General features: G+C 54.9%; 5 protein-coding genes and 1 long non-coding RNA gene across 11 annotated transcripts in view; 2 read left to right on the forward strand and 4 right to left on the reverse strand.

The window, feature by feature from the left end:
• The first annotated feature begins 4,048 nt into the window (after nucleotides 1-4,048).
• Nucleotides 4,049-37,954, forward strand: LOC116950758 (retinal dehydrogenase 2-like). 4 transcript variants are annotated; one of them, XR_012946487.1, is made up of 15 exons: nucleotides 4,049-4,347; nucleotides 4,660-4,784; nucleotides 16,206-16,310; nucleotides 17,006-17,146; nucleotides 18,498-18,627; nucleotides 27,717-27,778; nucleotides 28,873-29,001; nucleotides 29,953-30,066; nucleotides 30,634-30,736; nucleotides 32,008-32,192; nucleotides 34,284-34,451; nucleotides 34,761-34,918; nucleotides 35,334-35,408; nucleotides 36,455-37,687; nucleotides 37,730-37,954. XR_012946487.1 is itself a non-coding variant. In XM_032968791.2 (14 exons), exons 2-14 carry the CDS (start codon nucleotides 4,689-4,691, stop codon nucleotides 36,525-36,527), a joined length of 1,539 nt encoding a protein of 512 aa, XP_032824682.2. In that variant the 5' UTR covers nucleotides 4,049-4,347; nucleotides 4,660-4,688; the 3' UTR covers nucleotides 36,528-37,954. The 4 variants fall into 4 exon arrangements, 2 of the variants coding, with proteins under 2 accessions (XP_032824682.2, XP_032824683.2); XR_012946488.1 differs by having other exon boundaries at nucleotides 37,751-37,954; XM_032968791.2 differs by having other exon boundaries at nucleotides 36,455-37,954.
• A 1,050-nt stretch (nucleotides 37,955-39,004) lies between these two features.
• On the forward strand, nucleotides 39,005-97,325 carry LOC116950589 (CDC42 small effector protein 2-like). The gene is made up of 5 exons (XM_032968483.2): nucleotides 39,005-41,218; nucleotides 81,441-81,870; nucleotides 84,764-84,868; nucleotides 86,485-86,675; nucleotides 92,176-97,325. The coding sequence occupies exons 2-4, from the start codon at nucleotides 81,817-81,819 to the stop codon at nucleotides 86,590-86,592; spliced, it is 267 nt and encodes an 88-aa protein (XP_032824374.1). The 5' UTR covers nucleotides 39,005-41,218; nucleotides 81,441-81,816; the 3' UTR covers nucleotides 86,593-86,675; nucleotides 92,176-97,325.
• A 1,823-nt stretch (nucleotides 97,326-99,148) lies between these two features.
• Nucleotides 99,149-104,118, reverse strand: LOC116950600 (uncharacterized). Its single transcript, XR_004404049.2, has 4 exons — nucleotides 103,820-104,118; nucleotides 103,400-103,503; nucleotides 102,329-102,405; nucleotides 99,149-100,001 (listed from the first exon to the last, which is right to left on the reverse strand). It is a non-coding gene; the product is annotated as an uncharacterized LOC116950600 (long non-coding RNA).
• A 1,635-nt stretch (nucleotides 104,119-105,753) lies between these two features.
• On the reverse strand, nucleotides 105,754-114,156 carry LOC116950664 (migration and invasion enhancer 1-like). Its single transcript, XM_076072992.1, has 4 exons — nucleotides 114,144-114,156; nucleotides 112,077-112,163; nucleotides 111,376-111,452; nucleotides 105,754-107,776 (listed from the first exon to the last, which is right to left on the reverse strand). The coding sequence occupies exons 1-4, from the start codon at nucleotides 114,154-114,156 to the stop codon at nucleotides 107,693-107,695; spliced, it is 261 nt and encodes an 86-aa protein (XP_075929107.1). The 3' UTR covers nucleotides 105,754-107,692.
• A 10,093-nt stretch (nucleotides 114,157-124,249) lies between these two features.
• LOC116950626 (guanine nucleotide-binding protein G(q) subunit alpha-like) lies at nucleotides 124,250-139,115 on the reverse strand. The gene is made up of 7 exons (XM_032968542.2): nucleotides 138,958-139,115; nucleotides 134,064-134,248; nucleotides 133,292-133,446; nucleotides 130,994-131,122; nucleotides 130,103-130,232; nucleotides 128,339-128,492; nucleotides 124,250-126,352 (listed from the first exon to the last, which is right to left on the reverse strand). Exons 1-7 carry the CDS (start codon nucleotides 139,073-139,075, stop codon nucleotides 126,162-126,164), a joined length of 1,062 nt encoding a protein of 353 aa, XP_032824433.1. The 5' UTR covers nucleotides 139,076-139,115; the 3' UTR covers nucleotides 124,250-126,161.
• Nucleotides 139,116-140,727: 1,612 nt separating this feature from the next.
• CEP78 (centrosomal protein 78) overlaps nucleotides 140,728-144,179 on the reverse strand; it is a 21,862-nt gene continuing 18,410 nt past the window's right edge. The window contains exons 13-15 of one of the 3 annotated variants that reach the window (XM_076073156.1): nucleotides 143,806-144,071; nucleotides 142,923-143,043; nucleotides 140,728-141,374 (exon numbers count right to left, since the gene is read on the reverse strand). In XM_076073156.1, the coding sequence (XP_075929271.1) occupies nucleotides 141,354-141,374; nucleotides 142,923-143,043; nucleotides 143,806-144,071 (408 nt within the window). In that variant the 3' untranslated portion in view covers nucleotides 140,728-141,353. Of the gene's footprint in view, nucleotides 141,393-142,868; nucleotides 143,044-143,805; nucleotides 144,072-144,179 lie in introns of all 3 variants that reach the window. The other 2 variants (XM_076073155.1, XM_076073154.1) reach the window with 2 other exon arrangements.

Below are 144,179 nucleotides of genomic sequence, written 5' to 3' on the forward strand. Positions count from 1 at the left end.
CCTCGTCAAGGCCTATGATACCATCAGTAGGCCTGGGCTCTGGGTTGTTCTTCGTGCTTTTGGAGTCCCTGACCCTCTGCTCACGATCAATAAGGACCTTCATGATGGTGAGCGGGCCCGGGTAAAACTACGTGGCCGGGAGTTAGAGCCATTCCCTGTACACCTTGGGGTGCGACAGGGATGTCCTCTGGCTGCCACATTATTTAACATCTATTTTGACCACGTAGTTCGTGAAGTCTTCAATAGCTGTACCGGGGGAATCTCCATATGGTACAGATATAATGGGAGGCTGATCGATGCCCGGGTGCGGTCAAGGGATGGCTCCCTATTGCTCAACCACGTTATGTATGCTGATGATTTGGTAATAGCTGCTCATTCAGAGGAGGAGTTGGAGACGCTGCTGCTGAGACTGGAGCGTGCCACTAAGAGGTGGGGCCTTAGCATCAGCCCCACCAAAACTAAGCACCTGCCTGGGTATTTTGTACCATCGGACACTCCACCCCCACAACTCCCAATCGGTGATGGGGCAGTTGTGGAGAGAGTGGAGAGTTTCCCATACCTGGGCAGTGTGCTTATGACTGGCTCCAGTTTAACAGCAGAGGTCTCACTCCGAATCAGTCGAGCGGCAATATCTTTTCATCGGTTGCGTAACGCTGTGTGGAAGCTACCTGGTCTGTCGCTCCGCACTAAGCTTCAGGTCTTCTCGGCCACGGTCATTCCCTCCCTTCTCTACGCTTGCAAAACGTGGACCCCCCTAATGGAACATCTTCGCCGGTTAGAAACATTTACGCTGGCCTGCCTACGATCCATCCTGGGTTTAACCAGACTGGATTGTATGAGGAGCTCACAAATCCTTGAAAGATCTGGGCAAGGTCTCATCGGTGAGCTCCTCCGGCGGGGAAGGCTGCGATGGCTGGGTCATGTAGCCCGCATGCCCAGCCACCGCATGCCGAAACAGCTTTTGTTCGGCCGGATTGAGGGGGCTAAGCGGGCGCGGCACGGGCTAGAGAAGAGATGGAGTGATGTGGTACAGGAGGACGTGGAGCTGAGTGGACTTGCCGATGACTGGTAACAGCGGTGTCAAGATCGGCCTCTGTGGAGGAGGCTCGTGAAGGACGCTACTGGGCAGTTGGAGGCAGTCGCCCTCCAACAACAACGGAGGGTGGAGGAGCGACGCTCACAACAACGAGCGGAGCGCCGGGTGGCTAAAGCACAGCAGGTTGCCACAATAGGGGGCACAGGTGGTGCATCAGCCAGTCATCTCAGTCATCTCAGTCAGTCGACTCGTGGCATCTGGATCTGCCCCGTGACCTCCTGCCAGCGGGCGTTCGACACTTCACGTGGCCTCAGGGTGCACATAGCCTGGCACAAGCGTCGTGGTGACGTCACCGCCACTTAGTGGCGAATGGCGGTTGTTGTTGTTGTCGTGTGTTTGTGTGGGTGTGTGTGTTTCTATGAGCTTGTGTTTGTGTGTTTGTGTGAGTGTGTGGGTGTGTGGATGAGCTTGTGTTTGTGTGTTTGTGTGGGTGTGTGTGTGTGTGAGCTTGTGTTTGTCAACTTTGCCAAAGTAGGGGGCACAGGTGGTGCATCAGCCAGTCGTCTCAGTTATCTCAGTCAGTCGACCCGTGGCACCTGGGTCTGCCCCGTGACCTCCTGCCAGCGGGCGTTCGACACTTCACGTGGCCTCAAGGTGCACATGGCCTGGCACAAGCGTCGTGGTGACGTCACCGTCACTTAGTGGCGAATGGCGGTTGTTGTTGCTTGTGTTTGTGTTTTTGTGTGTGTGTGTGAGCTTGTGTTTGTGTGAGTGTGTGTGGGTGTGTGTGTGGGTGTGTGTGTGTGTGTTGGTGACCGGCTCCAGTTTAACAGCAGAGGTCTCACTCCGAATCAGTCGAGCGGCAATATCTTTTCATCGGTTGCGTAACGCTGTGTGGAAGCTACCTGGTCTGTCGCTCCGCACTAAGCTTCAGGTCTTCTCGGCCACGGTCATTACCTCCCTCTCTACCCTTGCGAAACGTGGACCCCCTTAATGGAGCATCTTCGCCGGTTGGAAACATTTAGGCTGGCCTGCCTACGACAATCCATCCTGGGTTTAACCAGGCTGGATTGTGTGAGCAGCTCAAAAATCCTTGAAAGATCTGGGCAAGGTCCCATCGGTGAGCTCCTCCGGCAGGCAAGGCTGCGTTGGCTGGGTCATGTAGCCCGCATGCCCAGCCACCGCATGCCGAAACAGCTTTTGTTCGGCCGGATCGAGGGGGGCTAAACGGGCGCGGCACGGGCTAGAGAAGAGATGGAGTGATGTGGTACAGGAGGACGTGGAGCTGAGTGGACTTGCCGATGACTGGTAACAGCGGTGTCAAGATCGGCCTCTGTGGAGGAGGCTCGTGAAGGACGCTATTGGGCAATTGGAGGCAGTCGCCCTCCAACAACAACGGAGGGCGGAGGAGCGACGCTCACAGCAATGAGCGGAGCGCCGGGTGGCTAAAGCACAGCAGATTGGCACAGTAGGGGGCACAGGTGGTGCACCAGCCACTCATCTCAGTCAGTCGACCCGTGGCACCTGAGTCTGCCCCGTGACCTCCTGCCCGCGGGCGTTCGACACCACGTGGCCTCAAGGTGCACATAGCCTGGCACAAGCGTCGTGGTCACGTCACCGCCACTTAGTGGCGAATGGCGGTTGTTGTTGTGGGTGTGTGGGTGTGTGTGAGCTTGTGTGTTTGTGTGAGTGTGTGGGTGTGAGTGTGTGGGTGTGTGTGTGTGGGTGTGTGGGTGTGTGTGTGTGGGTGTGTGTGCGTGTATGTGTAGAAAAAGGTCTCTAAGGTGCAGGTGAGAGACAGCGAGTGGTGGCTGTTCAACGGTCTGACGGCGTGGTGGTGGTAGGAGCTGTCTCGGACTCTGCTGGTCCTAGATGCTCCTGCTACTGCCTACCAGACGGTAGCAGAGTGAACCGTCAGTGGCTCGGGTGGCTGAGCTGCTCAGTGATCGTCCCGGCCTTCCTACGACACCGAGCGGTGCAGATGTCCTGAAGGGCAGGCAGCGTGCCTCCGGCGGGAAGGCGTTGGGCTGACTGCACCAGCCTCTGCAGCGCCTTGCGATCGAGGGCGGTTGGGGTCGCCGTTCCAGGCGGCGATGCAACTTGACAGAATGCTCTCATTGGTGCACCTGCAGAAGTCCACGAGGGTCTTAGGGGCCATGCTGAATTGTTTCAGTCGCCTGAGGTTCAAGAGGCGCTGTCGCGCCTTCTTCACCACGGTGTCTATGTGGATGGTACCATGTGAGGTCCTCAGCGATGTGCGCGCCCAGGAAATTTGAAGTTTTTGACCCTCCCCACTGCGGCCCCGTCGATGTAGATGGGGGCGTGCTCTCCCTGCGGTCTCTTGTTACAGCCCTGGGCCTGTGATGGTAATTCCACATTTATAAGGCGTGGGGAAAGTCTATCCATAGTACAACCACCAATTGACTTTCCCTCAAAGTGGTGCTCGTTTTTATCAACCCCGAGTCAACCCCTTGACCTTTCCATTTGCAAACTGCTCACTCCACCCCTGAGTCACCCGGCAGATTGTGGTCACAACTTTAATCGCGCTGTTTATTGCCGGCCGCTGTGACTGACACCTGGCGGCGTGAGTGCCTTGCCCCTGTTGGTATCTGCGCTGGTGCTACCGCCACGGCTACCGCCAACGCGGCGGTGGCGGCGTGGCCCACGAATCCGCTTGCTTCGTTAAGTTCCCCGGAGATCCCGGATTCGGCGAAACGAGCGCCGTGAACATGAAAAGGCGACAGCGAGCGAGAGTCTTGCCGAGTCGAGAGTCTTGCCGAGTCGAGAGCGACCGAGGGGAATGAGTTTTTACTCCGCGCGACATTATCGACTCCGTGGCAGCGTCCGAAAAACAAGGTCCAGGCTCGGGCCAACCTTTGACCCTGAGATGAGATTTTATTTTGTTGTATTATCGGGGGGCTGACTGATCATTAACACGAATAGACCCGAGCAGAAGCGTGCACGCAAGGTCACCATGGCCCACCCACTCTCCTCCCACCATCGCTGCACTTCAACTTAATAGTTGAAGCTGGCAAAAGCTCTGTGGTGTAACCACTCTTGCTGTCTCTCGGTGTGTCACAACGTGTCCTTCCACTCTCCCTCTCTCTCGGTGTGTCACAACGTGTCCTTCCTCTCTCTCGGTGTGTCACAACGTGTCCTTCCTCTCTCGCTCTCTCTCGGTGTGTCACAACGTGTCCTTCCACTCTCCCTCTCTCTCGGTGTGTCACAACGTGTCCTTCCTCTCTCGCTCTCTCTCGGAGTGTCACAACGTGTCCTTCCTCTCTCTCCCCGGCTCAGCACCGCAGAGGCAGGTTCGTATGGTCGCATCGCGCCAGTCGGTATCTCTCCCAACACTACCGCCCGCTTCCCACCTACACACAAAGACAAAGATCCCCCGTGTAGCCTGACACAGACTGTCGGGGCAAGTTCTGTTAGCGAGCACCTATGAAGGCCGGCACGGCACACGAGGGGGTGGGTGGCCAGCAACCACGCCCGGCCGCCTTTGTCTCCCCAGTGGCGATGGTCACACACCGCGCACACGCAGCGCAACACTTGCATGCTCATCGGAACTTTCTGCCTCCCACTCGGACCCCACCATCCCACCCCCTCCCCACTCGTCGCAGACTCGTCGCGGCGCACGCTGACGCTGGCCATGGCGCAGAGGGGCGACGGAGTGGGCAGAGTGGGCGAGGGGGCCGGGGGGCCGATCCCCACGCCCGTGGCTGACCCCCAGATGAAGTACACGCAGGTACGGCGGGCGCGTGGGGCCTCTGGCGGCGCGTCAACGTGGGCCTGTGCGCGTGCGAGTACCTGGTGCGGTGCGCACACATCGCCACGAGGGAGACAAAGGCGGCCGGGCGCGGTGTTGGCCACCCAGGCCTCGTGTGCTTTCCCCGCCTTCATAGGTGCTCGCTAACAGCACTTGTCCCAACAGTCTGTTCAGGCTATACGGGGGGTCTTTGTCTGTGTATGTGTGTGTGTGCAGTGTATCTGTAGGGAGCGGTAGTGCAACGGTTAGCGCTACGCTGCGCTACGAACCCCAATACCCGAGTTCGATTCCCGCTCATGGCCACCAACATCGGTGACGATTCTCTCTATCGGTTCTGGGCCTCCCCTAGGTCGACTCAGCTTCAAACGAGTCCCTGGTGCGGTGTGTAAACATCGCCACTGGGAAGACAAAGCGGCCCTGCGTGATGCTGTCCACCCACCCCGTCGTGTGCCGTTCCGGCCTTAATAGGCGCTCGCTAACAGCGCTTGCCCCTACAGTCTGTATGGCTGTGGTGGGAGTAGTACGTGACACGTACTTAAGGTGGCTTGCATGAAACAGTCCAGCAAATAGAATGATTGACCTATCTTGGATCTGTTTCCCGGGGCCTTCTCTACGTCGACTAGACCATAGATAAGCCTCTGTGCCCAGTTGCATGAAATCACAGTTTGTCATTTCAAGTATCGTACTAGATGAACACTTACATATACGCGGGGAGGTGCTGACCACACCACCCGCTGATGCACCGAGCCGGCCTTAATAGGTGCTCGCTAACGGCAGTCCGTATGGCTCTGCGGATAATCATGGATTGGGATTTAGATTTCACAAGCATCACGACCCACGTATGGACTTGCACGGGGAACAACCGCAATGATAATTAATGACTGTAGTTTATATCGTGGCTTTTCATTAAGCATCTCAAAGCGCTGTACAGGACACAGCAGCAGACACTCAGCATAAAAATAAGATAATACATTTTAAAATAATAATTTACTAAATGTTTACGTCCACGCCAACGGAGGCCGCTCGATCGTACAAACGAGACGCAATGCGTAACGAGAAACAAGACCAACGAGACGATCAAAACATCACCGCGGTCGATTCTAAAACTCTCGCAAAATCATTCCCAATATTCACGTCGTCGGTATAGCCCGTCAGCGTAGCTGCGGATAACGAGTTCGTTATTAGTTTTTATTTTTTGGATATTTTTCCGGATTGACCGAAATTCCGAAATCTCATCCCCTGCTTTTGGGATGTTTTTTTATTTTTCGTATTTGAACGGAAAGTGGTGAGCACGTATCTCGTCGTCGGGAGGAAGGTAGCTTGAGCCAGAGATGTAAACTCCCTCGCCTGGTATGGAGGAGGTCGTGGGTTCCATCCCGATCCTGACGCCTGCTGCTGCTGTATATTTGGAGTTTGCGTGTCTCTCTCTCCCCGCGGTCGCGTGAATTTTTCTTCGGATCCTCCGGTTTTTCCCTCCACATTCAGAATCAACATCACACGTTCATGTTATTTGGCTGTTATTAATTTCCACGCGATGATGAGCCACTTCGCTGGGCTATCATTCGTGGCAGCCAGGTCGCTTCTGGGAAAGAGCTGCGTAGCGCAGAGGGCATTACCGCCGTAAAATAAACTTACAGAACCCACATGCTAGTTCACAAGGGCGCTGCTTACAACGCTGGAACCCACCGCACCTCGTGAGCACTGTGGCACAGTCCACAGGCTCGCGGCGGCGGTGACGGCGACACGGAAGACGCCAGGCGCAGCTCCACCCTGCTGCCGTGGCTCTCCCGCGAGCCGCTGCCAGACGGAGCCGTGGACGCTCCCAGACGCGACGCTTCGTGCGCCCGGCGGGGGCGAGGTGGCAACGCGGCGGCCCGGCGGTGGCGCGCTCGCCGCGTTTGTTGCAGAGATTCGCGGTTTGAATCCGGCTGGCCTGCCCTGGTTAACACTGCGGGAGGCGTGTGCGCGTGTGCGCGTTAACCGTACAATGGGGAGCGGCGGTGCAGTGGTTAGCGCTACGCTGCGCTACGGACCTGGCCACCCGGGTTCGATTCCCGCTCACGGCCAACACCGGTGGCGATTATCTGAACCGGTCTTGGGCCTCCCCTAGGTCGACTCGGCCTCAAAATGAGTACCTGGTGCGATGTGTAAACATCGTCACTGGGGAGACAAAAGCGGCCGGGCGAGGTGCTGGCCACCCACCCCCTCGTGTGCCGTACCGCTAACAGCACATGACCCTTCAGTCTGTTAAGGCTACACGGGGGATCTTTGTCTTTGTTAACCGTACAATTACGGCGACGCGGATGTTCAGCGGTGGCGTGAAGTCGTTCGAGAAGAGAGCCATTCGCGTGTGTTACCGGGGGGCGTCTGGGTCCAAACGTTTTGCCAAATGTTTTGAATTACTCAACAGCTCGTTCCATTCGGGATTCAGTTACCGCCCCCCCCCCCCCCCCACTTTGCCCCACACAAAAGAGGGCCCAGACCACGGCGCCGCTAATGAATAAGGAGGGGGGGGGCACCACGTGGCCCTCTGATCTCGACCTCCAGGGGCCTCTGGGTTGGCTGTGGCTGTGGGGGGTGATGGGAGTAGTCGACGTGCAGCGACGAACACGGATCGCACCCCCCCCCCCCGGCTATTATAAATAACGTCTCTCCCCCCCTCCCCCTCTCGACTAACAGAGTAAATGATCGGACAATGTCTCTCTCTATTGATAATTAATCCATCTGCCCGCCTCATAAATGACAGCGTTGCGTCCGCAGCCCGTCGGCAGCACGGCCTTCTGGGAGCGCGTCATTTGAGCGGCGATGCGGCCCAGGACTGGTTCAGATCGATCATCGTCACCGCCGTTGGTGGCCACGGGCAGGAATCGAACCCGGGTCGCCGGGTTCGCAGCGCGTCGCGCTAATCGCTGCGCCACCACTCCCCACACACGCGCCGTGCCGGCAGTGACGAGTGCTCGCGAACGTCACGTGCCGCACGGGGGCGGGGGGGGGGTGTTGTGGGTCACTCGCGACGGTGATCGCGAGTGACCTCCTTCACCGGCGTCGGAGGCCGAGCGCACCGAGGGCAGCCGGGGACAGCTCGGGGGGGCACACCGGAGGGATCGTGCGGGCGGGCGCTGTCGCGACCGTCGGCGTCGCTATCGCGAGTCGAAGGTCGCCGCGCGTGCCGGAGTCCAAAGGGTCGTGGGTGTAACGTTGAGCGGCTGTCTGAGGGAGACATTGGGGGCGGGGGTGGTGGAGAGGGGAGATGGCGAGAGGGGTTTGGAACCCGTGCGGCTTCGCGAACCCCCCCACCCCCCCGAGGGAGCGACCGCCTCGATGGCCCGCTGAAGGCTGGAAACCTCCGCAAAGCCACGCCCATCGTGACGCGGCCAATGGTGGCATCGACGTCGCCAAGCCGCGCCCGTCACCTCCCGTCCAGCGGCGCTGCACGACCGATGGCATCGCAAGGATTGTCGCGTCATTAGACCTCCTTTGCCAGTACCGAAATGTAATAATAGGGTTTTTCCCCTTTTTTCTGGCCACAAAACTGAAACCTTTTTACGAGGATTCATGTCTGCATCAACCACAATACCTGCAGTCAAAATGCAAACAAAAAACGTACTTTGATTTAAAGCTTTCATGACTGCAGGGATTCATATTCTTGGTTCTTTCAGTAAAGTCACGTTGAAGGGAAACAATAAAACAAATAAAATATATATAAAACAATAAAATTCTCACGATGTTTCGACTGTAACACAAACAGTCATCATCAGGTGTGAAAACCAACGGCAAGAACATTTGAAAGAAGTGGCGGTTTGTATAAATAATATAAACCGCCACTTGTATAAACTGCCACTTCTTTCAATTGTATAAACCGCCACTTGTATAAACCGCCACTTCTTTCAAATGTTCTTGCCGTTGGTTTTCACACCTGATGATGACTGTTTGTGTTACAGTCGAAACGTCGTGAGAATTTTATTGTTTTATATATATTTTATTATTTTATTGTTTCCCTTCAACGTGACTTTACCGAAAGAACCAAGAATATTAAAAACATACTATGATAATATATGCATTGTCCTTGAAACTGATTGGTCCACACCAAGGGACCGCTTTCTTTTGGCGTACGCCTTTTGGCGTCATCTGGTCGAGCACCAATTGGGTCGAGGCTCAAAAGAAAGCCGTCCCTTGGTGTGGACCAATCAGTTTCAAGGACAATGCATATATTATCATAGTATGTTTTTTGTTTGCATTTTGACTGCAGGTATTGTGGTTAATGCAGTAACATGAATCCTTGTTAAAAGGTTTCAGTTTTGTGATTGTCGCGTCCTCTGATTGGTCGGTGCAACGGGACCGATCGTTAATTAACTAATTGTCCGCGTAATCCGATGACGTGGCGAGTGGCGCGTGCGTCATCGGGACCGCGAACCGAGAGCCCATAGCGGCGCCACTTCGCTTTTTCAGCAGGAAAAAAATATGTTGTTGTTGTTGCTTACAACTATTGTCAAGACACCCCCGTCATGGCCACTGGCGGTTGTTGTTGTTGTTGTTGTGCGTTAGTGAGTGCTTCTGACGGGGGTGTGTGTCTGTGTGTGTACACGTGTGTGTATACACATACCTCTACTCGGGGCAGCAGACTGCCAAACAACAGGGTGTGGCTCTTCTTTTGAACAAAAGAATGAAGGGTGCGTGGGAGCGTGGCGGTGAGGTGTGGGAAGCTGTAAGCCCCAGGCTACTTTGGGCTCACCTTCCCATCAACCGGAGGCGAGGAGTGGTGGTCGTGGCTACTTATGCCCCCACCGAAGACGAACATCCGTGGAGGGATGCAGGCAAGCCGATGAATCAGATGCCTTCTATGACCTGTCACAGGTGCTGGCTAAAGTGGCCCCTCGGGATAGAGTCATCTTGTTAGGTGACTTCAATACCCGAGTTGGTCATGATGCTGGCACCTGGTCTGGAGTGATTGGAGGGCATGGGCCAGATCAGCTCAATAACAACGGTAGGAGGCTGCTAGATTTTTGTGCAGCCCACGGGCTTGTAATTACCAACACGCTGTTTCGGCATCGGTACATCCACACAACATCATGGATGCATGCCGGGTCCAAGCAAGAACATCTGCTGGACTACATAGTGACGGACAAGCGAATGCGAGCCCATGTCCTTGACACCAGGACCTACTGTGGAGCTGATCTGCCCTCTGACCATCGACTAGTCATCTGTAAGATGCGCCTGACATTCTTCCACTCTGGTGGTGGGTGAACACCCCGGACCCCATTCCAACCTAAAGTGGCCTGGTCTCAGCTGATGAAAGTTGCAAGCGAGAATTTCATCATCGCTTGTGGCTGGGGTTGGCATCGTCCCCCACTCCTCCTGATGTCGAGGGTAAATGGGCGAGGTTTAGGACTGTGACTCATGCAGCTGCAATGGCTGCTTTGGGTACGCGGTCCAGCCCTCTCCAGAGACCCTGGCTGACAGAGGAGGTGTTCAGGATGGTTGAGAAAAAGCGACAGGCCCACTGTCATCGGCTACAGAATCCCACGTCAGAGAAGGAGGAGGCTTACCGCAGCCTTCGCTCGGAGGTTCGGAGAGCCGTGAGGCGCTGCAAGGATGGGTGTACTCGCGGGTTGCTGAGAAGATGGAGTCTGCCTCAATGGCCCGCGATCACAAATCTCTATTCAACTCCATCAAAAAAGTAACCTGCAGCACCACACCTATTACCATCATTAGGGGAAAAAACGGTGTTCCAAACTCCGACCCCCAGGAACAGGTTTGCAGATTTGCTGAGCATTTCTGTGAGGTCCTGGGGGAGGGGAAACCCCTCAGCCAGGAAAAAATCGTGGCACAAAGTGGGGATGACCCTGCTGAGGCTGCGGTGCCTCAAATATTGGAAGAAGTCACCCCCTGTGAGTGGCTGGCTGAGGTGCCATCTGTTGAGGAAGTACTGAAGGCGATCCGGAGTCTGAGACCAGGAAAGGCACCGGGAAGAGATGATCTCCCAAGAGAAATTCTGAGGGAGGGTGGCGTTTGTGCACAGGCTGCCCTATGTGACATCATAACAACAGTCTGGACCACTGGACGAATTCCGCAGGATTGGAAGGATGTCCTGGTGGTCCCCCTCTTTAAGATGGGGGACCGCACAGACTGTAACAACTACAGGGACATATCACTCCCCAGTGTGCCGGGAAAGGTCCTGGCAAGGAATGTTCAACATCGCCTTGCCAGGCACGCTGGGGAGAGGCTTGCGGAGCCCCAATGCGGTTTCAGGAAAGGGCGGTCCTGCACAGATGCCATATTTTCTGTCCGTCTGCTACAGCAGAGGTGTAGGGAATTCCAACATCTCTGCTTTATTGACCTGGTCAAGGTCTATTATACCATCAGTAGGCCTGGGCTCTGGGTTGTTCTTCGTGCTTTTGGAGTGCCTGACCCCCTGCTCACGATCATTAAGGACCTTCATGATGGTGAGCGGGCCCGGGTAAAACTACGTGGCCGGGAGTCAGAGCCATTCCCTGTACACCTTGGGGTGCGACACTGATGTCCTCTGGCTCCCACATTATTTAACATCTATTTTGACCACGTAGTTCGTGAAGCCTTCAATAGTTGTACCGGGGGAATCTCCATATGATACAGATATAATGGGAGGCTGATCGATGCCCGAGTGCGGTCAAGGGATGGCTCCCTATTGCTCAACCACGTTATGTATGCCGATGATTTGGTAATAGCTGCTCATTCAGAGGAGGAGTTGGAGACGCTGCTGCTGAGACTGGAGCGTGCCACTAAGAGATGGGGCCTTACCATCAGCCCCACCAAAACTAAGCACCTGCCTGGGTATTTTGTACCATTGGACACTCCACCCCCACAACTCCCAATCGGTGATGGGGCAGTTGTGGAGAGAGTGGAAAGTTTCCCATACCTGGGCAGTGTGCTTATGACCGGCTCTAGTTTAACAGCAGAGGTCTCACTCCGAATGAGTCGAGCGGCAATATCTTTTCATCGGTTGCGTAACGCTGTGTGGAAGCTACCTGGTCTGTCGCTCCGCACTAAGCTTCAGGTCTTCTCGGCCACGGTCGTTCCCTCCCTTCTCTACGCTTGCAAAACGTGGACCTCCTTAATGGAGCATCTTCGCCGGTTAGAAACATTTTGGCTAGCCTGCCTACGATCCATCCTGGGTTTAATCAGGCTGGATTGTGTGAGGAGCTCACAAATCCTTGAAAGATCTGGGCAAGGTCCCATCGGTGAGCTCCTCCGGCAGGCAAGGATGCGTTGGCTGGGTCATGTAGCGCGCATGCCCAGCCACCGCATGCTGAAACAGCTTTTGTTCGTCCGGATCGAGGGGACTGAACGGGCGCGGCACGGGCTAGAGAAGAGATGGAGTGATCTGGTACAGGAGGACGTGGAGCTGAGTGGACTTGCCGATGACTGGTACCAGCGGTGTCAAGATCGGCTTCTGTGGAGGAGGCTCGTGAAGGACGCTACTGGGCAGTTGGAGGCAGTCGCCCTCCAACAACAACGGAGGGTGGAGGAGCGACGCTCACAACAACGAGCGGAGCGCCGGCTGGCTAAAGCACAGCAAGTTGGCACAGTAGGGGGCGCAGGTGGTGCATCAGCCAGTCATCTCAGTCAGTCGACCCGTGGCACCTAGGTCTGCCCCGTGACCTCCTGCCAGCGGGCGTTCGACACTTCACGTGGCCTCAAGGTGCACATGGCCTGGCACAAGCGTCGTGGTGACGTCACCGCCACTTGGAGCCGAATGGCGGTTGTTGTTGTATACACGTGTGTGTGTACACGTGTGTGTGTGTGTACACGTGTGTGTACACGTGTGTGTGTGTTTGTGTGGGGAGCGGTAGTGTAGCGGTTAGCGCTACGCTGCGCTACGAACCCGGCGACATGGGTTCGATTCCCGCTCACGGCCAACACCGGCGACGATTATATGAACCGGTCCTGGTCCTCCCCTAGGTTCGACTTAGCCTCAAATGAGTACCTGGTGCGGTGTGTAAACATCGCCTCGAGGGAGACAAAGGCGGCCGGTGTGGTGCTAGCCACCCAGCCCCTCGGCCTTTACAACTGCCCGCTAACAGGCACTTGCCCCGACAGTCCGTCAGTCTACACGGGGGATTTTTGTCTTTTTATTATTCTGTTTTTTGTTGTTGTGTTTTTTGTTGTTGTGCAAGAATCGTTGCTGACCACAGGGCCAAAAGCCCCCCCCCCCCCCCGTCAAGCTGGGCGCAGTCGATAAGAGTGGATATGGGTAGAGGCTCAGCCCTGAAACTGCTCTCCCCGCAACGCTGGGGCCTGCACAAACTATCAATTCCAGTTCAGTAATTCTGCACTTGCTCTATTACTATAGTACTATACCGCCTTCAACTTTTATGAACGACTGGGTGTTTAAGGTTAGCGATTTGTCGTATTATCTCATCGTATCGCAAATGACAAATACAATTACTTTACTCTGCAAGTAAAACATTTGTCTTTTAATATTTATGTGTTTTTTTTTATTTAGGGCCCCTTCATAACTTACTAGCGGGAAGTACCCGGCGTTCGACGTACACACACACACACATCGACCCACACACAAACACATCGACTTACACACACACATGGACTCACACACACAGACATCGGTCGACTTTACACACACACATGGAGTTACACACACATCGACTTACACACACACATGGACTCACACACACAGACATCGGTCGACTTTACAAACACACGTGGAGTTACACACACACATCGACCCACACACACATGGACTCACACACACATCGACTTACACACACATAGACTCACACACACACACACATCGACTCACACACACATCGACTTACACACACACATGGACTCACACACACAGACATCGGTCGACTTTACACACACACGTGGAGTTACACGCACACATCGACTTACACACACACATCGACTTACACACACAGACATCGGTCGACTTTACACACACACATGGAGTTACACACACACATCGACCCACACACACATCGACTTACACACACAGACATCGGTCGACTTTACACACACACATAGACTCACACACACAGGCATCGACCCACACACAAACACATCGACTTACACACACACATGGACTCACACACACAGACATCGGTCGACTTTACACACACACGTGGAGTTACACACACACATCGACTTACACACACACACATCGACTTACACACACAGACATCGGTCGACTTTACACACACACATAGAGTTACACACACACATCGACCCACACACATCGACTTACACACACAGACATCGGTCGACTTTACACACACACATAGACTCACACACACAGGCATCGGTCGACTTTACACACACACGTGGAGTTACACACACACATCGACCCACACACACATGGACTCACACACACATCGACTTACACACACACATAGACTCACACACACACACACATCGACTCACACACACATCGACTTACACACACACATGGACTCACACACACAGACATCGGTCGACTTTACACACACACGTGGAGTTACACACACACATCGACTTACACACACACATGGACTCACACACACAGACATCGGTCGACTATACACACACACGTGGAGTTACACACACACATCGACCCACACACACATCGACCCACACACACATCGACTTACACACACACATAGACTCACACACACAGACATCGACCCACACACACATCGACTCACACACACATCGACTTACACACACACACATCGACCCACACACACATCGACTCACACACACATAGACTCACACACACAGACATCGACCCACACACACATCGACTTACACACAAACATGGACTCACACACACAGACATCGGTCGACTTTACACACACACGTGGAGTTACACACACACATCGACCCACACACACATGGACTCACACACACATCGACTTACACACACACATAGACTCACACACACACACACACATCGACTCACACACACATCGACTTACACACACACATGGACTCACACACACAGACATCAGTCGACTTTACACACACACGTGGAGTTACACACACATCGACTTACACACACACATCGACTTACACACACAGACATCGGTCGACTTTACACACACACATGGAGTTACACACACACATCGACCCACACACACATCGACTTACACACACAGACATCGGTCGACTTTACACACACACATAGACTCACACACACAGGCATCGACCCACACACAAACACATCGACTTACACACACACATGGACTCACACACACAGACATCGGTCGACTTTACACACACACGTGGAGTTACACACACACATCGACTTACACACACACATGGACTCACACACACAGACATCGGTCGACTATACACACACGTGGAGTTACACACACACATCGACCCACACACACATCGACCCACACACACATCGACTTACACACACACATAGACTCACACACACAGACATCGACCCACATATACATCGACTCACACACACATCGACTTACACACACACACATCGACCCACACACACATCGACTCACACACACATAGACTCACACACACAGACATCGACCCACACACACATCGACTCACACACACATCGACTTACACACACACACATCGACCCACACACACATCGACTCACACACACATAGACTCACACACACAGACATCGACCCACACACAAACACATCGACTTACACACACACATGGACTCACACACACAGACATCGGTCGACTTTACACACACACGTGGAGTTACACACACACATCGACTTACACACACACATGGACTCACACACACAGACATCGGTCGACTATACACACACACGTGGAGTTACACACACACATCGACCCACACACACATCGACCCACACACACATCGACTTACACACACACATAGACTCACACACACAGACATCGACCCACATATACATCGACTCACACACACATCGACTTACACACACACACATCGACCCACACACACATCGACTCACACACACATAGACTCACACACACAGACATCGACCCACACACACATCGACTCACACACACATCGACTTACACACACACACATCGACCCACACACACATCGACTCACACACACATAGACTCACACACACAGACATCGACCCACACACACATCGACTTACACACAAACGTGGACTCACACACACAGACATCGGTCGACTTTACACACACACGTGGAGTTACACACACGTCGACTCACACACACAGCTCAATCCGGCACTGAGGGAGAGGCAGAGAGCGAACGTGAGGTGAGCTGCAGTGTGGTGAGCGGGTGGATGGATTGGTGCCCCGCAGGATCGCAGTGTATGACTCCATCTACGCTCCTGCCTTCCCACCGCCTCTTTACCACCACCTTAACGACCACCATCCCCACCATAACCACCACCACCCCTCTACGCCCCCCCCCAGTTGTTCATCAACAACGAGTGGCAGGAGGCCGCGAGCGGTCGGAAATTCGACGTCACCAACCCCAGCACCGGACAGCTCCTGTGCTCTGTCGCCGAGGCCGACGAGGTGAGCCACCTCCACCACCTCCTCCCCTCTGTGTACACACTCTGTGTACACACTCTGTGTACACATTCTGTGTACACACTCTGTGTACACTCCCCCCTGTGTACACTCTCCCCTCTGTGTACACACTCTGTGTACACTCCCCCCTGTGTACACTCTCCCCTCTGTGTACACTCTCCCTCTGTGTACACTCTCTGTGTACACACTCTGTGTACACTCCCCCCTGTGTACACTCTCCCCTCTGTGTACACTCTCCCTCTGTGTACACACTCTGTGTACACTCTCTGTGTACACTCCCCCCTGCTCTCCCCTCTGTGTACACTCTCCCTCTGTGTACACACTCTGTGTACACTCTCTGTGTACACCCTCTGTGTACAGTCCCCCCTGTGTACACTCTCCCCTCTGTGTACACTCCCCCCTCTGTGTACACTCTCTGTGTACACACTTTGTTTACACCCTCTGTGTACACTCTCTGTGTACACTCTCCCCCTCTGTGTACACTCTCTGTGTACACACTTTGTGTACACCCTCTGTGTACAATCTCTGTGTACACTCTCCCACTCTGTGTACACTCTCCCTCTGTGTACACTCTCTGTGTACACTCTCCCACTCTGTGTACACTCTCTGTGTGCGCTCGCCGGTGATGACGACGATGATGACGATGGTGATGCCGGTGATGCCGGTGGCGGTGTGCGCAGGAGGACGTGGACCGCGCGGTGCGGGCGGCGCGGGCCGCGTTCCGCCTGGGCTCCCCGTGGCGCCGCATGGACCCGTCGGCGCGGGGCCGGCTGCTCGCTCGCCTCGCCGACCTGGTGGAGCGCGACCGCGCCCTGCTCTCGGTGACTCCTCCACGCCACTCCGCGCCCACCGGCTCGCGGCGACTCGGCTCACGCCGGCCGGGGCGGCCGCGGCGTTTCGCCGCTCCTTTGCCCCGGGTTTTCTCGGTCCGCGAAGGTTTTTTTCTCCCGGTTCCAAAGCTTGCGGCCCACCCCGGCGAACGTCCGCCGCCACGCGCCGCCCGCGCCGCGTGGCGGCGGACGCGGAGGATCCCGCGAGGCCGCCGGAACGAGAGGTCGTCGCGCTCGACTCGCGGGTTACTTGATTGGGCGCTGCCACGCAGCACCTCTGCCGGCTGTGTCGAAGGGCGCTCGGTGTCTGAGAAAGACGGCAGCCTGGCGCTGGGCGAATGGCGTGGATACCCAAATGTATTGTTGTTATCGTGCTGTATTCGAGTACCTCCGGTATTCACCGGGGCCGCCCGCCCGATTCGAGCTGCGATTGCGCCCCTGCTGGGCCCCCACTGGGCCGCTGCGTCACCACCACAACCTCCATCACTTGTGCATTGGGACATCCCGGCTGGAGTGGTGGTGGTGATGCTGGCGATGGTGAGGCTGATGATGCTGATGATGGCGATGTTGATGGTGATGATGGCGATGTTGATGATGGTGATGATGATGGTGATGATGATGGCGATGTTGATGATGCTGATGATGCTGATGATGGCGATGGTGATGATGGTGATGATGATGCTGATGATGGCGATGTTGATGATGGTGATGATGGCGATGTTGATGATGGTGATGATGATGGTGATGATGATGGCGATGTTGATGATGGTGATGATGGTGATGATGATGGCGATGTTGATGATGGTGATGATGGTTATGATGATGGCGATGTTGATGATGGTGATGATGGTGATGATGATGATGGCGATGTTGATGACGGCGATGATGGCGATGTTGATGATGGTGATGATGGTGATGGCGATGTTGATGATGGTGATAATGATGCTGATGATGGTGATGATGATGGTGATGATGGCGATGTTGATGATGGTGCTGATGGTGATGATGATGGTGATGATGGTGATGATGATGGTGATGATGGTGATGATGATGGCGATGATGATGATGGCGATGATGGCGATGTTGATGATGGTGATGATGGTGATGATGATGGCGATGTTGATGATGGTGATGATGATGCTGATGATGGCGATGTTGATGATGGTGATGATGGTGATGATGATGGCGATGTTGATGATGGTGATGATGATGGCGATGTTGATGATGGTGATGATGGTGATGATGGCGATGTTGATGATGGCGATGATGGCGATGTTGATGATGGTGATGATGGTGATGATGATGATGGCGATGATGATGCTGATGATGGCACTCCCGCTAGACGCTGGAGTGCCTGGACGCGGGGAAGCCGTTCCTCACGACATACTTTGTCGACTTGGACGGGGTCATCAGGACACTGCGCTACTACGCAGGCTGGGCAGACAAAGTGCAGGGACGCACAGTGCCAGTCGGTGCGTAGACCACTCAGTCACACCCCTAACTAACTCAGTCACATCCCTAACTCACTCAGTCACACCCCTAACTCACTCACTCACACCCCCTAACTCACTCACTCACACCCCTAACTCACTCAGTCACACCCCTAACTCACTCACTCACACCCCCTAACCCACTCACTCACACCCCCTAACTCACTCACTCACACCCCTAACTCACTCACTCACACCCCCTAACCCACTCACTCACACCCCCTAACTCACTCACTCACACCCCCTAACTCACTCACTCACACCCCCTAACTCACTCACTCACACCCCCTAACTCACTCACTCACACCCCTAACTCACTCACTCACTCACACCCCCTAACTCACTCACTCACACCCCCTAACTCACTCACTCACACCCCCTAACTCACTCAGTCACACCCCTAACTCACTCACACCCCCTAACCCACTCACTCACACCCCCTAACTCACTCACTCACACCCCTAACTCACTCACTCACACCCCCTAACTCACTCACTCACACCCCCTAACTCACTCACTCACACCCCTAACTCACTCACTCACTCACACCCCCTAACTCACTCACTCACACCCCCTAACTCACTCACTCACACCCCCTAACTCACTCAGTCACACCCCTAACTCACTCACTCACACCCCCTAACCCACTCACTCACACCCCCTAACTCACTCACTCACACCCCTAACTCACTCACTCACACCCCCTAACTCACTCACTCACACCCCCTAACTCACTCACTCACACCCCTAACTCACTCACTCACTCACACCCCCTAACTCACTCACACCCCCTAACTCACTCACTCACACCCCCTAACTCACTCAGTCACACCCTTAACTCACTCACTCACACCCCCTAACTCACTCACTCACACCCCCTAACTCACTCAGTCACACCCCTAACTCACTCACTCACACCCCTAACTCACTCACTCACACCCCGTAACCCACTCACTCACACCTCCTAACTCACTCACACCCCTAATTCACTCACTCACACCCCCTAACTCACTCACTCACACCCCCTAACTCACTCACCCACACCCCTAACTCACTCACTCACACCCCCTAACTCACTCACACCCCCTAACTCACTCACTCACACCCCTAACTCACTCACTCACACCCCTAACTCACTCACTCACACCCCCTAACTCACTCACTCACACCCCCTAACTCACTCACTCACACCCCTAACCCACTCACTCACACCCCCTAACTCACTCACTCACACCCCCTAACTCACTCACTCACACCCCCTAACTCACTCACTCACACCCCCTAACTCACTCACTCACACCCCCTAACCCACTCACTCACACCCCTAACTCACTCACTCACACCCCCTAGCTCACTCAGTCACACCCCTAACTCACTCACTCACACCCCCTAACTCACTCACTCACACCCCCTAACCCACTCACACCCCCTAACTCACTCACACCCCCTAACTCACTCAGTCACACCCCTAACTCACTCACTCACACCCCCTAACCCACTCACTCACACCCCCTAACCCACTCACTCACACCCCCTAACCCACTCACACCCCTAACTCACTCACTCACACCCCCTAACCCACTCACTCACACCCCTAACCCACTGACTCACACCCCTAACTCACTCACTCACACCCCCTAACCCACTCACACCCCCTAACTCACTCACTCACACCCCCTAACTCACTCACACCCCCTAACCCACTCACACCCCCTAACTCACTCACTCACACCCCCTAACTCACTCACTCTCACCCCCTAACCCACTCACTCACACCCCCTAACTCACTCACTCACACCCCCTAACTCACTCACTCACACCCCCTAACTCACTCACTCACACCCCTAACTCACTCACTCACTCACACCCCTAACCCACTCACTCACACCCCCTAACCCACTCACACCTCCTAACTCACTCACTCACACCCCCTAACTCACTCACTCACACCCCTAATTCACTCACTCACACCCCTAACTCACTCACTCACACCCCCTAACTCACTCACTCACACCCCCTAACTCACTCACTCACACCCCTAACTCACTCACTCACACCCCCTAACTCACTCACTCACACCCCCTAACTCACTCACTCACACCCCCTAACCCACTCACTCACACCCCCTAACTCACTCACTCACACCCCCTAACTCACTCACTCACACCCCCTAACCCACTCACTCACACCCCCTAACACACTCACCCCCTAACTCACTCAATCACACCCCCTAACTCACTCACTCACACTAACTCACTCACTCACACCCCCTAACTCACTCACTCACACCCCCTAACTCACTCACTCACTCACACCCCCTAACCCACTCACTCACACCCCTAACTAACTCACTCACACCCCATAACTCACTCACTCACACCCCCTAACTCACTCACTCACACCCCCTAACTCACTCACTCACTCACACCCCCTAACCCACACACTCACACCCCCTAACTCACTCACTCACACCCCCTAACCCACTCACTCACACCCCCTAACCCACTCACTCACACCCCCTAACCCACTCACTCACACCCCCTAACTCACTCACTCACTCACACCCCTAACTCACTCACTCACACCCCTAACCCACTTACTCACACCCCTAACTCACTCACTCACACCCCCTAACCCACTCACACCCCCTAACTCACTCACTCACACCCCCTAACTCACTCACTCACACCCCCTAACTCACTCACTCACACCCCTAACTCACTCACTCACTCACACCCCCTAACTCACTCACTCACACCCCCTAACCCACTCACTCACACCCCTAACTCACTCACTCACACCCCCTAGCTCACTCAGTCACACCCCTAACTCACTCACTCACACCCCCTAACTCACTCACTCACACCCCCTAACCCACTCACACCCCCTAACTCACTCACACCCCCTAACTCACTCAGTCACACCCCTAACTCACTCACTCACACCCCCTAACCCACTCACTCACACCCCCTAACCCACTCACTCACACCCCCTAACCCACTCACACCCCTAACTCACTCACTCACACCCCCTAACCCACTCACTCACACCCCTAACCCACTGACTCACACCCCTAACTCACTCACTCACACCCCCTAACCCACTCACACCCCCTAACTCACTCACTCACACCCCCTAACTCACTCACACCCCCTAACCCACTCACACCCCCTAACTCACTCACTCACACCCCCTAACTCACTCACTCTCACCCCCTAACCCACTCACTCACACCCCCTAACTCACTCACTCACACCCCCTAACTCACTCACTCACACCCCCTAACTCACTCACTCACACCCCTAACTCACTCACTCACTCACACCCCTAACCCACTCACTCACACCCCCTAACCCACTCACACCTCCTAACTCACTCACTCACACCCCCTAACTCACTCACTCACACCCCTAATTCACTCACTCACACCCCTAACTCACTCACTCACACCCCCTAACTCACTCACTTACACCCCCTAACTCACTCACTCACACCCCTAACTCACTCACTCACACCCCCTAACTCACTCACTCACACCCCCTAACTCACTCACTCACACCCCCTAACCCACTCACTCACACCCCCTAACTCACTCACTCACACCCCCTAACTCACTCACTCACACCCCCTAACCCACTCACTCACACCCCCTAACACACTCACCCCCTAACTCACTCAATCACACCCCCTAACTCACTCACTCACACCCACTAACTCACTCACTCACACCCCCTAACTCACTCACTCACACCCCCTAACTCACTCACTCACTCACACCCCCTAACCCACTCACTCACACCCCTAACTAACTCACTCACACCCCATAACTCACTCACTCACACCCCCTAACTCACTCACTCACACCCCCTAACTCACTCACTCACTCACACCCCCTAACCCACACACTCACACCCCCTAACTCACTCACTCACACCCCCTAACCCACTCACTCACACCCCCTAACCCACTCACTCACACCCCCTAACCCACTCACTCACACCCCCTAACTCACTCACTCACTCACACCCCTAACTCACTCACTCACACCCCTAACCCACTTACTCACACCCCTAACTCACTCACTCACACCCCCTAACCCACTCACACCCCCTAACTCACTCACTCACACCCCCTAACTCACTCACTCACACCCCCTAACTCACTCACTCACACCCCTAACTCACTCACTCACTCACACCCCCTAACTCACTCACTCACACCCCCTAACTCACTCACTCACACCCCCTAACTCACTCAGGCACACCCCTAACTCACTCACACCCCCTAACCCACTCACTCACACCCCCTAACTCACTCACTCACACCCCTAACTCACTCACTCACACCCCCTAACTCACTCACTCACACCCCCTAACTCACTCACTCACACCCCTAACTCACTCACTCACTCACACCCCCTAACTCACTCACACCCCCTAACTCACTCACTCACACCCCCTAACTCACTCACTCACACCCCCTAACTCACTCACTCACACCCCCTAACCCACTCACTCACACCCCCTAACTCACTCACTCACACCCCCTAACTCACTCACTCACACACCCTAACTCACTCACTCACTCACACCCCCTAACTCACTCACTCACACCCCCTAACTCACTCACTCACACCCCCTAACCCACTCACTCACACCCCCTAACCCACTCACTCACACCCCCTAACTCACTCACTCACACCCCTAACTCACTCACTCACACCCCTAACTCACTCACTCACACCCCGTAACCCACTCACTCACACCTCCTAACTCACTCACACCCCTAATTCACTCACTCACACCCCCTAACTCACTCACTCACACCCCCTAACTCACTCACCCACACCCCTAACTCACTCACTCACACCCCCTAACTCACTCACACCCCCTAACTCACTCACTCACACCCCTAACTCACTCACACCCCTAACTCACTCACTCACACCCCCTAACTCACTCACTCACACCCCCTAACTCACTCACTCACACCCCTAACCCACTCACTCACACCCCCTAACTCACTCACTCACACCCCCTAACTCACTCACTCACACCCCCTAACTCACTCACTCACACCCCCTAACTCACTCACTCACACCCCCTAACCCACTCACTCACACCCCTAACTCACTCACTCACACCCCCTAGCTCACTCAGTCACACCCCTAACTCACTCACTCACACCCCCTAACTCACTCACTCACACCCCCTAACCCACTCACACCCCCTAACTCACTCACACCCCCTAACTCACTCAGTCACACCCCTAACTCACTCACTCACACCCCCTAACCCACTCACTCACACCCCCTAACCCACTCACTCACACCCCCTAACCCACTCACACCCCTAACTCACTCACTCACACCCCCTAACCCACTCACTCACACCCCTAACCCACTGACTCACACCCCTAACTCACTCACTCACACCCCTAACCCACTCACACCCCCTAACTCACTCACTCACACCCCCTAACTCACTCACACCCCCTAACCCACTCACACCCCCTAACTCACTCACTCACACCCCCTAACTCACTCACTCTCACCCCCTAACCCACTCACTCACACCCCCTAACTCACTCACTCACACCCCCTAACTCACTCACTCACACCCCCTAACTCACTCACTCACACCCCTAACTCACTCACTCACTCACACCCCTAACCCACTCACTCACACCCCCTAACCCACTCACACCCCCTAACTCACTCACTCACACCCCCTAACTCACTCACTCACACCCCTAATTCACTCACTCACACCCCTAACTCACTCACTCACACCCCCTAACTCACTCACTCACACCCCCTAACTCACTCACTCACACCCCTAACTAACTCACTCACACCCCCTAACTCACTCACTCACACCCCCTAACTCACTCACTCACACCCCCTAACCCACTCACTCACACCCCCTAACTCACTCACTCACACCCCCTAACTCACTCACTCACACCCCCTAACCCACTCACTCACACCCCCTAACACACTCACCCCCTAACTCACTCACTCACACCCCCTAACTCACTCACTCACACCCACTAACTCACTCACTCACACCCCCTAACTCACTCACTCACACCCCCTAACTCACTCACTCACTCACACCCCCTAACCCACTCACTCACACCCCTAACTAACTCACTCACACCCCATAACTCACTCACACCCCCTAACTCACTCACTCACACCCCCTAACTCACTCACTCACTCACACCCCCTAACCCACACACTCACACCCCCTAACTCACTCACTCACACCCCCTAACCCACTCACTCACACCCCCTAACCCACTCACTCACACCCCTAACTCACTCACTCACACCCCCTAACCCACTCACTCACACCCCCTAACCCACTCACTCACACCCCCTAACCCACTCACTCACACCCCTAACTCACTCAGTCACACCCCCTAACTCACTCACTCACACCCCTAACCCACTCACTCACACCCCCTAACTCACTCACTCACACCCCCTAACCCACTCACTCACACCCCCTAACCACTCACTCACACCCCCTAACTCACTCACTCACTCACACCCCTAACTCACTCACTCACACCCCTAACCCACTTACTCACACCCCTAACTCACTCACTCACACCCCCTAACCCACTAACACCCCCTAACTCACTCACTCACACCCCCTAACTCACTCACACCCCCTAACCCACTCACACCCCCTAACTCACTCACTCACACCCCCTAACTCACTCACTCTCACCCCCTAACCCACTCACTCACACTCCCTAACTCACTCACTCACACCCCCTAACTCACTCACTCACACCCCCTAACTCACTCACTCACACCCCTAACTCACTCACTCACTCACACCCCTAACCCACTCACTCACACCCCCTAACCCACTCACACCCCCTAACTCACTCACTCACACCCCCTAACTCACTCACTCACACCCCTAATTCACTCACTCACACCCCTAACTCACTCACTCACACCCCCTAACTCACTCACTCACACCCCCTAACTCACTCACTCACACCCCTAACTCACTCACTCACACCCCCTAACTCACTCACTCACACCCCCTAACTCACTCACTCACACCCCCTAACCCACTCACTCACACCCCCTAACTCACTCACTCACACCCCCTAACTCACTCACTCACACCCCCTAACCCACTCACTCACACCCCCTAACACACTCACCCCCTAACTCACTCACTCACACCCCCTAACTCACTCACTCACACCCACTAACTCACTCACTCACACCCCCTAACTCACTCACTCACACCCCCTAACTCACTCACTCACTCACACCCCCTAACCCACTCACTCACACCCCTAACTAACTCACTCACACCCCATAACTCACTCACTCACACCCCCTAACTCACTCACTCACACCCCCTAACTCACTCACTCACTCACACCCCCTAACCCACACACTCACACCCCCTAACTCACTCACTGACACCCCCTAACCCACTCACTCACACCCCCTAACCCACTCACTCACCCCCCTAACTCACTCACTCACACCCCCTAACCCACTCACTCACACCCCCTAACCCACTCACTCACACCCCCTAACTCACTCACACCCCCTAACCCACTCACTCACACCCCCTAACCCACTCACTCACACCCCTAACTCACTCAGTCACACCCCCTAACTCACTCACTCACACCCCTAACCCACTCACTCACACCCCCTAACTCACTCACTCACTCACACCCCTAACTCACTCACTCACACCCCTAACTCACTCACTCACACCCCCTAACTCACTCACTCACACCCCCTAACTCACTCACTCACACCCCTAACTCACTCACACCCCTAACTCACTCACTCACACCCCATAACTCACTCACTCACACCCCCTAACTCACTCACTCACACCCCCTAACTCACTCACTCACTCACACCCCCTAACCCACACACTCACACCCCCTAACTCACTCACTCACACCCCCTAACCCACTCACTCACACCCCCTAACCCACTCACTCACACCCCTAACTCACTCACTCACACCCCCTAACCCACTCACTCACACCCCCTAACCCACTCACTCACACCCCCTAACTCACTCACTCACACCCCCTAACCCACTCACTCACACCCCCTAACCCACTCACTCACACCCCTAACTCACTCAGTCACACCCCCTAACTCACTCACTCACACCCCTAACCCACTCACTCACACCCCCTAACTCACTCACTCACACCCCCTAACCCACTCACTCACACCCCCTAACCCACTCACTCACACCCCCTAACTCACTCACTCACTCACACCCCTAACTCACTCACTCACACCCCCTAACTCACTCACACCCCTAACCCACTCACTCACACCCCCTAACTCACTCACACCCCTAACCCACTCACTCACACCCCTAACTCACTCACTTACACCCCTAACTCACTCACTCACACCCCCTAACTCACTCACTCACACCCCCTAACTCACTCACACCCCTAACTCACTCACTCACACCCCCTAACCCACTCACTCACACCCCTAACCCACTCACTCACACCCCTAATCCACTCACTCACACCCCCTAACCCACTCACACGCCACCGTAGAGCGAACACACACACAGCACACGCCACGTTGTGTTATTGTGTCGTGTTATGTCGCCGTGTTATTGCGTCGTGTTATGTCATCGTATTGCTGTTACGTCATTGTGTCATTGTGTAGTTGCGGTGTTCTGTCGTGTTGTTGTGTTGTTGTGTAGTTATGGTGTCATGTTGTTGTGTAGTTGTGGTGTTGTGTAGTTGTGGTGCCGTGTTGTATAGTTGTGGTGTCGTGTTGTTGTGTAGTTGTGGTGTCGTGTTGTTGTGTAGTTGTGGTGTCGTGTTGTTGTGTGGTTGTGGTGTCGTGTTGTTGTGTTGTTGTGTCATTGTTGTGTCGTGTTGTTGTGTAGTTGTGGTGTTGTGTAGTTGTGGTGTCGTGTAGTTGTGGTGTCGTGTTGTTGTGTAGTTGTGGTGTCGTGTTGTTGTGTAGTTGTGGTGTCGTGTTGTTGTGTTGTTGTGTCATTGTTGTGTCGTTGTTGGCTCCGTGGTGGCAGACGGAGACTTCATATCGTACACGCGGCACGAGCCCATCGGGGTCTGTGGGCAGATCATACCGGTGAGCGCGCACCTCTCCATTCATTCTGTCATTCCATCAATCATTCATCCATACGTACCTGCAGTAATTCATTCATTCATACAATCACTAATTCCTCTGTACATACATTCAAGAATCCATTCAGTCATCAAATAATTTATCATTCACAATTCATTCATACATCCAACCAACCATCCAGTCATTCACTCGTTTTTTCATTCATCCATCGCTTTACTGTCATCTCCCGGCCACCGCGTAGTCCGAGTCTATACCACGTGTGGGTATTTGCAGGCAGTTTCTCATCCATTGGAAATATATGCTATGCAGAAGGGCTGTTGCCTCAAACGTTGTCTAGGAGAGATGTTTCCTCTCAAGACCATTGATGAATGTGTTTTTTTCTGCCATTCAAAGACAAAGCAGGATTATCATTCGTTGTAACTGTATCATTATTTCACTTGTTTACTCAGGAAAGCTTTGCCGAGTCTCAAGACTCTCATTCAGGAGGGTCCTGCCGAGTGCGTGCGCGGTGGGGGGGCGACGATCGCTGTGCATTCCCCCGTTAGCGCGCGGTTGTCTACGCACGGTGCGAAAAGAAGATCAACATGCGCACACTGCGTGAAACGCATTTGCAGAGAAAGGGGTGCGATTGGCCCGCGACGCCGGCCACAGGGTGGCCTGCTCCTACAGTGACCTCACGGGGTTCTTTCACGTCCGCCCTTTCCTGAGCGACGCGGACGGCCCCGCGTGGCCGCGTTTCTAGCCGCTGGCGGACTCGCCGCCACGTTAACCGGGGTGGGCCCGCCGTAGCCGAACCGCGAACCGCCCAACACGAGCGGGGCGGGCGCCCCGCTCCTCCGCTGGTGCGCAACACCGCCCCCGAGGTCAAATTGTCGCTCCGTTGCATGGGAAGGGGGTTGACGGGGACTTCGTCGCCACCGCCGCACCTCGACGCCGACACCTCCTCACCCTCCGACAGAAACCCGCAGCTGTTGCCGCCGCCGCTGCACGGGAGATACGAGCGAGAGCGAGCGAGTCATCCCCCCCCCCCCTTCCCCTCGCCTTCCCCCCCTCCCATCCGACCCCCCCCCCCCCCCCCCCCATGTCTGCGTGCGCAGTGGAACTTTCCGCTGCTGATGCTGGCCTGGAAGCTGGCCCCGGCGCTGTGCTGCGGCAACACCGTGGTCGTGAAGCCGGCCGAGCAGACCCCACTGAGCGCCCTCCACGTGTGCTCGCTCATCCTCGAGGTGACAGCTCCGGCAATCTCCGGCAGCGCCGCTCTGGCTCGCGTTCGCGGCGCCGGCAGCGCCGGCAGCGCCGGCAGCTGCCCGTCCGGCGGCTCCCACGTGCGGCGTCGCGGCGCGAGCCCGAGGCAGCGTGGCCGCCCGTGCCGCGGGGCCTTCGGTGTCGACCCTGCGCCGCGGGACGCGGCTCCGCTGCCGAGACGGAGCGGAGCCGGCGCGACGGGATGAAGGCGATAGATGGATCATTGCACTGCAGGCGCGGGGAGGCCCTTCACCCGGCTGCGCTCGTGGCTGATGATGATACACGTGTGTGCGTGTCTTTCTGTATTTTTTTATCTATAAATACGAGCAACGTCCTACGCGTGGCTACACGGCGGGAAGAAGGATCGAGTCGAGGGTACAATGTGTGAAGAAAGAGAAAGGAACGGGAGAAGGAAGAGAGAAAGAATGGGGAATCAAGGGAAAGGGATGGGCCAGGAGAGACGAGGAGAGGGAGGAGGAGGCTGCGTGAGGGCCTCGACGCTGCTGCTGCTGCTGCTGCATGGAGGAGGAGCGGCGTCTGTTTCCACAGCGGGCGGGGACGGGGATATTGAAGGGGCTCAGAGTGGGGGTGGCCACGCAGAAGTCACGTGGTGTACGGGAGGAGGCTTGAGCTGATTTAGATTGAGATCTAGAGACTGTGTGTGTGTGTGTGCATTTGTGCGCTACGCATTCGGTGACCCAAGTTCGATTCCCGCTCACGGCCAACACACGAGTGCCTGGTGCGGTGTGTAAACATTGCCACTGGGGGAGACAAAGGCGGCCGAGCGTGGTTGCTGGCCACCCACCCCCTCATGTGCCGCGCCGGCCTTCATAGGTGCCGCTACTCGCTAACAGCACTCGTCCCAACGGTCTGTTAAGGCTACGCGGGGGATCTTTGTCTTTGCATCCGTGCCACCCGTGCCCCCCTGCCAGGCGGGATTCCCGCCAGGCGTCGTCAACATGCTGCCGGGGTTCGGGCCGACTGCCGGCGCCGCCATCGCTCGGCACGTGGACGTAGACAAGGTGGCCTTCACCGGCTCCACCGAGGTGAGCGCACAGATCACAAGGCTCCCCCGTGCGGCCCGCAGCGGGCTGTCGGGGTGTGCGAGCGGTGGGTGGCACTGCACCACGCCTGCCCCTGCTGACGTTGGCACGCCAGCTGCTGATGTTTCCACACCCCACTGTGCACTCACTTAAGGCCGAGTCGACCTCGGGGAGGCGCATGACCGGTTCAGATTTGCCACCACCGATGTCGGCCGTGAGTGAGAATCTCACTCGGTTCACCACTACGCTACCGCTCCCCGCTGTCCATGTGTGTGCGCGCGCACGCACGCTTATCACGTGTAACAGCGCTACTGAGGCACCACCAGCGTTAAGGAGGGCGGTTTCTATCACAAAACCATTCTATACCACGATGAAGGATGCCCCATCGCTGGGCTCATAACGATCCATCGACTCATCCCCGTAAACATGGAACGTTGGGCTGACGTTGGACCAACGTTGGACCAACGTCAGTCCAACAGCCTTCAACAACATGCCAACGTTGGGGGGAATCTGCCCGGACGTCTGCGACGGCCGAGTTCTGAGTTGAGCCGCCGATGTCCGTGGCCCTAGGTGGGGAAGCTGATCCAGCAGGCGGCCGGCGCCAGCAACCTCAAGCGCGTGACCCTGGAGCTCGGCGGGAAGAGCCCCAACATCGTGTTCGCCGACGCGGACCGTGAGTGCCAGCACGACGAGCCGCGATTCACGAGGCCCCCGGACTCCCAAAGTCGCCGGGGATTCATTGTGGCCGAGACTCCTCTCTCGGTCGGCCGGTGGCACCGCGCCCGGCACACCACGTCCAGTGTACCTTCTCGTCGCTATGGCTGCGGCCACAGCCGGTGGCACGAAAAAATCACGAATAATTATTCGGTGAAAAAGAAGGCCTATACTCTTTGGTTCTATTCGGTAAAGTCACGTAGGTAAAAAATAAAACAACAAAAATCACGACGTTTCGGCCACAACACAAGCGGCCTTCATCAGGTGAAGGGATCAGGCTGTCTCGAGGACAGCGCTGGAGTGAAACACAGCCACGCTCAGACCGCGACCTTTAAGCTGTGTGCGAGGAAACAAGGTGCCTTGACAAAGGAATTAGCATAAAAATTAGCATTTGATTTGCCGACTTAGCATAGAGGTGGTGTACGTGCGGGTGCACTTGCCGTTTGGCGCGGGGGGGGGGGAGGGGGAGTTTACCTATTGATGGTGTGAAAAGGGGGAATTTATAAGAGCTGCGAAAGTTTGGGGTACCACTACTTGAAAAATATACTGTACCATTGAAAATTAGTTTAATGTTTGGTTCGATTTAGAACATCTTTCCAATGGTTGCTTAATTTGAAACCATCTTCTCGGTTGAAATTGTGTCTGTGTTTGTAGATCTGAATTGCCTCGTGAACAAATCTCTGATAAAAACCCGGGAAAAAAAAGGAGGCCCTCAAAACGAGAGCGGGTGGGTCAGGTGGCAGAGCTCCGAGCACTCCCAGGGCAGGAGTCCGGGGTTCGACTCCGGGTAACGTCTACGCGACGTAGCGAGTTGGTGGTCTGGGCCCACGGTCACTCTCCAAGATTCACAGCGACAGAAATGATTCCGACTTCCTGGGCCATTGCCCTCGCTTCCTGGATCTCCGTCCCGAGGGCGCTCGACGCAGTTTCAAACCGAGCGTCGCGTTGATCGAACTGAGCTGACTCCGGTTTGTCAGGGTTGCCGTTCTTCAACGTAACCGGCGGGCGAGCCCGAAACGATCGCAATCAGCGCCGCGTCGTTAAAAACGCCCACACGCCGCTCGATCGTTGAGCTCGTTTCGAGGGCTCCTCGACGTCCCTTGAATTTTGGCCGCGTCCTTACGGGGCCCGGCACAGGCTCCCGTCGCGAAAACCCGGCCACGCGTTACGCGAACGCAACGCCGACGCGTCGGTTTTGTCGCCGTTGTGTGCGCTCCCCGGCCCCGGCAGTGGACCTGGCGGTGGAGCAGGCCCACCAGGGCTCCTTCTTCAACCAGGGCCAGTGCTGCACGGCGGGGTCGCGTGTCTTCGTGCAGGCCCCCGTCTACGACGAGTTCGTCCGCCGCACTGTGGAGCGCGCACGGCGCCGCGCCCTCGGTGACCCCCTTCGGCCCGGCACCGATCAGGGCCCGCAGGTGAGGACCACCACGGTGGCGGTCGCCTGCCCCCCCCCCCCCACCGCCGCTCACGGCCGTCAAGTTGACGTTTGATGGCTAGGAGATGTTGACTACCTCGCCTGGTACGCAGGAGGGCGTGTGTTCGATCCCGACTCTGACGCCTGCTGCTGTAGATTTGGAGTCTGCGTGTCTCTCTCGCTGTGCTCGCGTGGATTTTTCTCCGAGTCCTCGCGTTTTTCCCTCCACGTTTAGAATAAACATCACGGCGTTTAGATTATTTGGCGACTATAAATGTCCACGTGGTGATGATGATGATGACGATTAGCCCACTTCGTTGAGCTATCATTTGTGATAGCCAGGTCCCTACACATAGCTCAGTGGGCCTTACGTAGGTTTTTAAAATTTAGTAGTTTAAATAGTTTAGTAGCTTCAATAGTTTTGTTTAGTAGCTTAAATAGTTTAGCGCTTGATTTGCAAATCCGCGCAAAGCAATGACTCCTTCGTGTCTGTAAAGTGTGAAAGCGGAGCGTGGAGCACAGCGTGGAGCAGACTGTGTAGCATAGCGTGGAGCAGACTGTGTAGCATAGCGTGGAGCACAGCGTGGAGCACAGCGTGGAGCATAGCGTGGAGCAGACTGTGTAGCATAGCGTGGAGCAGGCTGTGTAGCATAGCGTGGAGCAGACTGTGTAGCACAGCGTGGAGCACAGCGTAGAGCATAGCGTGGAGCACAGCGTGGAGCACAGCGTGGAGCACAGCGTGGAGCAGACTGTGTAGCACAGCGTGGAGCACAGCGTGGAGCACAGCGTGGAGCACAGCGTGGAGCAGACTGTGTAGCACAGCGTGGAGCACAGCGTGGAGCACAGCGTGGAGCACAGCGTGGAGCACAGCGTGGAGCACAGCGTGGAGCAGACTGTGTAGCACAGCGTGGAGCACAGCGTGGAGCACAGCGTGGAGCAGACTGTGTAGCACAGCGTGGAGCACAGCGTGGAGCACAGCGTGGGGCACAGCGTGGAGCATAGTGTGGAGCAGGCTGTGTAGCACAGCGTGGAGCACAGCGTGTAGCACAGCGTGGAGCACAGCGTGGAGCAGACTGTGTAGCATAGCGTGGAGCAGGCTGTGTAGCATAGCGTGAAGCACAGCTTGGAGCAGACTGTGTAGCACAGCGTGGAGCAGGCTGTGTAGCATAGCGTGGAGCAGGCTGTGTAGCACAGCGTGGAGCACAGAGTGGTTGCCCAGCTTCTTTGGGCACTCTGTCCCAGTGCGGCGGCCGGAACATGCGAGGGAGGGAGGGAGGAGGGAGAGGGAAGGGGGTGAGAGGAGAAGGGAGGGAGGGAGGAGGGAGAGGGGAGGGGGTGAGAGGAGAAGGGAGGGAGGAGGGAGGGAGAGGGGAGGGGGTGAGAGGGGGAGGGAGGGAGGGAGGGAGGGGGAGGAGGGGGAGGGAGATGGATGACAACGGCAGGCAGAGTGTTCATCTGGAGGTGAAACTGGGAGTTTGGCAGCGTTTTGCAGCAGGCGACGAGGCATTTGCTATCGCCAGGTTTCTCCTTGGCTCTACCCCGCGAGCTGCGTGAGAACTATTCGAATCCATGCGGGAAACATTCTGGAATGTGCTCAAAATGCGGCACCCTTGCCCACGGAAATAACTCGTGCAGCATATGCGGAATTATATAAAACAGGGAAAGACGTGCGAGTGTCTATATTGAAGATCAAAATCAGCGTAGCTCATCTCTGGTGAGTTTTATGTAATTGCTTGTATTTATTATTCGTTAAAATGAATGTTAACTTCTAATCGTATGCATTTCCGTACGCTTCATGACATTTAGTCACGAATTCCCGCCCGGAACGCAACCCCTGATTTTAAGCAGCATTTCCCAGGAACGCATCCCTCATATATAGCGGGGGAGGGGGGATTCCTGTAATTGTGAAATTAATTTGCAGAAACGGTAAAATAGCATCAGGGTGACTATTGTGTGAACGGACGACACGGACAGCGGACAAATACAATGCGTGGTACCGTGCCTCTCCCTGCACCCACACGTGACCTTGCGTGACCTCGCGTGACCCCATCGCGTGACCCCACCGCGTGATCCCCGCCGCGTGACCCCGCAGGTGGACCAGACGCAGTTCGACAAGGTGCTGGAGCTGGTGGAGAGCGGCAAGACGGAGGGGGCGCACGTGGCGTGCGGGGGCGGGGCGGACACCGCGGCTGGGGCGCTCTTCATCCAGCCCACCGTCTTCACCGACGTGCAGGACCACATGCGCATCGTCACGGAGGAGGCAAGGCACAGCCCTGCTCACGGCCCTGCCCACGGCCATGCCCACCGCGCTGCCCCGAGTTCTCCTCACGACGATTTCCTGCTACTCACCTCTTGCTTACAGTCCCCGCAGAGCCAGCTGTGGACATTTCAGAGTCTGCATTAATGGTCCTCTTCTGAGACCGGACCCTTCCAGAGAAACGTAGACATTCGATCGCCGGCTCGGGGTCAGAGACCGCCGTGAACGCACCGCAACGTCTCTTGATTTAACCCCCGCGGAGCCTGGAGGCCTCTGGACATTGTGCGTGCGTGCGTGCGTGCGTGCGAACAGATCTTCGGGCCGGTGCAGATGATCCTCAAGTTCGACACGGTGGAGGAGGTGCTGGAGCGGGCCAACAACACGAGATATGGCCTCGCCGCAGCCGTCTTCACCCGCGACCTCGACACGGCCCTCACGCTCGCCGCGGGGCTGCAGGCCGGCACCGTCTGGTGAGTACGCACGCGCTCACGCGCTCACACGCTCACGTGCGCTCTGACGCACGCGCACAGGAACTAACACACTGACGCACGCACTCAGGCACATACAAGCATAGAGAAGGGAGGGCATGACTGTGGCTGAGAAGAACCGAAGCTTCGTGTGGAGCGACAGGCCAGGTAGCATCTACATAGCATTGCACTTCCAATGAAAAGATAATGCCGCCCGACTGATGGAGTGAGAACTCTGCTGTCAAATCAGAGCTAGCCATAAGCACACACACACTCTCGCACACCCACTCAAACACACACACACACTCGCACACCCACTCAAACACACACACACTCGCACACCCACTGACACCCGCACGCCACCGTTGTGCACAGCGCGCTGCTGTTGTTCACAACCGCCTTCTGTGTCGGTCTGCAGGGTGAACTGCTACAACGTGATCCAGGCGCAGACCGCCTTTGGTGGATTCAAGATGTCAGGAAACGGCCGGGAGATGTGAGTAGCCGCTCACGCTCGCTTGGCGTCGCCGTAGCAGGGATGGAGGAGTTGCGTGGTGGCTCCCACCACCCCCTTCTCCGGGTGCTCCAGTGTCCTCCCACCCAATTAACTTGGCCGATAAGACCTTCATATATATAGAGGACCGCAGAGCTTGGGCAACTATTGGCAGCCTGGGCTCACCGCGTGGCTGCTGCCATTCCCGCCCGTCTGTGGTCCCTCGTCGCGGGTCGTTCTCTCCCGTCAAGACTGAGCTGAAGCTGCACGGCACATTACAACTTGACGTTATCACGATGTCGAATTTGTAAAGTGTGCAGATTTCGCACGGAGGTGTGAGAAGCCGCACACGAGTGGGAAGGCAGCTCGAACCAGCGCCACCAAACATTGACCAAGTTCAGCGGCGCTGTAATTGGGATGTTTGACCGGCTCCGTTCATGACGAGCGTTCGCACGCACGTGAGGGGACCGGGACAACCCGGACAAAACCCACGCTCGCCGAGGGGGAGGGAACGCTCAGTCCCCGTACAGCCGTAAGTTAACCCGCTTGCTGTACTCCCGCACCCCGGCAAGTCGGGAGGGACGGCGACCTCGACGCCCGCGGGTACGTGGGGAGGGATTTTCTCGAACGTGCGCCATCCGTGATCCACCAACCCTCGCGTCTGGGCTACGGGCCGCGTGGCCCAGCACGGCCACCGGGGCCCAGCGCGACCGCTCACCGCCGCCGCCACCACCTCCTCCTCCCCCCCTGCTGCTGCTGTCACTGCTGTCACTGCTGCTGTCACTGCTGCTGCCACTGCTGCCACTGCTGCCACTGCTGTCACTGCTGTCACTGCTGTCACTGCTGCTGCCACTGCTGCCACTGCTGCCACTGCTGCCACTGCTGTCACTGCTGTCACTGCTACTGTCACTGCTACTGCCACTCCTGCCACTGCTGCCACTGCTGTCACTGCTGTCACTGCTGCCACTGCTGCCACTGCTGTCACTGCTGCCACTGCTGCCACTGCTCACCTCCGCGCGTTTCTCTCTGTTCCCTCTCGTCTCGCGCAGGGGCGAGTACGGGCTGCAGGAGTACACGGAGGTGAAGACGGTGACCATCAGGGTCCCGAAGAAGAGCTCGTAAACGCGCAAGGCCGCGGGCTGCGGCACGGTGGAGGACGCAGTGGGGGAGGGGAGCTATACCCACTGGCCCAGAAATCGTGCAATGTCGAGCCAACGTCGGGCTAAGGTTGGGCAAACGGTTACAACCACGTACCGACGTTCGCCCAACTTTGGCAAGTTTCATAATTCGTTTTTTTCTGTTTTGGGTTAGATGTTTTTAAGCGAGCTCGCCACCGCCCGACGACGGTGCCAGTCACGGGGTCGGCAACGTGCCGATTGATTTTGGGTTTTACAACAAAACACGGACGCTGAGGAGGCGGAACGTGGAACAGCCCAGGCGAAACTTTGGAAATGTTTTGTCCGACGTTTCACTGGAAATTGTGCCGGTCGCGAGAACTCAGCGCCCGCTAGCAACCTGATGATGCTAGATGTAACCTCCAGCGAAACTTCGGGCAAAATTGGCAACGTTTTTGTTGACGTTCTAAATTCTACGGCGGGATATTCTGATTAATAATTGGTTTCTTTAAGGTTCGGTCGTCGTGTAAATAAAATGGTGCGTCATAAACCTTCCGCCACCCGACGGAGTCAACGAATAAAAGTGCCCACGTGAATAGACACGTGGCCGGATGTGTCGCTGCTTCAGCAGCAGCAGCACCACCAGCACCACCACCGACGTTGTTGTTGTTGTGAGTCTCGTAACATTTGCGTGGACGTTTCTCTGGAGACTACATCCAGCATCCTCAGGTTGTCAACAGGAACTCGGATCGCGAGTGAAGGCGCTTCCTGATGCGGGTCGGCAAGGAGATAAAAGTGGTCGTGTGGATTCTTCTCTCCGGGTCCTGCGGTTTTTCCCTCGACATTTAGAATCAACTTGCATTCAGACTTTCACTGCTAGAATTTTCCACGTGATAAGCAACGTCATTCTGCTATCATGTGTGGCCAGGTCACTTATAAAAAAATAGCTATGTAGCTCAGTGGGCTTTACCTGGTAAAATAAAAAATAGTTTAAATAGTTTTAGGTGCCACGTCACATTCGATTCGCGTGACGCCTTTGTTAAGTGGCTGCGTTGGGTGGTGGAGGGCTCACGACACACTTTACACGGCGATCAAACCCAAAAGAAACTGATAGCCAATGGGTAACACTGGTCGTGGAAGCGAGCAGGGGGTTCCGTTGTGGTGGAGGTGGTGTTCCGTGTGGTGGAGGGAGTGTTCCGTGTGGTGGAGGTGGTGTTCCGTGTGGTGGAGGTGGTGTTCCGTGTGGTGGAGGCGGTGGTGCCGTGCGGTGGAGGCGGTGGTGCCGTGTGGTGGAGGCGGTGTTCCGAGTGAAGTTGGACGCGGCCCGGATCCTGGGGCGTCTCGGTCGGGACAACGCAGAGGGACACTGATTTGAAACGTTTTGCGGTCACCATTTGTGCCGATTGACAAATGTTAATAAACGCTTCGATTTTACGCGGCGCCTGTGAGTTAACTTTTTAAAAACCAAGCAAAGATGTATCGGACCTTGAGATAAGAACATCGAGAGGGATTGCTGCTGCTGCGTTGGCTGTGGTGCACGGCCAGTAGCTACCACTAACAAGTACACTCGGCACCTAGCATGGGGACCGTTCTGCCTGTAGGGTTCACCCTTTCTGGCAATAGGACAGGCGTTAAGGTGTTCAAACACAGAATAGATACCCTCTGCAAGACATCAAGTTACTGCATTAAGGGGCCGTCCATAAATGACGTCACTCACCCGGGGGGGGGGGGGGGGGGGATCAGACATTTGTGACGATGTGTGACGGGGGGGGGGGTGTTTGTGAAATGCGCAACTTTAAATAAATATAGAATTGTTATAACAACACTCCCACAACATCAGAGTGCAGCGCCACATTAAATACGCACTACAATGACAATAGTTTAAAGCGATTTGAAGCATGTTTTATTTTAAAATGAAAACATGGTTTGGGGGGGGCAGAGCTTTGTGACGTCATATTTGAGGGGGGTCTGACTTTTTGTGACGCCGTGTGACGAGCGGGGGGGGGTCAAAAATTGTCCGCGTGACGTCATTTATGGAGGGCCAATAAATTGAATTTTTCTTGATTTTTGAGGGGAAAGTGTTCAGTTTCCTACATATGGAAAATTCTGGTTACGAATCGTTCTCGGGAACCTAACCCTTTCGTAACCCGGGGGCTGTATATGTTTTGTTTTAAATGAGCTGTTGTTAATTGTAGTTGCCTACGACTGCCAACACAGCAGCATCACCACCAACACAATATGTTGAGTTTTTTTAAATATTTGACGTCATTCGTGTCGTGCGTGTGTGGGCATCATCCGTGACGTCACCCGCGAATTATTCCGTCATTCGACCGCTTGGAGTCGTATACCCCGCTTGGGGTTTGTGAGGTTACCGCCCGTGACGTCAACGGTTGCCGTGGAGATTGTTTGTGCGTGACGTCACTCACCTTGTGCATCAACGTGACGTCACGCCCCTTGCACAGATTCCCGGTGGGTTAAACCAAAGTGGCAGGGGTGGGTTTTTTTCCCACCTAAAACATTTAAAACGTTTGAGAGGCAAAACTCATTTAGGAGACTAAAGATCATATCAGTGAGTGTGTTCCACTTAGATAATTGAGTTGTAGTTCGGGGGTTGAGTCAAAATGTTGTCATTGAACACCGAGTGTGGAATGGTCGCGCCCGGGAGGAGCGTTCTGGACCGGAGTGGAGCGTCACGATCATAGAGCCTAGCGCGGAGACCGAGGCACACGGGGAGACACGGGGGTCTCCATAGAGACAGCGAGACACACGGGGAGACACGGGGGTCTCCATAGAGACAGCGAGACACACGGGGAGACACGGGGGTCTCCATAGAGACAGCGAGACACACGGGGAGACACGGGGGTCTCCATAGAGACAGCGAGACACACGGGGAGACACGGGGGTCTCCATAGAGACAGCGAGACACACGGGGAGACACGGGGGTCTCCATAGAGACAGCGAGACACGGGGGTCTCCATAGAGACAGCGAGACACGGGGAGACACGGGGGTCTCCATAGAGACAGCGAGACACACGGGGAGACACGGGGGTCTCCATAGAGACAGCGAGACACACGAGGAGACACGGGGGTCTCCATAGAGACAGCAAGACACACGGGGAGACACGGGGGTCTCCATAGAGACAGCGAGACACACGGGGAGACACGGGGGTCTCCATAGAGACAGCGAGACACGGGGAGACACGGGGGTCTCCATAGAGACAGCGAGACACACGGGGAGACAGGGTCTCCATAGAAACAGCGAGACACACGGGGAGACACGGGGGTCTCCATAGAGACAGCGAGACACACGGGGAGACACGGGGGTCTCCATAGAGACAGCGAGACACACGGGGAGACACGGGGGTCTCCATAGAGACAGCGAGACACACGGGGAGACACGGGGGTCTCCATAGAGACAACGAGACACACGGGGAGACACGGGGGTCTCCATAGAGACAACGAGACACACGGGGAGACACGGGGGTCTCCATAGAGACAGCGAGACACGAGGAGAGACGGGGGTCTCCATAGAGACAGCGAGACACGGGGAGACACGGGGGTCTCCATAGAGACAGCGAGACACACGGGGAGACACGGGGGTCTCCATAGAGACAGCGAGACACACGGGGAGACACGGGGGTCTCCATAGAGACAAGGAGACACACGGGGAGACACGGGGGTCTCCATAGAGACAACGAGACACACGGGGAGACACGGGGGTCTCCATAGAGACAGCGAGACACGAGGAGAGACGGGGGTCTCCATAGAGACAGCGAGACACGGGGAGACACGGGGGTCTCCATAGAGACAGCGAGACACACGGGGAGACACGGGGGTCTCCATAGAGACAGCGAGACACACGGGGAGACACGGGGGTCTCCATAGAGACAGCGAGACACGGGGAGACACGGGGGTCTCCATAGAGACAGCGAGACACACGGGGAGACAGGGTCTCCATAGAAACAGCGAGACACACGGGGAGACACGGGGGTCTCCATAGAGATAGAGAGACACACGGGGAGAGACGGGGGTCTCCATAGAGACAGCGAGACACGGGGAGACACGGGGGTCTCCATAGAGACAGCGAGACACACGGGGAGAGACGGGGGTCTCCATAGAGACAGCGAGACACACGGGGAGAGACGGGGGTCTCCATAGAGACAGCGAGACAGACGGGGGTCTCCATAGAGACAGCGAGACACACGGGGAGACACGGGGTCTCCATAGAGACAGCGATACACACGGGGAGACAGGGTCTCCATAGAAACAGGGAGACATACGGGGAGACGGTCGCCATAGAAACGTAGACACGGGGAGACAGGGTCTCTAAAGAAACAGCGATACACACGAGGAGACGGTTTCCATAGAAACGGAGACACGGGGAGACAGGATCTCCATAGAAACAGCGAGCCACACGGGGAGACAGGGCCTCCATAGACAGAGGGAGACGGGGACACAGAGTGACGCAGGGAGACATAGGGGGCTAACGTGTGGCTAAGAAATCTCCGTAGAGACAGGGAAACATTTGGAGACGCGCACACAGACCCGGTTGCTGGCAGGCGGAGACACCAGGGCTCGGGAGACATTCACGTGGAGACACCAGCACCCCCGGAGACAGACACGTGGAGACACCAGGACCCCCGGAGACAGACACGTGGAGACACCAGCACCCCCGGAGACAGACACGTGCAGAGTGCTGTGAGTACTCCGTGTGTGTGTGCGCTGTCTCCACTACAACGCACCCACTGCCTCTCGCACAGCACCAACATAGCAGGTGCTATAGGCTGCTGCTTCTGCCGTGCGCGGCTGTGCAACGTGGAAGGGAAGCGGCAGAGAGGGCAGTGCAGCAGGCCCAGTTGCTGCTCGGCACTGCTTTGCACGCCTCTGGCTCTCCGCGTTCGCCAACTCACAATGACCAGCTTGGTGAAGTATGGTCAAAGTACCCCCTGTGCGACCCGGCACCGTGTGCGGAGAGGTCCTCATCCAGCAGTGGAGTGACACGAAATGGCTGTGCGTGCGCGTGTGTGGAGAGCGGTGGCGCAGTGGTTAGGGCACCGTGCGCGCCTTTAAAACATTCGTGTTGGAGAGACAAAGGCGGCGGGGCAGGCGTGGTGCTGGCCACCCACCCCCCTCGTGCCCGCCTTCATTGGTTGCTCGCTCACAGCACTTGCCTCCAAGGGTCTGTTGAAGGCTATACGGGGGGGTCTTTGTTTGTGTGCGGCACATGTTACAACACCCATGTTACAACACGCATGTTACAACACGCATGTAAGCCACAGAGCAGTATTCTGTGGATTGTCTGTTGATGCGGTCACATTAACCATCTATACAAATCGTCGTGTTGCACTGGAGCATTGTATTATTGTATCGTATGCATTGCTTTGTATTATTGCACGGTGGTGTTGATTGCATTGTGTGTTGCATCGTACGTCTGGTGATTGCAGCAGTTGGGTTACCACCTGTCCCGGGTTGACCCGGGACAGGTGGTGTCTGTGTTTGGGTGCTTTGTACCGAGATCTGGTACCGGCGTTGTGTTGAAATGTATTGCTGTACAGACTGCACGGTTTGCATGAACCTAGGCTGACGAAGACAAGTGTCCGGATTTGTGCTGTGCGAAAAAGGTGCCAACCCTCCCGTGCCACTCAATCACTGAACCACTCACCCGCTCACTCGTTCGTTTGCCAAGTCACTCAGTAACTCAGCCACTCATCCACTCAATCACCCGCCCACCCACCCTAGCGTTGCCACCTGCCTGGGAATTGGCATCTGTGGTAATTTGGGTGGCGGGAATGTATTTGTACCGAGATCTGGTATTGGTTTTGTGTTGAACCATATTGCAGGTTACTGCAACACAGTTTAGATAGAATAGACCGAGGACTGATTGAGAACTGTGTCTGGGTTTGGCTGCCGTGGCTTCCCACGTGGCTGCCTGTAACCCAGTACTGTGGAGGTAGCAGCAGCAGCAGCAAGGGTTGGTGGATCACCGCACAGATGGGCTGTGAAACTCCCTTTCCCCGTGGGCGTCGAGGAGGTACCGTACTCGCCAGGATACGGCGATACAGCAGAGTTGACCTTTGTCCACCTGCGTCCATCTGTAAGGGAATTGAGTGTTGCCCCCTCGCGTGCGTGGATCTTTTTTTTCCCGGATGCTCCGCTTTCCTCCCACGTGTGTAAACACGACTCGTCATTAATTTCGCTGAAATTTTTTTCAAATAAAAAAAACCCCCAAATGTCAGCCGAAACTTCCTGAAAACGAGTCCTGGGACTCAGCGTGGCCTTCCCGGATAAATGAGTAAATGTGAATATTCGCTCACGACTCACATCCTCACCCATTAATTGCATTCACTCGTTCGTCACTCGGTAACTCATCCACTCACGCGATCACACATCCTCTCCCTCGGGGTTGCCAACTGTTCCGGGTACCCACCGGGACAATTGGGGGAAATTGGCATCCGTAGTCGGGTGGCAGGAATTGATTTGGACCGAGCAACCTGGCCCGGTTCTGTTCTGTGTGTGGAGCAGGCGGTGACCCTGGAGGCAACTCGTGCTCAGCGTGTGCACGGGGATTTTTTTGGAAACATTGCACATTGAGGAACCGACACCGCACCGGCCGGTACACGGAGGAGCGATGTAATATCGACGTCAACTTGTAACGCGCCGCCGCCGCCACACAGTGTTCCTCCTCGCTCTCGCCCGGCGCCACCAACAATTGCGGCTTTTGACATAGCAAGGTGTTATTGGCCAATTCGTGAGTCTTTATTAGACACGTGGGAGGAAACTTTGCACGTGCGAGCAAGGGGGAAACGCTCTATCCCATACAGACGGATCAGGTGGAGTTTTTGTAGTTTTTGTTTGTTGCTGTACAGCGTTCTCTGGGCGAGCCAGGGTACGGCACCTCCTCGATAACTATGGGATGGGAGTTTCACATCATCTCTGTGTGATCCACCAACCTCCGCTGATGCCTCCACAGTGCTGAATTGCAGGCAGCCACGTGCAGCAGCATAGCCGCCAGGGCCTGGCTCAGTATATCGTGTGGGATTGGATGCCGCTGTGTGCTGCTCGGCCGATACACCGGCAGGTTTCCAGATTCTTCATCGCTTGTGTCTTCACAGCTGACTGGCTTCATGGCTCATGGTAGTTTTCCGGCTATAGCTTCTTCACAGTTATAATATGTTCAACTTCTAGTGTGCACGGTATTCGCTCGCTCTAAATAAAAAAGATCGAGAACGACTCAGAGGCGCCAGGAGGAGGAGGAGGAACTACAGACGAGCGGGAGCCGGGGCTACCAATTGCTCCAAGCTCTGAGGTCCTCTATACGTTAAGGTGTTTATCGACCGATTGATATGTGTGTTAATTATACACGTGGGAGGAAACCGGAGCGCCCGGAGAAAACCCCACACGCTGCGAGGGGACAGCGCTCCAAGCAGAGTGTCTGGGACGCGGCCGCAGCGCGAGTCTCACAGTCGCTATCATTCCTTGGCTTACCGCGCGGTCACCGCAGGCTGCTGCGAGAGCCGCTCTCACGGCGTCGCGCGGGGGGCCGGCGGGGACGAGAGAAGACCCCCGCTGCTTGTCGCCAATTGCTGTGGCCAACGCCGTGAGCCACGCGCTTGGCGTGCGAGCGGTCGAAACATTTTACAAACGCCGTGGCCGGGGGGGGGGGGCCTTCAGCTGGGATAGCGTGGAACTGAAATCGGCGCCACTGAACCCAAGCGAGCCTAAATCGTCGTAAGCACCGACAATACAATTAATTCCCTTCTGTCATGGAGGAAGCGAGAGATGGTGGGGGTGGGGGGGGGGTGATAGGTGGGGGGTGAGCCGGCGGCGGGAGCGTGGGTAGAAATGGACCCCGGTGCGGGGAATTAAGTGTGGGGGAGTACAATTCTGTCGTTCTGTAGCCCGGCGCATGAGACCCTCCTGCCCGTGGGCCCCGGTGCAGTTGCACCGCATGCGCACTCGATAGCAGCTGCGGTCCTGGGCCAAGAAGCGAGCTGGCAGCTGACACGGCCCAGCACGGCTCGGCTCTGCTGCGCGGTGGTCGTGAGGACGCTGCAGCTAAGTGGCGTTCGGTGAGCAACGGTCGCCAGCAGAGACAAAGGCAGCAGCTGAGCGCGGATCCACAAATCAACGATAACAACAGCCGCGATGACCTCGCCACGGCGCTTGTGCCAGGCTAGGTGCACTTTTATACCACGTGCAATGACGCTAGCTGACAGGAGGTCACGGGACAGACCCAGGTGAAGTGGGTTGGACTGGCCGAGACGACTGGCAGATGCACCAGCCGTGCTCCCACTGTGCTCACTTGGTGCGTTTTACCCGCCCGGCGCTCCGCATCGTTGTTGTGAGCGTCGCTCCTCTGACTGACCACCACCACGACCACTACCACGACCACCCCCACCAGCAGCAACATCCACCTGGAGCGGCAGCAGCGGCTGGCACGTGCGGTGTGGAATCAGTGTGGGCACGGCCGCTGCATGCTAATCACACGCTCCGCGTGCAGTGCGCTTATGTAAGAGCGATCGCGCACACACACAAAGGCAAATACAAATATCCCCCGTATATCCGTTAACAGACTGTCGGGGCAAGTGCTGTAGGTGGGTGGCCGACACCATGCCGGGTTGGCCGTCTTTGTCTCCCCAGTGGCGATGTTTTTACACACCACACCAGGTGCTCATTTAAGGCTGAATCGACCTAGGGGAGACTCAGGACTGGTACTGGTAATCGTCATTGGTGTTGGCCGTGAGCGGGAACCGAACCGGTCGCCGGAATTGTAGCGTAGCGGCTAACCGCTGCACCACCGCTAGCCCACACTACACGCACAACAACAACAACTAAGTGGTGGCGACGTCACCGCAGCGCTTGTGCCAGGCTAGGTGCGCGTTTAGGCTATCGCGTGAAGTGTCGAGGGCTCGCTGCCGGCAGGAGGTCACGAGACAGACCCAGCTAGGTGCAATGGGTTGACTGATGGAGATGACTGACAGATGCACCAGCTACATGCAAACAACAACAACAACACGCACACATTCCACCCACGTCTCCATCCCACTGCCGACCCCGGGTATCGATTCGTATTCATTTACTCTCTCACTCTCTCGCACTCTCTCTCTCACTCTCTCTCTCTCACTCCTGGTGAATAAGTGGAGTGTTTTTTTTTGTACGCGCAGGGGACGAAAAGGTGGCAACCCCTTCACCCACTCACTCATCTACTCACCCACTCACCCAAACACTCAACCACTCACCCACTCACTCATCTACTCACCCACTCAACCAAACACTCAACCACCCACCCACTCACCCAAACACTCAACCACTCACCCACTCGTTAATTAATTCACTCATCCCTTTACCACGTCACTCATTAATTCAACCACTCACTCACCCACTCACTCGTCCACCTATCCACCCTTGGTCGCCAACTCTCGCGAAGTGTCCAGGAAGAGTCCAGGAATGGGCATCTGTGTTCGGGCGGCAAGAGTTCAATCTCACCACAAGGTCTGGTACCGGTATTGCGTTGAACTCCATCACAAGGGACACTGCAGCACAGCTATCTGGGAGTAGACCTCGTGCCGACTGAGACATCTGCCCGGGTGTTGCTCCGTGTGGAAAAGGGGGCAGGGGGGGGGGGGTAAATGCACCCCTTCGATTTTGTTCTGACGCGTGGTGTGCAAACATTGCCACTGGGGGAGACAAAGGCGGTCGCGCGTGGTGCTGGCCACCCACCCCGTCGTGTGCCACAGTGCTCGCTAACCAGCATTTGTGCCCCAACAGTCTGTTGCGGCTACACTGGGGGGGGGGGGGTCTTTGTGTTTGCGTTACTTTGACCCGAGCCTCCGTTATTGGGCCGGCTTCGACGCCTTGCTAAAAACTCCAGCGCTCATCTGCGCGATGTGTGTGTGTGATGGGTTCGCGGTTGACATCCGCGAATCGCTTTAGGCCCTGCCCTCATTACGTAACCCCCAAACGAGGAGCCACGAGCAGTAGGAATCTCGCTGCGCGCGACCTTCAAAAGCCGCGTTCAAAGTTACATAATGCGGAAGTGGCGCGTCAAGCGGCCCGGAGTTTACTCGTCTGCAGTGGCGATGTTTAGCACACACACCGCACCAGGTATACTCAATTGAGGCCTCGTCGACCTAGGGGAGGGCCCAGCACCCCGCTTCAAATATTCGCTGCCACTGTTATTGGTTGCGAGTGGGAATCGAACTCGGCTCGCCCGGGTTCGTTAGGCAGTGCGGCGCTAACCACTGCGCCACCGTTGCCCACACACAAAGGGGACAGTCACAAATTAACTCACCAGACATATCCGTCGTCACTCGACATGAAACATGAAAGTATTTAGTCACACGTCCACAAATCGCAGGGCAATCCAGCAGTGAGGTAGCTGTGTTGAACCAATGCTGCTGATGAGACACTGCATGTCGAAATCGGTGCTTGTGTTGAAGCAATGTTGCTGATGGAGACACTGAATGTTGAAACCGGTCCAGAGTTGTGCTTGTGTTGAACCAATGTTGCTGATGAAACACTGAATGTTGAAACCGGTTCAGAGTTGTGCTTGTGTTGAAGCAATGTTGCTAATGAAACACTGAATGTTGAAACCGGTCCAGAGTTGTGCTTGTGTTGAAGCAATGTTGCTGATGAAACACTGAATGTCAAAACTGATTCAGAGTTATGCTTGTGTTGAAGCAATGTTGCTGATGAAACACTGAATGTCAAAACTGTTTTAGAGTTGTGCTTGTGTTGAAGCAATGTTGCTGATGAGACACTGAATGTCAAAACAGATTCAGAGTTGTGCTTGTGTTGAAGCAATGTTGCTGATGAAACACTGAATGTCAAAACTGATTCAGAGTTGTGCTTGTGTTGAAGCAATGTTGCTGATGAGACACAACTCCCAGAAGGCCATGCAACGGTTGACTTGTGTCAAATATACTCGGGTTTTTTTCAATGCGGAGAGATAAATATGGAAAGGAGAGGCATTATCATGATAACTTAGAATTAGTGAGGCACATTTCATCCGTAGATCCCCATGCGTGCCGTAAATGGAAAGCAGGAAATACTGTACACAGAACTAGGCTAACACGGCCCGAACTATGGGGTAAAGGCCAATGTGTGTGTCTGTATAATAGGGGCACCTAGCCTGGCACAAATGGTGACGTCACCGCAACTGGGTGGCGAATGGCCGCTGTTGTTGGTGCTCGCTAACCGCACTTGCCCCAACAATCTGGTGAGGCTATATAGGCGGTGGTTAGTGCTACATGAAGCCGACGAATCGAGTTCGATTCCCGCTCTCGGCCAACACCAGTGACGATTATCTGAACCGGTCCCAGGCCCACCCCTAGGTCGACTCAGACTCAAATGAGTACCTGATGCGATGTGTAAAAAAAAAAACCCATCAGCACTGAGCGGCCGTGTGGTGGTGGTGCTGGCCACTCAGCCCCCAGTGTGCTCCCATAGCTACTCGCTAACAGCACTTGCCCCAACAGTCTGTTAAAGGCTACAAAGGGGGGGTGGGGGATCTTTATCTTTGTGTCATGCCCTCTTCCCGTCTGACCTCTACGGCGCGTGACCCCGGATTGTCCCAGGCGCCCCCCCCCCCCGACACCACCACACCCCACCCCGCCTCCTCCGCTATTGTCTGGGTTTGTTTCAAACATGCCAGTGACGCTCATCTCTGATTCCCACCGCGTGCTCGCGTATGGCAACTCCATCGGCACACGCGTCCATCCGATTGTCCGCGCACATCCGCAGAGATCCGCTGCTCGTGATATCCGCGCGAGGTGGGGGAGGGGGCAAATTCACGATCCACATTTGCCATTTCTCGTGGTCCAAACCGACCACATTACTCATATTGCACTTTGCTAAGATTACACATCCAAACATTACAAATTACTCAAATGCTGTATACAAAGTAGGCTCTCGATTATCCACATGCGGTTTATCCGATTTGTGGATTAACCGCGCACACAGATTTTGACGTAAATTTATAACGTGTGCATTTCCCTCACGCCCAATTTAATAATCTAAAAACAGTTATACACATTGTTATTCATGGAAATGTTTATTACAAGTCACGATTGCTTAAACCGGACAAATATGTTGCTCTGGTTAATCGGAAATCCACGAGATTGCCTCTACAGTACAGTAGTTGGAATATCTTTACAATAGTGGGCGGAGTTTCATTTTGATTGGCGTGGCTCTGCAGCTGTTCCAGTTAGTGGGCGGACTCTTCTGTGCGGGAACAGGAAAGTGTTATCATTGAGCACGCATCGATCGATCCGTCGATCGTTAGTTTTTGGCATAGAGATCTTCGAAAATTTATATTTTTTGGGATTATCTGCAATTTTTAATTATCCGCGGCTCCTCCCCGCCGTTTTGCGCGGATAATCGAGAGTCTGACTGCATAAAATACAAGACAATTATCGCCACTCCTACTTCGGAAACTTGGCAGGACCCTCCTGAAAAAATGCCATGGGACTCTGTGACTCTTTCCTCCGGGCGGTGGCGGCTACACTGCACGTGGCTGCTGCCTCTAATCCAGCAACTGCGTGGAGGCAGCTGCGGCAGCAGCAGCAGCAGCGAGGGTCAGTGGATCACTGCGCACAGATGTTGTGACACTCCCCTTCCCTGGCTCGCCAAGAGAGGGCGGTACAGCAAAATTGTTGACTCCTCCTGTGTGCCGTCTATGTGGGTTTAGAGTGCTTCCCCCCCAACTCCCCCCCGCTCGTTCGAGTGCTTTTTTCTCCAGGTGCTGCGGTTTCCTCCCACACGTCTAAATACTCATTAAATTACCGATATATAGAGGTCCGCAGAGCTCGGGAAACTGTTGGTCGCGCTGGATCCTCACCGATTGGCTGCTGCTGCTGCCTCTCCATTCGTCTGTGGTTCCTCCTGGCGCCTCTGAGTCGTCCCCACTCTCTCTCTCTGAGTCGTCCCCACTCTCTCTATCTGAGTCGTCCCCACTCTCTTTGAGTCGTCCCCACTCTCTCTGAGTCGTCCCCACTCTCTCTCTGAGTCGTCCCCACTCTCTGAGTCGTCCCCTCTCTCTCTTTGAGTCGTCCCCACTCTCTCTCTGAGTCGTCCCCAATCTCTCTCTCTGAGTCGTCCTCACTCTCTCTCTCTGAGTCGTCCCCACTCTCACTGAGTCGTCCCCACTCTCTCTCTGAGTCGTCCTCTCTCTCTCTGAGTCGTCCTCTCTCTCTCTGAGTCGTCCTCTCTCTCTCTGAGTCGTCCCCACTCTCACTGAGTCGTCCCCACTCTCTCTGAGTCGTCCTCTCTCTCTCTCTCTGAATCGTCCTCACTCTCTCTCTGAGTCGTCCCCACTCTCTCTGAGTCGTCCCCACTCTCATTGAGTCGTCCCCACTCTCTCTCTGAGTCGTCCTCTCTCTCACTGAGTCGTCCGCTGTCTCTCTGAGTCGTCCCCACTCTCACTGAGTCGTCCTCTCTCTCTGAGTCGTCCTCTCTCTCTCTCTGAATCGTCCTCACTCGTCCCCACTCTCTCTCTGAGTCGTCCCCTCTCTCTCTCTCTGAGTCGTCCTCTCTCTCTCTGAGTCGTCCTCTCTCTCTCTGAGTCGTCCCCACTCTCACTGAGTCGTCCCCACTCTCTCTGAGTCGTCCCCACTCTCTCTCTGAGTCGTCCTCACTCGTCCCCACTCTCTCTCTGAGTCGTCCCCTCTCTCTCTGAGTCGTCCCCACTCTCTCTGAGTCGTCCTCTCTCTGAGTCGTCCCCACTCTCTCTCTGAGTCATCCTCTCTCTCTCTGAGTCGTCCCCACTCTCACTGAGTCGTCCCCACTCTCTATCTGAGTCGTCCCCACTCTCTCTCTGAGTCGTCCCCACTCTCTATCTGAGTCGTCCCCACTCTCTCTGAGTCGTCCTCTCTCTATCTGAGTCGTCCTCTCTCTATCTGAGTCGTCCCCACTCTCTATCTGAGTCGTCCTCTCTCTCTGAGTCGTCCCCACTCTCTCTATCTGAGTCGTCCTCTCTCTCTGAGTCGTCCCCACTCTCTCTATCTGAGTCGTCCCCACTCTCTCTATCTGAGTCGTCCCCACTCTCTCTCTCTCGGAGTCGTCCCCACTCTCTCTGAGTCGTCCTCTCTCTATCTGAGTCGTCCCCACTCTCTATCTGAGTCGTCCTCTCTCTGAGTCGTCCCCACTCTCTCTCTGAGTCGTCCCCACTCTCTCTGAGTCGTCCCCACTCTCTCTCTCTGAGTCGTCCCCTCTCTCTATCTGAGTCATCCCCACTCTCTATCTGAGTCGTCCTCTCTCTCTATCTGAGTCGTCCCCACTCTCTCCCTGAGTCGTCCACTCTCTATCTGAGTCGTCCCCACTCTCTATCTGAGTCGTCCCCTCTCTCTACCTGAGTCGTCTCCACTCTCTATCTCTGAGTCGCCCCCACTCTCTCGCTCTGAGTCGTCCCCACTCTCTCTGAGTCGTCCCCTCTCTCTATCTGAGTCGTCCCCACTCTCTATCTGAGTCGTTCCCACTCTCTCTCTCTGAGTCGCCCCCACTCTCTCTCTCTCTCTGAGTCGTCCCCACTCTTTATCTGAGTCGTCCTCTCTCTCTCTGAGTCGTCCCCACTCTTTATCTGAGTCGTCCCCACTCTCTCTGAGTCGTCCCCACTCTCTCTCTGAGTCGTCCCCTCTCTCTCTGAGTCGTCCCCACTCTCTCTGAGTCGTCCCCTCTCTCTATCTAAGTCGTCCCCACTCTCTCTGAGTCGTCCCCACTCTCTCTCTGGGTCGTCCCCTCTCTCTCTGAGTCGTCCCCACTCTATCTGAGTCGTCCCCACTCTCTCTGGGTCGTCCCCTCTCTCTATCTGAGTCGTCCCCACTCTCTCTCTGAGTCGTCCTCTCTCTCTCTCTGAGTCGTCCCCACTCTCTCTCTGAGTCGTCCTCTCTCTCTCTGAGTCGTCCCCACTCTCTCTCTCTCTCTCTCTGAGTCGTCCCCACTCTCTCTGAGTCGTCCCCTCTCTCTCTGAGTCGTCCCAACTCTCTCTGAGTCGTCCCTTCTCTCTATCTGAGTCGTCTCCACTCTCTCTATCTGAGTCGTCCTCTCTTTTTATCTGAGTCGTCCCCACTCTCTCTCTTTGAGTCGTCCTCTCTCTATCTGAGTCGTCCCCACTCTCTATCTGAGTTGTCCTCTCTCTCTCTGAGTCGTCCCCACTGTCTCTCTCTTTGAGTCGTCCCCACTCTCACTGAGTCGTCCCCACTCTCTATCTGAGTCGTCCCCACTCTCTCTGAGTCGTCCCCTCTCTCTCTGAGTCGTCCCCACTCTCTCTGAGTCGTCCTCTCACTCTCTCTGAGTCGTCCCCACTCTCTCTGAGTCGTCCTCTCTCTCTGAGTCGTCCTCTCTCTCTCTATCTGAGTCGTCCTCTCTCTCTGAGTCGTCCCCACTCTCTCACTCTGAGTCCTCCCAACTCTCTCTGAGTCGTCCCCACTCTCTCTCTCTGAGTCGTCCCCACTCTCTCTGAGTCGTCCCCTCTCTATCTGAGTCGTCCCCTCTCTCTCTGAGTCGTCCCCACTCTCTCTCTGAGTCGTCCCCTCTCTCTATCTGAGTCGTCCTCACTCTCTCTGAGTCGTCCCCACTCTCTCACTCTGAGTCCTCCCAACTCTCTCTGAGTCGTCCCCACTCTCTCTCTGAGTCGTCCCCACTCTCTCTGAGTCGTCCCCTCTCTATCTGAGTCGTCCCCTCTCTCTCTCTGAGTCGTCCCCACTCTCTCTCTGAGTCGTCCCCTCTCTCTCTGAGTCGTCACCACTCTCTCTCTCTGAGTCGTCCCCACTCTCTCTCTCTGAGTCGTCCCCACTCTCTCTCTGAGTCGTCCTCACTCTATCTGAGTCGTCCCCTCTCTCTATCTGAGTCGTCCCCACTCTCTGAGTCGTCCCCTCTATCTATCTGAGTCGTCCCCACTCTCTCTCTGAGTCGTCCCCTCTCTCTCTGAGTCGTCCCCACTCTCTATCTGAGTCGTCCCCACTCTATCTGAGTCGTCCCCACTCTCTCTGAGTCGTCCCCACTCTCTCTGAGTCGTCCCCTCTCTCTATCTGAGTCGTCCCCACTCTCTATCTGAGTCGTCCCTACTCTCTCTCTGAGTCGTCCCCACTCTCTCTTTGAGTCGTCCTCTCTCTATCTGAGTCGTCCCCACTCTCTACCTGAGTCGTCCCCTCTTGCTATCTGCGTGGCGGTGTCGCATTGCGATTTGAAAGGAGTCACCGTATTGTAATTGCGACTTCTCTGCGGATCGTCACGTGTCCATCCGGATCGTTACGTGCCGGTGCCTTCGTGTACCCAGGCCGGTCGCTTGCCACTGCGGTCGCTAATTATGAATTAATTGTTGACTCTCTCTCTCTCATTCTCTCTCTCTCTCACACACGCGTCAGTCGTGTGCTTGCTCATGTGTATGGTGCGTTCAAAATAAATGGTCTGGCAAGGGTGGGTGGGTGGGGGGTGGAGGTCACGGTGAGGGGAAGTGGTGCCAGGGCAGCTGCCTGTGGCTCGCAGATAAAGCCTTGGGTGACCTCACACAATCAGTCACGCACACGCGAAACCACGCTCACACACACACCGAGACAAAGAACGCCCCGTATAGCCTCGAGCAGGCTGTTGGGGCGAGTGCTGATAGCGAGCAGCACCTATGAAGGACGGCACGCCACACGAGAGAGCGTGGGTGACCGACACCACGGCCGGCCGCCTTTGTCTCCCCAGTGCTGATGCTTACACACCGCACCGGGTGCTCATTTGAGGCTGACTCGGCCCTAGGGAGGCCCAGGATCGGTTCAGATAATCGTCACCGGTGTTGGTGGCCGTGAGCGGGAATCCAACTCGGGTCATAGCCGGGTTCGTTGCGCAGCATAGCGCTAACCGCTGCGCCACCACTCCCCACACACACGCACACCAACACGCATTGAGAGCAGCCTGCGACACAGAGAGAGAGAGCAGCCTTAAGAGCTGTATTAACAACAACAACAATAACGTGGATAATAATATCTCAACTCACGGTGTACAAATTACACCCACGAATGACTAAATTGGTATTACACAGCAGCACCAGCAGCAGCACCAGCAGCACCAGCACCACCAGCAGCAGCAGCACCAGCAGCAGCACCGGCACCAGTAGCACCAGCAGCAGCACCACCAGCAGCAGCAGCACCAGCAGCACCAGCACCAGCAGCAGCGATCCTCACGCCCCTGCTGGCAGACCGATGACCATCCCCAGGCCGGGTTCCACACGGCGACTGCTGCCACTGGGGGCGCCCCGTTCGTCCTGCGCCGTGCGAAGCGCTTCGGCAGTGAATGAGGGCTGTCCGAAACGACACCAAATAACAACAAAAAGGACTCGACGCGCTTCGTTACCGACGCCGTCATGTGGCCTTTACAAAGTAGAGGCGACGTGTCGCGCAGTGGCCCTTCTTTAAAGCAAATCTCTAAATTATGATTAGTTTATCTAGCCCACAACAAATCATTGTCATCATTCTTAACAGCGGCCATCAACAACAAACAGCATCGACAACAACGGCAACAACGGCGAGTCGCGGTGGCGTCACCACGGCGCTTGTGACAGGCTCGCTGCTGACAGGAGGCCGCGGGACAGACCCAGGGGTCGTGGGTTAAGATGACCGAGGTGACCGGTGCAACTCACACGCCAGGGGACAAATGCCACCTATCCGTGTCGCCGTTAGCAACAGACTCTCGGGGCTGTTAGCGAGCGCCTATTAAGGCGGGCACGGAGCACGGGGGACTGGCGCGGCCGCCACCACAGTGCTGATGTTTACACACCGCACCGGGTACCCATTTAAGGCCGAGTCGACCTAGCGGAGTGACCAGGACCGGTTCAAATATCCGCCGCCGCAATTGCCGGATTCGTAGCCTCGGCGCGCTAACCGCTGCGCCACCGCTCCTCCCCCCTCATCCCATAATTAATTAACCGCAGAGACGCGCGCGCCTCTCCGTTCCGTTTAAAGTACCGCGTGCGAGTTCAAAAATAGAACTGTCGTTCGTCATCGCCTGCCTGACGTCAGCACGGCTCTCTCACCCGACTTCTCATCGCCTCCACACGGGGACCCCTGCATCAGGAATTGCCCCCCCCCCCATGCCCCCGTCCTCCCCCCCCCCAAATCTACCCCGACACCTCCGCCCATGAGTCAGCAGCGAGCGTGCCGGATTCACTCCGTCCAGTCGACGAACATCCCAACACCTCGCACTCAACTCCAGTGTGTACGTTGAACTTCGTTCGCACCGCACGTTGCAAACCGTGCTAACGGGAGGTAAGAAACTCAACTCCACTGGTGGGAGTCCTGAGCCGGTGGTGGAAATTCCACGTTCCTATGGCTGGAGACGAGTCACAATAGCCTAACTAATGGACGACAGCAACAACAAAGAGGCGGCCAATACGCCTGCTTCCCATATCTGTCTGTCCACGTCATAATAATAACAATGTCTTTATTTTTTACACATCTTACGTGCCGCACAGCGTTCTTCCAGGGAGTGCAGCTTAGCGACGACGGTGTCACCAGGCGTGCCTCACGGCAGAAAGGGTCCCGATACAGCAACATCGCCCCCCCCTCCCCCACCTACTGCAAAGATTTGGCAGGACCCTCTTGAACAAGAGTCTTGAGACTCAATGAGGCTTTCCTGGGTAAACAAAAGAAATAATAAATCAGAGAATGTTTGTTATCAGAGCACGTGCTTGCATGTTCGCCACAAGTACGTGTGGTGAATGCAGTAACTTGATTCAATGCAAAAGGTTTGTATTTGGTGTTTGAACATCCTAACACCTCGTGCTTTTATGCCAGAAAGGGTCAAACCTATTCTTATTTGTCGTACTGTACGAACGATAGAATAAATATTGTTATTTCGTGATGCTGCTGCTATTGCTGCTCCGTTTGGTCGTGCTGCACAGATAACAACAACAACTTAACCCGTTCGTCACTGACACTGCGCATGTGGCCTTCAAATAAAAACACGTATATAGTAGGCGACGTTTCGGGAAATGGCCTTTCTTGTATCCTGTGATGAATGTGCTATGAAAAAGGACCATTTTCCCGAAACGTCGCCTATTATGTAATTCGTCCTTTAAAGGTCACACAGTGTTATTTAGAAATGTGTTGAGTTTTTGTTTTAAATTAATAATTATAATAATGATGATATTACATAATTATACCTTGGTGACCTAGGACAGAGCCCAGCGACCGTACCTGATGGCCGTGGTACGTGACCCTAACCCGAGCCCAGGCGAGATCCGCATAGCTGTGATGATCATTGCCCCACATGTAGATTCATCGCTCTCATCCTCCCTCGCTCCATCGGCGGCTCATTCGCTGCAGGTCTTTGCCTCGAGCCCGCCCCGAAGGACGGCGTGGCTCCTGAGCCTCCCCTAAGTCGACTCAGCCTTAAAATGAGTACACGTCGCCGGCGGCGGCGGCTAATAAAGCAAGGACACTCGGTGAGACGAAGGCGGCCGGGCATGGTGCTGGCCACGCCCACCCAAGCCTCGTGTGCCGTTTCGACCTTCATAGGCGCTCGCTAACAGCTCTCGTTCCCAACGGGCGATACGGGGGATCTTTGTGTGTCTGTGTGTGCGGGGAAGTAGGCACTCTGCTGCACGGAACGCGCTGACACATTCCAAGTTTCCATTGGTCGACCACACCCAGGGGCTCTCGGCGGAGCGGGAGTGTGGGGGGGGGAATGTGTGGCGAAGAGTACAGCGGGTCTTCAGGGACCCCTTCACTTCCACCCCCAAACCACCCCCGACTCTCCCCCCTCTCCTCCCCTCTCACCCCCTCTCCTCCCAGTTCCATTCACACTCTCAAGGGCGTTACCCGCATTTCGCAAGCGGGAGGCGGGAGCTGAGTGATGTAAAGACGGAGGAGGGAAGGGTTGGTGGGGTTTGTGGGGGTGGTGGTGGTGGGGGCCACAAGGAACTGTGGCGACACCGCAAATATTGAGCGAGATAAGAACACGAGGTGAACATTGGCCGCGTGGAGGAGCTGTAGCCGAGGGGACAGCACACGCGAGGCGGACTAGTTTGACTCCCTGGATGAATCCAAGGTGGCACGGCTGACATCATCCGGCGATACAATCTCCACCATGAGATGGCATGGGCTGTTGATGGATGAGGAGGAGGCGGCGGCGGCGGCTCGCGGCTGAGATGAGTCGCGGTTCGGGATGACTGGCGGTTGAGATGAAGATCTCTCCGGCGAAAGGGCTGCGGGACAATTTGCTGCAGAGGTTCCCGTGAGAAATGTAAAATTGATTCCTCGACCGATTACAGTTCACGTGGGTTCAGTGCGGAACCCACGTGGGCTCCTATCTCAGTGATAATTATCATTTGTACAACGCTGCTTGACTCGTTTCCCTATCATTTACAAATGTTGGGGTTTGGGTCATATATTTAGATTGTCATCCCCCCCTCCCACCTATGTATCCTCCCAGCTTATAAAAAAACCATACACGAATTCATATTTATTTTTTATTTCTACGAAACTAGCAACTGTTTTACCTGTGTCACGCGACGATGTGACGAATGGGAAAATAATCAGGAAGGTCAAAGGGTAGAGAGAAGAGAAAGACTCGGGGCATCAGAGGACGTGGGGGGGGGGAGAAGCAGCAGAGAACCGCGAGCACGGGGGGAGGTGCCAGGAGAGATGAGGAGAGGGAGGAGGGGGAGGCTGCGTGAGGCCGTCGACGCTGTAGAAGCGGCGTCTGTTTTCACAGTGGGCGGAGTGGACAGGGAGAGGGGAGGGGTTCAGAGTGGGGGGTGGCCACAGCAGGAGTCACGTGATGTACGGGAGGCTTGAGCTGGCTTTTAGATATATTGTTTTTGTATGCACTGACAGGGGTCCAATTGTTTAGAAGGAGGGCTGTCACTACTCGCATCTGGCAAGCCAGCAGTATTTGTTGCCCGAGCCTGCTGATGAGACCCCGTGGATCGTAAACCGGTTACAGAATTGCTTGCCTTCAACAAATACTGCTGTCTCCAAGGCCGATCGGCTGATGCCTGTGGTCCAACGCTGTGAAGGCAACAGGGTTGGTGGATCACCGCACAGTTGGGGGGTGAAAATCCGTTCCCGTTGGGTGGGCGTCGAGGAGATGCCGTACCCTGGATCGCCTGCAGGTACAGCAAGTGGACTAATCCCCATCTGTTTCCATCTGTACGGGAACTTACTTGGCGCTCCGGCTTCCCTCCTCCCACGTGAATAAAAAACGCGACTGACCGGTTCAGATAATCGTTACTGGCGTTGGTGGCCGTGAGCGGGACTCGAACTCGGGTCGCCTGGTTCATAGCGCAGCGTGCTCATCGCTACACCATCTTACAAATAAATGTAGTGGCGTCAGGACCCTCCTGACAGCGAGTCCTGTGACTCAATCTGCCTCTCCTGGAATTGCACTCGGCTCGAAATCTCTCCGTGGCTTTTGTTCCACCCCGGCCACCGCCAGGTGAAGGGGTGGGGGTGCTTCTTGACCCATCGTCTTGCGTTCGAGATCATCAGCACGGCGGAGAGACTCACACACCACCCCTCCCCATCACAGGACACGCATCCACGCCACGTCATCTCGCCCTTCTCGTCGCTGACCAATTTAATGTCATTTATTTTTCCACTCACAGAGAGAGAGAACGAATGCCCTACGCACACACACAGGAGGCCCGGCTTTAATCAGAACAGTGTGCGTCTCTGTGGCAGACCCGAGCCATCACATGCATAGCTGCGCCCCCCCCCCCCGACCAATTCTACCCCCCCTCACCACCACTCTCACCCCCTCGTGCTGTCCGCATGACTCGGCTCGCCCGTGCCAATGTCGCGAGCCCCTTGGAGCCCGCTGGCTGGGCTGCTGAGACTCCTCCTGGCTGTGTTGTCATCCAGTGGAGAGGCAAAGACAAAGATCCCCCGTGTAGCCTTAGAGAGCACCTACCAAGGCCGGCACGGCACACGAGGGGGTGGGTGGCCGGCACCACGCCCGGCACCCGGTACTCATTTGAGGCTGAGTCGACCCAGGAGAGGCCCGTGACGGGTTCAGATAATCGTTACTGGCGTTGGTGGCCGTGAGCAGGACTCGAACTCGGGTCGCCGGGTTCATAGCGCAGCGTGCTCATCGCTAGACTACCCCTACGTGCACACACACGCACACACAGACACACACAGACACAAAGACAAAGATCCACGCACACACACACACACAGACACACACACAGACACACACAAAGACACACACAAAGACAAAGATCCCCCGTATAGCCTGAACAGACAAGTGCTGTTAGCGAGCAACTATGAAGGCCAGCACGGCACACGAGGGGGTGGGTGGACAACACCACGCCCGGCCGCCTTTGTCTCCCCAGTGGCGATGTTCACACATCGCACCAGCTACTCATTTGAGGCTGAGTCGACCTAGGGGAGGCCCAGGACCGGTTGAGATGATCGTCACTGCTGTTGGCCATGAACGGGAATCGAACCCGTGTCGCCAGGTTCGTAGCGCAGCGCGCTAACCGCTACACTACCGCTCCCCACTACATACACACACACACGCACATACACACACCCGCACACATACACACACACATGCACACATACACATGCACATACACACACCCGCACACACATGCACACGCACATACACACGCACACACACACATGCACACACACATACATACACACACGCACATGCACACACACGCACACACACGCACACACATGCACACACATACACACGCACATGCACACACACCCGCACACACATACACACACCCGCACACATACACACACACATGCACACACACGCACATACACATGCACACACACACCCGCACACACATGCACACGCACATACACATGCACACACACCCGCACACACATACACACACACGCACATACACATTTACACACACACCCGAACACACACACACGTGCACACATGCACACACACCCGCACATACATTCAAACACATGCACACACACCCCCGCACACACATGCACACACACATGCACACACACACATACACACACATGCACACATACACATCCGCACACACATACATACATACACACACGTGCAGTGTTATTGACGAACGCGTGCGAGTTGGCGTGACTCGTCTCCACCACCCAACCTCGACGCGCGTGCTCCTCTCGCTGCCTCTCAGGTTGCGATTCCTCCCAGAGCGTGGGCGAGTGCCGTAGGCCGCTCACTCGTAGCGCCCTCAAACATCAAACAGCGCCTGGATGGTGATGGTACAGAGCAGCCTCCACGGGATACGGGCGCATCTCAAGACGTCACGCGCACTGGAACGGGACACGGGGGGGGGGATGGTAGACACCGATACGGAGAGAGAGGGAGAGACTTATAAATGAGAGGGATTGTTTTTAGGATGTATTTTCTCTTTTTGCGCTTAGGGGGCAAGGAATTCCGCGCTGGAATTACTCGAGGGCAGAGAGGCACCCATGAGATGCGTCGAAACTTGCGGTGCGAGTGCGAATGAAGACGCTGCATAGAGAGTATGAGAGACAGAGGCATGCGTGCACTGTGTGACCCGAGGGAGGGGATTCCAGACTTTGGGGGAGTTGCAGAAGCAGAGAAAGAGAGATCGTTAATAAATTCTGCCAGAGTGGAGAATGACTGTGGGACTTTGACAACAGGCCTCGGGTGCTGGAGCGGAGTGGGGGGGGGGGTGAGACGGGAGAGATCTCAGGCGAGGGTGAGTCCATTGAGGATCTGGACAAATGATAATTCGTCCACACGTTCAGTTCTTCCGAGCTGGAGGTCTAGACAAGGCTGAGAGCATCGTACAAGCGATGCGGTGGTCGCATGCAAGGCGTATGGATCGGAGTCCTCCCTTCCTGTCGTTTTTGAGCAGCGCAAATTTTCCTGTTGTGAAATCTACGACGATGGCGTTGAGAAAGAGAGACAGGGAGACGGACAGAGAACGCAGAGAGAAGCCAAGAGACAGACACGGACACAGAGAAAGACTTAGAGGGGGTGAGGTCCATGGGAGGTCTTGGAGACAGTGAGGACGATCTTGTAATTGCCTGAATTGGGAGAACATGGAGGGATCCGGGAGGAGGAGGGAGACACGGGGAGGGGGAGGGGGGAGACACGGGGAGGGAGACACGATGAGGATGAGGACCTAGGGAAGATGAGGAGAGAGACACGTGAAGAGAGAAAAGAGAGACACGGGGAGGAGGAGGAAGAGGAGAAAGAGGCACACACGGGGAGGAGGAGGAAGGAGGGAGACACGAAGGAAGAGGCAGACACGTGGGTATGTGGCCGAAAAGTCTGGCGGCGGCATTCTGAATCGTTCGAGACGAGGAACTTGGAAACTCCACGGAGGCGAGAATAGCTGCGCGGTAGTTGACTTGGGATGTGACGCAGACACGTGCCGGTGCGTCACCTACAGCTGATTCATCATCATCTGCTCTGCTGCTGCTGCAGCTGTTGCTACGTCGTACATAGCGATCGGACCACAAGCTGCAGGGACGCGTCGAGCACCTGGGCGAGCGCGTGACCTCGCGGGGCGGAGCCTCCTGAGGAGCCCCCTGCGGAGCCCCGGTGGCGCGTGCCGTGGGCCAGGCCGGTTGCGGCCGAAACCCGGCGGGTGTCAGTGACACACCACAGGGACCGCCGAGTTGACACAACACGGGCGGGTGGAGGCGCGAGATGCCGGCATCTCGCTGTTTATTGAGTAAACAAAACATCTGGCCACGCTGCTGCTGCTGAGCAGAGGGTCAAGAGCGATGTGCTTCGTCCGTATGGCACCTTACGTAGCCAACCGTGCTCATCGGATGTGGTGGTGGTGGGGGGACGAGGAGATGGAGGAGGAGGGGGCTGCGTGAGGCCGTAGATGCTGTAGGAGCGGCGTCTGTTTTCACAGTGGGCGGAGTGGACGGGGAGAGGGGAGGGGTTCAGAGTGGGGGTGGCCAGGCAGAAGCCACGTGGTGTACTGAAGAAGGCTTGAGCTGATTTAGATATACGATATTAGATGTCACAGCAGGCACATACATGAATGCCTCATCCCTATGCACATTGGTTTGTAGCTTTTCAGTGTACATAGCGTGTGTCTGTATATGCCGTATGTAACATGTTCTCATATATGTTTATTTATGTATTTTAAGTGTAGTGTGTATTCATATAAATGTCTACATATGGTTGTGCATAGTTATGCAAGTAGCGCCACATCAATGCATGTGTTTGTATAAGTGTGTGTATTTATAAATGGGGAGCGGTGGCGCAGCGGTTAGCACACTGAGCAAAGGCACTGGCAACCCGGGTGGTATGTGAACCTGCGTTGAACCTCCTTTAGGTCGACTCGGCTTTAAATGAGTATCGGCTACCGTTTTGAAATCAACGATATCGAGGACAAAATCGGGCGGGCGGGCGGGCGCGGTGCCGGCCACACCAGGCCACATCGTGCGTCAATGACGGCCTGAACGTGCACTGCGCCTGTGCCTCTCTACGCTCGGACTCAGCGGTTCCTCACCTTTACTGCAGCCTTGCACCCCTTTGGTTCTCAGTCGAGACAAAGATGTAGAATGTTCATAAACACGTGGGTTGTTGACGACACAAAGCAGCTGTACTGACGTGTGCTCCGTGCTTCATTTTACCTTCGAAACAAAATCTCGCTACCCCCCCCCCCCCCCCCAGAAAGGGCACCTCGCACCGCTCCCCGTAAGTTACCACGACTGCTCTCTAAACATCACAATAAACGCCTTTAAACCGGGGGAGAGCGTCCCATGTACTGTACTGCGGTGCAAGTGCAGCGGCATGCAAATGAAATGCGAAACGCCGATTGCACAATTGCGCGCGTCTACATATACACATGCCCATATACACATGCCCATATACACATGCCCATATACACATGCCCATATACACATGCCCATATACACATGCCCATATACACATGCCCATATACATATACACATGTCCATATACACATGTACATATACACATGCCCATATACACATGCCCATATACACATATACATATACACATGCACATATACACATGCCCATATACACATGCCCATATACACATGCCCATATACACATGCCCATATACACATGCCCATATACACATATACATATACACATGCACATATACACATGCCCACATACACATGCCCATATACACATGCCCAGTGCTATTACGTAACGACGTCGGAGCGGTGGCGCAGCGGTTAGCACATCGCGCCATGATCCCGGATTCCAGGCCACGCGGCTAACGTCAGTGGCGAGTGGTATCTGAACCGGTACCCCCCCCAACATTAATAATTGAAAAAACATCCAATGTCTTTTCTCCGGTGAATATTAATCAAAAAACGATTTTCGGGGGCTAATGCGGAGAACGATCGCCTTCATCCCCCCCCCCCCACGCCCCCCACTGACAGACCAGCATGATGAGGTAAGGTGACAGCCTCCACGACCGGCAACGCGTTGACAATAGGGGGTGGCTGGTTGAGGAATTGGGTCGCATTCCGCGTGCGCTCCGCTTGCGCGCGTATGTCACGCGTCCATGCTCTCTCTGCATGGCTCTTCCCAAATCCCACGTCACACCGGCCCCCTCCCTCACTCCATCCATCCTCCCCGATCACTCCCTCGCTCTCCACACACGCACATCTCGCTCCACACGCTGAGCCAACCCACAGAACTCCGCCTGCTCCCCACCACCACCACCTCCCCACCACCACCTCCCCACCACATGCACCTAGCCTGGCACAAGCGTCGTGGTGACGTCACCGCCACTTAGTGGCCTTCACAGGCTGCTGGGGCAAGTGCTGTTAGCGAGATACCCCATGAAGGCCGGCACTGTGGCACACCCAGAGGGTGGTGTGGCCAACACCGCGCCTGCCCGGCCGCCTTCGTCTCACCATTGCACTGCACACTGCACCAGGTATGGACTCATTTGAGGCTGAGTCGACCTAGGGGGAGGCCCAGGACATGGTTCAGATAATCGTCACCGGTGTTGGCCGTGAGCGGGAATCGAACGCGGGTCGCCGGGTTTATAGCGCAGCGCGCTAACCGCTACACCACTGCTCCCCACACTAACACACACAACAACAACCGCCATTCGCCAATAAGTGGCGGTGACGTCACCACGACGCTTGTGCCAGGCTAGGTGCATGTTGAGGCCATGTGAAGTGTTGAATGCCCGCTAGCAGGAGGTCACCGAGCAGACCCAGGTGCCACGGGTCGACTGAATGAGATGAGTGGCCGATGCACCACCTTTGCCCCCTACTGTGCCAACTTGCTGTGCTTTAGCCACCCGGCGCTCCGCTCGTTGTTGTGAGCGTCGCTCCTCCGCCCTCCGTTGTTGTTGGAGGGCCACTGCCTCCAACTGCCCAGTAGCATCCTTCACGAACCTCCTCCACAGAGGCCGACCTTGACACCGCTGGTACCAGTCATCAGCAAGTCAACTCAGGTCCACATCCTCTTGTACCACATCACTCCATCTCTTCTCGAGCCTGTGCCGTGCCCGTTTAGCCCCCTCTATCCGGCCGAACATAAGCTGTTTAGGCATTCGGTGGTTGAACATGTGGGCTTCATGACCCAGCGAACACAGCCTTGCCTGCTGGAGGAGTTCACCGATGGGACTTTGTCCAGATCTCACGAGGATTTGTGAACTCCTCACGCAATCCAGCCTGGTTAAACCCAGGATGGATCATAGGCAGGCCAACCTAAATGTTTCTAACTGGCGAAGATGTTCCTTGAGGAGGGTCCACATTTCGCAAGCGTAGAGAAGGGAAGGAATGACTGTGGCCGAGAAGACCTGAAGCTTCGTGTGGAGCGACAGACCAGGTAGCATCCACACAGCGTTACGCAACCGATGAAAATATAATGCCGCTCGACTGATTCGGAGTGAGACCTCTGCTGTCAAACCGGAGCTGGTCATGAGCACACTGCCCACGTATGGGAAACTTTCCACTCTTTCCACAACTTCCCCATCACCAATTGGAAATTGTGGGGGTGGAGTGTCTGATGGTACAAAATACCCAGGCAGGTGCTTAGTTCTGGTGGGGCTGATGGTAAGGCCCCACCTCTTAGTGGCACGCTCCAGGTTCAGCAGCAGCGCCTCCAACTCCTCTGAGTGAGCAGCAATTACCAGATCATCGGCAATAGGGAGCCATCCCTTGACCGCACCCGGGTATCGATCAGCCTCCCATTGTATCGGTACTAGATGGAAATTCCTCCGGTACAGCCATCAAAGGCTTCACAAACTACGTGGTCGAAATAGATGTTAAATAATGTGGGAGCCAGAGTACATCCCTTTCGCCCCCCAAGGTGAAGCGGGAATGGCTCCGACTCTCGGCCACGTAGTTTTACCCCAGGCCCGCTCACTATTTTGAGCAGAGAGTCAGGGACTCCGAAAGCACGAAGAATAACCCAGATCCCAGTCCTACTGATGACATCATAGGCCTTTACCAAGTCAATAAAGCAGAGATGTAGGTCTTGTTGGAATTCCCTACACCTCTGCTGTAGCAGGCAGGCAGAAAATATGGCATCTGGGCAGGACCGCCCTATCCTGAACCACATTGGGGCTCCGCAAGCCTCTCCTCAGCGTGCCTGCCAAGGCGATGTTGAACAATCCTTGCCAGGACCTTTACCGGCATACTAAGGAGTGAGATGCCCCTGTAGTTGTTACAGTCTGTGTGGTCTCCCTTCTTAAAAAGGGGGACCACCAGGGCATCCTTCGGTAAAGTCACGTAGATAGGTTCAAAGAAAATGTCATGTAGGGCATTCTGTGCACAAACGCCACCCTCAGCATTTCGCTTGGGAGATCATCTCTGCCCCGGTGCCTTTCCTAGTCTGAGACTCTGGATTGCCTTCAGTACTTCCTCAACAGATGGTACCTCAGCCAGCCACTCACAGGGGGTGACTACTTCTTCTAATATTTGAGGCACCACAGCCTGAGCAGGGTCATCCCCACTTTGTCCCATTATGTTTTCCAGGCTGAGGGATTTTCCCTCCCCCAAGACCTCACAGAAATGCTCAGCAAATCTGCAAACCTGTTCCTGGGGTTGGAGATTGGACCACCGTTCTTTCCCCTAATGATGGTAATAGGTGTGGCACTACAAGTTACTTTTTTGATGGAATTAGAGAGTGATTTGTGATCGCGGGCCACTGAGGCAGATTCTATCTCCTCAGCAACCCGCGACCACCACCCATCCTTGCGGTGCCTCACGGCTCTCCGAACCTCCAAGCGAAGGCTGCGGTAAGCCTCCTCATTCTCTGATGGGGGATGCCGTAGACGATGAGTGTAGGCCTGTCACTTTTTCTCAGCCAGCCTGAACACCTCCTCTGTCAGCCAGGGTCTCTGGGGAGGTCTGGACCGTGTACCCAGGGCAGCCATTGCAGCTGCATGAGCCACAGCACGAAACCTCGCCCATTTCCCATCGACATCCGGAGGAGTGGGGGACGATGCCAACCCCAGCTGCAAGTGATGATGAAATTATTGCTTGCAACTTTCATCAGCTGAGACCAGGCCACGATGCGTTTGAATGGGGTCCTGGGTGTACACCCATCACCGGAGTGGAAGAATGGCAGGCGTATCGTACAGATAACAAGTCGATGGTCAGTGGACAGATCTGCTCCACGGTAGATCCTGGTGTCAAGGACATGGGCCCGCATCCGCAGTTCTGTCACTCTATAGTCCAGCAGATGTTCTTGCTTGGACCCAGCATGCATCCATGATGTTGTGTGGATGCGCCGATGCCAGAACACCGTGGTGGTAATTACAAGCCCATGGGCTGCAGAAAAATCTAGCAGCCTCCTACCGTTGTTATTGAGCTGATATGGCCCATGGCTTCCAATCACTCCAGACCAGGTGTCAGCATCATGAACAACTCGTGCATTAAAGTCACCCAACAGGATGACCCTATCCCGAGTGGCTGCACCTGTGACAGGAGGTCATAGAAGGCATCTGACTCATCGGCCTTGCCTGCATCCCTCCACTGATGTTCATCTTCGGTGGGGGCATAAGTAACCGCGACTACCAGTCCTCGCCTCTGGTTGATGGGAAGGCGAGCCCAAAGTAGTGACACACACACTTACCCACATACACCACACGCACTTACACACCGCACGCCGGGCTATGTTTTGGCTGCTCCTCCCTCCTCTTCCCTCCCTCCCTCCTCTTCTCTCCCTCCCTCCTCCTCCTCTTCCCTCCCTCTCTCCCTCCTCCCTCCTCCTTCTCCCTCGTTCGCCTTTGACATCCACCCCGTGGCCAGCACCGCTTGCCGGCTCCTCGAGCACCGCTTGCCGGCGCCTCCAGCACCGCTTGCCGGCGCCTCCAGCACCGCTTGCCGGCGCCTCCAGCACCGCTTGCCGGCGCCTCCAGCACCGCTTGCCGGCGCCTCCAGCACCGCTTGCCGGCGCGTGGCCTCGGCCCTGCCACGCGCTCAGCGGCGCCGCCGGCATCGCCGCCGTGGATTCGCGTTTGAGAAGTTCCATTCTGGGTCAGTGGTAGTGGGTGGGTGGTTGACACGGCTGTGGGTGAGGGCATGTATGAGCGCGTGTGTGTGTGGGTGAGTGCATGTATGAGATCTGGGCAAGGTCCCATCGGTGAGCTCCTCCGGCAGGCAAGGCTGCGTTGGCTGGGTCATGTAGCCCACATGCCCAGCCACCGCATGCCGAAACAGCTTTTGTTCGGCCGGATCAAGGGGGCTAAACGGGCGCGGCACGGGCTAGAGAAGAGATGGAGTGATGTGGTACAGGAGGACGTGGAGCTGAGTGGACTTGCCGATGACTGGTACCAGCGGTGTCAAGATCGGCCTCTGTGGAGGAGGCTCGTGAAGGACGCGATTGGACAGTTGGAGGCAGTCGCCCTCCAACAACAACGGAGGGCGGAGGACCGACGCTCACAACAACGAGCGGAGCGCCGGGTGGCTAAAGCACAGCAGGTTGGCACAGTAGGGGGCACAGGTGGTGCACCAGCCAGTCATCTCAGTCAGTTGACCCGTGGCACCTGGGTCTGCCCGCGGGCGTTCGACACTTCACGTGGCCTAAAGGTGCACATGGCCTGGCACAAGCGTCGTGGTGACGTCACCGCCACCTAGTGGCGAATGGCGGTTGTTGTATGAGCGTGTGTGTGGATGGGTGAGTGCATGTTTGAGCGTGTGTGTGGATGTTTGAGCGAGTGTGTGTGTTAGTGCATGTTTGAGCGTGTGTGTGGGTGAGTGCATGTTTGAGCGTGCATGTGTGAGGGTGAGCGCATGTGTGAGGGTGAGCGCATGTTTGAGCGTATGTGTGTGTGGGTGAGCGAGTGTGTGTGTAGGTGAGCGCATGTTTGAGCGTGTGTGTGTGAGGGTGAGCGCATGTTTGAGCGAGTGTGTGCATGTTTGAGCGTGTGTGTGTGTGCATGTTTGAGCGTGTGTGTGTGTGGATTTTTGAACGAGTGTGTGTGTAGGTGAGCGGAAAGGAAAGTGGGGTTTGCCGGAGACACGAGGAGGGGGAGGCGAGTGAGTGGGTGGGTAGAGAAGAGAGAGGGAGGAGGGGGACCCTTTTTTGGATGATTCTGCTGCTGGGTTTTTTAAACCGTGGGAGGGAGGAGGGGAGGGAGTGAGAGGGGGGAGGGAGAGCGAGGGGTGAGTGGGTGAGGGAGGAGAGGGACTCGCCCCAATCCACACTCGCACGGAAGTGTCAACACAGCCCCGTCGTGTCTTGGGCAACAACAACAGCAGCAGCAACACGCCTCCACAGTTTTAATAACTCGCTGTGCTACGCCGCGTGTGTGTGCGGCGCTGTGTGTGTGTGACTGTGTGGCTGTCTGTGACTGTGTGTGACTGTGTGTGGGACTGTGTGTGGCTGTCTGTGAGTGTGTGTGTATGGCTGTGTGTGTGACTGTGTGTGTGTGCGGCTGTGTGGCTGTGTGACTGTGTGTGTGGCTGTGTGTGACTGTGTGTATGACTGTGTGTGTGTGTGGCTGTGTGTGACTGTGTGTGGCTGTGTGTGATTGAGTGACTGTGGCTGGACCCGAGACCAAACGAGACCACGGACGCGGAGGGATCGAGGTCGTTGTGTGTTTTGATGTTCTCGTTTGAGTTACCGCGACAACGATCAACATCTTTGGCGTCACCGTCCTCCACATCACCACCACCACACTCCCCCCTCCCTCCTTCCCTGCTCTTCCCTCGTCATTCCTCGTTGCTCGCAGACTGCAAGCGCGCGAGCTTCCTTCTCCAATCCCGTGAGTACAGTGCGAGGTAGCACAGTCGTCGCGTGTGAGCTCGGATCGTTGTCCTTGTTGAGATGCCCGGGGTTGGGGGGGGGGGGACGCGGAGACTCCGAGACGCCAGCACTCCCCGGGACACGTGACAGCGAAACATCACTACTACCACCATCACTACTATCATCACCATCACTACCACCATCACTACTACCACCATCACCACCACTATCATCACCACTATCATCACCATCACTACCACCATCACTACTATCATCACCATCACCACCACTATCATCACCACTATCATCACCATCACTACCACCATCACTACTATCATCACCATCACCACCACTATCATCACCACTATCATCACCATCACTACCACCATCACTACTATCATCACCATCAATACCACCATCACTACTACCACCATCACTACTACCACCATCATCACCACTATCATCACCATCACTACCACCATCACTACTATCATCATCACTATCGTCACCATCACTACCACCATCACCACTGTCATCACCATCACTACCACCATCACTACTACCACCATCACCACTGTCATCACCATCACTACCACCATCACTACTACCACCACCACCACTATCATCACTACCACCATCATCACCACCACTATCATCACCACTATCATCACCATCACTACCACCATCACTACTACCACCATCACCACCACCACTATCATCACCATCACTACCACCATCATCACCACTATCATCACCATCACTACCACCATCACCACCACCACTATCATCACCATCACTACTACCACCATCACCACCGCCACCACCATCACCACTATCATCACCATCACTACCACCATCACCACCACCACTATCATCACCATCACTACCACCATCACCACCACCACTATCATCACCATCACTACCACCATCACTACTACCACCATCACCACTATCATCATCACTATCGTCACCATCACTACCACCATCACCACCATCACCACCACAACTATCATCACCATTACTACCACCACCATCACCACCACCACTATCATCACCACCACCATCATCACCACCACTATTATCACCATCACTACCACCATCACCACCATCATCACCATCACCATCACCACCACCACTATCATCACCATCACTACCACCATCACCACCATCACCACCATCACCACCATCACCACCACCATCACCACCACCACCACTATCATCACCACCACTACCACCATCACCACCGCCATCACCACCATCACCACCACCATCACCACCACCACCACTATCATCACCACCACTACCACCATCACCACCGCCATCACCACCATCATCACCACCGTCATCGTCGTTGTCAATGTCATCAGCGGCGGCGTCGTGAGCAGAGACGCACAGCAGTCGTAACACATCACGAGCGGATAGTCGCGCCCGTGTCAATCTGTCACCTGCCTCGTCCAAGTCAAAGCGCTGTTTGAGTTCTTCCCGTGAGCCGCGTTGGGAGTTGCGCATGGCTTCGGCAGTGTTGGTTCTTGGTTCTTCTACGCGAGCTTACCTCTGGATCGGTTTCGACATTCGGTGTCTCATCAGCAGCATTGGTTCAGCACAGCGACCTCACTGCTGGATTGCCCTGCGGTTCGGGAAGCTGCCCTTTGACCCCTTCCCACGAACTCGCAACGCGAAGGGGTCGCGAGTTCGAGTCGCGGTCCCCTTGCCACTGCCCAGAACTCGGTGTTAGAACCTGGCGGTGTCAGAGACCGGCGGTGTCAGAGACCGGCGGGGTCAGAGACCGGCGGTGTCAGAGACCGGCGGGGTTAGAGACCGGCGGGGTTAGAGACCGGCGGGGTCAGAGACCGGCGGGGTCAGAGACCGGCGGGGTCAGAGACCGGCGGGGTTAGAGACTGGTTAACACCCCCGTGTGAAGGGACACTCCCTGGGAGTCGGAGTTGTTTGTAACGAAAGGTGCGATCATGATGATGGCAGTACACAAGTGCTTTCTTGAACCCCATCTGTGCGGTACTATGGAGTGCTGTTGCCATATGTGGTCAGGTCCCCCCCCCCGCGTTCTCCGGTTTCCTTCCACAGGGCCGTTGCCCGAAACGTCACGCGTTCATTTGAAGTCCACAAGCCAGTGTTATTGACACGGAGCGTGTAGCAGGACCCTCTTGAAAAAAATGGTCATGACTCACGAGAGGCTTTCTGTGTAATTAAGATATTTTCCGCTATACTGTTATTAAGAAGGCTTCTGCCGAGCTGTGAATAATACCCACCGTGGCCACACTGCCAAAGGGAAACACTATCCCGCTGTGTCCACGTTTGCCAGCGACGTTCCGCAATCCTGGCGCGACTGCGGCAGGGTCGCTCCTTGAGCGGGCCGGCTCGGCGGGCTGGCCACGGCGGCCCTCGCCGGAGCGGTCGCTCCTCCTCTGGGCAAAGGCCGTCGAACCCCCCCCACTACCCCCCCTCTACCCCCCCCCCACTACCCCCCCCACTACCCCCCCCCACTACCCCCGTCATCTCGCCTGAACGCAGCTGGCTGTGCCGATAATCCTCGGGGTCGTCGATAACCCTCCCCCGCCCCTTCCTCCCCCTCGCCGGCAGCGCAGCGTCGCCGCGGTCGCCGCGTGGTCCGCGGTGACCGCGTCGGCCGAACGGTGCGGAACGGCGGCAGCGGAGACGGGGCCCGACGTGCTCCCCCCCCCCGCCCGTTCGATTGCCGAGCGGCAATCGAACGCGGGCCGCCGGTTTTGTGGCGCGGTGCGCCGACCGCTACGCCGCCGCTCCCCTGCTCCGGCCGCCGTCACGTTCACCGACCCCTTCGGCCACCGGGCCGGCGGCAATGCAAGGAAGCGATTCTAGAATGGAACCGCGATGTAGAATCGCGACAAAGTTGTGTCATTGTCGCGGAGGGAGGGGGGAGGGTGAGGTGGTGGGCAGAGGGTGAGGAGGGAGAGGGCGCTAGATGGTGGGTTGAAGTGGCCCCGCTGTGATGCGTAAGCAAAGTCACTTTCACGTAGCCGTCCCTCCACTTACAAAAAATAAAACCGCATTTCATGCGCAACCCCATCAGCCCAACAGCTTTCTAGGAGTGCATCATTTCATCGGTGTTGGTTCAATGCAAGCAAACCTCCCCACGGGTTTCGACACGCAGTGTCTCAACATCGGTGGGGTCAGGCGGCGCTTGAATTGATTCTGGTAAACTGCCAGATGGTACGGGGAATGACGTGCCTCTTTTATTTTTTTAAGGATGTGGGTGTTCGTTAAGTGCGGCATTCTCGAACGCGGAACGCAAAGTAATCGTCCGTGGCCTAACCATAACCCCCTGGAATGGGGCTTGAGATGTCTCCTCCAGTCTCGTGTGTGAATTTACGGAACCAGCTCAGCACGGCTCTGTTGAGAGAGTTGTTTGGTAAATACCGTGTCCTTCCAACGGCACTTGTTACAGAGAGGACGGAGCGAGTGGTGGCGCAATGGTCGGCGTGCCGCAACGCAAGCCTAGCTCCCCCGAATTGAATTCCCGGCCACGTTTTACATTGGCGAGTGGTTTCTGAACCGGTCCTGAGCTTCACCATCCCACACTCGCCAGCGTGGTGAAGTATGGTCAAACAACCCCGATGACTGTCTCGGTGAGGGAAGGCCTTCATCCACGGGTGGATTCACTGAAGGACTCTTAAACTATTGCGAATTTTTTTCTTCACGTTTGTCAATTCTATCCGTGTGGCGCTTTCGCCGTACAGTGAGAAGTGCGTGAGTTCCAATGCCCGGTTGGTTGTTCGGTTTGAGCAATCGCCTCCTCTGTGGTCGATAAATTATTAAGTTCCGCTTCGTGGGAAGTCATCGGCGGGTTGCCGTCAGCTGTATGTCCTCGCCATAGAAACGTGGATGTTCCACCGTTGGCTCGGTGGCGGTGAACAGCGTAAAAATTGCCAGGCACGACGAGTGCGGGGAAGGAAATTACTTTGACCTTTTAAAAATTACAGTTCTGCTGTTATTCCAGCGGAGCTCGTTCAGGAAGCTAAACATTTGCAAACCGGCAACGGAGCCGCGTCGAGACGGATCGTCACATCGCAGCACTGCGATGGATGGCGGTGGTGTGGAGAGGACTTCATCCAGCAGTGGATAGACCTTGGCCCGTGATGAATACGGCGATGTAGGGAGCAGACCCGCGATCGGCTGCTTGGGGTCACGTGATTTACAATCCACTTTCAGTTCTTTCCATTAAGTTTATCCACCTGACGGAAATACAACACTGGGTTCTTGAATCCATCGCCTGTGTGCTGGATTTTAGTTTTAGTTTTCCTTTTCCAGCTGCTCGGATTACCTTGCACGTGCCGAAACACTGTCAAGTGGAATCGGACAAACACACGGGCACGTGACCCCACGTGACAAGCAGCGCTAGGACCCCCCTTGGCCATCCTCCCTGGGTAACTGAGACCTGGGTAACTGAGACCAGGGTAACTGAGACCAGGGTAACTGAGACCTGGATAACTGAGACCTGGGTAACTGAGACCATGCAGACGTATTGGGCGGTACGCCGGTGGTGTGCGGGATATAAAAACAGAAAAAAAGCACAATAATTTTTCCCCCCCGCGATCCACAACCCCGGTCAGAGAATCTTGCCGGGGAGGGGGGGGGGTGCATCAAAATCGGTTCTCGTGATGTCGAAGCAGACGGAAGACGAACGTTTATACGAGCAGCTGGACGCGAAGCTTCGCAGTCTGTTGCCATACAGCAGCACCCAGCGGGATGACGATTGGCTGCTCCGTGTTTTGACTCGTGCCCTAGACTTCGTCGGATGGTTCCCAACCCGAACCCCTGAAGCAATTAAGAACGACGCGATTCTCACGCTCGACTTGCCGTACTATCCATCGGCGGTTCGAGACGATGACAAAGATGACGATGCTCCAGTCCCACCTCGTAAGGCGACGCAAGAGAGCTGCTGCTGCTGTTGCTCCAAGTGCTCGCACGCCTGGCCGGCCCAAACAATTGCGTACCCTGGAACCAAATCAACGGTCAATATTGACCTTTTTTTGCAAGTCTCAGCAGACCGAATAAACCTTTAACTCACCATCTACCTTCGAATCGCGTCAAACTTGGCGACATGGTCAATTGAAGACCAATAAACAGATTCGCTGATTCAGATTTTGGTTTCAGGCTGTTTTATGAGGACCGGTGTGTTAGGGTGGACCGGTGTACCGCCATTACTTCTATATGCAGTATACCCACTCTGATTTGAGCCAAGCAAGTGGGCTCGGGCAGGACACCTCGCCAGGAGGGACGACGACGGCCGACTGAACGAAGCGGCGACCGCCACACGGCCCGGAGAAGGCAGCGGTTCCCAAAGCGGACGGTGGCTCCCAAAGCGGACGGTGGCTCCCAAAGCGGACGGTGGCTCCCAAAGCGGACGGTGGCTCCCAAAGCGGACGGTGGCTCCCAAAGCGGACGGTGGCTCCCAAAGCGGACGGTGGCTCCCAAAGCGGACGGTCTCTCCCGCGGAGAGACGGAGCGATGGAATCTGCTCGCGCGCCGGAGCTCGACGGGTCGTTGCGTCGCAAGACGGACGCTGGGGACATCGGCGACGTCTTGGGGGATGCCATCATCCAGCAGTGGATAGGTCGCGCCTAATGTTGATGACACGTTCATTCAGCAAGCGCTTTCGTTGGAGTGGAGGACGGCGCGGGAATTTGGGCCGTGAACTCCGTGTGTCGGCACCGCGCCTGCTAATCCCGCACCCTGCCGTGTCGGCTCGCGGCGCGGCGCCGCGGGTGTCGGGAGGGGGGTAGGGACACACGCTTCTGGATCTCTTGCCTGCCGCTCTGCATCCCAGTGTTCCGAGGCCGTCGAGGGGATGGGATGGGAGGGGATAGGAGGGGATGGGGTGGGGATCAGATTGGACGGGGGGATGGAGAAAGGTGGCCGCGGCTGCCGTCGGTCGCATTTGAAAATGCCGAGGGGGGTTCACGGAGGGGGCAACGGGTGGGCGGTCAGGAACAATGCCCCATTGTCCCCGCGGTTTCGGGGGCATTGTTCGCCCGCCCGCTCGCCAGCTCGCTCGCGGGGGACAGGCCCACGCGGGCCGCGTCTCGCGTGGGCCTGTCGCGGCTCGAGCCTCTGATCGCTCGCTGTGCGTCGCTCGACCCCCTCCGGGTAGACCTCGTCACGCAGCTCCCCCCTCGCCTCCCCCCCCCCTCCCTCTCGTCGTCTGTGCCCGGGTGGGGGGGGAGGAGTCTCATTGTTGCTGCCGTCTGTCAGTCGATCGATCATCGAGTCGGTCGGTCATTGAGTCGCTCGCTCGCTCGTTCCGCGAGTCGGTCAAATCGGGCGGTGGATCAGTAAGCGAGTGAGTCGGTCGGGCGGCGAGTCGGACACTTAGTGAGGACGGTCAGTAAGTTGCTCTGCCAGTCAGTCGGTCGGTCAGTGAGCCGCTCCGCTTCGCGACTCCCCGTGCCTCGTGACTCGCGAGCGACACGGACGCGGGAGCAGTGCACGTAACCCGCGACCGCTCGCTCCGGCGTCGCGCGTTGAGCGTTGACCTCCGTCCGCTGCGACGGAGACGCCGTGCGGCGACCGCCAGTTTGAAACGTGGCCACGATTTTGCAGCGCAGCCGTGGATTCTTGTGTCCATCTGTGCTGAGCTTTTGAGTGTCACCGCCTCGTGTACAGCGCCGGCGCCGGGTTTTCTCCGTGTTTCCTCTCTAAACGGAACCAAACCGATGGAATTCACGGCCAAAACGTATGTACAGTACATTGAACTTCTTTCACACCGTACGTAGCCAACCGTGCAAATGGGAGGTGAAGCGGGACCCTCCTGAGAAAGAGTCTCGAGACTCGGAAAGGCTTGCGCGTGTAAATAAAGAGCCTTGTTATTACCATAGTAGTAGTATTATTATTGATGATGATGAGTGCGTCGTCTGCCTGCGTGTCTGTGCGATTTCGAGGCATGCCGACGCTGGTGTAGCCGCACTGCTGAGCAAGCAGTCGAGAGGTTTTGCAGCAGCAGCAGCAGCTCATTGGACCGACCGTGTCCATGGTTGAGAGTTCGGGGTCAGGGTAAAGCGTTGACGGGGCAGGGCCTCCTCTTCGGTTACTGCCGAGACTTAAAGGTCGCTGTTGCGTTCGTGTGTAGCTTATCGGCCAAACAATCGGCAGCAGAATTTGCGTCATAATTTGGATTTGTATGGCGTCTAAATGTAACCCTGCCTCAAGTGACTGCAATTTGCTTTGTCATTTTTCTTTTTTCAAAGATACATTCTTTTCCACATTGCTTTGTCGGCAGTCGTGTCACGAGGCACGTTTTAGAGACGGGCCCACAGAGAAGGACGTCGCAAAACTACTTCTGAAACCTCCCTCTGTGACCTTGTGACTCCGTAACTCTGTGACACTGTGACCCTGTGACCCTGTCACCCTGTGACGCCGTGACTCTGTGACTCCGTGACTTCGTGACTCCGTGACCCCGTGACTTCGTGACTTTCAGTCTGTGACTCTGTGACCCCGTGAATCCGTGACTTTCAGTCTGTGACTCTGTGATCCCGTGACTCCGTGACTCCGCGACTCTGTGACTCTGTGACTGTCACACCCGCAAAGCCGAGCCAGGAGCAGCGCTCTCACACGCGCTCTGCGAGACAGACAGGTCCACACCGCATGGCAGTCACGCCAAAGATGTTTAATTCCTAGCGCTGGTGGTTTATAGAGTTTTTCTTAGCTGGGGAGTTGTGGTGGCTAGGCTGCTCTGCACGTGGGTCCCTGTAACCCAGCACTGTGGAGGCAGCAGCAGCAGCAGCGAGGGGTTGGTGGATCACCGTGGGCGTCGAGGTGGAGCCGTTCCCTGGCTCACCAGGAGAAGGCGGTTCTGCACGAGTCTGGTCTCCACCTGTTCCGTCTGTACGGGATTGAGTGTTGCCCCCTTCGCACGCGTGGCGTTTTCTCTGGCCGCTCCGTTTTCCCTCCCACAGTGTAAACGCTCATTGATTTGGCCGATAACACCTTCGTATGTAGAGGACCGCAGAGCTCGGACAATTGTCGGTAGCGCCGATTCACCCGCGTAGCTGCCGCCTTCTCACTCATCTGCGGTTCCTCCTCGCGCCTCTGATTCTCTTTGAGAGCCAGGAGCGAGTCGAGTACAGCGGCGGTGGCAGCGTTACAATTTGACGTCATCATCATCATCATTATTGTTTGACCGACTTAAGTGGCAAAACCAAATTGGTGGCCGGGCCCGGGACGATCAACCCGCCCGCCGCCCGTTCGAACCCGTTGGCGCCCGCTGGCCGAAACCCGGAGTCGCAACCGGGACCTCGACGGTGGCGGCTCGGGCGGCCCGACCTCTGAGCCGCGGCGGCGGCGGTGGCCGGCAGCTCGGTAAACGGGGGGCGCGAAGCGCGGCACGCCGACCCACGGCCCCGTCCCACCAGCCCCTGGGCCTGGCCGGGCCACCGGGGTCACCGTGAGATCTCGGTGTTCGTCTCATCCGTCGCGAACTCCGCCGCACCGCCCACCAACAACGGCTCCCTCTCGAGCCGAGATTTACGACGCGCCACGTTGGGCAATGTGGCTCGTCGGACGGGAAGCGCGGATGGCGCTGAGAAAATTCTACCGAATTAAACAGAACGCTCCGTCCCTGTCCCCCCCCAAAGTGAATGCAGCAGATTCACGGCAGCAGGTTCACGGCAGCAGGTTCACGGCAGCAGGTTCACGGCAGCAGGTTCACGGCAGCAGGTTCACGGCAGCAGGTTCACGGCAGAAGGTTCACGGCAGAAGGTTCACGGCAGAAGGTTCACGGCAGAAGGTTCACGGCAGAAGGTTCACGGCAGAAGGTTCACGGCAGAAGGTTCACGGCAGAAGGTTCACGGCAGAAGCTGTTGCAGGCGTGTGCTGCAAGGTGGCCAGGAGGCGACAAATACATCGGCGGATTCTGAAATCTATCTGTGCGGACCATTTGAAATAGTTTTACCTCCCCTCGGGGGGGGGGGGGGCGGGGGGGGCGGAGGGGCCCTTGTAAAACACCTCCCGCTGAACGACTTTCTTCCTGGCCAATTGCTGTAAAGTGATGTGATTGTGGTTGGAGGAAGGGCACGTCCACCGCGGAGATGGAGCGATGGAGTCCGGCTCGTGCGCGAGGTCGGGAGAGGTGCCAGCAGCTTGGGACGGGGTGGGGGGGTGGGGGATGCTTCATCCAGCAGTGGATTGATCATGGCTGATGCTGATTTACCGGGCAGACCGCAGAAGGGATTTGAATTGCATCCACCCACCCACCCGTACCCACCCATACCCACCCATCCATACCCACCCACCAATACCCACCCACCTGTATCCACCCACCCACCCATACCCACCCACCCCCATCCACCTATACCCACCTATACCCACCCACCTGCGTGTTTGGCGCCACTGTGCAGTGAAACGTGCCTTTTGCGGGACATTCTGTTTCCGCGTTTGGTCGGTCGGCCTCGCCCCTCCTCTCCCGCGCGTCCCTCTCCGCTATCGCCACTAACCTAACGCTATCTCACGGGGCCATCGCTCTCCCCCCCCCCCCCCCATTAGGATCTTGGCAATGCGTTCGCATTTCATCGCTGCCTGCGGTTTTTACCGCGAGCCTTCAGGTTGTTAAAAAATGTATGGCCCTTGCCCGTGCAGTTTATTTATTGTCGCGCCCGGGTCTCGTCTCGTGGTGAGACTAAGCGGTTCGAACGGCGCTCGCTCCACAGACCCTCCGAGACGACACGCCACTCTCTCTCCCCCCCCGCCCCCCTTATTTAGTAACAGAATCAGAATGAGCTACAAATCTCTTTGTCGCAGATGTCCAATCGGGGCACGGGGCAACGACTCGTGGTCACCTGACTCATTTTCGTTCTCGCCCAAAACAACTCCCCGATTATCCCTCGAGGACTTCAAATCCCCGTCTTCCCCCCCTCCCATCCCCATCACGAACTCTTCCCGACTACCCGGCCCATTCATCATCACGCTCGCCCATCATAAACAGCTCACTGTCACGTTCATCATCGTTTATTTCACGTAGCATCAACGTATTCATCACACGCTGCATTCTTTCTCATCCCATCGTACTAAACTTGCTCTAAAAATAGTTAATTCTCTGTTCAGAGCCTTATTGAATGCACTATATCAACTGAAGTTGAAGATAAGATGTCCATAAACGGCTTAACTGGCCAGACAAATGGTCGCTTTTATAGTTCCGTCCCGTCGTGCAAAATTGTCGGATTTAGTCGTGCCGAGTCTGTGGTGTAGTGATGGGACATTGTGTCTGTGGGGGAGCCGTGCTACTAACCCGACGAGCCGAGTTCGATTCCCGCTCACGGTCAACACCGGTGACGATTATCTGGACCGGTAGTGGGCCTCCCCTAGGTCGACTCGGCGTTAAATGAATATATTCGGTGCACTGTGTAAATAACAGCGCTGGGTGTAATTTTGACCACCTCCCTCATGTGCGCGCCGGCCTTCATAGGTGCTCGCTAACAGCACTTGCCCCTACAGTCTGTTAATGCTGTATGGGGGATCTTTGTCTTCGTTGTGTAAGCATGCGTCTGCGAGTTGAACACGTCGGCTTTCGCGACAAATATCATTACGGATGTGTCTGTGAGTCAGCGAGTGGCTGTACGTTGTAGTTTGTTTACAACATGAGCGGAATATAATATATGAACCTGTCATGGGCCTCCCCTAGGTCGACTCAACCTTAAATGCGTTGCTTGTATAGTACGTAGACAACACCGCTGGGGAAACAAAGAGGGCCGAGTATGGCTCTGGCCACACGGCGGCAGCCTTAATAGGTGCTCACTAACAGCAGTCGTCCCTGTAGTGTGTAAGGCTAGACGGGGCTATATTTGTCTCTCACCACAAACACGCCCTCCGTGTGTGTGTTTGTGTGAGCTTCACACGCTCAGTCCTCCGCCCATGTTGAGGACCCCAACCACTGACTGTCACATCAACGCTGCGTACACCGCACCGCGTTCAACGCCACACTGCAGGTCACAACAACTCGCTCACCTACTCGCACACTCGCCCACTCACCTACTCACACACTCGCTCGCACACCTACTCACACACTTGCTCGCCTACTCACACACTCGCTCACTCACCTACTCGCACACTCCCTCGCTGACCTACCCGCTCGCTCGCTCACCTACTCGCACACTCGCTCACTCACCTACTCACACACTCGCTCGCACACCTACTCACACACTCGCTCGCACACCTACTCACACACTCGCTCGCTCACCTACTCACACACTCGCTCACTCACCTACTCACGCACTCGCTCGCTCACCTACTCACACACTCGCTCGCTCACCTACTCACACACTCGCTCGCTCACCTACTCACACACTCGCTCACCTACTCACACACTCGCTCACTCACCTACTCACACACTCGCTCACTCACCTACTCAAACACTCGCTCACTCACCTACTCACACACTCGCTCGCTCACCTACTCACACACTCGCTCGCTCACCTACTCGCTCACCTACTCACACACTCGCTCACTCACCTTCTCACACACTCGCTCACTCACCTTCTCACACACTCGCTCGCTCACCTACTTACCTACTCGCTCACCTACTCACACACTCGCTCACTTGACACCTACTCACACACTCGCTCGCTCACCTACTCACACACTCGCTCACTCACCTACTCGCACACTCGCTCGCTCACTTACTCACACACTCGCTCACTCACCTACTCACGCACTCGCTCACTCACCTACTTACACACTCGCTCACTCACCTACTCACACACTCGCTCGCTCACCTACTCACACACTCGCTCGCTCACCTACTCACACACTCGCTCACCTACTCACACACTCGCTCACTCACCTACTCACACACTCGCTCACTCACCTACTCAAACACTCGCTCACTCACCTACTCACACACTCGCTCGCTCACCTACTCACACACTCGCTCGCTCACCTACTCGCTCACCTACTCACACACTCGCTCACTCACCTTCTCACACACTCGCTCGCTCACCTACTTACCTACTCGCTCACCTACTCACACACTCGCTCACTTGACACCTACTCACACACTCGCTCGCTCACCTACTCACACACTCGCTCACTCACCTACTCGCACACTCGCTCGCTCACTTACTCACACACTCGCTCACTCACCTACTCACGCACTCGCTCACTCACCTACTTACACACTCGCTCACTCACCTACTCACACACTCGCTCGCTCACCTACTCACACACTCGCTCACTCATCTACTCACACACTCGCTCACTCACCTACTCACACACTCGCTCACTCACCTACTCACACACTCGCTCACTCACCTACTCACACACTCGCTCGCTCACCTACTCACACACTCGCTCGCTCACCTACTCACACACTCGCTCGCTCACCTACTCACCTACTCGCTCACCTACTCACACACTCGCTCGCTCACCTACTCACACACTCGCTCGCTCACCTACTCACCTACTCGCTCACCTACTCACACACTCGCTCACTCACCTACTCACACACTCGCTCATACGCTCACTCGCTGAATCGCCACACTGCTGGCCACCTCACTCCTCTCTCTCAGCTTCTCCCCTCGCACTGCTCCACTGTGGAACTGCCTTGCTGCCATCATTATCACTGTCTCTTCCCCCCTGTCTATTACAACAATGATGGTGCTGTTTGTTGCTGGCCGTTTTACGTTTCGCTCATTTGGTGCCTGTGTTCAGCAACTGTGATTTTAGAAGTCACACACACACACAACGTGTATATATATAAATATTTGCTTCTTCTCCTCTGATTTATATTTTCTCTACTCTCTCCCCAGGGCCATCTCTTTCACACCGGGGTGGGTGCGGCTGTCACCGGCCTGGAACTCAAAAAACCTCGGTGCCGCCTGAAGCGTCCGTCACCACACAAGGGTGCGGCGGTAGCGGCGGCAGTAACGGCGGTGGCGGTGACGGCGGTTCGGTGATCGGCGGCTCTCAACGACAGATCGAGAGCGACCCGCCCGGTGGCCACGCACGCCGGGCAGCCTCCCTCTGCGCTGCCCTCTGACCCGGCTCTCCCTTTAATCTGTGTGGGCGGCTTGAGGCAGCGCCTGCCGCCAGCGTCTCCCCTGCCGCGTTCAGCCTCCGCAACACAGCCCGCCCGCCCCCCCCTGCCCCCCCCCCTGCCTGCGTGCCCCCCAGCCCGGCACGACGATGAGTGAATTCTGGCTCTGCTTCAACTGCTGCGTGGCGGAGCAGCCGCAGCCGGTGAGTTATTCGTCCCGAGTACACCGCGTGGATCGTTGATGCGCGTGTGTGTCTGTGTATGTGCCTGTGTGTGTGTCTGTGTATGTGCCTGTGTGTGTGTCTGTGTGGTGTGTACGGTGTGGAGGAGCGGTAGTGTAGTGGTTAGCGCTCCGTGTGTGCGAGTGTAAGTGTTCACTAACAGCACTTTCCACAAAAGTCTGGTAAGGCTATACGGGGGATTTGTTGTCTTTGTGTGTGGGGAGCGGTGGCGCAGCGGTTAGCGCACTGTGTGTGTGGGGGGAGCGGTGGCGCAGTGGTTAGCGCACTGTGTGTGTGTGGGGAGCGGTGGCGCAGTGGTTAGCGCACTGTGTGTGTGTGGGGAGCGGTGGCGCAGCGGTTAGCGCACTGTGTGTGTGTGGGGAGCGGTGGCGCAGCGATTAGCGCACTGTGTGTGTGTGTGGGGAGCGGTGGCGCAGCGATTAGCGCACTGTGTGTGTGTGTGGGGAGCGGTGGCGCAGCGATTAGCGCACTGTGTGTGTGTGTGGGGAGCGGTGGTGCAGCGATTAGCGCACTGTGTGTGTGTGTGGGGAGCGGTGGCGCAGTGGTCAGCGCACTGCTCTATGGACCCGGCACCGAGCCGCGACCAACAACGGTGACGAACACTTGAACCGGTCCTGCGCCTCCCCTAGGTCGACTGGACCTCAAATGATTACCCGGTGCCTTGTTTAAAAACATCGGCTCACCGTGGCATTGGTAACATGCCCCCTTCGTGAGTCCACCTGGCGTTAATCGGTGCTCAGGAAGTTTCCCCAACTGTGTGGCTGGCTCTAAGGCTGTACGGGGGATCTTTGCCTTGTGCGTGTGTTGGCGTTGGTGGGAGTGGTGGCGCAGCGGTCGGGATATTCGATTACAAACCTTTGGACCCGACTCCGATCGCCGAGTCCGATGCACGCGACCAGAAGCGATTTGTGTGTTAGCCTGCACGCTGGCCCCTGATAAGTCAACTGGGGCGGCAGGGATCATCTGCTCGCTCACAGCGCTTGCTCCATGGCGTAGAGAGCCGGCTGAGCGGTAACGAGCGTTGCGCGCGATGGATTCTCACCGCGCGCCTTTCGCTCGCCCCGCTATTGGGGTGGGGTGGGGGGGGGAGCGATGTTGCCGTGTGGTTTGACCTCAATTTCCAATTTCGTGGCAAATTCGAACCGCGACACCGGCGCGCAATAACGCCACCAGAGCTTCCGACGAACACCGCGGACCGGGACGGACAACACCCTACTGTCAAGATTAGAGCACCACCACCGAAGTATTAACCAGGGCGGCCGCGGGGGTGCGAACCTCCGGCCGCGTCACCGCCCCGGTACGAGCGGCCGCAGCCAACCCTCCTGGCCCTGCGTTGTGTCTGCCATATCCTCTGGCGAGAATTTAGAATTCTTTGTGTCTTTTTTCGCTGTGCCTACCGGCGTAACGATGATAGATCCTCCCAGGCGTGAATTCCGCAACGCCCACGAACGCCGTGAACGTGGTTTATTTCGTTTGTATACCCCCCCCCCCCACTCTCTCTCCCCGTTCCCTGGTCGCTTGGATGCTGCGCCGGGCGAGGCCCAGCGCCGAGGCTTCCCTGCGGCGCTCCGTGTTGACCGCTCCTCCCTGCGAGGGATTCCATGTCCGGCCGTTGTCTCGCAAACCAGCAGAGCTGTCGAGCTCGAGCGAGGTTTTGCGCCGGTATTGGAGCTTGCAAACTCGAAATAATAACGATTAAAGAATAATCCCATCATAATAATATTTGCATTTGCACGGCAACACTTGCTAAAATGCCTCAGCAACTCTTAAACGCCGTCCATCGCATCTCTTCTCAAGCATTCGAAGGGTACCCCCAGCAGCAGCTGTCTCTGTGTGGTACAAGGTGACTCAGCGCCTGGCCTGCGAGAGACCATTAGTCTGCCAGTAGGGGGGCGTAATCATTCGCTGCTGCTGCTGCCTTCCAAATTGAGAAATTTGCGACGCTGTTTTTACAATTTCGCCAAATTCGGACAGTGGCCTGCTCGTTTGGACCGACGTCACGGGATCTTTAGCATCCACTGCAAAGTGGCCAGTCGCGTATCTATAGCGAGTCCGCACCGCCGTATTAACCAGGGCGGCCGACCGGAATCGAACCGCGAACCTCGTACACTGTGTGCCTTAACACGCGGCATATATCTGTACGTCTCCGTGACGTGCGTGGTGATCGAACGTGCGCGGCAGCAGGGCGCACGGGGACAGAATAAACGAGAAACTACACGAGCGTGGCAGTGTAAATTGGAGATTGAACACCCGTTGAGTAGTGATGATAATAATAGTGATGAGTTTATGACATCTCGCGTAGGTGGGATGTGCTCGGTCAGGTCACGTTCCGAGCTCTCGCACCTTGGTGGCACTGGCAGGACGTTCCAAGGGACAGGCTGACGATGCGAATGGCTGAGTGGGTGAGCGAGCGGGCGGGTGAGTGAGTGACCGGGAGGGTGGGCGAGTCGGTGAGTGAGCGTATAAGTGGGTGACTGAGTGGGTTAGTGGGCGGGTGAGCAAAGTGAGTGGGCAGGTGAGTGGCTGAGTGAGCGGGCGGGCGAATGGGTGAGAGAGCGAGCGAGTGGGTCAGCGGGCAGGTGAGTGAGCTCTCACGCCGCGGGCGCACGCTCCCTGGGGTCCCCATCGGACGGGCGCGACGAGAGGAACCCTCTCGTCGCGTTTCCCCTTCGGCGGCCGTGACCGTTGGCGGCGCGGCGGATCCCCGACGGGAGACGGACGCTCCGAGCCGTGGCCGGGACTCTAACTCGCCTCGACGGGCTTCGTGGTTCCGCCGGCGGTGCCGCCCTTGCGTCCTTCTTGTCCGCGCCGTGACGCTCGCCGTCGCTTTGTGTTTTCATTCGGCGGCGCGCAGAAGCGGCGGCGGCGAATCGACCGCTCCATGATCGGCGAGCCGACCAATTTCGTGCACACGGCGCACGTGGGCTCGGGGGACATGTACAATGGGGGCAGCAACTCGGTACGCACGCACCCACACGCACGCACACGCACGCACACGCACGCACACGCACGCACACGCACGCACACGCACACACACGGGCATGCACACACACGGACATGCACGTATGCAGATGCACAAAAGACAAAGAACTCCTGTATAGCCTTAACAGATTGTTGGGGCAAGTGCTGTTTGCAAGCACCTATTAAGGCCGGCACAGCACACGAGGGGGTGGGTGGCCAGCACCACGTCCGGCCGCCTTCGTCTCCCCAGTGGCGATGTTTACACACTGCACCAGGTACTTATTTGAGGCTGAGTCGACCTACGGGAGGCCCATGACCGGTTCAGATAATCGTCGCTGATGTTGGCTGTGAGCGGGTCGCCGGGTTCGTAGCTGTGGACGTTTAGACAGGGCTGTTGTTGAGTACCTGTGGAGGCTGGCACGGCAGAAGAGGGGGTGGCCGGCCAGCACCACGCCCGGCATCTTTGTCTTCCTCGTAGTGTGGTGTTTAACACACCACGCCAGGCGCTACATTTAAGGCTGATGCGAGCTCAGGAAGTCCCAGATATCACACTGCCACGCAAGCATGCACCTGCATGGACTTGTCCAAACAGCAGTATTTAATCATTTTCAAACACACACAAAGATCAAGTCCACCCCCCCCCCCCCCCGCCCATACAGCCTACACAGGTGGTTGGGACAAGTGCTGTTAGCGAGTAGCACTCATTTAGGCCGGCACGGCACGCTACCACGCCCGGCCACCTTTGTCTCCCCAGTTTTTGTTAACACACCGCAGCAGATACTTGTTTAAGGCTGAGTCGACCTAGGGGGAGGCCCAGAACCAGTTCAGATATATTCAGTTATTTGGTCACGAGCGGGAATAGAACTTGGGGCCGTCGGGTTTATAGCGCATAGCACTAACCGCCACACTACCACTCCCCCTATATACATACCTACACACGAATGCACACACATCTGTACACACACACACACGCTGCAAACCTTGACTGTGACTGTTGGAATGTTTAACTCGCGCGTAACCACATTTCTCAAAATTACAAACTCCACCCTGCAGTCGTTTGACAAAGTGTTGATGAACGCAAAGTTCGACTGCGCCCTCACCCAGAGGAGCAAAGTCCATAACCCACTCTCTCTCAACAACCACATCCACTCCTCCCGCTCAGTGGAGCCCGTTCTGCCAGCAATGGCATTACTAGCAAGCGATCGCAGGACTCGAACACGTTTCAAGCAGCACTATATCATGGGTACTCTCCCATAATGCCATGCTGTATCATGGGTACTCTCCCATAATGCTTCACTGCACCGTGGGTTCTCTCCCATAATGCTTCACTGCACCGTGGGTTCTCTCCCATAATGCCATGCTGTATCATGGGTAGTCTCCCACAATGCCTCACTGCATCGTGGGTACTCTCCCACAATGCTTCACTGCATCGTGGGTACTCTCCCACAATGCCTCACTGCATCGTGGGTACTCTCCCACAATGCCTCACTGCATCGTGGGTACTCTCCCACAATGCCATGCTGTATCGTGGGTACTCTCCCACAATGCCTCACTGCATCGTGGGTACTCTCCCACAATGCCTCACTGAGGATGTTGACTTTTGGCCCCCCTCAGGGCGGGATGATCCAGCAGCAGATGCAGTCCAAGGGCGGCTACGGGAACGGGCGGCCGGCGAGTGACCCCCCCTCGGGGCCCCCGCTCGTGGACACCAAGGCGGGGTAGCGGCCGCCACCGCCCCCCCCTCCCCCCACTGGACCCAGCGGCAGCCCCCCCCCGCCCGCCCGCTGGGTCTCCGCGAGCCGCGGGTGAGTACCGCACGCGCGCACGCAACCGCTACCTGCGGCGTCGTCATCGCTCTCCCCGTTACGAGTGTTGACCATCCTCGTCGTCATTAGTATCGTCATCAATATCATAGGCATCATCATCATTGCTATCTTCAACGCTATCATCATCATCATCATGTTCATTGTTATCACTATCATCATCACTATCATTGTTATTATCATTTTCATCGTTATCATAAGTGTATTGTCATCACTGTCATCATTGTCATTATTGTCACCATCATAATCATTATTATCACCATCATAATCATTATTATCACCATCACAATCATTATTATCACCTGTTATCATCACTGTCACCGTCGTTGTCAGCATCCTCACGTTTCTCCTCGGTGCTCCGCGAGGTCGGTGTGGGCGAGCTTGCGAGTGGCGACGGGCGGCCTCCAGGCTCGTGCGGGCGACCGACTCGGCGCTCCGACGCCGCTTCTGAGCATCGCGCGGCAGAGCCGTCGCCCATCGGCCTGCAAGCGAGGCAAAGGCGGCAGCGCCGTCCAAGCGCTTGTGCCTGGGTTCCATTCCTGACTCGGGCCCCCCTTGTCCACGGAGTCTGTGTGTTCTCTCTCTCCCCCGCAATTCTGCATGGATTTTTCTCGGCCTTCTCCGGTTTCCTCCCGTAGATAAAAGACACCCCATATCACGCAACGGGTATTGGCCAAACGTCCCCCAATGCATGTACGTACACACGTTGAACTTGTTACGTATACACGTTGAACTTGTTAAGTATACACGTTGAACTTGTTACGTATACACGTTGAACTTGTTACGTATACACGTTGAACTTGTTACGTATACACGTTGAACTTGTTACGTACACACGTTGAACTTGTTACGTATACACGTTGAACTTGTTACGTATACACGTTGAACTTGTTAAGTATACACGTTGAACTTGTTACGTATACACGTTGAACTTGTTACGTATACACGTTGAACTTGTTACGTATACACGTTGAACTTGTTACGTACACACGTTGAACTTGTTACGTACACACGTTGAACTTGTTACGTATACACGTTGAACTTGTTACGTACACACGTTGAACTTGTTACGTACACACGTTGAACTTGTTACGTATACACGTTGAACTTGTTACGTATACACGTTGAACTTGTTACGTATACACGTTGAACTTGTTACGTATACACGTTGAACTTGTTACGTATACACGTTGAACTTGTTACGTATACACGTTGAACTTGTTACGTACACACGTTGAACTTGTTACGTATACACGTTGAACTTGTTACGTACACACGTTGAACTTGTTACGTATACACGTTGAACTTGTTACGTACACACGTTGAACTTGTTACGTACACACGTTGAACTTGTTACGTACACACGTTGAACTTGTTACGTACACACGTTGAACTTGTTACGTATACACGTTGAACTTGTTACGTACACACGTTGAACTTGTTACGTACACACGTTGAACTTGTTACGTATACACGTTGAACTTGTTACGTACACACGTTGAACTTGTTACGTACACACGTTGAACTTGTTACGTATACACGTTGAACTTGTTACGTACACACGTTGAACTTGTTACGTACACACGTTGAACTTGTTACGTATACACGTTGAACTTGTTACGTACACACGTTGAACTTGTTACGTACACACGTTGAACTTGTTACGTATACACGTTGAACTTGTCATCGCCCCCTGCTCGTAGACTTGACGCCCGATTGCAGGCCAGGTGCCGGAGTCACCTTACGGCGCGGGGGGGGGGGACAGCTGCCGCCGGGGGCGCCCCTTTCAGAGTCGGTCGAGACGGGCGCGTGACGCACTCCGAGGTGCGTCAAGCAGGGGGGGGGGTGCGGGGGGGTGCGGGGGGGTGCGGGGGGGGGGTGCGGCGCTACCGACCACACACTAAATAAGCCGGATGATACGTCTCCCTCCCGCTGTGCCGTCCGCGTTGTGCGAGTATTTCTCGCACAACGCATCGGTGCCCCACGGCCTTCTGGGAGTGACATAATTTAGTTAATTAATTGGTTTTATGGGAAAAACATTTTTTTTTTTACCAAACCCCCCCCCCAAAAAAACCAGGCTGGGCCAATGTTGCTAATTTATTGACTTGCTCCATACGCTTGCCTGCGCTTCCACGCACCGCCCCGCCGGTCGGATTAGGTCGCGGTCGCAGCAGCCGTGCGGCACCACGACCCCCCGCTAGCCGTGCGGCACCACGACCCCCCGCTAGCCGTGCGGCACCACGACCCCCCGCTAGCCGTGCGGCACCACGACCCCCCGCTAGCCGTGCGGCACCACGACCCCCCGCTAGCCGTGCGGCACCACGACCACCCGCTAGCCGTGCGGCACCACGACCCCCCGCTAGCCGTGCGGCACCACGACCCCCCGCTAGTCGTGCTGCACCACGACCCCCCGCTAGTCGTGCTGCACCACGACCCCCCGCTAGTCGTGCGGCACCACGACCCCCCGCTAGTCGTGCTGCACCACGACCCCCCGCTAGCCGTGCGGTCGTTACACGACGACGCCACGGCCACTGCCTGCTGCCCCCGTGACCCCCCCGCCCCGCCACCACCACAACAACTAATAAACCAACCACCCCAGCCCCCCAATCGAAACACACCAGCCCCCCCACCACAACAACAACTACTCATCCCCCCCAGTCACCCCCGACTCAGAGAGAGAGAGCGACCGGCTGAGAGAGAGAGAGAGTAGCTCACAGAGAGAGAGAGCGACCGGCTGAGAGAGAGAGAGTGGCTCACAGAGAGAGAGAGAGCGAGTGGATAGAGAGAGAGAGACCGAGCGAATGAGCATGCGAGCGAGTGACAGAGCGAGTGAGAGGGCGAGTGAGCGAGGGTTGCAATATTGATGAAGCACTGTTGCTGTGCCTGAACAATCTCGACAAAAACAACCACTCGTGACGTTTTTAATAATAATCGCTTTATTAATTTCAATTTTCTGCCGTTTGGGGAGGGGGACCCCATTTAGCTTAGCGCGCGGAATCGTCATGCGGAAAATGTAACCGCAGCGTGACGGCAAAAGAGCCCAGACAGCCCCCCCCCGAAAGGGAAAACAGAAGTGGGGCCCACACTGCGCCCAGCCACCGGGATTACGTAGAGATGTGTAGAGACGCGCAGAGATCCACAGAGACACAGAGATGCACAGAGACACAGAGATGCACAGAGACCCAGATCCACAGAGACACGCAGAGACACACAGAGATGCCCAGAGGCGCACAGAGATCCACAGAGACGCGCAGAGACTCACAGAGACCCACAGAGACCCACAGAGATGTGTAGAGACGCGCAGAGATGCACAGAGACACAGAGATGCACAGAGACCCAGATCCACAGAGACACGCAGAGACACACAGAGACCCACAGAGATCCACAGAGACGCGCAGAGACTCACAGAGACCCACAGAGATCCACAGAGACGCGCAGAGACGCGCAGAGACGCACAGAGACGTGCAGCGATGCAGAGAGACGCACAGAGACAGAGATACGCAGACACATGCACAGCATCCTGAGCAGCTCGTGGCGGCGAGCCCGAGTTCATGGTCCCAGCCCGGTCGCCAATGACATTTTATTTTGTTCTCAATTTGTCTAAACGCCAGCTCGGAGAATGAAAGAGACACGGGTGCCACGTGACGAACGGTTCTCTCGTCGCGCGGGCCGGTGCTGCCCTCTACTGTGTGCAAAGCGAAGTTTCAGCACGGCGAAGGGACCTCGGAGGCAGCTCTGTGATGTCCACTTCCGCGGGGCCGTCCTCCTGCACGAAGGGTCGTGCCGCGAGACCCTTCGCACCGTCATGACGCGACGCTGATCGCGCGATCGAGATGAACGCGGTTGGCCATTGCCACCACCGGGTGGGATGAACGCGGTTGGCCATTGCCACCACCGGGTGGGATGAACGCGGTTGGCCATTGCCACCACCGGGTGGTGGTTGTGGTGGGGGGCTGAGCTGCACGTAGCGCAGTGTGGAGGCAGCAGCGAGGGGTTGGTGGATGACTGCACAGATAGTTGTGGAACTCCCTTCCCGTGGGCGTCGATGAGGAAGCCGTACCCTGGCTAGTATCAGCGACAATGTGGGCTTGTATCATCTGCGCCACCTGCATGGGGTAGAGGGTTGCCCCCTTCACACGTGTGGGTTTTCTCCGGGTGCTCCGGTTTCCTCTCGGCTACGTCATCAGCGGGAAACCCGCATCCCGTTTCTGGATTACATCTGCGCAGAGATGTGGGGAGCGACTCGATGCCGTGCAATGGGTGGCGTCTATTTGGTGTTTGAACATCTTAACGCCTCCTGTGTAACTTGATACCAGGAAAAAAAATTGCCGTGGCTCATGATTATTGTCGTACGTGAGCACGGCTCAACGCTCACTTTGAGCGACCCGAGTTGGATTCCTGGCCACGGCTAACATCAGTGGCTCGCGATATCTGAACCGGCCCTGGCTCCTCCCCCCTCCCGCCTCCACCAACCCGCACCGACCAGTGCGGTGAATTACGGTCAAACGACCGCCATAATCGGCGTGGTGTCGTGAGGCCATCGTCCCAGGATAAGAGGAGCTAATGTCCTTAATTCACCAAAGGAAGGCCTCGCTGAGTCTCAAGACACGTTTCGAGCAGGGGTCCTGCTGCATCCGGGACGCACCTGGCGATGGATTCCGTTCGTAACGGGAGTTTGGCGTCGTGCGTGGGGGGAGGATAAACGAAACTATAAACTATTTACACGATTGTTTTCATTATTTTGCCAGGTAAGGCCCCACTGAGCTGTGTAGCTGTTTTTCAGAAGCGACCTCTCTATCACAAATGATCGCTCAACAAAGTGGGCTTATCATCATCATCATCATCAAGTGGACATTTATAGCAGCCAAATACTCTAAACGCCATGATGTTGATTCTAAATGTGGAGGGAAAAACCGGAGGACCCCGACAAAAATCCACGTAACCACGGGGAGGACACGCAAACTCCGGATATACAGCAGGGTTCAGGGTCGGGATCGAACCCATGACCTCTCGTATACCAGGCGAGGAAGTTAACATCTCGCCACCGTTGCACCCCCAAAATACCGGAGACCCCGGACAAAACCCCACGTGGAAGCAAGGAGGGGGGGGGGCGGGAGGGGCTGGGGGGGCGGGGCTGGGGGGGGACGCTCAGCACTGCCGTCTCCTCGGCACACCTGGCAAGCCCTGGTGGTGATGGTGGCGGTGGTCACATCGCGATTTGCTCATTTTTTAAGCGCAGTTGGTGGGCGCAGGCCCCAAAGGCCGAAAACGTCAAGCGGCCAGCAACGAGCAGCAGCGCCGTTGTTCTGATAGGAGTGGATGGACGCGTCAGTTGAAGCGAGCGAGGTTATTGCCGTTTAGAGAGTTTTGGGGTCATGGTGGGAGAAGTGAGGTGACCTGCAATGTGGTGGGTGGGTGAGTGAGTGGGTAAGTTGTTGTCTGGTGCTTGAACGCAACTTCTCTTGTTACATCTCTCTCGCAGGTTCCCCGCTTTCCTCGTGTCCACGTGTCCACGTGTCCACGTGTCCGGGTGTCCGTGCGCGCGCCCTTCCCTGCGCTTCGCCGACTCGGGCCCCTCCGGACTCGCCGGCAATGGACAACGGACGAGATCGCACTCGGAGGAATCGTCAGCAGTGGCGGCGCGGAGTGAGCGCCGGCGCACTCGGTCGCTCGTCGCTGGCGCCGCTCTCCCCTTCGCTCTCTCGGGACGGAGAGAGGCAGAGGACGGAGAGAGGGAGCGGACGAAGACGAGAGTGAACGCCCGCCCGGCGGTTACGATCGGCACCGCGCGACGGACGAGCCAGCGCCACCCCCCACCGCCACTGACACGGCACCACGAATCCTGCGGGCGGCACGGGGCGAGCGGCGCAGGCCGGGCGGCTCGCCACACAGCGCCGATGCCACCGAATTGGAGCCGGCACCGTTCTGCCGGAGGCGACCGGCAGAACGGTGCCGGGGGAAAGCACAACGACGAGCGGGCGCGTCGCTCATTCAACCGACGGCGCACGAACCAAGAACAAAAGTCCGAACCAAGAACAAAAGCTTATTTTTCTTACTTTGTAAATTAAAGTTATTGCTTTGAGGTTGTTCCGCGGAGGGAGGGAGGGAGGGAGTGAGAGACCGTGGAGTCGAAGCCAGGATTTTGGGGGCCTTGGCTGTGAGACGCACACGTGGGGCAGCTGCTCTCTACGGATTTACTCGCCCGCCCGCCCGCTCGCGATGATCAACTCGGCGCGCGCTGCCATCGCACCGCGTTTTTTGTCCGCGTCGCCTCCTGCCGCGTGCGCGCCACCACGAGGGTGGCCCCCACGAGCCGGCCGGCATCGATCAAAACAAAATCTCGGCGATGACGGCGACGAAACGCAAACACAGTGGGGACGGACTAGCCGCGGGCACGCGGTGATGCGCCGCGCGCTCCCCCCGGCCGTTCGAGGACTGGCGGACCAACGAACAAACGATAAATCGACGGGGCGATGGGATGGACGGACGATTGAGCTCGGCTCTGTGCCGCCCCTGGACGCCCGGTTGTGACGTCGCTGCCAGCCTTCGCCCGGAGATTCGGACGCCGGAGACTGACGAGGTCGCGCTCTCGTCAGCGGGCGGTGACCCTGTCCTGCTGTGCGCTTGTGGACGTGCGTGTCCATCCATTCATCCGTGCGCGTGTCTATAGACCAGGAGGTGTAGAACCTCATACCTACTGAGGGCCGAATAGGACAAAATTACGTTTGGTGGGCCACACGTTTAACACTTTGGCCACCTCTATCGCTGCGAGAGGCCCCTGCAGAGGCAGAAATTTCAAGAATCAAGTTTATTTTGCTAAACCGGGTTGAGAACTCAAGGGACCAGGGTAGAAGTCTCACTTAGCAAGAGTGACTGAGCCGGGTCTCCAAAATGACAAAAGCAATAACATTCAAAAACTAGGTAGAACAATGAAGCAAATTGGCATCGGAGCAAAAACAACCAAAATATAAATCGGAGCAAAAGCAACTGCGCTACAGACGAACTCAACAAACAGTTACATGAACACGGTGAACATTGCATTATAAATACATTTTCCAGTCACGAAAATTGGCACGGCCCGAATTACTTTCACAAACCGTCCAGAGTACAGTCGGGTTTCATCCGCGACTCGGCACGTTGTCGCCACGTAACAAAAACATCCTCCCTCTCGTACACCATCAGCGTGGCTAAGACGCTCCTTGGCAGGGGTGGACTAACATCGTTTGTGGGCCTCCCTAGCGACGATGACGGTGGTGGTGGTGGTGGTGGGAGGCCTCGTGTGGCCGTGGGCTACCGCGTGAGATGAAGCGGCGGGCCGCGTCTGGGCCACGTCTGGGCCACGTCTGGGCCACGTCTGGGCCACGTCTGGGCCACGTCTGGGCCACGTCTGGGCCGCGTCTGGGCCACGTCTGGGCCACGTCTGGGCCACGTCTGGGCCACGTCTGGGCCACGTCTGGTCTGTTTCTGGGCCACGTCTGGGCCACGTCTGGGCCACGTCTGGGCCACGTCTGGGCCATGTCTGGGCCGCGTCTGGGCCACGTCTGGGCCACGTCTGGGCCGCGTCTGGGCCGCGTCTGGGCCGCGTCTGGGCCATGTCTGGGCCACGTCTGGGCCGCATCTGGTTCGTTTCTGGGCCACGTCTGGGCCACGTCTGGGCCACGTCTGGGCCACGTCTGGGCCGCGTCTGGCCCACGTCTGGGTCGTTTCTGGGCCGCGCTGCGGTCGAATTTAACCCCGAGGCGCGGTGGTCACTCGGCACTTGCTCCGTCTTGTTTTTGCAAACCGATTTCTCCACCGATGTTGGAACGTATTCGTTCATTATACAGCTCAGTCACTGAAAAGTCACCATCCCCTACTGCTCCCAAAGCGTATTTGCGCCTGCCACATACTCGCGTGTCCATCTGCATCACAGCACGTCACGGCATACAGTGACAAAGACACGCGTACATACACACACACACCGCGACGCGTGTGTGTGTGTGTGTACGTCATTGCCGCAGGCGGCCCCTCTTGGTGGCCCCCCTCGCTGGCCCCCCTCGCTGGGGACGAGTGGTGGACAGCGGTCGGTACAAAATTTGGTGTGTGCCGAGACAGTGGTGTGAATTCCACGGTGCCGTGGCAGGGACCGGTCTCCCCGTAGGACAACGGCCGTTGACGTCGCTCTTTAGTGGCGCAGCCGCTGGTCAGCGGTGCTCGTTTTACCAACCCTGGACGACGACGACGGTGATGATCATGGTAATTATTTTAACCTCGGCTGGGATTTTAACTCGTGACCTCAGAACTGGAGAGAGAGGCCCCTAGGGGCTCGACCGCGGTCATTCCAGCCATGGTCGATCGACGCTCGGCGGTGCAGAGCATCACCGCTCATATTCACCCAGAGGGCAATCCTCGCCGTCCGTTCAGTGGGGTTTCTTCGTTGAGATGCTTGGCCATGAATCCCATTGGTGATGAGCGCTTGGCATCGTACGGGAGGAGACCCCGGAACGAACACGACGAGCGGGAGACGCTCGCCACTGCACGCCTCACAAGCCTCCTCGGTGCAGGCAGTCCACCCATCCAAGTGACGAAACTAGGCTCTCAAAAAAATCCTCCTTAGTTTACGATATATATTTTACTAGTTCGGGCGGACACATTCCGGTTATGGCCCATAAAAGGCAATTCAAGTCGACGCACTGTGTACACTTTATCGGCAGCGGGCAAGTTGCGGTGCGTGCGTTTCGTCCATGTCGCCCGCGCGTGCACCGCGTGCGTCGGGGTTGTGCGGTGCCCCAGCGTCGCCCGGGGAGTGCTCGCACCGCGCGACACACGTGGTGACTTCGGCGCACCCCGGTGGCCGTTGCGAGGGCTCGTTGAGCCACGCGATGGTTCGGGGAACGACCAATTCCCCCCCCACCCCCTACCCTCACCCCATCTCCACCACCACCACCACCACCATCCAGGTGAGTGGCTGGACGCCACGCAGGTGCGATCACAACCCAGCGCCACTCACGCATCTTAATTCTCGTGGTCTGGGGAAACGTTGTCGTAATGATGACGAATCAAGTATTATTATTGTTGTTGTTGTTTGTTTATTATTGTTGCTGTCGTAAGATTATTTGAGTGATGTATGCGCTCTCAAAATGATTATTTTGCACTGATGTCGCATGAAACTCCGTGTGCCTGTGCGTGAGTGCGCATGTGTGCGCGTGTGTGTGTGGGGAGTGGTAGTGTCGCGGTTAGCGCTCCGCTGCGCTACGAACCTGGCTACCCGAGTTCGATTTCCGCTCACGGGCAACACCGGTGACGATTGTCTGGACCAGTCCCGGGCGTGCGAACATCGCCGCTGCGGAGGCAAAGTCGGCCGTGCGCGGTGTTGGCCACCCACACCCTCGTGTGCCTTACCGGCCTTCATAGGCGCTCGGTAACAGCACGTGCCCCAACAGTCCGTCGAGGCTACACGGGGGATCTGTGCGCGTGTCGGGGTCCCCATTCTCTAGCCCCGGAGCGCCAAGCGCAATCCGAGCCGGGCCCTGGGACCCTCCCGCCGGGTGCCGCTCTGCCTCAAATGCCGCCTCCCACCTCCACGGTGGGTGGCGCTGGCCACACCGCCCCCTCTTGGGAGCCAAACTCCTTAATAGGTGCTCGCTAACAAAGCGCGTGGAAAGAAACAATTCCAGGGGGCGTGGGAACGACCCGTCGGGACTTTGGCGCCCACGTTAACTGTCGATTCTCTTGAACGTGTTCCCCCCCAACCCACCCTCCCTCCCTCCCCCACCGCCAACGAAGCAATTCCATTTGTTATTGTTTTTACCACGTTCACAGATTTCTATTTTACCGATTTGTATTTTTTTTAAAGCAACGGGAGAAAAAATAATTCGTCACGCGCGGAAAGTGGGGGGGTGGGGGGGGGGGCGCTTCGATCGTCGGTCGACGAGACGCAACGATTTGGGCAAAAGTGGCGGCGTCGCCGTGGACTGGCCGTGAACCGAACTTGGCACTGGACTCGATACCGGCCTTGAGAGCCACCCCAGTACCGACCTCGGGACCGGACCCAAGGTACCAGAATCTTTCACGGCAACCCCCCCCCCCCCCCCCCCCCACTTTTTTATTTATACGGCGAGCAAAGAGCGAAATGGACTCGATGACGGCGACTCATTTCAAAAACGTCCCCGCCGTCGTTTGCACCCTCGGACCGCGGCGTAGAAATTGCGCGGAAACGCTTGAAGGTGACTCCGGCCACGTGCGGGTGACGAGGGATGAATCTCGATTTGAAGCTTTCGCGACTGCAGGAATCCATACTCTTTGGTTCTTTCGGAAAAGTCACGTAGGTAGAAACATAAAATAAATCACGACAAGCTAAAAAAATTTATTGCTGTGGTTTTCCCACCTGATGATGATTGCTTGTGTTGCAATCGAAACGTCGTGATTAATTTTATTTTATACCTACGTGACTTTACCGAAAGACCCAAAGAGTAAGGACAACGGATGAGTTGAGACGCCTGGCCCGGGCTACGGAGTGAAGGGAAAAGTCCTTGACTTGGCGAGGGGTCTATGTCTGTCGTGGAGGTGTGATGGTGAGAAGTCTTTTTTTTTTGTTTAATGGATACCAAATTAAATTAGAATTCATTAAACGCCATCCCCCAGTGTCGGTGACTTGAAGTTTTTGTTGTCAATTTTTTTTTCTCACCAATCGTTGAGTAGAGTCCCTCCCCCAGCACCACCACCCCCAGGTCGTGCCGCTCTCGGGACAGAGCGCGGCCCCGCCACAAGCGGACACATCGCGAAGCGACCCGTCTGAGATCCCCGGCCACGTAGTTTTACCCGGGCCCGCTCACCATCATGAAGGTCCTTAATGATGGTGAGGAGAGAGTCAGGGACTCCGAAAGCACGAAGAACAGCCCAGAGCCCAGGCCTACTGATGGTATCATAGGCTTTGACCAGGTCAATAAAGCAGAGATGTAGCAGACGGATAGAAAAGATGGCATCTGTGCAGGCCCGCCTATTCTTGAAACCACATTGGGGCTCCGCAAGCCTCTCCTCAGCGTGCCAAGCAAGGCGATGTTCCCGGCAAACTGGGGAGTGACATGCCCCTGTAGCTGTTACAGTCTACGGTCCCCCTTCTTAAAGAGGAAGAGGAGGACCACCAGGGCATCCTTCCGATCATGTGGAACCCGTCCAGTGGTCCAGACTGTTATTATGATGTCATGTAGGGCAGTCTGTGCACAAACGCCACCCTCTCTCAGCATTTTGCTTGGGAGATCATATCTGGTCTCAGACTTTGGATCGCCTTCAGTACTTCCTCAACAGATGGCACCTCAGCCAGCCACTCACAGGGGGTGACTTCTTCTTCCAATATTTGAAGCACCGCAGCCTCAGCAGGGTCATCCCCACTTCGCCCCATGATGTTTTCCAGCCTGAGAGATTTCCACTCCCCCAGGACCTCAGAAATGCTAAGCAAATCCTGGGGGTCGGAGATTGGATCACCGTTCTTTCCCCTAATTATGGTGATAGGTGTGGCACTACAAGTTACTTTTTTGATGGAATGAAAGGGTGATTTGTGATCGCGGGCCACTGAGGCACATTCCATCTTCTCAGAAACCCGCGACCACCACCCATCCTTGCAGCGCCTCATGGCTCTCCGAACCTCCGAGCGAAGGCTGCAGTAAGCCTCCTCATTCTCTCATGTGGGATGCTGAAGACGGTGAGAGTGGGCCTGTCACTTTTTCTCAGCCAACCTGAACACCTCCTCTGTCAGCCAGGGTCCCTAGGGAGGTCTGGACCGTGTACCCAAGGCAGCCATTGCAGCTGCATGAGCCACAGTCGTAAACCTCGCCCATTTCCCCTCGATATCAGGATGAGTGGACGATGCCAACCCCAGCTGCAAGTGATGATGAAATTCTCACTTGCAACTTTCATCCGCTAGCTGAGACGATGTCCCTATGGGTTTGAATTGGGTCCTGGGTGTACACCCACCACCGGAGTGAAAGAATGGCAGGTGCATCTTACAGCTGACATGTCGATGGTCAGTGGGCAGATCTGCTCCACGATAGGTCCTGGTGTCAAGGATATAGGCCGCATCCGCTGGTCCGTCACTACGTAGTCCAGCAGATGTTCTTGCTTGGACCCGGCATGCATCCATGATGTTGTGTGGATGTGCCGATGCCGGAACAGCGTGTTGTTATTGAGCTGATCTGGCCCATGCCTTCCAATCCCAAATGGGGTTTGGCCAGGAGACGTCATGGACGCCTGTCCCCCCGGGGCTTCCGACACAAGCTTCACTCGATTTTTATTCCGTGATTTCGTGGTGCTTGGATTGAAGGTGGAGGTGTTACCAGCCCCTCACACCCGTCCAGAGCCCCCTTTGGCCGCTGTGGTGGCTACAAACACCATGGCACTGCCAACCACAGCGTTGCCGTCCGGCACCAACGAGACAGACAATTACACGCATACACATACACACACGTGTTGTATTTTTGCATCAGTTTTTTCTCCGCATTTATTGAACATCATGCCAAGTGAGTGGACAACTTCCGTCACGAATGGATGTCGCTCGTGTCAAACTTCTGGCGAAGTGAAAGGAAACGCGGCCCTCCCGTCGCCACCGCGGATATGGAGCCGGCGAGCCCAGTCGAGTGTGCGGGGACCTCTGATGGATCGCCGCATCGCGGGATCCTGAGGAGGCGGTGATGGCGTGCGGAGGAGGCCTTGCATCCAGCAGTGTATTCGTCGCGGATAATGATGGTGTTGTTCACCGCTCGCACGCACAGAAATCCTTAACCACCGCCACATCCTCCACCACCAACTTCCACCACCACCACCACCACTTTGTAGCACCTTCACTGGCATCAGAATCGCCACCACTACATCATCACCACCACCACCTTGACCACCATCGCTTTCTCCTACCACACAACTTCAACCACCACCGTCATCACCACCAACATCATTATCGACTCCAAATTCCACAACCAACACCACCTCTTCAAACACTTCCACCACCTTCACCACCACCACTACTATCTTAACCATCACCACACCTCCTCCTACACCATCGCCATCGACTCCAACTTCACCACCACCACGTCACCCGTTCACCCACGCTGCGTCCATCAGCGCCCAGCTTGTGGGCCGTGCCCCTTTGCGCTGAGCCGTCACCGAGCAGGTGATGATGGTGAGGGTGGTGGTGATGGTGGTGATAATGATGATGATGGTGGCGGAGGGCTGAGCCTCCCCGCCTGCACGCCGCTACACGATGCTGCACTGGCGCTGGGTGCGGCTGATCTTCTGCACGGCTTCTCCCTGCACGGCGCAGCGGATCGCGGCGATCACCTGCGGAGGTCACGGCGCGCGTGCTGGGTCAGTGCGCGCGCGCGGTGTCGTGAGAGGGCGCGCGCGCCGAGCAGAGGCATCTGCGTTCGTCCGCTGTGTGTGGGGGTGTGGGGCGTGGGTGCCCGTCGGAGCCGCCTGCTCGCGAGAGACGCAACCGCTGACGGAGTGAAAACTCATTGCACCAAGACTCATTGCTCCAAGACTCATTGCTCCAAGACTCATTGCGCCAAGAACTGCTTTGGGTGCGCTCAGTTTGCTGTCCCGTCCAACCCCACAGCTCCGCACCTCCCATGGGCCCGGTTGGCTACGTGCGGTGCGAAAGAAGGCTCAACGTGCGTACATCCACAGTGGCGCTCACGCAATTGCGTTCGGTTCACACACGGCCCGTCCATCTGTCAAGCTGCATCAGCTCGAAGGCTCCCCCTAAACCATGTGTGGACACCCCCCCCTAAACCACGTGTGGACCCCCCCCCTAAACCACGTGTGGACCCCCCCCTAAACCACGTGTGGACACCCCCCCTAAACCACGTGTGGACCCCCCCTAAACCACGTGTGGACCCCCCCTAAACCACGTGTGGACACCCCCCCTAAACCACGTGTGGACCCCCCCTAAACCACGTGTGAACCCCCCCTAAACCACGTGTGGACCCCCCTAAACCACGTGTGGACCCCCCCCCCCGCACTCTGAATCGCTCCCACTTCCATCTGTGCTGCGTGTGGCTGTTCTCTCTGTAGACGTCGTCACGACCACGGCTACAACCCTTCAGGTGCAGCGGTCGCCAACCCCATAAATAAGTGACAAGAAGAGGCATTTGTGTTTTTCTTTCGAATTGGCTTTAAAATTTAAACAAAAGTGCACGTGGCCAATAAGGAGGCAGGCGGTGGTGCTCCTGAATGGAGAGAGAGAGAGAGAGCCTACGTGTTAAACAGAGAGAGACTGTCTTGCCATGCAGTTCCTGAAAGAGCCGCAGGTCGCCTGATGGAGTTTGTGTGTGGAGTTTCACTTCGTCTTTCAATCCTTTCCGTGGCGCTTGAAGTACTCCTCCTCTCTCTCTCTCTGTGTAACACCTATGTCATCAATATACCCAGTGTATTTGTGTGTAGTCCATGACATTGGTCTTAAGGGGGGTTAGATCGCGTAAATGTGTCGTTAAACCCGCCACCGCTCGACACCGACAATTAGAAAAGTTGTGTCGGCAACACAACACTAGCACAGCGCCACCGGTCGCGTGTGAGAGCGTAAACCCACTGCGACATTGACAAATTAGAGTACGACGTTTCGCCAGTAATCACAACGAGCATCATCAGGCCAACAAAATCCCTACGTGTTCATCGTAACTTTTTGTTTAAAGAATAATAATCGGTTTAACCCTTTCTGGCAATCCGACAGTGGTGTTAAGATGCTCAAACATCAAATAGAAACCTTCTTGCAAGGCATCAAGTACTGCATTCGCCACACGCGCTACTTTGTGGTGAGCATGCGAACGAGCATGCTCTGATTAATGAATGTCTTTGAGACTGCTTGGCCTCCACCAGAGGACTTGCAGCAAGCAGCCCACCGCGTGTCTGCTCTGCCACCTCGCGGCTGACGCCGTGACCCCCCCCCACCACCAGGCCTGGGGGGGGGGGGGCTCTCCACTGCCGTCCCGTGAGGCTCGTGGCTCCGCGCTGCTTGCAAGCGTCACGAGAGCGGTGCTCACCGTTTGCAGGCAGGTGAGCAGCGTTATTGCTTAGCGGGGGTGGAGGGGCGTTCAAAGTGTTTGTCGATTAAATTATAATAATGAATCATTAATAATGATCATGTTTAATAACTCTCATTTATTTCGAAAAATGTTTTTTCAAAAAAAATGTGTTTGCCGGTGCTTGCTTATCATTAGTTATTATAATGCATGATTGTTATTTGTTGAGCAAACGCCAATTTCCAATCCTCCAAGCTCTGCGGTCCTCTGCGCGTGAAGGCGTTATCGGCCGAATTCACGAGGTGTCTGCACGTGGCAGGGACCCGGAGCACCCACAGATACCCACGCATGCGAGAGGGCAACACGCTATCCCCGTACAGACGTGTACAGGTGGAGTTATCGTTTGCCGTACCGCCATCTCCTGGTTAGCCAGGGTACGGCTACTCATCGACGCCCACGGGGGAAGGGAGATCCCCAACATCTGTGTGTGACCCACCAACCCTCGCTGGTGCTGCTGCTGCTGCCTCCACAGTGCTGGGTTACAGGCAGCCACGCGTGTAACCATCACCCATGGCGAGTGAGGGGTAAGTTCAGCAGCAGCAGTGGCGGTGTGGTGAGGGTTGTGTCAGTGCCGGGGAGCGAACTCACGTCGTCCAGCTCGGGTAGTCCTCCCAGCTCCAGCTTGGAGTAGATCAGCTTGCCGTTCACCTTCACCTCGAAGCTATCTGCAGGTGAGGGGTGTACAGGTGAGGTATGTAAAAGTGATGGGTGTACAGTTGATGGTTGTACAGGTGAAGGGTGTACAGGTGAGACATGTACAGGTGAGGGGTGTACAGGTGAGGGGTGTACAGGTGAGGGGCGTACAGGTGAGACATGTACAGGTGAGGGGCGTACAGGTGAGGGGCGTACAGGTGAGGGGTGTACAAGTGAGGGGTGTACAGGTGAGGGGCGTACAGGTGAGGGGTGTACAGGTGAGGGGTGTACAGGTGAGGGGCGTACAGGTGAGACATGTACAGGTGAGGGGCGTACAGGTGAGGGGCGTACAGGTGAGGGGTGTACAAGTGAGGGGTGTACAGGTGAGGGGCGTACAGGTGAGGGGTGTACAGGTGAGGGGCGTACAGGTGAGGGATGTACAGGTGAGGGGTTTAAAGGTGAGTGTACAGGTGAGGGGCGTACAGGTGAGGGGTTTACAGGTGAGTGTACAGGTGAGGGGCATACAGGTGAGGGATGTACAGGTGAGTATACAGGTGAGGGGGTACAGGTGAGTATACAGGTGAGGGGGTACAGGTGAGGGGCGTAGATGAGGGGCACAGTTGCGGTTCGGGTGAGGGGTAAACAGGTGAGGAGCTTACAGGGGAGGGGCAACCAGGTGAGGGGTGTACAGGTGAGCTATACAGGTGAGGGGTGTACAGGTGAGGGGCACAGGTGTGTGTATGTGGTTGGGGGCGTTGTAATCTTTGTGAGTCTGCTGTGTTATTACCGAGTCCTGCACAGTCCAGGTGGGTCCAGGTGTCTCTGCGAGTGTCCCTAAGTAAGTGTGGTCATGTTTTGGGTTGGTTCCACATTGGGACCCGGTGGGCCCAGGTGGATACAAATTCTGTCCTGGTCTCGGGTTTCTTGTGAGTCTGTGAGTCTGGATCGGGCCAGGGTAGGTACAGGTGCGTATAGGCGAGTACAGGTGAGTGCAGGAGAGTCCAATGCCCTGTTTTCCCCGCTTACTTTTCCTCCCCGTAACTCCGATGATCTCCACCCCCGGGAGCTCCGCTTGGACCCGGGACTCGAGCCCCCAGAAGCGGCTCTGGTGGCCGTTACCTCATCCCCCGCTGTGCACAGGGAAGGTCAGCGGCGGGGGGGGGGGGTACTCAGGTGAGTAGCCAGGTGACTAGGCAAGTGACTAGGTGAGTGACTTGGTGATGGGACCGGAGAGTGACTAGATTCGTGGCTAGGTGAGTGACCGTCTAAATGAGCATGTGAGTGGCTAAGTAAATAGACAGGTCATTAACCAGGTGAACGGATAAGTAACCAGGTGAACTGCGAGGTCAATGATCGGATGAGTGACCATGTGAATGGCCAGGTGAGCGCGCACGTGGTGCAGTATGTGCGTAGTGCCCGTGCAGGTGAGTGCTCGTGTACACTCACCAATACTCCACGTGCACCTTCACCCTCATGGTGGCACCTTCACCTGCCCCTCCTGGTCGGCCGAAACTGGTGAGCAACTCACCCGAGACACCAAACTCACCCGAGACAGCTCACCTGAGACCAACGCCTCTTAATGAGACACCTCAGCCGAGACACAGCCAAGCCACCTGGGTGCCACTCGCTCACCTTTGCCGTCCCCAGTAGCCAATCACAGACGCCACCCCCTCCCCACCAGTGAGGAGATGCGGGGGGTGGAGGGGGACCTTGAAAGTCATTTTAAAGTCAGGGCGGCCTCTCTCGCCGCGTCTCCCCGTCGAGTCGCGGTCTCTCAAATAGCGGCCAATGCTGGAGGCAGCCGACAGGTACCAGTAGGGAGAGAGGGGGGGGTCATAGAACAATGGGGAGGGGGGGGGTCGTGGGCCGTGATGACGTCAGCCGACGTTCGCAGTGTGCACGTGGTCTTCAACAAAACAAAAGTTTCTCTCTCTCTCTTGGTGGTGGTGGGGAGCGGTAGTGTGGTGGTTAGCGCTACACTGCGCTACGAACCTGACGACCCGGGTTCGATTCCCGCTCACGGCCAACACCGGTGACGATTATCCAAACCGGTCCTGGGCCTCCCCGATGTCGACTCAGCCTCAAATGAGTACCTGGTGCGGTGTGTAAACATCGCCACTAGGGAGACAAAGGCGGCCGGGCGTGGTGTTGGCCACCCACCCCCTCGCGTGCCGCTCCTCGCTAAGTGCACCTTGTTCAGGCTCTACGGGGATCTCCGTCTTTGTCTCTCTCGGTGAGACGACGATCCCAGACGCGTGGGTTCGACTCCCGGTCACAGATGCACACAAGGGCGGAGGAGTGGTCGCGTGTGAGAACCTCTCGCGAACGTTCTCCAAGGTCGTGAACGTTCCCCAAGGTCGTGAACGTTCCCCAAGGTCATGAACGTTCCCCAAGGTCAACTCGGCGAGGTAGCCCCCCCCCCGTCGCTTCCACGAGCCGTGAGAGCGAGGGGGTGCGCGGGTTCCCTCTGCCCGTGGGCAAATATTAAAAGTGTAATTTTTCAATGAGAAGTGAATTCCACCGTTGTCTTTAGTGGTACTATGCTATATTATATAAAACAGTATATATAACATTATATATAACGCTTTATACATAACATTATAAAAAACTGAGAGAGTTAACCAACAAAAAAAATGCGTGCGAAAAACATCGAGTCTTCCTGTGCTATACATAAAATACAAGCTGAGGAATTCAACAAATATTTTTTTCGCTTGAAAAAAATTCGACGTACTAACCTTTGTCGTCTCTCCGCCCAAATTGGCCAAGTGTTTAGTTTGTAAGTGGTATCGCAATGATGAAAACATCACCTGCAAGTTACTCAACTGGGCATCCCGCAGCAGCAGCAGCAGCATCGCCCCCTACTTAAGTTAAGAAGCATCATCATCATACTACTCTATACTCATCATCATAATTGGTCAACGGTGGCAACACGTATTGTCCTTCTCACCCCCCGCACCTTCCACAAGCACGGTTGGCTACGTACGCCGCGAAAGAAGTTCAACATACATATATAACATGCAACATGATAACAACAGCCAGGGTCAAAAGTGTGCAATCTGACGATGTTGAGGTTTGTGTGAATGCGGGTGTAGTCCATAGCTGCGTGTGTGTGAGGTTGTGGTGTGCCACGTATACAAGGGGTGATGATGTGCACATTACACAATGGCGTTTGTGCTAACGACAGTGACACCGACTTTTGGCGAGAAAAGCGCCACACTGATGGCGAAGATAGTGACGACACTTGCTGGTTTTGGTTTCATCAAAATGTTGGATCTGAAATGTCACAGCCGGGACTTGATGGCCCAAGTGATGTAACCACGCCAGCGCTGAGGCAACGTCGACCGATGCGTTCACTGGGCGTGTACCAGAACCACACGGGCGACTTACACCGGTTCATCCGGATCCCTTTATTGATCCACGCGGTTTCGCGGACACAAGGTTGCAGATGACGACAGTGCAACGTTGATAAATGCGGCCTGCGTTCTTGTTGAGGCCAACCCGGTAAATATGGGACGCTGGTCCCAAACGTAGCAACCAATCACATGACAGTGTTGGTCCAACGTTGGACCAGCAATTGGACATTTCACGTGGGCTGGCTCAATGTGTGTTGATGCATGGACATGTGCCTTCATAGATCCATGGAGTCGGCGTCGTTATTTGATCAAATTTAGTTCAATCCGGAATTCTGCTGAAGTTTGCTTTATTGTTGTTATTATTATTATTATACCAACTCAAATGATACAACTTAACCACAATTATATTCAACCCAATATAAAATGAGAACAATTTGCCATGCGGATATTTAGAGGTGAGAGGAGAGAGGAAATCGCGGAGTCGCAGTGCGGATGGAACAACAGTTTCGATTTATGTTGCAATGCAGGTCCATTGCCTGAAACGTCGCCTATTATTCACGTTTGTATTTTGAGGCCACACAGTGTTACTGACGAATTGTGCAATTAACAACAAACAACAACAGCAGCGGCATCACCAAACGATGTGTAACCAGGATGGAACGCTGAAACGATTCCGAGTCGGGATTCGATCCACGAGTCGCGACCGGTTACGCTGCAGTTACGTTCCAACAGAGGCGGTGAGTGGTTGGTGCCTCCGGTGTTGGCCACAAAGCTCGCAGGAACCCGCTACGCACAGCCCCGACCGACTCGAGGAGCATCACCGATTGGTCCATGCGCGGATGAGTCGATATCGATCGCCGGATCTGGGCGTCATCGCTCCATCCTCGACATCACCGTCCGGGGTAAGCAGTCCCACGATTTCAGCCGCGCCACTCGGCCACGTGGAAGACGTGGCTGGTGTTTAACAGGCGTCGGCTATCGCGGCCAGCGCAGTGTCGTGAGTCACAAGTCACTGTTGGGTCAAGGTCGCGCAGGTGAAATGCCAGTGTTGTGTGATGCACCCTCCTCCACCCGACGCAGCCAAATAAAGGAAGTAGTCACGTGCCCACTTGTTCAGTGTATTGTTGTGTGCATCGCTTTCCAGCACAATCGATGGTGTTGCTACTGAAACGATCATTAATTGTCCACGTTTATTCACCACGTGACAACTTTATTGGTTTGGCTGTGTCGGGTGGAGGACGGTGTACGGCACACAACATTACGCGGCAAATCACGTGTCTGTAAACATTTGCGTAATCACAAAGTGGCATGTTTACATGAGCATCATGTCAACTAGTTGGAACCGCGATTCAGATCGTGACAGCTTGGCCACCTTTCTTGATATGAGGGAGAAATGGTTCGGACCAACTCGGACGAACTGACTTGACCATCCGAGCTCCCACGGAGGCGTCATCGCTTCTGTGTTTACCCGTCAATCCACCACATTGGTCCGTACATAACCCAGATTTTCCATAAACTTTTGAGATAATTACCTTCATACGCGCCATATGAATTGGTTGGCCAAACATCCAAATGTAGGACCGCAGGGCTTGGGCAATTTCGTTTAGCGCGAATCCTGGCCGCGCCCTCCGAATCATTCTCGATATCTCTCTCTCACCAAAAGCTGTGCGTTGCAAGCTCTACATGACTCTAAATGACAATAATAATAATAATTATAGAGAACGTAGACCGGCCTCGTGAGTGTAACTGCGAGCAGCTATACGACAAAGCGCGACCCCCACCCCGCCCACCCACCCAGGCGACCCTCCTCCCACCGCGGTGCCGCACACAGCAGCCAGGGCCGACACCCCCCCCCCCCCCCCCGTGCTCCCCGTGCCGTCCATCAGTGCCCAGGTATCGGCAGAGCCGTTTCTGCTGGGCCATCACCGAGCAGGCGAGGCGGTGGGGGGGGATCGAGGATCGGCGTCTACTGGAGGCAGCAGCTCTGACGGCACTTGGTGATCTTCTGCAGGGGCCTTCCCTCGACAGCGCCGCGGATCGCCGCCAACACCTGCACCGCCAGCAACAGGAACAGCGGCAGCGTCGTTACCATTACATAGTAGCGGCAGGGTCGTTACCATTACCTAGTAGTGGCAGTGTCGTTACCATGACCTAGTAGCGGCAGTGTCGTTACCATTACCTAGTAGCGACAACGTCGTTACCATTACATAGTAGCGGCAGGGTCGTTACCATTACCTAGTAGTGGCAGTGTCGTTACCATGACCTAGTAGCGGCAGTGTCGTTACCATTACCTAGTAGCGGCAGTGTCGTTACCATTACCTAGTAGCGACAGCGTCGTTACCATTGCATAGTAGCGACAACGTCGTTACCATTACCTAGTAGCGACAACGTCGTTACCATTACCTAGTAGCGGCAACGTCGTTACCATTACCTAGTAGCGACAACGTCGTTACCATTACCTAGTAGCGGCAGTGTCGTTACCATTACCTAGTAGCGACAGCGTCGTTACCATTACCTAGTAGCGACAACGTCGTTACCATTACCTAGTAGCGGCAGTGTCGTTACCATTACCTAGTAGCGGCAACGTCGTTACCATTACCTAGTAGCGACAACGTCGTTACCATTACCTAGTAGCGACAACGTCGTTACCATTACCTAGTAGCGACAACGTCGTTACCATTACCTAGTAGCGGCAACGTCGTTACCATTACCTAGTAGCGACAGGGTCGTTACCATTACCTAGTAGCGACAACGTCGTTACCATTACCTAGTAGCGACAACGTCGTTACCATTACCTAGTAGCGACAGCGTCGTTACCATTACCTAGTAGCGACAACGTCGTTACCATTACCTAGTAGCGACAACGTCGTTACCATTACCTAGTAGCGGCAACGTCGTTACCATTACCTAGTAGCGACAGTGTCGTTACCATTACCTAGTAGCGGCAACGTCGTTACCATTACCTAGTAGCGACAGTGTCGTTACCATTACCTAGTAGCGACAACGTCGTTACCATTACCTAGTAGCGACAACGTCGTTACCATTACCTAGTAGCGACAGTGTCGTTACCATTACCTAGTAGCGGCAGCGTCGTTACCATTACCTAGTAGCGACAGTGTCGTTACCATTACCTAGTAGCGGCAACGTCGTTACCATTACCTAGTAGCGACAGTGTCGTTACCATTACCTAGTAGCGACAACGTCGTTACCATTACCTAGTAGCGACAACGTCGTTACCATTACCTAGTAGCGACAGTGTCGTTACCATTACCTAGTAGCGGCAGCGTCGTTACCATTACCTAGTAGCGACAGCGTCGTTACCATTACCTAGTAGCGACAACGTCGTTACCATTACCTAGTAGCGACAACGTCGTTACCATTACCTAGTAGCGGCAGCGTCGTTACCATTACCTAGTAGCGGCAGTGTCGTTACCATTACCTAGTAGCGGCAACGTCGTTACCATTACCTAGTAGCGACAGTGTCGTTACCATTACCTAGTAGCGACAGCGTCGTTACCATTACCTAGTAGCGACAACGTCGTTACCATTACCTAGTAGCGGCAGCGTCGTTACCATTACCTAGTAGCGACAGCGTCGTTACCATTACCTAGTAGCGACAGCGCACTCAGCAACATCACCACCATCAGTCGACTGCATCGCTGTAAGCGGCAACTCCATCGCTGTAAGCGGCAACTCCATCACCGGCAACTCCATCACCGGCAACTCCATCACCGGCAACTCCATCACCGGCAACTCCATCACCGGCAACTCCATCACCGGCAACTCCATCACCGGCAACTCCATCACCGGCAACTCCATCATCGCTTCCTCCCCTCCTCCTGCCTCGCCTCGAGCCTCGCGGCGCCCTCCCGTGCGCAGTGGCCACTCTAGGCAGACTCGCCGCGGTTGTTGCTGGAACTTGATTTGTATTCATTTCTATTTTCTCCGCTTTGTTGTTGTTGGCGGTTGCGCTATCGGCATCGTCGCCAGCCGATACCTTCGGGTTGCCAGCCCTGCCCGGGGGTTTGCGCAGTCACCGTCTTGGGCGGAGGAGCGGTGGTGCAGCGGTTAGCGCTACGCTGCGCTATGAACCTGGCGACCCGGGTTCGATTCCCGCTCACGGCCAACACCAGCGACGATTATCTGAACCGGTCCCGGGCCTCCCCTAGGTCGACTCAGCCTCAAATGAGTACCTGGTGCGGTGTGTAAACATCGCCACTAGGGAGACAAAGGCGGTGGGGCGTGGTGCTGGCCACCCACCCCCTCGTGTACGGTTCCGGCCTTCATAGGTGCTGGCTAACAGCACTTGCCCCTAGAGTCTGCCAAGGCTACACGGGGTTCTTTGTCTTTGTTAAGACTACAACGGTCCGTGGAAGCAGTTGCCACAGAACTACTTTTGAGGGGATTTCCTTCTGGCGTCATTCTCCCATGGCGGGCCCGCTTAAAAAAATTCCTCCCACTGTGGAAAGATTTGTCGCGTAACAGGAGAGAGAAAAATAACCCAAAACCGTTCCTTGCCCTCGACCGGCAATTCTGCCAAATTATGTCACGAGATGAATTAAATTGTCGTGATTACGCAGCTGACAAAAGCACAGAGGGGAGGGACTTTTTTTAATGCTTCAGATATTTTAGTTCCACCACCACCACCACCCCTGTCGTCGTTTTGTCAGCTCGAGGAGGAAGGGAGGGAGACGCTGCTGGGGGGAGTGGAAAAAAAGCCAGGGGCGGGTGGCAACTAAGCCCACGTGTTAAACTAAACTAAGCCCACGTGTTAAACTAAACTAAGCCCACGTGTTAAACTAAACTAAGCCCACGTGTTAAACTAAACTAAGCCCACGTGTTAAACTAAACTAAGCCCACGTGTTAAACTAAACTAAGCCCACGTGTTAAACTAAACTAAGCCCACGTGTTAAACTAAACTAAGCCCACGTGTTAAACTAAACTAAGCCCACGTGTTAAACTAAACTAAGCCTACGTGTTAAACTAAACTAAGCCCACGTGTTAAACTAAACTAAGCCCACGTGTTAAACTAAACTAAGCCCACGTGTTAAACTAAACTAAGCCCACGTGTTAAACTAAACTAAGCCCACGTGTTAAACTAAACTAAGCCCACGTGTTAAACTAAACTAAGCCCACGTGTTAAACTAAACTAAGCCCACGTGTTAAACTAAACTAAGCCCACGTGTTAAACTAAACTAAGCCCACGTGTTAAACTAAACTAAGCCCACGTGTTAAACTAAACTAAGCCCACGTGTTAAACTAAACTAAGCCCACGTGTTAAACTAAACTAAGCCTACGTGTTAAACTAAACTAAGCCTACGTGTTAAACTAAACTAAGCCCACGTGTTAAACTAAACTAAGCCCACGTGTTAAACTAAACTAAGCCCACGTGTTAAACTAAACTAAGCCTACGTGTTAAACTAAGCCCACGAGGTCGCCAGTAGCGCAGCCGTCGATACAATTCGGGATATAACAAACAAATGAAATGAAAGGCGCGGGAATACAATGACGAGAACGACGACGGCGAGTCGACCGAGGTGGACGTGCATGGGAGCACGAGAGGAGATTTGGGGTGAGGGAGGAGGAGGGGAGAGGGGAGGGGCGGGGGGAGGAGGGGGGGAAGCGACGGTGCCCGTGATGCGGCCTCACGTCGTCCATCTCAGGGAAGCCTCCCAGCTCCAGCTTGGAGAAGATGATGACGTCGTTCACCATCACCTCGAAGCTACCTGCAGGTGGCACGTGCACAGGTCGATTGCATGTACAGGTGAGGAGCACGTGGTGAGTACGTGTACAGAATGAGTGGGTGCACAGGTGAGCTCGTGTGTGTACAGGTAGAAGGAGCGGGAGGGAAGAACGATTCCAGCTGAAGTTGGGCAGTGAAGGCGGCCACGTGAGCTCGGCCTCTACGCGAGCCGGCGGCTGCGGCCACCCCGTGCCACGCAGGGGCAGCTGGCGCTGGGTGGTCCCTCTAGGGAATAGCCGAGATTATAACGACGTTCAATGTGTTTCATGAATTAATTTGATCTTAACAAATTGGACCGTGACCGCCGGCAACACAATGGCCACAAACGGTAGGCGGTGCAAAACATTCAATGGTTATTACCGCAGTATTGACCGGGGTGGCCTTCAGGGTTTTGAACCGCGAACCTGCACAACAACCGCTGGGCCGAGTCACCGCCCGTAATGTGATGCAATTGGCCCGTGGTGTGATGTGGCGTAAGACAACCCCCCCCTGTGAGTTGCTTAGGGCATTTAACTGCCCCATGTTTTGGTTGGGTCCAGGTTAGGGAGGGTCCGGTTGGGTCCAGGTGAGCCCAGGTGGGTCCATAAAACCACGTGACGACACTCACCTTTCCTCCCTGTGCCCCCCATGATTTGGGCCTCCGGGATCTCGGCGTTCACCTTCGCCTTGAGAGCCACGAAGCGGCCCTCGTAGCCTCAGCGGCCACTGTGCAGGCAACACAAAGACAGCGGTGCCCCGTATAGCCCACAGTCTGCTGGGGGCAAATGCTGTGCTACAGCATCGACGACGGAGCGCACCCCGCCCTCCCGTGTAACCTTAAGTGCTGTGTTAGCGAGCACCTATTAAGGCCGGCCCTGTGGCACACGAAGGGGTGGGTGGCCAGCATCACGCCCGGCCGCCAGGTACTCATTTGAGGCCGAGTCGACCGAGGGAAAGGCCCAGACCGTGAATTTGGTGATGGCCAGGTTCGTAGCGCAGCGCAGCAAAACGTCGTGATGCGGTGTTTGTGCACCGCACTGCAGCAACAGGGGACGAAGACGCACGCGCGCGCACCTGTTTGCGCAATGTCCACACCTGTACTGTACAGGTAAACAACACGCAGAGATGTCGGGCGAGGGAAATGTGCAGAGTCACGGACACTACCCCACGTGGCCCCTTGGGCGGGGTTGCGGCCACTGTGTTTGCCAAGCGACGACGACGCCTCTGTTGTTGTTCGCTACGCGACCCGACGCAAAAAGATCCCCCCTAGGGTTTGATTCTTCCACGAAGTTGTTCGTGGTCCACCCGAAACCGCGTCCACTGCACAAAGCCACGGCAGTGGGCGCGGGGGGTGACAGCACAAAGAGGACATTAGCGAACCCTCCAGAGGTTCGTGGTGCGGCCGTGCTCACCCACGACGGACCGCGCCGATGTGCAAACGACGCAATGCCCCTATCCACAAACACGACGGAGACATCGCAACGACGGCACCCACCACTCCTCTGCTTCTGGCGCGGCGATCTGGGCTTGAGGCCACCCGCACGTAAAATTGCGGCCCTTGCCCTGCATCGACATCAAAGAAGCTCCCGGGTTCGATTCCCGACTCGGGCGCCTTGCTGCGTGGCGTCTGAATATTCTGCCCCTTTTTTGCAGAGAGTGAGTGAATGGAGGTTCTGTATGTTCTGCCCCTGTTCTGCAGAGAGTGAGTGAATGGAGGTTCTGTATGTTCTGCCCCTGTTCTGCAGAGAGTGAGTTAATGGAGGTTCTGTGTGTTCTGCCCCTGTTCTGCAGAGAGTGAGTGAATGGAGGGTCTGTATGTTCTCCCCCTGTTCTGCAGAGAGTGAGTGAATGGAGGTTCTGTGTGTTCTGCCCCTGTTCTGCAGAGAGTGAGTGAATGGAGGGTCTGTATGTTCTGCCCCTGTTCTGCAGAGAGTGAGTGAATGGAGGGTCTGTATGTTCTGCCCCTGTTCTGCAGAGAGTGAGTGAATGGAGGGTCTGTATGTTCTCCCCCTGTTCTGCAGAGAGTGAGTGAATGGAGGGTCTGTATGTTCTGCCCCTGTTCTGCAGAGAGTGAGTGAATGGAGGGTCTGTATGTTCTCCCCCTGTTCTGCAGAGAGTGAGTGAATGGAGGGTCTGTATGTTCTCCCCCTGTTCTGCAGAGAGTGAGTGAATGGAGGTTCTGTATGTTCTGCCCCTGTTCTGCAGAGAGTGAGTGAATGGAGGTTCTGTATGTTCTGCCCCTGTTCTGCAGAGAGTGAGTGAATGGAGGTTCTGTATGTTCTGCCCCTGTTCTGCAGAGAGTGAGTGAATGGAGGTTCTGTATGTTCTGCCCCTGTTCTGCAGAGAGTGAGTGAATGGAGGTTCTGTATGTTCTGCCCCTGTTCTGCACAGAGTGAGTGAATGGAGGTTCTGTATGTTCTGCCCCTGTTCTGCAGAGAGTGAGTGAATGGAGGTTCTGTATGTTCTCTCCAACCCTGTTCTGCACGAGTTTCTTCCGGGTTCGCCAGTTTGCTCCCGTAGATATAAAACACACACACTATGTCAGGGCTATTGGCCAAAAACATCGCAATGATGAAAAATCACCTGCAAGTTACTCAGTTGGGGTCGCGCAGCAGCAGCATCGCCCCCTACTTGGGTCAAGACGCATCAACATGATTGGCCGACGGTGGCAACACGTGTTGTCCCCCCTCCGCACCTTCCACAAGCATGGTTGGCTACGTACGGCGCGAAAGAAGTTCAACATAAATTTTGATATAAAGCTTTCGTGACTGCAGTAATTCATATTCTTAGTTTTTTCGGTAAAGTCACGTTGAAGGGAAACAACAAAATAATAAAATATATATAAAACAATAAAAAATTCTCACGACGTTTCGACCATAACTCAAACGGTCATCTTCAGGTGTGTTGGTTTGCATAAATTTATTTTTAAACGGCGCATTTATTTATTTATTAAAAAAAACGTTAGCGCCACGCGCAACGATTTGGCAGTTTATTTAGGACTAGTCCATCTATATTCTGAAAAGAGGAGGGGGGAGACGAAATTTTTGTTTTTATATATATAATGTATGCTGTCTGAAAGCCACTGTAAGCGTGAACAATAAATTAAGACCTGAAATGGTTTATCAAATCTTTCCAATGATTGCTAAGATAGAATCCATCTTCTCGGTTGAAATTGTCTCTGTGCTTGTATATGTGGATAGCCTCATGAACGAATCTCTCATGGAAGCCAGATGGCTTACAACGAACCTCTGTCTTGGAAAAGTCAATGGCATGTGAGCCTACTGAATTAGAACAATGATCTGCCACGGCCGAGGTGTTGGTCCTACCGTGTTTAAGGTCTGCTTTGTGTTCACGAATGCGGTCCGAGACATGGCGTTTGGTTTCTCCAATGTAACTACTACCACAGAGGCAACTTAGTTTGTAGACACCAGGGTATTGTATGTCCGGAATCACATCTTTTACAGACGGAACCAGATCACGGATTTTATGTAATGTGTTGAAACGGACCTGGATCTTGTGTTTATTCAAGATTTTGGAGATCTTTTTTGTGATCCCCGCAATGTAGGGTAAAGTGATGGTTTTGAAAGGCTCCTCAAGAGGGTTCTTCTTCATGGTTTGAGTGATAGCTTTGCGGATTGTATAGTCGGAGTAACCATTAGCCCTAAGAGCTTGGTGTACGTGTTTGAGTTAACTGCTTATGTGTTCCTGGTCGGATATGCATTGGGCTCTATGATACAGAGTCTTGATGAGAGAATTCTTCTATGATGGATGGTGGTGGGAATCCGGTTTCAGATAAATAAATAAATGCGCCGTTTAAAAATAAATGTATGCAAACCAACACACCTGAAGATGACCGTTTGAGTTATGGTCGAAACGTCGTGAGAATTTTTTATTGTTTTATATATATTTTATTATTTTGTTGTTTCCCTTCAACGTGACTTTACCGAAAAAACTAAGAATAAGTTCAACATACATATAGAACATGCAACACGATAACAACAGCCTCGGTGAAAAGTGTGCAATCTGACGATATTGAGGTTTGTCTGTGTGAATCCGGGTGTAGTCCACAGGTGTGTGTGAGGTTAGGCGTCAAGCGAGGTGTGTTTTTGCCACAGGTGTGTGGTTGACCCAGGTGTGTTTTTGATCAAGGTGTGTTTTTGCCCCAGATGTGTTTCACCGGGGCGTTTCACCCAGGTGTGTGGTTGATCAAGGTGTGTTTTTGCCCCAGATGTGTGTTTCACCCAGGTGTGTTTGACCAAGGGGGGTTTTTACCCCAGGTGTGTTTTTGCCACAGGTGTGTTTTTGCCACAGGTGTGTTTGACCCAGGTGTGTCGTTGACTCAGGTGTGTTTCACCCAGGTGTGTTTTACCCAGATGTGTTTCACCGGGGCGTTTCACCCAGGTGTGTGGTTGATCAAGGTGTGTTTTTGCCCCAGATGTGTGTTTCACCCAGGTGTGTTTGACCAAGGGGGGTTTTTACCCCAGGTGTGTTTTTGCCACAGGTGTGTTTTTGCCACAGGTGTGTTTGACCCAGGTGTGTCGTTGACTCAGGTGTGTTTCACCCAGGTGTGTTTTACCCAGGTGTGTTTGACCGAGGCGTTTGACCCAGGTGTGTGTTTGCCCCAGGTGTGCGCCACCTCACCAGTACTCCACGTGCACGTTCACGCCCATGGTCTCTGCTCGTCGTTCCGCTTGCCTCGCGTTCGATGCTCTGCGCGCTGTCGAGTCCCGGTGGCGTTCTGACGACGCCGCTCTCAGCTGTTCGCTCGCTCCTAGCAATCAGCTCCAGAGACAGGTGCGCCTTCACCTGGAGCTTGGGCCCCGCCCCCCTCTCCCCCCAGCAGGCTCCGCCCCCCTCTCCCCCCAGCAGGCTCCGCCCACAAGCACCTCGCCTGGGACTTGGCCCCGCCCCCCTCTCCCCCCAGCAGGCTCCGCCCACACGCACCTCGCCTGGGGCTTGGCCCCGCCCCCTCTCCCCCAGCAGGCTCCGCCCACACGCACCCCTCCCGCGTTTGAGCCAAGCGCTAGGAGCGAGCACCGATCTACGGACGCCGGCACGGCACGGGAGGGGTGCGGTGGCCATCACCACGCCCGACCGCCTTTGTCTCCCCATTGGCGATATTTACACACCGCGCAGAGTACTCATTCGAGGCTGAGTGGACCTATGGAAGGCCCCGGACCCGGTTCAGAAAATCGTCAATGTGTATAGCCTTGAGCGGGAATCTAACTCGGGTCGCCGGGTTCGTAGCGCAGCGCGCTAACCACGACGCAACCGCTCCCCACGCACACGCAGCGGTGTCGGGGCGAGGAGGCCTGGGAAATAAACCAAGCAAGTCTGCGTGTGGATTCATACCCTTGTGTGGTTGTTGGAATCTTCATTCAAAGATTTATTCCGCTTGTGTCAATTGGCGTCGCTTTCGCGGGGCGACAAAGTGCAGGTTTCCCCAGCTCTGGTGGTCGAGAATGGCTGGCGGCAGCGGCAGCAGCAGCAGTAAGTGGACGTCACAAAACGACTTGCGAGCCGCCTCCCAAGCGACCCCAAGGCGATGCTCGTCACCGAGCACCAGCCGGAGCAACGCGCTGCAGCCTCGGAGCCGACGACGACGATTTGCCACGCTTGGGCGAAGGGCTGAATTTGGCACACGATGTTTAGTTGTTTGCGACTAGCTTTTTTGGCCGTCCAAGGACGGGTGTATGTTGCAGTAAATCTTAAATATTCAATAGACAAATTGTTCAGCTCATGATTATTAATGAGGGGGGAGGGGGGTGTTGCCGCATGTGGAGTGACGTCACCCGCTAATGGTTATTGAGGGATGCGGATTGTGGAGTGACGTCACCCCCTGATGGTTATTGAGGGGTGCGGATTGTGGAGTGACGTCACCCCCTGATGGTTATTGAGGAGGGGTGCGGATTGTGGAGTGACGTCACCCGCTCATGATTATTCATGAGGGGAGGGGTGCGGCGTGTGGAGTTCGCGACCTTGTGCGTTCGTGTAAACTTCCACGCGGACATGAATATTAATGAAGGGGGGGGGGGCTCTTTTGTAGTGACGTCACGCACAGACGTAGCACTGTGCTGTGTAGATTTATTCTTCAACGGTTTTACTTAATCATCATCATTAGACCTCGTTTGCCAGTACCAACATGTAATAATAGGGCTTTTCCTCATGAGTACGCCGTTTTGTCGTCATCTGGTCGAGCACCAATTGGGTCGAGGCTCAAGAGAAAGCCGTCCCTTGGTGTGGACCAATCAGCTTCAAGGACAATGCATCATATATTATCATAGTATGTTTTTTGTTTGCATTTTCACTGCAGGTATTGTGGTTAATGCAGACATGAATCCTTGTAAAAAGGTTTCAGTTTTGTTGCCAGAAAAAAGGGGAAAACCCCTATTATTACGGTTTTACTTAAATCTTGATTTGAAGCTTTCGTGACTGCAGGGATTCATATTCTTGGTTCTTTCGGTAAGGTCACCACGTAGAAGGGAAACAAAAATAATAAAAATATAAAAAAACAATTAAATTAGCACGACGTTTCGACTGCAACACAAGCAATCATCATCAGGTGTGAAAACCACAGCAAGAAATTTTGAAAAAAGTGGCGTTTTTACTTAACTTGACTCCTGTGTCGTGGTCAAATATTGTAATCAAAATTTAGTCTACTTCCTGTTGTCCAATCAATTCCAAATTGTGCACACGTGCTCAGATCCGGTGACAATGCATGCCTGGATCGGCATCAATTAAATCGCTACTTTAAAGCCAATTAACATTTTGTATGGACGCCTCATTATTTATATATTTGTGAAGGTGGAAAACGCCGCGGTCCCTAAACTCTCGAATCGCCTCGCCCAAGGAGCAGGCGCCACGCGTCTCAGGCGCGCCAGTTGTGAATAACACCGTTGTTTACAAGAAACGTTTAAGGAGTTTATTTACCGTAACTTTCTGTAAAGAAACGTCATATTTGAAGCGACTTTGCGTACTAAATGATTTAATTCAGCTCGACCGTCCTCAGCGTTAGTGTAAAAATCCACCCACTCATGAATATTAATGAGGGGGGGTGGGCCTCATGTGGAGTGACGTCACACGGGGGGGTGGGCCTCATCTGGAGTGACGTCACACGGTGGGGTGGGCTTCATGTGGAGTGACGTCACACATGGGTGGGCTTCATGTGGAGTGACGTCACACGGGGGGGTGGGATTCATGTGGAGTGACGTCACGCGCGGGACGGACAGACATTTCTGGGTGATTATAGTTCACGAAACGCCGAACACGACGAATTAACACGAGCGGCACGCGGTTCCTCCGCTTACTATTGCAGTGTGTATCTGACGAGGCGCGCACAGAGATCTGGAGGCACCACGATTTATTATAACTTCTAGGGACAACACTTGGGGGATTTCACCAGACCCCTTAAAAGGGGTCCCCTGATAACTCAGTCCCCTCCAGCCGATTCTCCCGCGCCACCCACGTCCCTCTCCTCCTCCTCCCCCGGGCCTCACTCCGCCCCCGGCCACGCCACCTGCTCGGTCTCTCGAGACGGAGCCGGAGCCAGCGTCACGTGTCCTCGGGCCCTCTGAACTCCCCTGGGCCGGCAGGTCCCCTCTCTCTCTTCCAGCGACGGGACCCCCCCGCCGAGCAGGGCCCGCTTCCCGCGACGTCTGCGTCGACTCCCCCCAGAGGTACGTGCACTCACTCGCATTGATCGTGGGTGCCCACAGCATATATACACCCCGTAGGGACGTTACTCACCCATTCCGTCATCACCTGGAAAAACAGAACATGCCGCCATTCCCCGCCAGTTCACCCACCCCATACATACTGAACCCCCCCCCCCTTCAAACACGTGGTACACCCCATACACACTGACCCCCCCTTCAAACACGTGGTACACCCCATACACACTGAACTCCCCCCCCCCCTTCAAACACGTGGTACACCCCATACACACTGAACTCCCCCCCTCTTCAAACACGTGGTACACTCCATACACACTGAACCCCCCCTTCAAACACGTGGTACACCCCATACACACTGACCCCCCCCCTTCAAACACGTGGTACACCCCATACACACTGACCCCCCCCCCTTCAAACACGTGGTACACCCCATACACACTGAACTCCCCCCCCTTCAAACACGTGGTACACCCCATACACACTGAACTCCCCCCCCTTCAAACACGTGGTACACCCCATACACACTGACCCCCCCCCCTTCAAACACGTGGTACACCCCATACACACTGACCCCCCCCCCCTTCAAACACGTGGTACACCCCATACACACTGACCCCCCCCCCCCTTCAAACACGTGGTACACCCCATACACACTGAACTCCCCCCCCTCTTCAAACACGTGGTACACTCCATACACACTGAACCCCCCCTTCAAACACGTGGTACACCCCATACACACTGAACTCCCCCCCCTTCAAACACGTGGTACACCCCATACACACTGAACTCCCCCCCCCTTCAAACACGTGGTACACCCCATACACACTGACCCCCCCCCCTTCAAACACGTGGTACACCCCATACACACTGACCCCCCCCCCCTTCAAACACGTGGTACACCCCATACACACTGACCCCCCCCCCCTTCAAACACGTGGTACACCCCATACACACTGACCCCCCCCCCCTTCAAACACGTGGTACACCCCATACACACTGACCCCCCCCCCCCTTCAAACACGTGGTACACCCCATACACACTGAACCCCCCCCTTCAAACACGTGGTACACCCCATACACACTGAACCCCCCCCTTCAAACACGTGGTACACCCCATACACACTGACCCCCCCCCCCTTCAAACACGTGGTACACCCCATACACACTGACCCCCCCCTTCAAACACGTGGTACACCCCATACACACTGAACTCCCCCCCCTTCAAACACGTGGTACACCCCATACACACTGAACTCCCCCCCCCCCTTCAAACACGTGGTACACCCCATACACACTGACCCCCCCCCCCTTCAAACACGTGGTACACCCCATACACACTGAACTCCCCCCCCTTCAAACACGTGGTACACCCCATACACACTGACCCCCCCCCCCTTCAAACACGTGGTACACCCCATACACACTGACCCCCCCCCCTTCAAACACGTGGTACACCCCATACACACTGACCCCCCCCCTTCAAACACGTGGTACACCCCATACACACTGAACCCCCCCCTTCAAACACGTGGTACACCCCATACACACTGAACCCCCCCCTTCAAACACGTGGTACACCCCATACACACTGAACCCCCCCCTTCAAACACGTGGTACACCCCATACACACTGAACCCCCCCCTTCAAACACGTGGTACACCCCATACACACTGAACCCCCCCCTTCAAACACGTGGTACACCCCATACACACTGAACCCCCCCCTTCAAACACGTGGTACACCCCATACACACTGAACCCCCCCCTTCAAACACGTGGTACACCCCATACACACTGAACCCCCCCTTCAAACACGTGGTACACCCCATACACACTGAACCCCCCCCTTCAAACACGTGGTACACCCCATACACACTGAACCCCCCCCTTCAAACACGTGGTACACCCCATACACACTGAACCCCCCCCTTCAAACACGTGGTACACCCCATACACACTGAACCCCCCCCTTCAAACACGTGGTACACCCCATACACACTGAACCCCCCCCTTCAAACACGTGGTACACCCCATACACACTGAACCCCCCCCTTCAAACACGTGGTACACCCCATACACACTGAACCCCCCCCTTCAAACACGTGGTGCACCCCATACACACTGCCCCCCCCTTCAAACACGTGGTACACCCCATACACACTGAACCCCCCCTTCAAACACGTGGTACACCTCATACACACTGAGCCCCCCCCCCCCCCTTCAAACACGTGGTACACCCCATACACACTGAACCCCCCCTTCAAACATGTGGTACACCCCATACACAGAGCCCCCCCCCCCCTTCAAACACGTGGTACACCCCATACACACTGAACCCCCCCTTCAAACATGTGGTACACCCCATACACAGAGCCCCCCCCCCCCTTCAAACACGTGGTACACCCCATACACACTGAACCCCCCCTTCAAACACGTGGTGCACCCCATACACACTGAACACCCCCCCTTCAAACACGTGGTACACCCCATACACACTGAACCCCCCCTTCAAACACGTGGTACACCCCATACACACTGAACACCCCCCCCTTCAAACACGTGGTACACCCCATACACACTTAACCCCCCCCCTTCAAACACGTGGTACACCCCATACACACTGAACCCCACCCCTGCCCCCACCAGATGCCGCACTCCGCTCTCACACCAGTAATTTTTATCCTACACATTTAGGTTTTTATTCGCACCGTGTAATAGTCAGGCGCTCGGGGGTCGTGGTGCTGGCTACGCTGCACGTGGCTACCCGAAATCCAGCACTGTGGGGGGGCAGCGTCGAGGGTTGATGGATCACCGTAGCAAAGTGCGGACTGATGTATGATGTCCCGTCGGTATGGAATAGATAAAGTGTTCCCCCTCGCACGTGTGGGATTTCTCCGGGTACTCCGGTTTCCTCCTCCTAAATGTATGAACCTGTAGGAGGAGGAGGAAACCCCGGGGCCAGCCCAGGACACGCTGGCGGGACGATGTCGCTCGGCTGGCCTGAGTGTGTGCGTGTATAGTAGTGTATAGTGTAGCGTAGTATTACTGTAATGCTGGAGTCCGTCACCAGGGAGAGGGAGGTGTGGACTGCCACAACTCATCACCTTGCCGCCGCCACGACCCCCACCAGGACAAGCGGACTGAGAAACGAACGAACATTCATGATTTGGATTTTAAAAACCCCATAATATGTAGAGGACTGCAGAACTTGGGTAATTGCCAGCAGCGTTGTCTCGCCAGGTCGCTGCTGCCTTCTCGCTCCCCATGGCTCCTCTGCGATTGTGAGAGATGCAACTCGCACGAACGACGTCGCCACCAAACTGTTAAAACTAAACACGATCAAACCATTGTTGCGCGACACATCTAAATGCTGAACTGCCAGACATGCGGGACCTCGGCGAGAACCGTCGAGTCCCAGCGTCCACATCTACACGTAGAAAGCAGGTTCATCAATAAGGTTGTTTTGGGGTTAGATGGCGTGAATATCAATGTCGTCAAACCCGCCACCACCCGACACAGCCAATTAGTAAAGGTCTGTCACGTAAACAAAACATGCCAATTCGTTACTAGTGCAACACACGTTTACACACAGTACCAGAAACTCATTTGTAGCCGAGTCGACCTAGGGGAGGCCCGGGACCGGTTCAGATAATCGTCACTGGTGTTGGCCGAGAACGGGAATCGAACACCGGTGTTGGGGGTTTACTCTCTAGCACAACCGGTGTGCTGAACTACCGGTAATGACGAATTTACAAGTTTTGTTTACGTGACAAACCTTACTAATTGGCTGCGTCGGGTGGTGGCGGGTTTAACGACACATTTACGCGATCTAACTGAACCCCCCACATTATGGATGTCATTGGTCGCGAAAGCCCGACTGCATGTTTACTGGCTCATCAACCCCAACGTTTTCAATTCACTACCCCCCCCCCAATTGGAACACCACGGGCACTGTGCCCCCCCCCCCCACGATGTGCGCGTGACGGCGAGGCACGTGGAGGCAGCGCGCTCAATGGGGCCCGACGAGGAGGCCTTGCATGGACAGGACCTGGCGACCGAGGGCCGTCGACCGTCGTGTGGAAAAGGGCGGTCGAACTTCGCTGTGGCTCGTGCGCGCTGTGGCTCGTGCGCGCTGTGGCTCGTGCGCGCTGTGGCTCGTGCGCGCTGTGGCGCGTGCGCGCTGTGGCTCGTGCGCGCTGTGGCTCGTGCGCGCTGTGAATTTTCGGCGCACAAAACTTTTCAAACTGGGGGGTGGAACAGATGACTTCACCACCGCCACGTCCACCTTTGTCCACCCGTTGCTCTTCTGCAACAGGTGGCAAACTGGAGGCTCTGGAGCACACAGTTCCTACCTCACTGCTGCACCTGCAAGCATTCAGATGACGGAGCAGTTAAGGAGACCGATGAGCCGGCACTCAAAGGCTCACTCACCGACAGTCCCCCTCCTTATTACGCTTCTATCGCTACTACAATGGTTGCTCTGCCCGTAAAATTCACTCGTCGATTCCTCCGCCCGTGTTGAGAACTCGGTCAAGCAGACTGTCGTCTCATCCACCACACTTTGTTCAGCCACCCCACTGCAACTCACAACTCGCTCACTCACTCAACAACTTACCCACTCACTCACACTCGCCACACTGCAGGTCACCCCTCACTTCTCTCTCTGCTTCTTCCCTTGCTCCGCTCGACTGTGGAATTTCCGCCCATCACAGTCCCTTCTCCTCTAAGCTCAGAAACGTGTCATGTCTTACCCACTGCGGCATCGGCAGTGCTATTTGTTGCTGGCCGCCTGACATGTTGGGCATTTGGGATTGTAAAATGTACTGCATGTTGAACTTCATTCGCACCGTACGTAGCCCACCGTGCTAATCGGGAGGTGCGGGGAGGGGGGAAGACGACAAACTGAACACAAAAAAGCAGTTCTAAAGAAACGAGCCTTCAATTGTGTTCCGCAACTGCGTTTAAAACACGAACCCCTTTCCAGAACGCACCGCCAGGTCAACCTAACTCGGCAATGGGGGGGGGGGGGGGGGGCAAGGGGGGTTGTGGGGGGGGGGGCAAGGGGGGTAGTAGCACCCCCTAAAAATACCGACGTGTCAGAACGTCACGAGCGCGCGGCGCCCCGCCGCTTACATTGCAAATCATTTATTGGCAAGACGATAGCTGGTTCCAATTCACACCACGCGCTCCAATTAGTGTCCTTAACGTATTCGTAGAAAAAAAAACAAGCTTCAAACCCCCACTTATATTCACAGACTGCACATTAAAGTTATAAAATATGCAGTATATACAAAGCGCCCGAGTGTTCCGAGTCAAAAACAAATGCACCATGGTTGTTTTTGTTTGAATGTAGTGCATATCCCACTCTACTGCCGCTGTGGAGAAACACGGAGCCGCCATCGTGTCTCAGCGCGAGTCCGTTTCAACCCAAGGCCGCACATCGATCTCGTGACTTCACCGTGGTCTGATGGTAAATGCGCGTTGCGAAGTGTATTAACGTAACAAATTTAAAGTACCGTCTGTACGCGTGGTTCACGGCCGTCGCCGCGCCTGCTCTCCGAACGCATCGTGGCGATCGCCCGCCCCCCACCCCCCCCCCCCCCGGGAGCTCGTTCAGAAACTCGGTATTGGGTTCCTGAAGAAGCTCCCGGCCACGGAGAGCGAAACGTCCGACTTCGTGCCGGACGACGCGGGGCGACACGAACCAAACGCGGTCAGGAGAGCCGCGCGTCACGACCGCCAGAGGCTGCGCGCAGCGACCGCTGGCGACCCATTCCAACGCGCCGCTCCTGTTCGGACTCCTGCGATATAAATCTTGCTAAAAAAAAAATGCAATTAAAAACAGAAGGAACCTATACAAAAATAAATTACGTCTAAATGATATTTGTGTGAAGCGACGTCGTTTATGTCATCTTGGCTTTCCAATCGCCACCACGTACGTCGCACACTCCGCACCATTCGTACGTCCCTTTTCTCGTGACCGCGTGTGGAATCGCGTCTTCCCAGACACTCTTAAATTAACCGCACGATTCAAACATTGATTGAATCATTTTAAAATTATCCACTTGGAATGGGCGTGTTTAAAAACATCTCCAGAAGCAGCTACTGCGAGAATAATGCTTTTTTTGTTAACGTTCTTTGCAAGAGAAATTAAGAGAAATGTCCCGACAGAAGACATTATCGTAAGAGCAATGGCAAACAAGTGTTCACAGTTTAAGCCGATTCCACATCAGTAATTTTTATCTTTAAGATAAAACAATTTTACACAACTTTCTGAAAGGGCATGGCTTTGTTTTTGATGACGCAGCATTTAAGAACCTGCCGACTTGCTTTCAAATAACACTCTTCACGGGCGGCGCGCGTGAGAAGGGGTGTTCTGACCAGCGCCAAGACCAATGGTTGCGCATTCGCGATTACGATTTGGCAAGTGGCGAAGTATAATCCACTTTGAACAAAGTAAAATAAAAACCCTTTTTAATTACGAAAGTGACATCCTTTAGCCACGAATACAACCCATGAAACTACACCGCTAACCGCACACTCCAAGGCTCTGCACGCTCACCCACTCAACGCTCGGTCTGCCGTCGCTCGACTGCTCGGAAAACCGCATAACACAAAGTCTGGAGGAAATGTTTTTTTTATCACCTCTTCCCACGTGTGCCACCGGACGGGAGGTGATGGGCGGGGCTCGGTGGCGTCATCAGCATCGTCAGCATCGTCAGCATTATCATTATCGGCCGCGTCACGCTGGGCGTGGCTCGTCGGGAGGTTCCCCACCTTCGGGAGTCAGGATAATGGGGGGGGGGGGGTTGTTTTCCCACATTCGGGAGAGCAGGACGTCGGGGCGAACGCCGTTTATAAAGGGCCACCCCCTGCCCCCTCCCGAGCGATCGACCGCGGAGAAGCGGCCGATCGACCCTCCGTCGACCGATCAACTCGTCCGAACGCAATCGCCTAAACCGTCGCCCGCCACGGCCGCCCCCCGCGCTCGCCCTGCCCGCGTGCGCGCCCCCCCGCCACACCCCGAGTCCGGGCCCCCGCTCACACCAGGTTGTACTCCTTGAGGTTGAGCTGCAGGATCGCGTCCTTGACGGCGGCGAACACGAAGCGGATGTTCTCCGTGTCGGTGGCGCAGGTGAAGTGCGAGTAGATCACCTTCTCCGTGTCCGGGTTCAGCTCCACGAACATGCGCAGAATGAACTCGCGCGCCGCCTGCGGGTCCTGCTGGGGACCTGGGCGGGGAGATGCGGTGCAGACGCGCAGTCGAGACCAGGCCAGCGCCCGTACAACGCGGAGAGTGGCCGCGTCACGTCACTCATCACGCAGTCGGCCAAGGGCCATTGCGTCAAAACGCTTGACCTCCTGCGGCAGCGTTCGCATAAACTTCTCTTGCTGCCATACGCCGGTGTCTCGAGTGATTTGTTTGAATCACGGTAGGGGGTGGGGGTCCATTCCTTTAAGGGTCGCAGTCGTCTTCGAATGTCAAGCGCCAAATTAAGTGCGCAATTCTTTCCTGGAGCTTTATCACGTCAAGTATTTGGAGGTACGAATCTGCCCGCCTCCGATCCAAGTTTGACATTTGGCACAGTTGTAGGCGAGGTCAAATGACCCCCCCAGCTTTGAAGGCTTATGATCCACTGGCCTCCGGTGTGGAACTCTATCGTTGTCCGAATGGCGCCAACAATGGTACCAAACTTTCATCAAGATTCAAGGTGGAAAGGACCCAATAATCGAGTCCTCAACATGGGTGGAGGAATCAAGAGTGAGGCTCACGAGAAAAGTGACCAGGGTAGTCATTATTACTACCACTACTACGCTTCATTACCAGGGAAAGCGTTACCACGTCTCAAGACTGTTTCAGGATGGTCCTGTCAAGTTTTTGCAAGAGGAGGTGGGAGGGGGGGTTACGTTTCTGTGTATAAACCCAGCATTGGGATGTTTAAGCAATAGCACTGGCAGAGCCAGTGGGGGGGGGGGGAGTGGGGTGGCATGTGCCCCCCTAATGATCCGATCGAAATCCCTAATTTCGATCGGATCATTGGGTTTATTAGTAATAAATCGGCATTTTGCGACCCCCACTGCCACTGTGTAGCATAGTATTACGTGCCAGGGAGTCTACGAGATGATAGGACAATAGTCTGAGTCCATAATTGGCAATAAGTAACGGCAAAGCAGTTAAAAGTGACTCACAGAATTGTGCGCAGTTGCGTATACAGTACACGACTTCCCTGAAGGCATTCACCTTCAGCGAGCACGATGCCGATCACACAACGCGGTTCGAATTCGACCCTCGATCGATGGCTATGCCATCGCCGCACTCGCGTCCAATAAAAAGCAAGGGACAAGTCCTTACTTACTAACAACTCCTATCATTTTCATTGCTGGAGGGGTTGCCCCCCGACCTGAAAATCCTGGCTCCGCCATTGGTCAATAGCACAGTAAAAAATTATTTGGTTATGGGAGAAAACTTTAGAACCCGGAGGAAACCCATGCAGAACAAGAGGGAGAATATACGGACTCACGTTCTCACTCACTCTCACACGCACACTCTCTCTGTAGAACACGGGGAGAACATACACAAAAAAAAGATACCCCATATAGTCATTAACAGACTGTTAGGGCAAGTGTCAACTTCGGTGAAAATGTAGCCCCACAGTGCTTAACACCTGTTATATGAACGAAGAGCCATATCTGACGGAGAGGATCCTACAAACATCTGGCGGTTCGCCAGTGTTGGTTCCAAGCCTGACTGCCGATGAGACAAGGAATGTCAAAACTGTTCCAGAGTTTCCTTGTGTTGAACCAATGCCGCTGAAAAAAATCTCTCCCAAAAGGAAGGCCACATGGCTGACAGGTTGAGTACAAAATACTCAAATTAGTTACGTGGAGGGACGGAGATGGGAAGGCGGTGAATTTCCCACTTAGTTATTTTGGTGTCTGGTTGTCTGTCGCCCATCCAAGCGCTGTCCAGGCTCAGCACCGGCTTCGCTTCCGAGATCTGATGAGATCGTTGGTGTTCCAGGTTATTTAGAGAATTGATTTCGCATTGCACATCATCAACATCGTCCTCTACTGCGAACACTTGGCAAGGACCCTCCTGAAAGAGGGTCCTGAGGACTTTGTGAGTCTCTCCTGGGAAAAAATGGCAAAAATAAAAAATTTTGGGCATTGGCGTGAGATTCGTGTCCAGAGCGAACACAACAATGGCTCAAGGTTACCGTCAAAATCGGGGAAGTAGTCCACGAGGTGCGAGTGAATGATCTTCTCCTCCAAGAGGTCCTTCTTATTGAGGAAGAGGATGACCGAGGAGTTCTGGAACCACGGGTAGGTGATGATGGTCCGGAACAGCGCCTTGCTCTCCTCCATGCGGTTCTACACACACAGGAAAGGTGAAGGGTGCACCATTTACCTTTATACACACGGCTCCAGCACACAGGGCTCTACGCACACACGGCTTAACACACACACATACGGCTCTACACACGGCCAATGTCAGTGACGAATAACTGAACCAGTCCTGGGCCTCCCCTCGGTCGACTCAGCCTTATATGAGGAGCTGGTGGAGTGTGTGACATCAGCATTTGTGTTGGCCTTCATATGTGCTCACTAACAATACTTGCCCAAATAGTCTGTTAACACCACATGGGGGATCTTTGACTGTGTACGAGTGTGTGTGTGTGTTGTGGAGAGCGGTAGTGTCGTGGTTAGCGTGCTGCGCTACCAACCCGGCGATCCAATTTCAATTCCTGATCATGGCCAACACCAGTGACGAATATCAGAACCGGTCCTGAGCCTCCACGAGCCTAAAATGAGTTCCTGGTGCGATGTGAAAAATTCGCCACGAAGGAGACAAAGGCGACCGGGCGTGGTGTTGGCCACCCACCCACTCGTGTACCGTGTCGGCCTTTATAAATGCTCACGAAAAGCGCTTGCCCCAACAATCTGTTAAGGCTATACTACTGGGGGATCTTTGTCTTTTGTCTGCGTGCATAATTACGTGTTTGCTCTGTGTCACTTGACACCAGGACAGCCTTGCACACGAGACGTTCCATCTAAAGGAACTATCCAGGTGAAATATTTGTATTTATCAAGTAAATAAAAATACCAGAATCCCTCTCCATTTCTTGTGTGTGCGTACAAATCTATCTTTCAATTCCACCTGTACACAAAACCCCCATCTGCATTCCTCTTCCCGCACCGCGGCACTCACGCTGAACGCTCGCCCCTGACACTGAATCGCCAGCCAAACTCTCGACCCTGACACCGTCACTTGAACGCTAACGATTCACCATGTTGGCGTCCGCGTGACTTGACGTCCTCAACGACTGGATGGCTAAATGCATGCGGCAATGTGTCTGAACATTTGCGTTGTGCTTGAACGTGTTGAGTGTGTGTTACATTATCACACGCAAAAGAAAACACGCAAAAACCATGTGGCAAATAAATCGTGATCAAAGTCGATTCGTTCACACTGAATCGACTTTGATGCAGCACTCATCTCTCTCAAGCCTAGCAACTATCTTAGCAACAACCATAGTAGCATCAAACCGCATATAGCCAAAACATCAACCCCGTGTTCCAGAAAACAAACCTCGTTTAGTAAACCGTGTAAAGCCAAAATATAGATTTGATAAAAAAAACAAGTTCACTGAGGTTTTCCTTTACCACAACGACTTTTTATACTAGGTGGTAAAAATGAGATGAAATAATTAATTTGGAGAGCTCACCAACTCATTAACCAGTTCACTCGCCCACCCACTCACCGATTCACCGTTACCCACCCACTCACCAACTCATTCACCAGCTCACTCGCCCACCCACTCACCGATTCACCGTTACCCACCCACTCACCAACTCATTCACTCACCTACCCACCTACTCAATCACCCACTCACAAACCTATTCAACCAATCACTCACCTACTTGCCACCCCAGCCCTCAGCACACACTCACCCGCTCACCACACTCACCACCGCCCTCACCTCGCTGTCGGATTCCACCAACACCTGGTCGTACTCGCTCAGTGCCACCAGGAACATGATGGATGTCACGTTCTCAAAGCAGTGGATCCACTTCCTGCGCTCCGACCTCTGACCCCCCACATCCACCATCCTGCACAGAGGAGGGCGGTTAGACACCACACAGCGGTGATGCCAGACGGCGGAGCAGGCAACATCTGACACTACCACACCACCACCTCCAGTACACGAGCACCTCTACCACCCTCCAGCACCCACCACCCACACAACCACCTCCAATTATAACCGCCATTTACAACTAAGTGATGGTGACGTCATCACGGTGCTTGTGCCAGGCCAGTTGCACTTTGAGGCCACATTGTGTTAAAGGCTCGCGGGGAGGTCATGAAACAGACCCAGGTGCCATGGGTTGACTGAGATGCACCAACTGTGCACCCCACTGTGCCAACTTTCTGCGTTTTAGCTGCCTCAGCGTTCCACTCGTTGTTGTGAGTGTCGCTCCTCTGACCTCCATTGTCGTCAGAGGGCGACTGCCGCCAACTGGTTAGTAGTATCCTTCACTAGTCTCCATTCGAGGCCGATTTTGACACCGCTGGTACCAGTCATCGCTAAATCCACCCAACTCCACATCCTCCGATTTCTATTTGCGTAATTCTGTACTAGATTTGTTTTGCTTTTGTAATTTCGATGACCCAGGTCAATCCTGCAAGGCAGACGCTGACCTCTCGAGTTCTCATCTGGGTTAAAGAAAATAAACTTAATCTCGTGTAAAATAAAATATATCTTAACAAGCCTAGTAAAAATAAAACGCGATTGTTAGACGAGACCCGAGCTTTGGTGTGGATGAGTGGATGGCGTGCAGGGCGCGTGTGCGGAGGCGAGGTCCGGGCTCACCGGAAAATTATGTTCTCCAGGTCGAAGGGGTACTCGATGATGCCGGTGGTGGGGATGCGCACCCGCAGGATGTCCTGCTGTGTGGGCAGGTAGTTGACGGCAGAAATTCTGGCCAAGTCGTTCAGGTAACTGCACAAATACACACGGCAATCATAACAACCATCGTTGTGATGTTCTAATCCAAATATATAATGGTGCAACAAATGCCATTTTGATTATTGGTTTTTTTACCCATTTATCTGGCAACAAAACTGACACCTTTTTTACAAGGAGTCATGTTTGCATTGACCACAATACCTGCGGTCGGAATGCAAACAAAAAACATAACTCTGATAATGTATGCACTATCCTTGAAATTGATTGGTCCACACCCGAGACAGCTTTCCTTAGAGCCTAGTCTCAAATGGTGTTGGACCAGATGATGCCAAAAGGTGCGCCTTTTCAACACAAGAAATGGTTCAACACGAGAAATGGTTCAACACAAACCTGCTTCTGTTAATGAGATACTGAATGTTGAAACCAGTCTAGTTTGTTTGTGTTGAACCAATGGTTGATGCAAGCCCAACCCTGTACGATTCATAAAAGGGTTTTTGGGTTAGGTCGGGTAGAATGTGTCGTAAATCCACCTCCACGCGACACAGCCAATTTATGAAAGTGTTACGTGAAAAAATGTGAACATTTTTATTTTACTGCTTCAGCCCCACCGGTGTTGTTGAAGATTCTCTGGAGATGACATCCAGCATCATCAAGTTAACAGCTCAGATCTCGAATGAAAGTACTTCCTGATCCGAGTCCTTTTCCACGACCTAACCCAAAAACCCATAATGGTCGTGAAAGCCGGTGTGTATGTATATATATAAAAAATAAACACTGTACAGGTGACCCCAGACTTACAACGGTTCGACTTGCGACCCCCCGCTTTTCCGACCTTTTTTATAATAAGACCCCCACAGTAACGACCAGAACTCGTACCTACGACCCCCGAACGACTGCTCCCGACGCCGAGTCGATTGGCACTACTTTGCTCTTCCACCGTATGTACAGTATAGCCTGTCAGTCTGCAGCTGTGCCTGGAGCGAACGCAAATGAAATGCTTTCGCCTTTCGCTATGTCTGAGAAGATGAAATGTGATGCACGTGCAGAACAGTACTGAAGGATTTTCAAATGTAAGTGTTTGTGTTTACTTAATAAATTTTTGAAAAAGTTATGTTACATTGCAATAAATGTTTGCTAGGGTTTTTTTCATTTATTTTCACTATCAATTTTGGTATTTTTATGGTATGTAATGGATTTCCAGGAATGTAACCCCAATGTATAACATTGCACCTATGGGAGAAAAGGGTTCGACTTACTACGGGCTACACTTGCGACCATCGTACAGGAACCAATTAGGTCCTAGGTGCGGGAGTCGCCTGTATGTTGAAACCGGTCCAGAGTTTTGCCTGTGTTGAACCAATGCCGCTGCTGAGATGCACTCCCGGAAGGCGAGGCCCAGCCGAGGGCTCGATGATTGGGGGTGATTTCAACTCGGTGGCCTCCAGCGCTCGGGTACGCGGTGGACTCTGGACCCCTCGCGGGGTGATGAGGTCAGAGCGATGAGCTGGCACCACTGAGACCATGGGTTCCAATCCGGGTTTCAGGTGTGTGCGATTAAAACTGGTTGCTCAAATGTAGCAAAGGGTTGATGGTCCTCAGCTTGGTCACCAATGAGCCCAGAAAAGTTATGGCATCACATTAAATATGGTTCTGCACTTAAATTGCCCAAATTAGTCGGGAAAGTGCTGCCTCCTAGGCTGGATCTGCAGTCACTTGAAGAGATTTCAGAAACAGTTTCTACTTCTGCTCCCATACATCGTTTTAATTTTGTTCTGCCTTAAAAATGTCCTCATTAAATTTTGTTTGTGTGCATACACAGGCCTTTCTCAATCCACTGCTGGTTGCGGGCCTTCCAATGATGTGTAGGGTGTGAAGGTTGTTCTGAATATGCATTATTATAATGAGGCTCGATTTTACAGGAAAGCCTCACTTGAGTCTCCACTCTTGTTCAGATGAGTACTGCCAAGTTTTCACAGTAGGGGGCGCCAATTTCTATATTTCCCAATTAAGTAATTTAACGGAGCAATTTGTGGCCTACCTTTCTCGAAATTATGTCACGTGATCTATAATGTTCACTGCGAGTGACGCGAACGGCGCGTAGAATTTATCATGAACGCACACCGCAGTGTTAACCAGGGCGGCCTGCTGGATTTGAACCATGCACTACTGTGACCGCTCCCATTGCGTGCGAGAAGTACGCACTATTTGGCGGAATCCGTGAGCTGGAATTCGCGCCGGCGATCGTAGCACTCCTCGATGCCAGGATCGGCCCACAGGCACCGCACCGCCTCGATGTACGGCTTGTCCAGCGAGCAGATCTTCTCCACGTCCACCTCGCGGAGCAGCTGCGCGTGAGCCTGAGGGCGGACAGTTCCATGGGTGGGGTCACATCACATCAACAATAAGTATGTTTTATTTGTACATAACGTCGTTCGTCAAAGGCATCTCTCAAATTTATGGATAATTTGTAACGCGCGCAGTTGTTCGTACTAAGGTGCGGGAAACCAGACAAGTGGGAGGGAATGCAGCCAGAAGTCGCACTACCAACAATTGCCCAAGCTCTGTGGTCCCATATTGGGGTATTCAGTGGGTGAATGAGTGTGTTGTTGTGATCTGTAATGTGGTGCTAGAACACAGTGTGGATGAGACGAAACTATCAACATCGGAGGAGGAGTCAATGAGTGAAGTTCAAAAGGAACAGCAACCACGGAAGTAGTGGCAGCAGAGTGGTAAGGAGGCGACTGAGCCGCCGTAAAGGAGTCAGTGACCATAGCAAATCGGTGCGTGCTGGATCATCAATCACCCGGGCCGCTTTATCTATTAAGTGCAGTGAGGTAGGAGCTGGGTGCTACTCCCCAGCTATGACGACGGCATTCCAATTCTGTGATTTGTATAAAACTGCAGTGATAACAGTTGGGAGTTCTCAAACGGTTTTAGTACAGAACAGCAAACGGAGCTTTTCTAGGAAGGGCACCTGGTTCCCCGCGTTCGCGTAGGGGATGCCCAGCGTCTCCATGGCACGAATCATGGCCTGCATGGCCGAGAACACGTTCTGGTGGACCAGCTTGATGAAGCTGCGCTTGTCATCCTCCGTGTAGCCCGAGCCGTGGATGATTCGCATCTGTTTGATGAAGGTGCTCTTCCCACTCTCGCCCGTACCTACACAAAACAAAATGGGCATAAATATGTCCACAAGGATTTGCCTTCTTTTTTTGTATTACTATATTTCACCTCGAAAATGGCTTGACACCCAACATCTCATTTGAAAAGGTTTCCACCAGGGTGTCGAATAAAAAAAACATAATAAAAGCGCAATGACACGTACGCACATATACAACAAGACAAAGATCCCCATACAGCCTTAACAGACTGTTGGGGCAAGTGTTGTTCGCGAGGACTTATACAGATTGGCACGGCACACGAGGGGGTGGGTAGCCAACACTATGCCCGGCCTCCTTTGTTTCCCCAGTAGCGATGATTACACACTGCACCAGGTCCTCATTTGAGGTGCAGTCAACCTAGGGGAGGCCCAAGACCGGTACAGATAACCGTCACTGGTGTTGGCCGTGAGTGGGAATCGAACTCGGGTAGCCAGATTCGTAGCACAGCGAGCTAACCGCTACGCCACCGCTCCCCCGCATAAACACTCACACACATTGCACGCACATAAATATATGCACACATTCTAAATCTATAACTTACACAGTATGCATTTATGCAACAAATATCACACGCAGTCCAACACAACACATTCTGCATGGGTAGAGGGGAACTGGTTAATAAGCACAAATATTAGGGGATGGGCACACATTGTTGTTTGTTGGTATGAGGGTTATTAAATGGAAACTGGTAACTGGTTCAAGAATTGTTTGTCGGTTCTAAAAGTCAGGAACCAGTAATCGATTCGAGTGGAATCTTCTGAATGAATGCACCAATTGACTCGTGGGAACAGCACGGCCTCGTTTTCGCACTTGAATGTAAAGGTGCAGCCCTGCAATTGCTCGCTCTTGCCACTGCTGGCAGAAGGGCCTCCAATAGACACTCCACGAGTCAATTTTGTCTATTCCATACTGGCCAGACGTCTTGTGGGATGGAGGCATATCAATACTTTACCCCACCGCACATAGCCTGCTGATCGACTAACCTGTGATGCATTAATTTATAATGCTGGAAAAACAGAGGTGGTGAGAGGGATTTGAGAATCTTGCCTCGTTGTTTCAACGACAGCACCAGGGAGATGGATTGGAACCGGCGACCTCTCGATTTGCGAGTGCATTGTGCTGAGCATTGCCCGACTGTTGCCGACGTTTTCGTCTCTTGGTTCAATGGGTGAGAATGTCCATCGCTGCCAGTGATTTCTGTGTGTTGTAAACTGTAACTGGTTTTAGACGTGACGCAGAGAGAACGATTTTAACCGCTCAAGTAGGTATGCAACGGCAGCTGAAACACGGTGGAAAGATGATTTATATCTGAACTACATCCCTAATTGGTTGACTTCCTATGCCCAAGTAAAAAAAAAAGTCAGAAATCAAAGTATGTTTTTGCTCAAATGACCACTGTGGCAGTGCCCATTGCCTGTTTACAGCCCCGCATAGCCAGTCGTGGAAATTCCACATTCATATGGTGGGGAAGCCTCTTATCCTCAGGACAATCACTGTTGACTTCCCCACAAAGTGGTATGCATTTTATACACCCCGGAGGGGTGGATAGGCCAAACCCACAAACCAGGATTTGAACTCACAATCTTCGTTTAATGCGGGCCACTCTGTCGCTGAACCACCTGGCCAGATGACTCAGCGAGATAGGAGGAACTAAGAGCTTCACCCCACATATGACAACAGCAGGATTCCAGTATCAGCTAAATTCCTGCTGAGTGCAGCAGGGATAATTGTTCAGAGTTCAAGCTGGCCAATAAAAAGCCTACCCCTCATAATTACACCGACGATTACCCGCATCTTTAAAGTATCTAAATGTTCGTCTGAAAATTGTGGAACTGCTGCGTTTTAATCTTTGCCCCTTCTGTTATCACAAAAACATTCCCTTCTCACTCACCGGGTCACTCTTCCCAACCTCCCTTCTTTAAACATCAGCTCTGTACCACTGGTCGTGATGTCTACTACAAGTGTACACGTATTTTGAGCTTCAAGACAAATGGTTTAAATCATACAAATGCACAACTGTAAATCCTTCTACCAATTTAGAATATTTTTTTTTTAACTCGCAGACCTATGGCGCTCCACCCGGTGCGGCCTGGTTAGTCTGCCAAGAAAAGCCTGGCAGGGTATCTAGGCAAGTATATGGGGAGGGGGGTGGGGGTTCGTCGGCAGGGTCAGTTTTGTTGACGTAAGTCTGTTTAATCTTATCCACAATGTGTTCAACAACCATACTTGCAGGTCACGACAACACACTCATTCATTTATGCACCTATTCACTCACCCCACTTGTAGGTCACGACAACACACCATCTCACTCACCACACTGCTCCAATGTGGAATTCCACTCCCACCACCATCGCCTCTTTTTTTCCCCACCCAAAACTCTTATAAATAACCTTGCTCAAATCAAGAAACCCGTTCGTACGCGCTTATCAAATTCAAATTGATAGTGCAGTTTGTTACTGGCCGCTTGACGTGCTGGGCCTGTGGGCCCCCTATGCTCAGCAACTGCGTGAGCACAAAAAAAAACATCCCAACCCACCTGGCGAACTCTCGTAAGCTAAGCAGCCTTGAGCCTGGATAGGGCTCGGATGGGAACCCACCAACGTGTGTAACACGTGCGCTACTAGGTGACACAAGTCTTCGTCAGTGAGCAGCAAAGTTCCCAACCCGGTGAAAATCCATCGCTGTTGCTGTAATGATATCAAACCATTATGTGAAGTGTTTCTACTTCCCTGCAAATTCCACAATAATTACGGTCGAGTAATTGGGGCGGTGACACGGCCCAGCGGTGGCGCGCTCGCCGATTGTTGGGCACTTTCGCGGTTCACCACCACGGGCAGCCCTGGTTAACACTGCGGTGAAGCTGGGCGCGACCTCTACTTCACTCGCAGTGGACGTTCGAGATCCCGTGACGTTATTCGAAGAATTGGGGGGCCCATTGTGTGCCGTTGTCACGGCCCAAATTTAAAGAGAGAAAACATACACCGCGAATTACATGTATTGGGCAACAGCATTGTCCCCCATTGCCAAAACTTGGCAGGTCCCTCCTTACAAAAGTGCATTGAGACTCAGTGAAGATTTCCGGAGTAAAAACGAGTATACGGTAATGTAATTGGCATCACCATCACCGTCATCCCATAAGGCGCCATCATCAAAGATATCGCATTATCACCACCACCACCGCATCATGTTCATAATCGCCATCACCTAATCCACCATCACAACGACCACGACACCATAACCAGGATATTCATTACCATAATCGCAATAATCATCATCAATCTCACCATCATCACCGCCACCATCAGCATAGTCGTCAGGAACTCCACATCATCATGATCATCATTCACCGACGTCATCATTTACATCGTCGTCATTATGGGCCCCAGGCTGTCTCCCACGCCGGATAAACTCGCCCGGACTTTCCCACCCCCCCCCCCCCCCCGTCTCAATCGCCTCTCCTGCCCCCCACATCTCTCTCTCTCGCTCTCTCACCTTTCTCTTACGTCTCCCCCCCCCCGTCTCTCTCTCGCTCTCACCTTTCTCTCACGTCTTCCCCCCCCCCCGTCTCTCTCCTGTCTTTCCTCCACGTCCCCCGTCAACTCACCCCCCCCCCCCCATACTCTCTCTCCCTTTTATCTCCAGTGTTGTCTCCGGTCTTTCTCCCCCTTTCACTTAATGATCACCTCTCCCGAATCTCCCCTCGTTCCTCATCTCTCCTGTCCACGCTCCCTCACGTCGCTACCCCCTGTGCGTCTCCTGTCGTCCCCCTGGTCTTAAATCCACACCTCGTCCCTTCCGCTCCGTCTCGCCTCTCACCACCTTCACGTCTCTCACCCCCACCCACGTCTCTACTCTTGTCCACGTCTCCCCACAGTCTCTCTCATTATATCTCTCTCCCGAGTCCGCTCTCCTCATCCCTCACGTCTCCCCATTTCTCTCTCCGTCGTATCTCACTGCATCTTCCCCGTCTCTCAATCTCCATCGCTCGTCCCTCATCTCTCACTCCTCCCTTGCCCTCTCTCCCCCACCTCGTCAACGCATCTCTGGCTCGTTCTTATTCCCACTCTTCCCGTCTCTTTCACCTTCCTCATCTCATACCCCCCCCCCTCCCCCGTCATTCCCATCTCATTCTCGTCTCCCCTCATCTCTCCCCCTCACCTCTCACATCTCACTCCTGTCTCTCCTCATCTCCCTCCAGTTTACCCCATCTCACCTCATCTCTCCCATCTGTCACCATCATCTCTCCCATCTCACTTGTCTCATCTCCCTCAAGTCTCCCCTCATCTCTTACCCTCATCTCCCCCATCTCTTCCTCGTCTCCCCTCATCTCTTACCCTCATCTCCCCCATCTCTTCCTCGTCTCCCCTCACCTCTTACCCTCATCTCTCCCTCGTCTCCCCTCATCTCTTACCCTCATCTCCCCCTCGTCTCCCCTCATCTCTTACCCTCATCTCCCCCATCTCTTCCTCGTCTCCCCTCATCTCTTACCCTCATCTCCCCCATCTCCCTCTCGTCTCCCCTCATCTCTTACCCTCATCTCTTACCCTCATCTCTTACCCTCATCTCCCCCATCTCTCCCTCGTCTCCCCTCATCTCCCCGCGTTCCAAGCATCTCTCCCCGTTCCCTTCGTCTTGATCATCATCTCCAACCCCCCCCACCCCCACCACGTCTCTCTCTCCGCCGCCGCCTCGCCGGGCGCCTCTCACCGAGCAGAAGCAGCTTGAGCTCCTTGCGCGCGTCCCTCTTGTCTCGCCGCAGCTGCCGCTCGATCTCGTCGTTGATCCGTCGCTGCTCCTTCGCCTGCGGACTCATGCAGCAGCTCATGGCGCCACCCGCCTCTACCACCCGCCTCTACCACCCCCTACCCACCCACTACCCCCCCGCCGCCGCCGCCGCACAGCTCGCGACCCCCGCGAGGAAGACCCCCTGAAATCCCCGTAAGAGGACCCCCCTCCTCCTCTCTCTCTGGGTGTGCGAGACCCCAGCCCGTGCGATGCGATGCGATCCCCCCCACCACCACCACCACCACAGCCGCCGCCGACCACCGCCGCCGACTCCGCGCCTAAGGCCGCCGCTGCCCCGCGCAGTTCCCGGCCCGGACCCCGCAGCCGAGCGCCGCCATTGCGCCCTCGTGACGTCACCGCCTCCCTGGGTCGGGGTGAGGCGGGGGAGGGGGCGGGGCAGGGGGCGGGGCGGCCCACGTACGGGGGAGGGGCGGGGTAGAACGAGGAGGTGAGGGGGAATGCGGGCGGAGGGGCGGGGCACTGGGGGGTCATCGTTTAGGACACGTGGCGATTATTCGATGATTTAATAAATCCAGTTTTAATCGAAAACACGTGAAGCGTGAGCGTGGGAACGGCCTGGTTCACATGGCACGCGCGTGATAAACAATAACTATAGAGGCGCAGGCCCTGCAATTGCTCGCGCACGCCGCTGCTGGCAGCTCACCTAGCAGGGAGCTGCAGACTTACTGCATTGGGTCGACTCTTCAACGCTGGCCATACGGACGTGATAGAAGTGATTGGAAAGCTTAACTTGATCATGAACTAGGCGCGCACCAATGTGCCAGAAGGATTACGTCATCGGTGGCTCAAGATCGGCCTCTGTGGAGGAGGCTCGTGAAGGACGCTCCTGGGCAGGCGGTCACACTCCAACAACGGAGGGCAGAGGATCCACACTCACAACAATGAGAGGAGAGCCGGGCGGATAAAATGCAGCGAGGTGGCACAGCGGGGAGCGCAGGTGGTAGTAGCATCTGCCAGTCGGTCAACCCGGACAACCTGGATCTGTCCCGTGGCCTCCCAGTGAGCCTTCAACACTTCACGGGGCTTTAAAGTGCACCGAGCCTGGCACAAGCGTTGTGGTGACGTCACCGCCACTTAGTGGCGAATAGAGGCTGTTGTTGTTGTTGGAGGCGATGGAGGTGGTGGTTTGGTGGAGGTCATCACTTGTTCCAACAGTCTGTTCAAGGCTAATCTGGGGACCTTTGTCTCTGAAAGGGTGAGTGTGTTGAGGAGGCTCGTGAAGGTCGCTACTGGGCAGCTGGAGGCAGTCGCCCTCTAAAACAATGCAGGGCAGAGGAGCGTCACTTACGAGCACGTGGTGCCTCTGCTGGTCATCTCAATCAACCCATGGCATCTGGGTCTGTCCCGTGACCTACTGCCAGCTGCGAGCCTTCGACCCTTAATGTCGCCACAAAGTGCACCTAGCCTGGCACAAGTGGCGTGGTGACGTCACCGCCAAATCAGTGGCGAATGGCAGCTATTGTTGCCGAGTGGGTATGTTTGGAAGTGGGCAAGTGCTTGTGTCAGTGGGTGACCCAGAATGTGGTGGTTGAACACTGAATGAGATGAAAGTGTCTGGTTGTCCTCAATGTGGGTGGAGGTATCAACGATTTAAGTTTACGGGAACAGGAACCACCGTGGTAGTAGTGATAGAAGAGCGATAAGGAAATTACTGAATCGGTTAACAGAGCATCATCATCAACCACATTTATTTACATTGAAGTCTTATCAAGTCAGGAACGTTCATCCCAACTGTAGAACAACCTTGTGATTTTTTTAGGGCACTTGTTGTGATTATCACGCAATTAATCAAGAGTTAAATCATCAAACATTTTTAAAAAACCAAACCGTTACAGACTTCGAAAAGGTCTGCCAATAATGTCTTGGTGCAGGTATGTTTCTGTTGAAGCAGAAAAGCCTCACTGGAGTGCCAAGACTCTTGTTCAAGAGGGTCCTGCCAAGGTAGCATAGGAGGGGGGCGACGATCGCTACGCCTTCCCAACTGAGCAGTTTGCGCCGTATTTTTGCAAATTTGGACCCTGACGTTGGCAAACATTGGCCTACTCTCCTTCCAATGGTGCAACGGGAGGGGATGTTCAACGGCCACTGTGAGTGAAACAGAGGGCGTGGAGTACATCACAGTTCCTACACACTGCAGTATTAACCAGGGTGGCCTGGGCAGATTCGAAACCGCGAACCTCCGCAGAAAGGGGGCGAACGCGCTATCGCTGGGCCGCCGAGTCACTGCCGCCGCCGTCGCCGTGTGTTGGCCGACAGAGGCGGGCATGCAGACAGCGTGGGTCGGTGTCGAGGTCTCGCTACAGAGTGGAGACGCTGGCCTGTGAAGCACACGGAATCTGTTGCTCAAATTATACACACAAGCACAAAAAGACAAAGAACCGCCGTGTAGCCTTTAACAGACTGTTGGAGCAAGTGCCGTTAGCGAGTAGCACCGATGAAGGCCGGCAGGGCATGCGAGGGGTGGGTGACCAACACCACATCCGGCTGCCTTTGTCTCCCTAGTGGTGATGTTTACACACCACACCATGTACTCATTTGAGGCTCCCCTATACACACGCGCACACACACATTCATCTTCATTAATAGAGTTGTCCAAGTGTCCCAATAGAGGACCACAGAGCTTGGGAAACTGTTGGCGCCAGTTCCGGATGCCTTCCCTGCCGCCACTGTTGTGTCCCGCGCCTCGCGTGCGGGGAACTGGGCGGGTTTCTACTGCGTTTTGAGATAAAAACCGACACGAACGATGCTACGAATAAAACATTGATTACAATTAAAACCAGATCACACAAACACTTGTGAACATGCAGCGGGGCATGCATCACCGGTGCTATAGGCTGTGGGGCTACACTGTGAGAGGGCGTGCAACAAAATCCGCTGCTCTGCTGTGTTATTAAAAAGTCAAGCGTGATTAACTGCTGCGATGAGCATCAAGGCATTGGTGCTCATCTGCCGTTGACAGCCCCACAGGGCCAGTGGTGGAAATCCTCAATTCTTATGGCGGGGGCGAATTTATCCAGAGGGCAGATATTGTTAATCTTCCCCGCAAAGTTGTACTTATTTTATGAACCCTAATGGTCAGGATGATGGGATGGGTCAACCTCCCCCAACCAGGATTGGAACTAGTGACCTTCTGATTGGGGAGCTACTTTCTCTAACACCATGCCAACCTCAGGGAACCATGGCGAACGTGCCCTCACTGGCGGAGCCAGTGGGGGGGGGGGGGGGGGGGGGGTGGCATGTGCCTCCCCAATGATCCGATCGAAATCCCTAATTTCGATCGAATCATTGGGGTTTATTAGTAATAAATCGGCATTTTGTGACCCCCACTGCCATTGTGTAGCATAGTATTACGTGCCAGGGACTCTATGAGATGATAGGACAATAGTCTGAGTCTATAATTGGCAATAAGTAACGGCAAAGCAGTTAAAAGTGACTCAGAATTGTGCGCAGTTCCGTATACAGTACACGACTTCCCTGAAGGCATTCACCTTCAGCGAGCGCGATGCCGATCACACACGGTTTGAATTCGACCCTCGATCGATGGCTGTGCCATCGCCGCACACGTGTCCAATAAAAAGCAAGGGACAAGTCCTTACTTACTAGCAACTCCAATCATTTTTCATTGCTGGAGGGGTTGCCCCCCCACCTGAAAATCCTGGCTCCGCCATTGCGTGCCCTCCAGCATAACAGCAGTAACATTGGCCGAGGGATCGTGGCCAATTTTGCTTTTATCAGCCCAGCTACAAAGTGTTTTTTTAATTTTATTTCTATTAAAGGGGAGCAGCAAATTTAATTTGCTACTCCGCACGCACCTGCGGCAATAAGTATCGACCGGGGCGAGGGGCCGCATTGGAACCAAAGCGAACCTCTGCAGCCGCGTCGCCGTGGCCGCGTGGCGCGGCCACCCCCTCGACAAGCGACGAGGTGCATCCAAAGGGGCGCAGGTCAGAGGAGTCGATGCCGGCGATGGAAGCCAGCTCACCCAGCCTGGCACAGACAGCAGCGACATCACGCAACCCCCCACAGAGCACGAGCGATCGATGATTTATCCACGGGGGAGGGCTCTGTGTGCGTGCGCATTTTTGTTCCGCACAGTCGCTGAGCACAAAACCAAAAAGGCCCAAAACGTCAAGCGGCCAGCAACAAACAGCACTAACCGAAGGCGTGACAGATCACAGTGTAACACGTTTTTCTTTTTTTAAATAAGCAAGATTATCAGTGTTGTAAGAGAGTGAATGTGTGAGTAGGTGGATGAGTGGTTGAGTGGGCATGTGTGCAAGTTGGTGGGGTTGGTGAGTGACTGGGCGAGTGTTATTGTGACCTGCAGAGATGGAAAGAAGAACACGTGGATGAGAGAACATATACGCAAGGTAGATTCATAATCATATTGATCCTCATCCAGCAGCGGTTAGACCATGCCGAGAGACAAAGAAGACAGAAAGGCGAAAACATCAAAGAACACGTACAGGGTGAGAGACATCAGATTGGATGTTGAGAGAAGTGAGTGAAGTTTGGGCAGCACGCGTCACGGCCAGAAGGGAGCATGGCCAAAGGTCAGGACCAGTGATAGAGCAGCGGTCAAAGAAATGAAACGTGTCCGAAAATATGTCCACCTAGGAGACGGAACGATGAAATCCGCTCGCGTGCAGGAGTAAGGCGGACCGTAGCATCGTCGCAGGGCCACATTGTGTGCGCGCCGCCAGCTTTGGGCGGCCTTCATCCAGCGGTGGATGGATCACGGCCACTCACCCGGCATCCCTGAGCAGATCCAGGAAGCTGGAGAACTTGTGCACGGAGGCCTCCATGGCGCTGAGCAGCGGCTCGTCCCACACCTCCTTGCTGTGCGCGTCGCTCACACCCTCGCTTATTATCTCGGGTCGCCATTCTCCTATCAACCCCGCTCGGCTCCCGCGTGGGCCCATCCCAAAGGCCCCCTTATCGGAAGGCGCGGCCAGCAGCAACTGGCTGGCGAGGCCCGAGTTGATTTCCTGGAGGCGTAATCGCTCCCGCTGCAGCTGCTCGCGAAGACACAGCGCAGGACGACCGCCGCGTGAACTTCAGGGAACCAGCTCCCCACATGAGTTGTGCAGTGTGTTCACAGCAACAGCGGCAGGTGGCTTTGT

This window comes from Petromyzon marinus, chromosome 40, assembly GCF_048934315.1.
Source record: "Petromyzon marinus isolate PM22_M1 ecotype Great Lakes invasive population chromosome 40, UKy_Petmar_22M1.pri1.0, whole genome shotgun sequence".
NCBI lineage: Eukaryota > Metazoa > Chordata > Hyperoartia > Petromyzontiformes > Petromyzontidae > Petromyzon > Petromyzon marinus.

What these genes read in the sequence shown, in the direction of transcription:
- LOC116950589 (XM_032968483.2), top strand. Translation starts at nt 81,817, where the DNA reads ATGAGTGAATTCTGGCTCTGCTTCAACTGCTGCGTGGCGGAGCAGCCG. An exon ending in TGGCGGAGCAGCCGCAGCCG is followed by an intron (nt 81,871 to 84,763) that starts GTGAGTTATTCG and finishes GGCGGCGCGCAG; the next exon opens with AAGCGGCGGCGGCGAATCGA. An exon ending in ACAATGGGGGCAGCAACTCG is followed by an intron (nt 84,869 to 86,484) that starts GTACGCACGCAC and finishes GGCCCCCCTCAG; the next exon opens with GGCGGGATGATCCAGCAGCA.
- LOC116950626 (XM_032968542.2), bottom strand. Translation starts at nt 139,075, where the DNA reads ATGAGCTGCTGCATGAGTCCGCAGGCGAAGGAGCAGCGACGGATCAAC. An exon ending in ACGCGAACGCGGGGAACCAG is followed by an intron (nt 133,447 to 134,063) that starts GTGCCCTTCCTA and finishes GTCCGCCCTCAG; the next exon opens with GCTCACGCGCAGCTGCTCCG. An exon ending in TGGTGGAATCCGACAGCGAG is followed by an intron (nt 128,493 to 130,102) that starts GTGAGGGCGGTG and finishes CTGTGTGTGTAG; the next exon opens with AACCGCATGGAGGAGAGCAA.
- LOC116950758 (XM_032968791.2), top strand. Translation starts at nt 4,689, where the DNA reads ATGGCGCAGAGGGGCGACGGAGTGGGCAGAGTGGGCGAGGGGGCCGGG. An exon ending in CCCAGATGAAGTACACGCAG is followed by an intron (nt 4,785 to 16,205) that starts GTACGGCGGGCG and finishes GCCCCCCCCCAG; the next exon opens with TTGTTCATCAACAACGAGTG. An exon ending in TGTGCTCGCTCATCCTCGAG is followed by an intron (nt 29,002 to 29,952) that starts GTGACAGCTCCG and finishes CCCCCCTGCCAG; the next exon opens with GCGGGATTCCCGCCAGGCGT.
- LOC116950664 (XM_076072992.1), bottom strand. An exon ending in GGGGGGCACAGGGAGGAAAG is followed by an intron (nt 111,453 to 112,076) that starts GTGAGTGTCGTC and finishes TGCCACCTGCAG; the next exon opens with GTAGCTTCGAGGTGATGGTG. An exon ending in GCTTCCCTGAGATGGACGAC is followed by an intron (nt 107,777 to 111,375) that starts GTGAGGCCGCAT and finishes CTGGCGGTGCAG; the next exon opens with GTGTTGGCGGCGATCCGCGG.